The following is a 121,896-nucleotide window of genomic DNA, read 5'->3' on the forward strand; positions in this document are numbered from 1 at the left end:
ATTTTAATAACTTGTTGGGGCATATAATTTTATTCATGTCTGTTTCTCCTTACGCCTGATACAAATTTTCATCTGACATAAGCTTTTACCCACATGTTTACGCTTATTTCGTGCAACTGTCTGTTTGTTTGTGTGTCGTTAACACACAAACCATTAAAGTTTTGTTCAACAACAATAATAAACTGCTATCTATTTAGCATAAAGTGTCATTCCAGTGTCCTAATGATGTTTGATATTGAAAGCATGTGTTTGTTTTTATAATTTTTCAGAGAGAACAACTAAGACGAGAACTGGCGCCAAGTCTTCTGACTATAGAGCAGTAGCACCTAAAATGTTCGAACAAAAAGAAAACCCAAACTGTCCGATAAAAATGTTAAAATTGTACATCAGCAAAAGACCAGCAGATCTTCAAAATGACCCATCATCCAAGTTTTATTTAAGACCTTTGGACAAACCTAAGGAAGATGTATGGTATTCACATCAATGTATTGGGAAGAACAAATTGGGGACTATGATGAAAACTATGGCCGAGGCCGCACAGTTATATGGCCGTAAAGTCAATCATTCAACCCGTAAAACTTTTGCAACCAGTTTGTTACATTCAGAGCGCCCACCTACTGAAGTTGCCCAGCTAGGCGGATGGAAAGGAATCTCGACACTCACACACTATAATTTTCCGTCTATGAAACAACAAGACCAGGCATCAAATATCATATCAAATGTTGTCATTCCTCCATGTTCCAGCAATCAGAATGAAACGGCACCTGAGAATTCAGATAAGGATACCAGTGACTGTCCTGAATATGATATTCACATTGTTTCCTCTCAAGAAAAAACTCTTGATATTCATTATGACAAGGAAAATGATTCAGAGCTATCTATGTTTGAAAAACCATCTCAGGCTTCTAGCATTGTTAACAATAGTAAAAGTAACATGATTGCCAATAGAAAAGACTGCAGTAATCCATTCAGTATTCTAACTGGCGCTGTTATTAATGGTGGAGTCATAAATCTAAACATATTTTCTGGGAAGAGGAAACGGGATGACTTTTCCAGCTCTCAAGAGTCTTAATAATTATCAGACAAGTTCCTAATTCAATCTGTATTTGTTGTCCTTGTTGAAAAAATTTGTTATCAGTAAATAATTAAGAAAAAATACAATTCCATTTTTATTGCCTCAGAACTGGTTAATAAAAGTATTATTAACCAGTTAGTATAATTATAAGCTTAACTGTCCTATCATTATAATAGGTGTCAATACATTATTTTACCCAAAATAGTCACCCCGGTCCATTATGACTTTTACCCGGTCCATTATGACTCATATCCGGTCCATTATTGATTTGTTGCCAGTCCTTTATGAGCACGTGCAATAATGTTGAAAAACCAAAAAAAAAATGGCTGACATCAGTGTCCGCTTCGATTTCAATTTTATGTTTTGAAAAGATCTGTGCAACTTTTCTGTGGAATTACCTACAAGTCCAGGACTGCGTAACTTCTTTTAGCAACATTTTGCGTGCTATATTTACAACCGGAACTCTATAGACGCAGACGACAGTACAGTATGGCAGGCCTTGTTCCTGCAAAAATATCGGACAGATACGCCAAGAATGGCGAAGACATGCTTGATGTTTTGTCTCATGACATAATGAGGTACGAAATGCTTGCAGAGAAGGAGACGTTCGACGCTCTTACCTCCGTCCTGCAAGGGGAACAATCCCATGACAATGTCGAGCTACATGAAATCGAAGTAAACCGCTTGAACAATGACAACAACAACAATGACGAAGGTGATCCGACGGAAACACACGAGCAGCGTGACACAGGAAGCAGTAGATTTAGATCAGTTTCCAATGAGGACACAGACGAATTTCTCAGGAAAAATGTAAATAAAAACACGGACTACAAAACAAGATCAGATGTTAAAACTTTCTACACCTGGGCACAGCAAGTAGGAGAGTTTAGAGAGCTGCAGATGATTCCGTTTAAGGAACTAGATGCTATTTTAGCCCGGTTTTACTTAGGTTAGTTTAAAAGTTTTTTACTTCAACTTAAAGACTCCTAAAAATATGTTACTATGGTAATGATTTTTGATAAAATAGATTTGTACATGCTTTAGCCAGCTTCGTGACGGCTTACGGATAGGAACATGTATACTGAATTTTTTAGTCTGTCCAATATCATTCAGGACATCTTGTTTATATTTTGTAATATCAGTCTGTCCGTCCTATACTAACTTTTGAATTTCAGCTGAAGTTACGCTTGTATGTAGGCTGAATCCTTGCAAACAGCTAGTCAGATCTTCATTGAATTTTGTACACTCATTCAAAATAAGAAAATTAAAATGAAAATTCAATACAAGTTAACAATTTCATAGCACAATTTACCTTGTGAGACATCTGTGTTTTCTTGTTGATATCAATTGATTTTTGTATGATACATGTATATTTTTTGTATTTCATGTAAATTTTGTACATACAGAGTGAGGATACAGGCTGAATGGGGTTAATGTTCACTTTTTTTATGTTTCTATTTAAAGGTGTAAGGAACAAAGAGGGACAGGAGTATGAACCAGACACGCTTACAGGATTCCAGAATAGTATTGAGAGACACATGAAAAACAATAAAGTTGTAGTGGATTTGAAAAGAAATGACGATTTCAGCCATTCAAGAAAGGTGCTCGAGGCCAAAAGAAAGCAATTGAAACAAGAGGGAAAAGGGAATAAAAGAAATAGAGCTGAACCTATAGACACACAGGAAATCCAAAATCTTTATGACAAACAGCTGCTTGGTTCAGGTATCATTAATTTATTTTTACAAATGTACATTTTTGTACATCACAATAGATACTGAATATTGGATTTCAATATTTAAAAAAACATGGTGCTATATCAATTTTGATGAAAGTTTTGGGATATAACAGATTTAGTGTCATACAGGAGACATTGTACTGCATTTGTACAAATAGCATGAATATAGTTTTTGATTTTCCTACAAACATGACAAATGAATGTCAAGATAAATTAGGTTAAAAAATTAAATGGAATGAAGCTAATTAAAAAAATTGTTTTGTTTTTATATCCTGTCACACAAAGTGGCAAGGTATAATGTGATTTCATTTGAGTGTCCGTCTGTCCATCCGTCTGTCCCCCGACGGTTTCCTGATGATAACTTGAGAACAGATTGACCGATTCCAATGAAACTTTGTACTGTTGTTAAGCATGATTAAAAAAACAGGCTAAGCTAAGTTTGATTTTCAGAAAAATCTGTTTACTGGTTTCGGAGTAAGACCATTTAATCTCTGGATAGTGCCCTATTTTTAAATTTATCATTGTTTATTTTCAGCTAATCCCACGTCACTACTAAACACAGTCTGGCTCAACAATGGTGTTTTCTTCGGATTCAGAGGTCGTCAGGAGCATGCATCCCTCCTTCTTGGAGACCTTACTATGAAGCAAGACTCCAATGGGAAAGAATATGTGGAATTTAATGGTTAGTTCATAGCACATGTTGTGCACATATGGTACACAAAATTTTCATTTACATTGCAGTTTATCAGAGGTAATTTTAATAACTTGTTGGGGCATATAATTTTATTCATGTCTGTTTCTCCTTACGCCTGATACAAATTTTCATCTGACATAAGCTTTTACCCACATGTTTACGCTTATTTCGTGCAACTGTCTGTTTGTTTGTGTGTCGTTAACACACAAACCATTAAAGTTTTGTTCAACAACAATAATAAACTGCTATCTATTTAGCATAAAGTGTCATTCCAGTGTCCTAATGATGTTTGATATTGAAAGCATGTGTTTGTTTTTATAATTTTTCAGAGAGAACAACTAAGACGAGAACTGGCGCCAAGTCTTCTGACTATAGAACAGTAGCACCTAAAATGTTCGAACAAAAAGAAAACCCAAACTGTCCGATAAAAATGTTAAAATTGTACATCAGCAAAAGACCAGCAGATCTTCAAAATGACCCATCATCCAAGTTTTATTTAAGACCTTTGGACAAACCTAAGGAAGATGTATGGTATTCACATCAATGTATTGGGAAGAACAAATTGGGGACTATGATGAAAACTATGGCCGAGGCCGCACAGTTATATGGCCGTAAAGTCAATCATTCAACCCGTAAAACTTTTGCAACCAGTTTGTTACATTCAGAGCGCCCACCTACTGAAGTTGCCCAGCTAGGCGGATGGAAAGGAATCTCGACACTCACACACTATAATTTTCCGTCTATGAAACAACAAGACCAGGCATCAAATATCATATCAAATGTTGTCATTCCTCCATGTTCCAGCAATCAGAATGAAACGGCACCTGAGAATTCAGATAAGGATACCAGTGACTGTCCTGAATATGATATTCACATTGTTTCCTCTCAAGAAAAAACTCTTGATATTCATTATGACAAGGAAAATGATTCAGAGCTATCTATGTTTGAAAAACCATCTCAGGCTTCTAGCATTGTTAACAATAGTAAAAGTAACATGATTGCCAATAGAAAAGACTGCAGTAATCCATTCAGTATTCTAACTGGCGCTGTTATTAATGGTGGAGTCATAAATCTAAACATATTTTCTGGGAAGAGGAAACGGGATGACTTTTCCAGCTCTCAAGAGTCTTAATAATTATCAGACAAGTTCCTAATTCAATCTGTATTTGTTGTCCTTGTTGAAAAATTTTGTTATCAGTAAATAATTAAGAAAAAATACAATTCCATTTTTATTGCCTCAGAACTGGTTAATAAAAGTATTAAGAAATGGGTAATTTAATAATGGACTGGTTATATATCCTCGGTCCGTAATAACGGCCCGCGGATTACTGTAATGGCCCTCGGCGTTGCCTCGGGCCATTACAGCAATCCTTGGGCCGTTATTACAGACCTTGGATATATAACCAGTCCATTATAAAATTACCCATTTATTAATACTATATTAAGAAATGGGTAATTTAATAATGGACTGGTTATATATCCTCGGTCCGTAATAACGGCCCGCGGATTACTGTAATGGCCCTCGGCGTTGCCTCGGGCCATTACAGCAATCCTTGGGCCGTTATTACAGACCTTGAATATATAACCAGTCCATTATAAAATTACCCATTTATTAATACTATAGTAATGAAAATATTGTCTCACTTCCTCCCTGAGAGGAAAAACTATGCTGTCATTTCTAATATAAATAATATGTATAAATGATTGAATGGATATCAAAATGTCACAGACAAAAATGAATGAATTGAATATTATTTTTTTTTAGAATAATCCAAATATTATACCGATTTCAATCTGACCGTGCAACATGTTTTAAAAAATCAAATTCATAACATTTTAAAACTTAAAACAATGCCGATCTTCCCTCTTTTGGTCATTTTACCAAACACAACAAAAAACATTAAATAGAAAATCGTTAGCAATAAGTAAGTGAATTAAATATGAGTTGATATATAAGTACTTGACAAGTCGAGGTGAATGTCAAAACATTGTTTACTGGACATGTGACTCCAAGTCATCCGGGATTTTCAGATGAAAATAGTATAATGCCCTCAATAGCATTTCATGATTGACACACACTGGGAACACCCAAATCCAAACATTGTCTCCGGGTGCGGAATTTTATCGTTACATTAAAGACCTGTTGGTGACCTTCTGCTGTTGTTTTTTCTATGGTCGGGTTGTTGTCTCTTTTATACATTCCCCATTTCTTTTCTCAATTTTATCTAATCAGTCAATAAGGAATAATAAGTACACGAGGAACTATGAATCGTTTTATGTCTGTGACAAAAATGGAGCAGAGGTAGTTTTAGACTTAAAAGGAGGAAACACATTAAACTGCACTTAAAACATTGAAAAAGTACTTTCTGATTTCGTCTTGCGAAAACTCACCATAGTATTGGCCAACAATTTGGGTGTATAATATCACGTTATCTTGAAATAATATTATAATTAAGACAAAACGATAATTGTAAAATGTTTCCTCTTTTTAAGAGCATCCTTGAAAAACTTGCACTGTATTATTACAGTTATCTTGTTGTTAAATACAAAAATAGCAGAAATGGTTTCGTTTCAACAAGTACCTCTATAAAATTGAAATATCAGTTTGTGCAATGTCTAAATTACAAACAATTTTTATTATTTATTTTATTTTCTTATTTATAATTTTATCATGGAATAACCGTTTCACAAATGATATCGGTTATGTTCCGTATGTTCTAATTATAATACCATTCATTTTACAAATGTGTCCTACCGAATTTGTAATAACATACGCAACATGACGGGTGCCACATGTGGAGCAGGATCTGCTTACTCTTCCGGAGCGCCTGAGATCACCCCGATTTTATTGGGGTTCGTGTTGCTTAGTTCTTAGTTTTCTATGTTTTCTCTTCTGAACTATTATTTGTCTGTTTGTCTTTTGATTATTTTGTCAGCCATGGCGTTGTCAGAGTATTTTTTTAATTTATGAGTTTGACTGTCCCTCTGGTATCTTTCGTCCCTCTTTTAATGAATTGTAATTAGCAAACAGAAAAACGTTCCCTTCTAAAGGGAAGCATCTTTGTTTAATTGGAGAATAAAGAACAAGGTGATATCCATCTATAACCAACAATCAGTATATGCACAGCAAAAAAAAAACAAACAAAAAGCAAAGAAACGGGGCTTTATTTTGGTAGTTTAGGAGACAACAAAAATATATTTCGAATAATACAAAAATGTATGAATAAATCTTAAACGCAGGGCATACAACAACTGTTTCCCGGATACCTGATTTATATGTCTAAAACTACAGGTTACAGTACCGTCTGATGTGTATATAACGATTTATAAACCGCACCCAAAGAAATGTTTGAAAATTTAAAAACGTGACATAGAAAGTAATTTTGGGGCCATGCATAGCTGAGTTCCGTCTTATCAAAGTTTAAGAACATAAACTTGCCTAAATTTAATTGAATGATGTGACATACATGAAATAAGTTATCTCAAGTATACAAAAAATCAACGTTGGATATATAAAAAATCATACAACTGAAGCAAGGGAACATAATTTATACTAGTAGGCTCCACACATTAATACACACACTACAACACAAAAACACACAAAAAGCATAGGAATAGCTCTTTTATTACTGTTGTTTGTATTTTGATTATGAACGTATGTGTTAATTATCCATCTGGTATCTAAAGCATGTCTCTGAAACATATATACTTAGAACAATCACAATATATAAAAAAATAAATTGCAAAGCACTTGAATGATAAACAACAAAAAATATTATCTGGAATGAGCATTTTGGAATGTACTGGCTGCTCTAACTAATATTGGTGCCAGAGGAAATCAAAATCAAGAATTGAAAGAAAACAGACAAGAGGGCAAAAGACAAAAAACGACTAGAGGACGAACAACAGTTCACTAAAAGAACACGGATACACACTGACACTTGGATGGTGTGAATTTCCAAAAAATAAAACCGTGTAAAGTGTAAGGGTTGATTGTTTAACGACCAGTGCAAAAAGTGTAAGGGTGTATGTTATATGGTGCAATGGTAGACGGTGTATCGTGATATGGTGTATGATGGGCGACATTATAAGCAACACGACAGGTGCCGCATGTGGAGCAGGATCTGCTTACCCTTCCGGAGCACCTGAGATCACCCCTAGTTTTTGGTGGGGTTCGTGTTGTTTATTCTTTAGTTTTCTATGTTGTGTCATGTGTTCTATTGTTTTTCTGTTTGTCTATTTCATTTTTAGCCATGGCGTTGTCAGTTTGTTTTAGATTTACGAGTTTGACTCTCCCTTTGGTATCTTTCGTCCCTCTTTATATAACTATTCAAAATATTGATAAAAAGAACTGATTTTTTATTTTATACATTAGTTAACTATTTTGTGATCAAATTTGTTTTTTAAAATGAATAAGTAATTTTGAAGTCGTACGCTTTCTTTGAAATTTAATTGCATTATGGTGTAATGTTTTAGGTGTATGGTACAAAGGTGTAAAGTGTATGGTGAAATGGAACAGGGTGTATGGTGTAATGGCGTATGGTTGAAGGTGTTAAAGGTGTATGGTGTTAATTGGAAGTTTACACCATCCAAGGACTGTAAGTAAGCAAACCGGAGGCATACTACAGATAATGGAGATCCTTCATGTACAAATGTAACACGAAAATAACACGTTGAGCAATAAACCTTATAAATAAGGTTAATGACACGTAACGCTTGCCATAAACACATGTACAGCTAACAATCATCCTACTTCACTAATGATCTAAACTGTTATTGGACTTTATATGTTTAAAAGACTGCCGGTTCAACACATAAATGTCATCTCTGATCTGGTGAATTGTGGAATGTTTCGGAATGATTTTGGTCTTTAGGTCGAAAGTCATGCAAACAATAAACATAATTAACACACCATAAGCATGCCTAAACGTTCAGCTTGTCGTTTAAATTGAAGTTGGAAGTCACATTGTTTTAAAAAGCAAAAAAAAAAAGGTAAGAAGACAATTCTTTATTTTCAGGTTTGGTCAGCGAGCTGAAACTAATGTTGACAAGTTCATTCCATTATGACATCACAACTACTAGCTATTTACTATCCATTCTGTTATTCTCAATTTAAAGCTTTCCTTTTGTTTATAACTCGAAGCAGGCCTATAATTTCTTTAAGGTAGCACAGTGACCTGTTACTGTTCACGGTATTGTACTATGACTAGTTGTCTAATTGCCAATCATATGCAACTATTATTTCATCTATCTAGTTTAAGGTACTTGTGAAAAGAATAAATCACAACACAACACTGCTATACAGAGCAGTTGAAAAATTTAATGAAATACAGAATAACTCGGGCTCAGACAGCAAACCTCGTAGTGGTAAAAATGCTGATACCTACTTATATCATATACTAATGGTTAGCAACTCAATATTTCTGAAATCCAATGGATTTCACCGAAAAGATACCGAGGGCCGTTTGTATGGTTTTACATTAGTCATTTTGGGCCCCTTTATAACTTGCTGTTCGGAGTGAGCCACGGCTCTGTATTGAAGACCGTACTTTAGCCTATACTGTTTTACCTTTATAAATTATGATTTGGATAGAGAGTTATCTCATTGGCACTCATGCCACATCATCTTACATCTATTGACCAATTACTCTAAGTAAGTTTAACAACTTCTATAGAAGCAAACATACAACTATGCTAATTTTTTTATGAATGGAGAGCAATTTTATTATATTCCTGGCAGACGACAATGTTTACCTTGATGACAAATCATTATGTTAAAATATATAGTTTTTGTTTATTCAAATACATGTATAACATGTATTAAAATTACTGGTCTAAACGCAACACTTCATGCTCTAGTTAGTTACTGAACCAGGAAAACGATCAGATTTAACAGACAATCAAATCAGATATATATTATCTTGATGTTCAACCTTGTATGTAAATTATAGTGCGGTGACAGAAGTGTAAAAAGTCGTCTAGATCGCGAGTTTAATCTCCCCAAATAACACACGGCTACAAATAGACCTACCTTAAAGACAGATATGTCTTCTTTAGTTTTTGCCCTGTCGTCAGAATTTTGTACGGTCACATTTTTCTAAAAAGTCGTTTTAATGACTAGTTGTATATTATAGAGTTTCAACCCCCCTTTTTCAAAATGAAAAATTTTGTATTTTTGCTTACATTTTATTGCAATAGTTTTTCCTGAAGCTATTTTTATATGTCAATATATTCTATTCAGTATTTTATTTTCTTCTAATCTGTAAAATTTGCGAAGTTTGGACTGTTTGAAATTGAGGTTATTTTAATTGCAAATTCAGACACAAACTTTAGTTTCATCTTCATATTAGTAATATAAATTATCCCATAATATCTTTAGCATATAGTATTTCATAAAACTAATAAGTGATAAAAATTTCGATACCAACATATGAAAGAAACCTTAGGAAATCAATGTAAAAAGAATGGAATAAAAAACTTAAATTTCAACACGGAACTTAATCACTTTCCTTCCGTCACATTTTGTGTATTGGTCTATAATTTGCTCTCAACTGATATATGAAATTACTACCTTTTCCGCTATTATATACACATATTTTCAATTAAAGGTCACAGGTATTTGCCACATACTTATTTGTATATGTTTATATTCTATGTTTTTTTATGTTATAAATATACTTATTGTAAAATCAAAATAATTGACGGATAGTTTCAGTAAATATTCCGTGATATGTCAAGTCCGTTGCAACTTGCTCCAATAAGTCCAAAGAAAAGACAAAAGTCGTTTAATTTTATACAGTGCTTTATGCCAAAAACAAAACTCGGCTGAAATTTTGAGTCAATTTACCAGTATAGGAAAGTAGATTTTTGTATCTGCATTGAATAAAAGATTGGATGAGGTGAACATCAAGATGTTTAATGCGATAGCTGTTAATTTGCAGAAGTTCATGCAGGCAGTTTATCATCTTTCATGCTACAAAAGTTACACAAGTAAACATATTTGTTCCCCTTTTAGAGCGAGAAGTCTTCTAATTTGATATTTAATGACGACATACAATTATCGGACTGTTGTCCCTCAGTTTCGGGTATTTGTACACGTTCTAGAATGCAGTCGTTCAACTGGAGCGCTTGTATACTTTGTTGCAACAAGACATTTAAGAAAAATCAAACACTGCTCAAGTACACTGTTTCCCCAGCATCTTTGCAGAAAAGCATATGGATGTCATCACACCTTCCTTAACCCCCTTTTTGATCTCTGTTATATCTTGGATGAATTGATATGGATGGTTAAAACTAGTATTTTTTTAGGAACAAATGTCTTCGTACTTCCTTCAATACCTTGTCCGTATTTGTGAAGAAAAACTCAAAATAACGTGTTTGCTTTGAGCATAACCTTTCATATGCAGACCTGTGGCCATGAGTGAAAAGTGTAGAAGTATTAAAACATGTCTTGTGACGGTTGATGAAAACGGTTGACGTGGTATAAAGCTTGTTGCACTGGTTCACACGGTCCCAGTCCCCAGGTTACGGAGTGCTAGCGCGCCCTTAAAAAGGTTAACACCCCCACACACACACATTCTGTGTGTGTCTGTTTCTAGTCACGAGACGGTAATACAGTGTTTGTCGTTTGTTTCTATATACTATATTTGTTTGTTTTTTATTTATATTGTACATCAATCAGGCCATTAGATTTTTCGTTTGTGTTACATTATTTATTTTGGGAATTGAAGACTATGCCGTATGAATTTTACTCATTGTTGAAGCCCGTAAGGACCTTTAATTGTTAATTTATGTCTCAATTAGAGAGTTGTCTCATTTGCAATCATATCACATCCTCTTTTTATATATGGAATACTTTTGAAGTTTGGGGTATGTTGCAATGGAAAAAAGGGGGGATATAGTTACAACACCTATAATGTAATAGATATTAACCAGAGTTAAATACACAACATCAGATAATACTATGGAAGCAGTAATAATTGTGAGAGAAAAAACCAAAAGCAACGAGTAGTTGATAAAAAACCTGAAGTATGCGCAAATTCAATTTGAGGTCATATTTGACTGTAGTGTTTTATTGCTTTGGTTTGATACCTCACCCAATAGTATAGTTTAAAAAATAATTTTAAACTATTGTCCTAAATGACACTTGATTTTTACCGGAAATAGATTTTTTTCATAAGGTTAAGGTGCTCTAAACATTTTATAGGTTGAAAACTTGATTTTTGAAGTTTTGTTTATAAAACGTCGTTTTAGGATTTGTTTTGATAACAAAAATCTCAATGATTAAGGTTTATGTATAATAACAAACATTACTAAAGCCAAAACAGTATCATTTGTATTTAGGTAGAGTTTAGAAATAGAAAAAAATATCAAAATTGAAACCCTTCCAAATTTTCACAGATTTTTACATATGACCTTTGACCTCAATTTTCAAAAAATGTGACCATACCAAGTACTGACGACAGGCATAATGTTATAGCACAAGGTTTCCTCTTTCCAATGATATATTAGATAGGTGTGTGTTCGGTGGGGAGATTAATTTTTTTAAAATCGGCCTTCAGTCACCGCACTATTAATCAATATTCAGTAATTTGAATATATTATACAATGTTAAAATATTCTGAAGTGCATATTTGACCGAGCTCTTGTGAATTAGTTCTTTTTTATGCATCCGAATAAGAATAAAAGTTCTGCTGTTTTGACAATTTTATTCTTTAAAACAATAAAATTGACATAGCGTTTTGCAAATAGGTTCCTATACATGAAGATTTACCTGGTAGGTATAATGTTAGAACTATTATTATGTATATCTCTGAGTCTGCGCTAACTATAGATATATATCGAGAATTTTATCATGCTTTTTTTTACAAAGCGAAAGAAGCACGTCATATTAGAATAACTTTTATACCATCATTAATAATACGAAACGAACGTAACCCATATCATGCACACAACCAAATCTAGAATAAATGTGTTAGTTAATATCCGGGGTGCAAAAACCCTGCGACTGAATCAATATCTATTCTCAAAAATGACATTTCAAATTTCCTAACAATTTTGTGCAAAGAATACGATTATTATCTTTTTTTTTTACATCTGCTTTTGTGTATAAAGTATAACGGTTTATAATTTCAAATTCGAAAGGACCCGACTTAAACATTTAACTAATTAGTCTTTAATTATCAAGTATAATAAAATTAATCTTGGAATAGAATTGTTTTCAAAATATCTAATTATAATTATCTTTTCTTGTATGCTTTTATTTGCAGATAAATTAATTATCTTTATAAAACAATGCAGAATCAATGTTTTCAATTTTTTCATTATTACTATTTAGTGAATTATATACAGGGAAAACGGTACTATAACATTTCCCAGCATTAGGTTGGCATTTCGTGTACCCAAGGCAGGTGAAGGAAGTCAAATTAGGAGCGCTGTGATTGGATGTAAGGGTACAATATATTTTTTTTATTTATCTATGAATAACTGCAGTGTGTATATTTGCAATACAAATTTTGAAACCTGTTGAAATATTTTCTAGAGAATTATTCCAAAAATACTTCCAAAATTTAACAGATTTGGTGCAAAATGACGGTGGGCATGGATAACATAAACAAGCTCCGTTGGAAGTTAGTCATGCTACTATTTGGCTTTAATTTTTAAAACAGAATAATAAAGTACTAGCATCACATATAACTGTTTTATCTAGGTTTTTATCATAAAAAGTGGTAAATTTAGAAAATGATAATATTGTCGCCTATGGCAGAATAAATAGTACCGTTTCCCTTTATTGTTGCAAATAAACAACCGAGTAAAGTTTAGTGAAATTTCATCAAACAGTATCCACAATTTCTGTATCTTCACGGATTAATATTAGTCGCAAATCCAGCAGGAAAACCATAACCGGAATATTTATTACGTCCAAATACAATAAGTCCAAATGGTATATCATTGTGTTGCTTAATTTCGTGAAGACCGACAGTTTGTTCAACAGTGATGACAGAGTACATTGTAGATCTAAGTGTGATATTTGATATCGTTTCATATTTCACAATATCTTTGTCATCTAAACGTAATCCCGCTCTAGCGTCCGATTGAACTATCACTGTAACGTAAAAGTGTTGAGGTGGAAGGCTATTTATGAAGTCGTTTACAACTGGATATTTGTAACTGCTTTTGAACTGTTGAATACTTGGAAGTGTGACCATGAATGCATCGTAACGAGTAGATGCACCATTGCAGTACAGCTGAACTTGGACTGGAGCAGATGATTGCAAAGTATACATGTCATAATTTTCAAATTCCTGGAATCTTCCACGGTGGATGTCGAAATCTTGGATTAAACTATTGTTGTAAATACGTACTCGGGAATGTTTTGGTGCAAATATTCTAAAGTTGCACTGTGAATCATACAACTTAGGAACGATAAAATCCCGTCCTAATTGTTCATTTGGTAAGATCATCTCCTCCATGTGATTTCCAAAACCGTTTCGTAGGTAACTAGTACGGACACCGGATATTACGGCAACTGGACTTGAAGCAGCTACCAATGTTCCACTAAAATCATAATGAGTCGACAAATAGAATGTGTCAAATTGAGTCAAATGTATATTTAGCGTATCGTTATTTCTATACTGTATGTTGTTATATGTTACACTTCCACCAGCAATCCGAAAGTTAATGGTTACGTTTGTAGATTTTTCAATTCCAATAATTCCAAAATTACTGTTTGAATATGGTATACTACCTTTCCATGGTGTGAATGAAGAAACTATGTATTTGTTTCCTAACGATTTGGAAGGCAGAGCAAGAAATCCATCAACCTCGTTGCCAACAAACGTTAGGCCATAAACAGACACCGGAATATCACATTTTACATGGATAGCTTTTTTCTGCATACCAATTCGATTCATAAACACAGTAGGGCTAATGTCGTATGAGTTAGTGCTCACGTTTGATATTGCGAATGACGTATTAATGCTTAAATAAGGTATGGAAATTTGACAAGTTCCGTCAGTTTTTGACACTATGTACAAATATAGTTTTCCGTTCTGGCTGGTACTTGTTAAAAATCCTAGGTAAAATTCCTTCCCTTCTGTGTCTGAAAAAAGTAAAAGACCAATATTGAAAGTCGAAAAAACACAATAACACTATGATTGAATTCAAACAATTAAGGATGACTGATCACTCGATTTTAGAAATTTTGATACAAATACTTAAACTTTCATTAAGCTACAATATAGACCTCAGTACATATTAGTCAGGTTATAATGTTAAATTAAAATTTTAACGAAGCAATGAAAAGGGAACACATTGTAATGAAATTAAACAAAAATCTTAAAAACAGTTCAAACTGTTAACATAAATATTGTATTCCAACTTTAAATCATACTAACTCAAATAGTCAATATAAATAATTGTAAAAAAGATGTTCTGAAAATGCAATATCCGTTAAATAATGTGACTTATAAAAGTACTACAACACTTTGTTTTAGAAAAGAAATATGACCTGATACTTGTAATAGGAAGCCGCATTTCAGACTAAGACACATTTGCTTTATTCAAGTAAGAATAATTCAAATTGATTCCCCACTTCAAGATAAACTAAAAACAGAAAAGTCCATATAATCTAACCAAAACATGAACAACTTCTTTTAACTTCAGTATGGTCAGGAGAATATAATTTGTTTATTATACATGAGGTGATACGAATCCATTAGCTAATGAAAATTGCATGTTCATATTGGACAAGTTTTTTTTCCATTTACTAATCATTCATATTTAAAAAAAAAATACAACTTTAGAATAACAGACGAAAACAATAAGATGGCTCATAACATATCGCATTTTGAGATAACTAACTATGCATATTAAAGTTTCGAATCATTCACTCTTGTTAAAAATATAAGACAATGAAAAAAAATCTTGAACAAATGTTAAATATTTCGGATATAACTAATATCCTTCATCAGTAAGATGTCAAAGTTAAACTAAAATAATAATCACGACCATTATACAAATTATCATGAATCAAAATGCTGGTAAATGTGTTCAATATTGGTGCTTAGATCAACTTTTACGTACCCATGTGCTCTCAACTGTCGACTTAAGGTGTGATATAGCTTGTAAATAAATCATACGTTTGTTGAATGGTCAACATAATGATTAGCCGTAAAATGTAAAATTTGTTTTCCATTTTGAAACACACTTTACATAAAAGTCGAGTCTTCTTCCTCTCGATTAAAAAAAAGACTATTCAGGGTTACAAAAACACAAAAAACAAATGATGAGGTATTTTTTTCAAAAGTACAAATATCAGCGTGATACATTATGACTTATATGTAGGCAAATATAGCTCAAGATGCGAACTATAACAAGCGCAAGACAAATATTATCATAACATAAAAGAATCGGACTTGATGAAATATAAACGGTTCAATTGTCCAAATTTAAGGTAATAATTGCGTAACACAACATCATCACATCATTCAACATATTTCATAACTAGAAAAAATATATATGTAACACTCAGAAACGTGTCCTTCCACCCAAACGTGTCCGATTCTCCCAAACATGTCTAGTTGAAAACAGCACCAAAGCGTGTCATTTGTTTAAACGCCCAAACGTGTCCATTTCCCAACTAACCCCAAACGTGTCCATATCAAGCTTTATTTGGTTAAAGCTATTTCATAAACGTATACTAATTTTACCATTTCATTAAAAATATAAATAAGGCACGTTAGTACTTTTTCAAACCGGCAGAATTAAACTAGGTTAAAGTGGGGTGTCGTTTCGGCTATATCGTATGTAAATTGTAAGCAAACTTGTTTAGTTAAACTGTACAGTTTAAGGGTCAAAGTGTCCATTTCTCTGCGCATTAAAACTTTAATGTTCTCCCTAATTATGCCTGAAATACTGGCAACTGGACAATTCGCAAATCAACAGTCTAAAGTTAATTTATTCAGTAGAACTGAAAAAAACATTAAAACTTGTATGTTTTTTTCTAAATATGCATAAAATACTTGCAACTGGACAATACGCAACCAACAGTCTAAAGTTTATCTTAACCATAGAACATTAAAAAACGAAAAATAAAAACAGGTAGCCTATGTTCTCTCTAAATAGAACTGCAAAAACATTAAAACTTGCATGTTCTTTCTAAATATGCATGAAACACTTGCAACTGGACAATACGCGATCATCAGTTTAAAGTTAATTTGTACAGTATAACAGTTACTGTAAAAACATTAAAACTTGCAAAACTAGAGTTCGCTCTAAATATACATAAAGTACTTGTGTCTGGACAATACGTAATCAACAGTCTAAAGTATATTTATACACTACAAAAAAAATTGCAATTAAAACCGGCGTTGATCACACAATAATAATATTCATAAAAAAAGAATCTATAAAACCTATGCATGAAATATGTGGCACTGGACGTTATGTCTCTTTATCGTGTTTCTTTTAGTGATGCTGGAAAACTAAAATTTATTAAAAAAAACGGATAACCAGTTTATGATTTGATGAGAATTTGAAATACACACAAACTTGACAAAAGTGAGAAAAAAATGCTGTTAAAAGCCCGCCATGCAATATGCGGATAAATATAAAAGTTTATTAACAATAACAGATTAATTTTGCAATTATGATAATCATTAAAACCCTACATTAAACTAACTAAATCAGATAAATGACAACTTCAGCACCTGTGTCTTCCATCATAGAACTGCCGTAAACGTTATCAGTAATTTTATTTAGGAGATACATGTATTAGCGCTACAAGACGTGTGACGTTTTGGCGTTAAATATTGGACACGTTTTGAAGAATAACAATTATCGGACACGTTTGGGGGTTATGAAATCGGACACGTTTGTGGAATATTGTACATTTCGGACACGTTTAGGGAGAAAAGACACGTTTGGGGGAATCGGACACGTTTGGGGGGAAGGACACGTTTGGGAGTGTTACATATATGCCAGAGAGACGCTCAAATATTCACAGATGTATTTTCGGAACAGAATTACGACGAATAACTTCAGTTAGCAAATGATGGTTTAAAACAGAAACATGGTGAGTTTAAATCCGAGATTTCAAGAACTAAAGCTACATACCTTATGATATAGACTAGCAAACGTAAGTGAAATAAACCCTTCTAAAGAGGTTAGACAGAATAACTCTGAATATATCTTCAATCTGACAATACAAACCAGAGTTTTGATAATATAACATTTTGTTCACTGGAATCCAATGTCACGCATCACAACGACCTAACGTAAATTATGTTTCAAATAGGAACCAGTTATTACCAGCTCCTAACTGATGCTGTAGTTTATTTATTTATCTCCAGGTAACCCATTTTGATTGATATATTAATATTGTTTAACGTCATGTAAACACTAGTATCCATTTAGTGGTGGACATGTTTTCTCAATTTTAAAGAGTCAAACGCGATGTGCATAATTACCAAACTTTTGAGAGAAACATTACAAAAAGGTGTCAATAAAAAAAAACGTTTTCCGAGTGTAAGACAAGGTTGTCAGGTAATAGAATACAGCCACATAATCAAAGCTCTGTTTCTCTCTATGTTCAATTCTGCATTTTCAAGCTTAAGTGGCTGCTTTGTCTTAAGTTAGAAAAAAACTGCAGTCATTTCTTGTCAAAAATATCCTTAAGTTAGGTTGTGCTGAAAATATTAAGTAACTTTTAATTTCATATTCGAGCACACTGGTTCTCGGAAGTTTTGTAGTACGAAAACACGCCCTTCTGAGAGAGAGAGAGAGAGAGAGAGAGACGCAATTTTCCATTATTGTTCCTTTGGTATCTTTTGCCTCATAATTTTACAGAACTGAGAGATTTATTCCAACGTCTGCTATTTTTGAGAAATTTCCAGATTTTTTTTTTTATTTTTATTTTATAACAAGCACTAGCCCGGTAAAACTAATTGAAACATTAACTTTTGGATCCTCGTGTTTCATGAAGCAAGTTCAACATTCATCGGAAAGTATTAAAAAGCTGATTCTTAAAACGAAAACGCTTCGAATTCTTTATCCAGTACTAGGATTTTCATGATTGACAATTATATGGGAATACCAAGCTTATTAGATAATTATCTTTTTTTGAGACATGTAGTGGTGCCGAATGGGATGTCAGTAAACATATCAGCTGCACAGCCTATAAAAAAATATGATTCCATTGAAACGAAAAATATCAAGGACCTTAGCATTGTTCAACGAAATGACATCATTAACCTAGCCAGGTTAGTTGTGGCGATTCTGTTATTCAATGTCCATGAAAGATAAAGATAGCAGAGGGACAGTCAAACTCATGGATCGAGAAAAAAACAAGAAAAAAAGACATACAGACAAATAATAGAACACAAGACACACCATAGAAAACTAAAGACTTAGCAACACGAACCTATAACTTAGGGTGATCCATGCAACTGTGTCATCATTTAAGTTGCAAAGCATAAATCGTAATAAAAAACATTCTTTGTACAATGTTAAAGCACATATTGTAAGTATAAGTGAGATTGAACATTGAATGCTGTACTTTCTTGTACATTAAAGTACAGCATTTTTAGAAATTATTTCTGTACATTCTTGATTAAAACCACCAAAGGATGTAAAGCCAGATATTTGGAGTTCCTAGGATTGACTCATTAACTCAGAATGAATTCTTATCAATTTGAACTTTACTTGTGTTCATTCATTTCACTTGCGTATTTGTAATAAACTTAAACCATAAAACTTATACTGTCGCAAATAAAATTTCGAATGGAAATGGGGAATGTGTCAAAGAGACAACTACCCGACCATACAAAAGACAACAACAGAAAGTCATCAACAGGTCTTTAATGCAGCAAGAATATACCGCACCCGGAGGCGTCTTAACCAAAGATGAAGAACTGGATCTTCCATCACTGTATTGGATACCTAAACTACATAAGTGTCCTTACAAACAACGGTATATTGCTGGGTCTTCCAAGTGCTCCACGAAACCCCTTTCTAAATTATTAACATCCATTTTATCAGCAATCAAAGACGGGCTTCAAAGTTATTGTGAAACTGCCTATTCTAGAGGTGGCGTGAATCAGATGTGGATACTTAAAAATTCCAAAGATCTTTTAGAGTACATACAATCTAACTCTCTTTCATCTTGTAACAGTATTAAAACATTTGACTTTTCTACTCTTTACACAAGTATTCCACATTCCAAACTAAAAGACAAATTAAAAGAGTTGGTATTACTTTGCTTCATAAAAACGAATGGTCAACGTAGATACAAGTATCTTGTCATAGGGAGGGATAAATCATACTTTGTAAAGAACCATTCTGATTCAAACAAAAAATTCTCTGAAACCGATATTATCAAGATGCTTGATTTCTTGATTGACAACCTATTTGTTACTTTCGGAGGACGTGTTTTTCAACAGACTGTCGGCATCCCAATGGGAACAAACTGCCCCTCTACTTGCTGACTTGTTTCTTTATTATTATGAGGCTGACTTCATGCAGGAACTTCTTAGGAAGAAAGATAAGAAGTTAGCAATATCCTTTAACTCTACTTTCCGCTATATAGATGACGTTCTTTCACTAAACAATTCAAAATTTGGTGACTATGTGGATCGCATCTATCCCATCGAATTGGAGATAAAGGATACTACAGATACAGTTAAGTCGGCTTCATATCTTGACTGACATCTAGAAATTGACAATGAAGGCGGGTTGAAGACAAAACTTTACGACAAAAGAGATGATTTCAGCTTTCCAATTGTGAACTTTCCATTTCTAAGTAGCAACATTCCAGCAGCACCTGCATACGGGGTATATATCTCCCAATTGATACGATATTCCCGTGCTTGCATTTCCTATCATGATTTTCTTGATAGAGGGTTACTGCTCACAAGGAAGCTATTAAACCAAGAGTTCCAAATGGTGAAGTTGAAATCATCCCTTCGTAAATTTTACGGACGCCATCACGAGTTGGTTGACCGTTATGGAATAACCGTTTCACAAATGATATTGGATATGTTCCTTACGTCGTAACTACAATCCCCTTCCCTTTCATGAATTTGACCTACCGAATTAGACTATTTACCGGATTTGTAATCACATAAGCAACACGACGGGTGCCGCATGTGGAGCAGGATCTGCTTACCCTTCCGGAGCACCTGAGATCACCCCTAGTTTTTGGTGGGTTTCGTGTTGTTTATTCTTTAGTTTTCTATGTTGTGTCATGTGTACTATTGTTTTTCTGTTTGACTTTTTCATTTTTAGCCATGGCGTTGTCAGTTTGTTTTAGATTTACGAGTTTGACTGTCCCTTTGGTGTCTTTCGTCCCTTTTTTACAGATGGCCCCGAAACAAATATATTTACTAGTTCAGTGATAATGAACGTCATACTAAAATAAATACTTTGTTTCAAAAGTTTGATAACCAGAGAGGATATTTGCGGTGAAAACAAAAGCTTATCTAACAAGAATGTGTTTCATAGTCAGAGGCGGATTTTGGAGGAAAAAATCTTGATTAAATAGGAAATCAAAAACAAGATTGACCAAACAATTTAACCTTAAGCTCGACACCCAACTTGCATCATCATTTTCTATCTTCATTGGAGCGTAAAATTGGGGGTCTTAACTCTTATTCAGCATTACAATTCAAAATATCATCTATGGAACATGTGTACCAAGTTTAAAGTTGATTGAACTTCAAGTTCATCACGAACGTTCTTGGCAAAAAGCTTTAAATTGAAGCGGGACAGACGGTCGGAAGAACAACCGCACTGACGGACGTACGCGCAGAACGAAAAACATGATGCTCCTAGGTGTGGAAGAATAACTTATACTTGTCTGCAATCAGGTCATATCAATAGTATACCTGTTTGTATCCTCTTGTTACACAATTCACCTTCGTATTCGAACTTACAATGGCAGGTAAACCAATCATCTGTTTTGTTGCATGTTCCTCCATTCATACAAGGGTGGTTGTCTTTACACAAGTCTAAATCTATAATAATATGAATTGCATCTTAAAGTAATAAATGGAGGAAAAATTAGTTTTACAACTCATTGAAATATTTAAAGAAGCAGATGTGGTATGATTGCCAATGAGACATTTAACCACAAATGAACAAAACGACACAGACATTAACAACTATTGGTCACTGGACGGCCTTCAAAAATGAGCACAGCCCATACCACATAGTCAGCTATAAAAGGGACCGATAAGAAAATGTAAAACAATTCAAACGAGAAAATTAACGGCTTTATTTATTTAAAAAAAAATGAACGAAAAACAAATATGTCACCTGTAGTTGTTAATGTCTGTGTCATTTTGGTCTTTTGTGGATATTTGTCTAATTGACAATCATACCACATCTTCGTTTTTATATGTAAAAAATAAACAATCTACAACCACTGAATTTAAAGGCTCCTGACTTGGGACAGACACATACATAAATAATGTGGCGGGGTTAAACATGTTAGCGTGGTCCCAACCGTACCCCTAAACTCGGACAGTGGTATAACAGTACAACATAAGAACGAAATATAAAAATCAGTTGAAAAAGGCTTAACTCATCAGATGGACAAAAATACAAGTGGACGTGGCAAGGCACTTATACATATTGGAATTGACTGGAATTGTCACATTTGTGCTTGACTTTTGTAAGATTTCTTCACACTTATGTGAAGGCTACGCTATCGGTGTAATACGTTCATACAAACAATTTAAAACTGACACCGTAAAAAATTTACCATGAACACTTTTTTAGCTTTGAATTAGTAATTGAAATACATACTTATTTTTAGGCTAATACCATAGATAAATAACAGCAATATCTCGATCTTTTTTTCTATAAAGAATTTCCCCCCTTGGTAATATTACATATGTGCCACGCGGGGGACATTGGAACTCATATCTTTTATTTGAGCTTCACTACTGTGTATTTTCTCGCAGACACACGCTTCTAACTTACCACATTTTAGACTTGTATCTCTGGTGAGTTTGTTTATAACAAAGTTTGTACTAATGCAAGAATTTAGTAACGGTTTGAAGAAATTTGCAGAAACGAAATCCCTTACTTAAGGTTTTACCAGTCATATTTGAACATAGGTTTCGTTCATCGAATTTTTTAGAAACGTCGCAACAGACATTGGCATAGCGGACTACTTTGTATATATTATTGGCAGACAATGCAGAGGAGGTATTGCCGTCGCTAACGTAAAGTGTTATTTTTCGCGACGTCAAACTGTGGCATATCGAGAATAGATGTATTTTCGACTGATTTTTGTCATTCAGACTGATTTAACAAGTAAACGGGTTCATTGACCCAAGTTTAAAAAAAACGACATTGGGCTTGATTGTGTAAGAAGATTATTTATTTTAATTTTTATGAACATATCAAAAACTCAGCTGCATTTTCGACCCAATTTATCTCTTAAAATACCAAAACAAATATTTAGATAAGACATTTGAATTGACTATGTGAAAAACAGCTTGTTTGCAAACTTTCGTAAAATATTCACCGTGGAATCAAAACGGTACCTTATGCCTTAAACACAGTAAAAGAGGGGCGAAAGATACCAGAGGGACAATCAAACCTAAAGATCAAAAATAAACTGACAACGCCATGGCTAATAATGAAAAAGACAAACAGACAAATAATAGTACTCATGACACAACATAGAAAACTTAATACTTAACAACACGAAACCCAACAATAAATTGGGGGTGATTTCTGGTGCTCCGGAAGGGTAAGCAGATCTTGCTCCACATGTCTCACTCGTCGTGTTGCTCATGATATTATAAACCCGGAAAATAGTATAATTCGGTAGGTCACATTCATGGAAAGGTAAGGGAATTGTAGTTTCGACGTAAGGAATATATCCGATATCATCATTAAAACGGTTATGCCATAACGGTCAACCAACTCGTGATGGCGTCCGTAAAGTTTACGAAGGGATGATTTCAACTTCACCATTTTGGAACTCTTGGTTTTATAAATTCCTTGTGCGCAGCAACCTTCTCTCAAGGAAATACAAGCACGGGAATATCGTATCAATTGCAAGGTATATACTCCGTTTGCAGGCGCTGCTGGAATTTTGCTACTTAGAAATGGAAAGTTCACAATTGACACAGATTACAAAAATATTATATCTCCTTTTGTTTTTATTTTTAACGCAATTGGAGCAAAATGTTGATGATGAATCCAAATCAATTTCAAGGGCTGCACTTGTGGTAACCTTATAGGAAATAAAATCTTAAGTGTAAGATTATATGTCATAAACACTGCAGCGATAATAACATGAATAATGCGGTGTTTCCCCCTGTAAGTTGTGTTTTTACTAATGGTTTTACTACTTCCTTATTGTGATCACAGCTAAGAAATACAAATTTCTTAATAATCCGAAAGGGATTCCTTTAGGCCCTCACGTGCACAGAAATAGATATACTTATCTTACCTCCTATACATTTTCGGGGAATATGATTGGTTAAAAGCGTCCGCATGAAGACCTCGTTTATTCCATTTAAGGTTAGTAGAAAGGCGGGTCTTATTTCGATACAGTAGTAAGTTGAGTTACGACTGGCACTATTTGATTATTTAAATGTATTAAAAAAGCTGTTCAATATTGTTATATATGGTTGTTGATATTGAATTGTTATTGTTGACATTAGTTTTTTTTTGTGCAGACCATATGGAATTTACCGTATTAGGTCACTAACACACCATGTAACTAACTCTGGTGCATTAACTTTTTTTTCATAATCGTTGAAAATATCATGTACATAACTCGTAAGTGTTGTTTTGAGACATGATAGCTCGTTTGATAACATGTATACGACCTCCCCGTCATTATTTTTGGATGAGGTCAATTGAATGAGCAGACAATAAATCACGTTAAGTAATACAATTAAATAAATGTTGAATATCAATTTTCTTATCAAAATCAATAAAACTAGTTTTTCAATGTCGCAACTTATTTCTCAACATACGATTAAACACGTGTCAATTGACAGTAAAATAGTGATATATTACTAAAACTAAGGTATGTCAAATAATTACTGACAATCGAATTCTGACCAATTTTTTTTTAAGGCGTCTCATTTTTATTTTTAATGTAATTAAAACGAAATGTTGAAGATGTTGAAGGGCTTCTCTAGTTTTAACCGTAATAAGAAAATAAGATACTTAGTGGAAGAATGTATGTCGGTGTTTTCCCCATATGACTTTTTTCCTTCGAATTAAATCTTTAAATTATTCAATCAATCGAAAATAAAACAATTAGTAAAACTAACGAACACAATTTATCTCACAAGGGGTAGCTCTGTCCATGGTCCTAACATTCTCAAAAATAGTCAGATGTACATCTCTAGTGCATTTACATTTTTTTTATTCTTGAAAAGCGTCATGCATATAACTCGTATGTGTTGTTTGAGACGACGTGTTTGTTTAATAGCCTGTATTTGACTTCTATGTTATTGATTCAGAAAGTGGTAAATTGATATATCAGACAATGAATTACGCCAAGAACTACAGTTGTATATTATATTTCTTTAAAAAAAAACAATGAAAATAAATTTACGTCGTCGCCACTTAATCTTGACATAAGGCTAAACACGTGTCAATCGGCCGTCAAAATAGCCCACTTGATATCTTACTGAAACTAATTAAGGTATGTCAAACAATTACTGACAATAGAATTTTGACCAATTTTTTAAGAAGAAGTAAAATACAGGCAGTAGTAGATTACTCATGTTCAAGTACCATATGTTGATGAAGTAGAAACATAATGATGAACCACACAATTTGTAGGGATCGCATGATCTTTATAAGAAGCAAGACCGGGTACGTCGGCATGATGAGTGCCTCCTGCTATGCTTGTATTAATAGATGTTAGAATCGGGGATAGGAAAACATCTGTAAAACTAAAGACTTAAGGACTATTGTAGTATCTAAGATCTAAGACTGGTAAAATGCAATGTCAAATACAGCTATAAATCAATATGTGCAATAGTACAAAGATAGCAGAGCATACAACGTGATGCAGGGTTTCCACTGGCGGTTAAAATTCGTCATTTGCGAAAGATTTTGGAAAAAGAAATATATAACGATAATAAAATAGAGAAAGAAAATGGGGAATGTATCAAAGCGACAACAACCCGACCATCGATGCAGACAACAGCCGAAGGCCACCAATGAGTTTTCAATGTAGCGAGAATTCCCGCACCCGTAGGTGTCCTTCAGCTGGCCCCTAAAAATATGTATACTAGTACAGTGATAATGGACGTCATACTAAACTCCGAATTATAGTCAAGAAACTAAAATTAAAAATCATACAAGACTACCAAAGCCAGAGGCTCCTGACTTGGGACAGGCGCAAAATTGCGGCGGGGTTAAACATGTTTATGAGATCTCAACCCTCCCCCTATACCTCTAGATGTATTTTTATCCACCTTGTTTATTTACTCTTTTTCGGGTTTTATGGACTATACCTGATCAAATAATACTCGGAATTCACCTTGAACTTGTTTGGATTTTGACAGAAAATCAATGATCAGTGGATTGCATTTTATAGCTATCGACAACAAAGGACTAATTAATAAAGGTGTTGATTGTATTGTTTGACAAAATGATATGGTCAGTCGATGTCACATAAAGGATTTATCAAGCACTTTCCGACGCACGTGTTGGAAGCAAACTTTTGACATCTTCTCTCCTTCTTTTAGTTTTAATAATAGTCCATACAAGAAAACTGTTGTTATGACGAAAAATGTTCAAAAGCAATAAAAATATCCGAATTAAAACTGTATCCTTTGACTTTGATATAGATAATTGATTTGAGAAAAGTACTTTAGAGTCGTTAGACTGACACGACGTATTTCAGGCATAGTTTTACGTGTCACCTTTTCATTTACGATGGTCTATAAAAGAAAACTGTCTTTATGAAGACATCTGTGCAAAAAGTTTGGAACAACCCCTCGAATAAGAGTAACCCTTCAATGTAATGACTACACCTTAAATGAGGGATCAATTTCAAGAGATAAAAGCTTTTGTTTTGTTGTAAAAAACACTTCTCAGTACAAAATGGCACATATTTTTCTTTTGAAGAAACTTTTCCAAGAACTGTACATCGTTCTGAAATTATATGGTCAAAAAATGTCTAAGAATTTTGTTATATTCCTGGACTTATATCTTCTTTAGCATTAAAAGTAAGTTGTCCAATCTTTTAGAAAAGTTGTTTAAAATATAATGAATTTCCTCCCTTTTATGTTAAAAACAATTCTTCTTTTTAAAAGTAAAAGTTCAGTGTTTATTTATTACAATGTAAACTCTAAGAAAAATTTGCGGGAAAAATCATAGACATCAATGGGGCAAACTCATCTTATCTAGTGGGAGGGGGATAAAAAAAACTTATATTAAAAATATATTTATGTTACTTGGCGAAACCTTTTTTTATCCTTGTTCAATCTCCTTCATGTCGATCAGATCTGAGGATCCAAGTTATTTTTCGAATTTTCACAAAAATCCAAGCACTAACAGCAAAAAGGTACTAAGTTAAGTTGGTATTTGCTGTATGTATAGCAGATCAATTTTGAGTTAATGCGGAAAAAACTTATTTTGTTTTTTTTAGAATGGAAAGTTGTCAAACAACCACTATGCAGGCCAATTTAAATAATTGCAATTAAGCTGGTAGTTTTATTATATGCAAAAAGTTCACAGTGTTATATCTTTCCTCAGAATGTTGTCTGGTTCTTATTCTCTTAGATTAAATAATTATTCAAATCTCCTTATCATGCTAGCCTACAAATACCTGATTTTTCAATACAATCTGTAATGTTCTCCTCAGACCTTCGTCTTTCTAACTTTTCTAACCTATCGACACAATTTCTCAGTTCTTCTATAGTTTGATTAAGGTGACTTATTTCCATGTTAGTATAATGTAATGCTTGTTAATGTTCGTAGGTGTTTATATGTAACTCGTTGATTTCGCATGAAAATTGCCGCCTTTTGATTGTAAGTTCATTTGTCAGATACTGATATTCACTTTTAATGAATTCAATTTCATTCTCGTTTTTGGAAACCCTTTTCAGTAGCTCATGCATGTCGTCTTTCAAACCATTAATGTCCGACTGTATGCAAATGACTCCCGTCTCCTTTTTGGTCGTCTCTATAGAACTTTGTATACTAGAACCAAACACATAACCGTTGCAGATACATAACAGAAAAAATAAAATCACTACTTCTATAAATTCCATTTAAAAAAATGTCTGTTTGTAAAGAAATATTCTAAATTTCATATACACATAGCAAATTAAATTGGCTGTGTCAAAATGGAGCGTAGATAGTTTTATTACCTAAAAGGAGGAAAAGTATTATATTGCACTTAAGCTTTGAAAAAGTACCTTCTGGTTTCGTCTTGTAAAAACACACGATAAGATTGGCCAACACTTTGGGTTTAGAATAGCACGTCCTGTTATTATCAGATTATTATTAAGTCGAACAGACAAGTCGACAACTGTAAGATGTTTCCTCTCTTAAAAGCGTCCTTGAAAAGTTTGCACTAAGAACACTTAAAAGTATAATGAATCAAATGAAAAACCAAGAAACTGATGTTCCTGGTTTGAACACGTTTTGAATAATAATTCTAAATGCACGTTGTGCAATAATGTATATCATGACTTTTAAACCGGAACCGTGAAATGTGTATACAACGATATGTAGATTGCATCCCAATTAATACGTGAACATTGAAAAAGTTGACATAGAAAGTGATGGAGGCCTACCATAGAGGTGTGCGTCTCATTATAATTTCAGCGCACAAACTGGCCTCAAATTGAGAAAATGATGTTGCACACAGAAGAGAAGTTATCACAAGAATAAAAAAAAATCAACGTTAAAAAAATGAGAAGGGTGTAAAACAAAAACAAGTCTTGGCCTAGTAACATCAATAGACAAATACCCGTTAATGTAATAGAAAAACAAAGAATATCCATCAAAAACACAAAAGAAATACACACACACACCAAAAATAAAACACACAAAAAATAAATAAACAGCGCTTGTAATGATTTTTTTTGTATTATGATAATGGTTTTGTTTATATAGATTAGACCGTTGGTTTTCCCGTTTGAATGGGTTTAGACTAGTAATTTTGGGGCCAGTTATAGCTTGTTGTTCGGTGTGAGCCAAGGCTCCGTGTTGAAGGCCGTACTTTAACCTATAATGGTTTACTTTTTAAATTGTTATTTGGATGGAGAGTTGTCTCATTGGCACTCACACCACATCTTCCTATATCTATTAGTTTTCTCCTAGTTAACATTACATCCATATTGTTAAAGTTTTTAAAACATTAATTAGATTCATCCTGGATTTTTTCCAAACTTGGACAGAAGCTTCTTAAATACGTACTCGGGAATGTTTTGGTGCAAATATTCTAAAGTTGCACTGTGAATCAGACAACTTAGGTACGACAAAATCACGTCCTAATTGTTCATTTGGTAAGATCATTTCCTCCATGTGATTTCCCCACCCGTTTCGTAGGTAGCTAGTACGGACACCAGACATAACGGCAACCGGACTTGATGCAGTAATCAAAGTCCCACTCAAATCACAATGACTCGAAAAATAGAAGGTGTCAAATTGAGTTAAATGTATACTAAGCGTATCGTTATTTCCATATTGTATTTTGTTTCATGGTTCACTTCCACCAGCAATCCGAAAGTAAATGGTTACGTTTGTAGACTTATCAATTCCAATAACTCCCATATTACTGTTTGAAGCTGGTTTGTGCCTTGTAAATGGTGTAAATGATGAAATTATATATTTGTTTCCTAACAATTTGGAAGGAAGAGCAAGAAATCCAACCATTTTTTTTGGCAGTAAATGTTAGACCATAAATAGACACGGGAATATTACATCTTACATGAATAGCTTTTCTCTGTATACCAAGTTGATTCATAAACGCAGTTGGACTAATTTTATATGAGTTTATGCTCGTTTTGGATATTGCGAATGACGTATTAATGCTTAAATATGGGATCAACATTTGACAAGTTCCGTCAGTTTTTGACACTATGTACAAATGTAGTTTTCCTGACTTACTATTACTTGTTAAAAATCCTAGGTAAAATTCGTTCCCTGTTGTATCTGATAAAAAATCAAAAGATTATATAAGTTTGAAGTTAAATAAACCTTAACAAAGAAAGACAGTAACCTTCAAGACAAATAAAAAACAGCTGCATAAGTAAAAAGTAAATCACACAAATACTGAACTCAGAGGAAAATCAATACGGAAAGTCAATAATCACATGGCAAAATCAAATAACAAAACGCATCGAAAACGAATGGACAAGAACTGTCATATTCCTGACTTGGTACAGGCATTTTCAAATGTAGAAAATGGTGGATTAAACCTGGTTCTATAGCGCTAACCCTCTCTCTTTAATAACAGGCTCATCAAATTCCGTTATATTAATACCGCGGACAGGATCGTGCTGTGTATTTTTAAATTGAACTTAAATTTCAAATGCATTGCATAAATTGAAATGGTACTTATGGAATAAATATATACAACAGGGAAAGAGAAATATACCACTGGAACAGTCGAACTCATATATTGAAAATAAACTGACAACGCCATGGCTAAAAAAAAAGACAAACAGACAAATAATAGTACACAAAACCAACACAGAAAACTAAAGACTAAGCAACACAAACCCCACAAAAACTGGGGGCGATTTCAGGTCCTCTGGAAGGAAATTATTAAAAGTATAGGCAAGTGTTCACTTCCTTATCATCGGTGGTGACATCATCAAATACTATTTATAACAAAACAAAGTTATTATCAAGATTTTCAAGATTCAAGATTTGATGTAAAGCAAGGTTCAAACACATATGACTTGAGGTAAATACACAATAATAAACATGATTTATTATACAATGTTAACATTTAAAAACATCTTTTTTTTTAATACAATTCAATATACGTATATAAATATAAGTTATTCAAAAGAGAGGCGAAAGATACCAGAGGGATAGTCAAACTCATAGATCAAAAATAAACTAACAACGTCATGGCCAAAAAATAGAAAGACAAACAGGCAAATATTAATACACAAGACACAACATAAAAAACTAAAGACTAAGAAACACGAACCCCACCAAAAACGGGGGTTATATCAGGTGCTCGTCTCCTACATTATCTTCACATATGTGAATTGGTGTGGATTGAATCAGTCAACCAAATGGTTTACCCTTGTTTCTCTTTCAAATTTGACAGACCTCTCTTAACTGTATACCACATCTAATTTATGCATAACCTATCTCTAGCTAAGGGGTTATATTGGAGGTCACATGAATGCGAATCAATGACATCTAATTATCCACTTATTGAACAAAACAATACTATGTTGTCAGTGCTAAAGAGGGGGATTAATTCGAGAAAAAAAATGCGTGGTTAGAGATTACAATGTAAAAAGATATTAGAAAAAAGGTAAAAACAAAACTCCGAAATGTCTCCGAGGAAACTACTAAACGCATAGACACTTAACAAATGTCAAAACAAATACAATGATGGCGTTACTAACTGGTAATTTAATGTATTGATCACATCTTAGTAATTTGTGCAAAATTACAACTTGTCAAGAAAATGTGATTGACAATGATTTATTCAGAATGTAAATTTGTGGACGGTCGCTTAATCTTAAATTGCTAGGCTGTTAAGCATTCCGCTTGTCAACTGTGTCAATTTTAACGCACACGAAATTAAAACTGTACAGTTTTTCGATACCTATATCTTGGCATTGTACAAAACACAAACACTTATGTATAACCATTGAACCATGAAAATGAGTTCTAGGTCAGATGACACCTGACAGTTGGACATTTTCATTTTACAGTCCTTCCATACACCAAATATACTAGACATATTGCTTATAATATTTGAGATATGGACTTGACCACCAAAACTTAACCAAAACCTTTTAACAAGTTAGCTAACGCCGCCGCTGCCGCCCTCACCGCCGTCTGATCACTATCCCTATGTCAAGCTTTCGGCGACAAAAGTCGCAGGCTCGACAAAAACTGTACTGCGTCTGTGTGTTTTTATCTTTGCAATGCTGTTTCGCTCGCATTCCAACTAATAAATCATAATAAACTGACAACACCATAGCTTAATATGAAATAGACAAAATGACAAACAACTGTACACAAAACACAACAAAGAAAACCCCTCAAGACTGAGAAACCCGAACAACACATGGAGGTGATCACAGGTGTCCCGAGAGGCAACATCAAGTTGGTAAATTCCATCTATTATTGTTTAGGTATTATCTATATCAGTGTATATAAATGAATGTACGTGTGCAAGTATACATCATTTAAATTATTTATTCTAGGTAGCTATAGACGGACACCAGACTGATATTGGAAATCGGAATATTAAAAATGTTATAATTTGTTCAATATTTTATAAATACAAAATATTCAATTGGAGTTACCCAACGGTATCTTGTTCCAAATATGAATTATATACAATACGGTTTGCAAAACAAATATAACTCTCTGGTACAATATATTTTGTGATGAAATAGTAAACAGAAATACGTAAACATTCCTTGTCTTCACTACTAGTATATAAAAGAAGATGTGGTTTAATTGCTATTAAGACAACTCTTCACAAGGGACCAACTGACATAGACATCAACAGCTATAGGTCACCGTACGGTAATGCTATAATATAAACTTTATTGTGATAAAGTCCCTTAATTTATAATGAATGATAACGTCAATACACTTCGAAAGCAGATATACTATCAAATGTCAACGCAATAAAACAAGCAGTGCAAGAACATTCTAGTAGGAAACATGTACATGTATGTATCTGGTGTGAACAAATACAATAAAGTAATATATATCAAAAAAGGAATAAGCAATGATAAATGCACGGGTTTCTCTGAATTCAGTGTCTCGCCTACTTTATGAAGCTAATAAATGTTGTAGTAACTTTACTGACAGAAAAACTAAGTCCATTTATAAGTACAATACGGATAAACAGGATGTTTTTTTTTTAATTTCTATCTGGATACTATCTTATGATCATAAACAAGTTTAGGTCCAATTTTAGAAAAAAAACCCAGGATAGTTTAAGAAATTAATCAAAATGTCACAACCACAGAGTGAATGTAATGCTAACTAACAGAAAAACTATGTCCATTTATAAGTAAAATACGGATAAACAGGATTATGTTTTACACAATATATCTGGATGTATCTTATGATCATAAACAAGATTTTGTCCAAGATTGGTATATATATAAATCAAGGATAGTTTAAGAAAGTTATTATTTTCAAAAACATTAAATAAGGAGTGAATATTTGTGGACGACGCCGACAACGGAATGAAGGATCGCTATGTTTCGCATTTTTCGACAAAATTCGAAGGCTTGACAAAAAGGGAGGAATTATATAAAACACAGCAAAATGTGGGCTATAAAAGTTTCAGAAATCAAACGTACACAGATAATGTACTTACCAGTAACACTAATAGGCTTTGATTTCTTGTCAACTTCTATATCTTGATCGGAATCGCTTATGACTTTATCTTCAGACTGATTCCCTTGACTGAGTTGTCCATTCAGTTCCTGTACGGCTATATTCCTAATAAGGTCAATAGTTGAGTTTTGTTTCAGTGTTTCCTTAACAATGTTCTGTATTTCTTTTCTAAACGTCACGTGGGTCATAACAACATTCACAAGTTCCTCATTTAATTCCAGTTTCGTTATGTTTCTGATAATGTCAGTTGTAGAATCTTTTGTCAAAGATTCATCGATCATTTTTCCCATTAACGTTTTAATAAAGCTTTTTATCCTCACATTCATTGAAGAAGTATCCAACATGGCAACCAGTGGTGCTCCCCCGTCACTTATTAGTGGTATAGATAAAGGGTTTCCTGGTTTACTATCAACCGTCTCCATTTGAACTGCATCTCCTTCTACTTTCTCGTGAAAAAGCGAGAGGAATAGTAAAACAAAAAAGATATTCATTTTCAAACGAAACCAGTACTCTGGCTGAGTGATGTGAGGTTCTGTTAAAGATAAATTTAAACTCACTTTGTCTGGATGTTTATAACTTGCAAACGTTGGAACATTCTCAAAATTTTATTTACATAGCATACGTAAACCCAAGAAGTTATTATGATAATAATAACTTATAATTAGGTTAGTTGATTACTGGTTATTGTAGGGAAAACAGAATATTTAACTGATAATTGTAAGTACTATTTGATGATGATTCTTACACAAAGCAGATGTTTGTTTATCAAGTTAACAACTTTCAGTCTTAAGAAATCATCTAGTAATTATAAACATTAGACATTATGGCATAAGATGTGATTATGTCGTTTTGTACAGCAACTTAAGATGCATATAACCTTGAGACAGTCACACAACAGACTAATTTCCTTACCAATCTTTAAATGCATTAAATGAAAATAAGTTAATTATGCAATTTGTTTGGGGTTTATTTTTGTTGCTGTTGATAATATCAGTTCTGCATTATAATTTTGCCAAAAACTTTTGTTTTAAAAAATTCTTTCTAAAATAAAAATAAAAAATACCCCAACATTTATATCGTATATATATATACACGAGTCTAAATTGAAAACTACATTCAAACCTATGATTGCGTTGGATAAAAACCGCAATTTTTATACGTGTGCATGTAAAACAAATTTCGTTGTAGAAGGGTCTAAACACAGCACAAACAACATTTTCCAAAAGACCAATAAAGTGAAAAAGTGTATTTAAACAAAACGCATTTGACTAACAGGTCGAACAACTGATGTTCTTTTACCCTGCTGACTGCCATTGGCGATTGCCAAATAAAATTGATCACAAGATGTAACGAAATGGATCTTAATATAAATTTAATACTTAACAGAAAAAAATTAATAACTTGTGGCCACGATGTTATGCCACAAACATACGGTGTCAATATTTTTTTAGTACACCAGATCCGGATTTCGACAATACATGTCTCCTCAGTGATGTTAGGGATCGAAACAATATTTGGAATATATCTAAGTGTACACAATATGTTTATATTCGAAAAAAAATATACATATGACAAAGTAATCATAATGCTGGGAGTTTTGATCGATAGCTTATTTGTTAATTTAGAGCTAATAATATTGCGAGACAGTCAATATGCCTTTTTGTACGGATTTTTTTTTCTTGTATCCATTTTTAATATTCAACATTCGATTTCAACATTCAACATTCTATTTCAATATTCAACTTTCAACATTCAAATTTGTTTATTTTTTTGTTTATTTTTTTTCCTGTATCCATTTTCAACTTCGAACATTTATTTTCAACATTCAACATTCGTTTTCAATATTCATTATTCGTTTTTAAATGTTTAACATCCAATATTCGTTTCCAACATTCGATTTTCAACTTTCAACATTCGTTTTCAACATTCAACATTCGTTTGTAATATTTAATATTCGTTTTCCACATTCAACATTCGTTTTCAACATTCGATTTTCAACTTTCAACATTCGATTTTCAACTTTCAACATTCGATTTTTATCTTTCAACATTCGTTTTCAACATTCAACATTCGTTTTCAACATTCGATTTTTAACTTTCAACATTCGTTTTCAATATTCAATATTCGTGTTCAACATTCAACATTCGTTTTCAACATTCGATTTTCAATTTTCAACATTCAACTTTCGTTTTCAACATTCAACATTCAATTTTCAACTTTCAATTTTCAACTTTCAATTTTCAACTTTCAACATTCGATTTCCATCTTTCAAGATTGGTTTTCAAAATATTGAAATCGAATGTTGAATGTTGAAAATAGATACAAGAAAGAAAGAAAACTGGAATGTTAAATGTTGAATATCGAAATCGAATGTTGAATGTTGAAATTGAATGTTAAGTGTTGAAAATTGATACTTAAAAAATAAATAAAAAAACATTTGATTGTTGAATGTTGAATATTGAACCAACTTGACATCCGTTTTTTTTTACTTTTTAAGAACAATAATCTAGTTTTAGATAAATTTCTTTCTTTCTCAATTATTTCGAGTTGGAGCATCATTGACAGGAAAGATTTTAAAAATGCGCATCAAGTACATTGTACTATACCGTAATTGGTACGGTTAATGTATGTTCACTCATTCAATATTGGTACCGTTAATGTTGGTTCACTCATTCAATATTGGTACTGTTAATGTTGGTTCACTCATTTAATATTGGTACCGTTAATGTTATTTCAATCATTTAATATTGGAACCGTTAATGTTATTTCAATCATTTAATATTGGTACCGTTAATGTTATTTCAATCATTTAATATTGGTACGATTAATGTTGGTTCACTCATTCAATATTGGTACCGTTAATGTTATTTCAATCATTTAATATTGGTACGGTTAATGTTGGTTCACTCATTTGATATTAGTACCGTTAATGTTATTTCAATCATTTAATATTGGTACCGTTAATGTTACTTCAATCATTTAATATTGGTACGGTTAATGTTATTTCAATCATTTAATATTTATACCCTTACTGTTATTTCAATCATTTAATATTTATACCGTTACTGTTATTTCAATCATTTAATATTGGTACCGTTAATGTTATTTCAATCATTTAATATTTATACCGTTACTGATATTTCAATCATTTAATATTGGTACCGTTAATGTTATTTCAATCATTTAATATTGATACCGTTAATGTTATTTTAATCATTTAATATTGGTACCATTAATGTTATTTCAATCATTTAATATTGGTACTTTTAATGTTATTTCAATCATTTAATATTGGTACCGTTACTGTTGGTTCACTCATTTAATATTGGTACCGTTACTGTTGGTTCACTCATTTATATGATACCGTTAATGTTGGTTAACTCATTTATATGACACCGTTAATGTTGGTTAACTCATTTATATGACACCGTTAATGTTGGTTCACTCATGTATATGAAACCTTAGTGTTAGTTCACTCATTTATATGATTCATTAATTCAATATTGGTACCGTTATAGATGGTTAAATTATTCAATATATGAAACGGGAATTAAAGTTTACTAATTAAATAGTGAAACCTTTGATGCTAGTTCACTGATTCAATATTGATACCGTTAATAGTATTTCTCTCATTTAATAACGGACCGTTATAGTCGATTCAATAATTCAATATTGGGACCATGAATGTGAGTTTACTCATTCAATATTGATACCGTAAATGTTTGTTCACTCCTTCATACAATTAATGTTGGTTCACTCATTCATACAATTAATGTCGGTTCACTCATTCATACAAGTAATGTTGGTTCACTCATTCATACAGTTAATGTCGGTTCACTCATTCATACAGTTAATGTTGGTTCACTCATTTATACAGTAAATGATGGTTCACTCGTTCATACAAGTAATGTTGGTTCACTCATTCATACAGTTAATGTTGGTTCACCCATACATACAGTTAATGTTGGTTCACTAATTCATACAATTAATGTCGGTTCACTCGTTCATACAGTTAATGTTGGTTCACTCGTTCATACAGTTAATGTTGGTTCACTCATTCATAAAGTTAATGTTGGTTCACTCATTCATACAGTTAATGTTGGTTCACTAATTCATACAATTAATGTCGGTTCACTCGTTCATACAGTTAATGTTGGTTCACTCGTTCATACAGTTAATGTTGGTTCACTAATTCAGTATTGGTACCGTTAATGTTGGTTCATATATTCAATATTGGTACCGTGTATGCTAGGTCACGCATTCAATACTGATATAATCGTGAATGTTAGTTAACTCATTCAATATCAATATATTAAGTAATCTCACTATGATATAATAATAACCTTCTTATTAAAAAAAAAACAACTTGGTACTGTGAAATTTACTAGGATACAGAAACTTGAAATGTACAATAAAAGATATGATCATACTACCTACTCTCCTCTTACATAATAAAACGATAAATTCTTCTTGTGCCAGTCAAACACAAACTTCATTATTCTGGTGCGATTTGTCACAAATTAACTGGTGTCTGACTCAGATACAATTTTTATGGGGCGTTAGCCAGAAAATGTATTAAGTGGCTTACTTAGATAATATTTATCTATAAATGGTTTCACTTAACTCTCTAAATTTTTTTTTCTGATTATGTTTCTTTGTTTGTCTTGAAATAATTATTAAAATTATATGAACTGATAGTAATGCAACTTTATCCTGTTTATAAAGAATATCCTCGATCAATCAAAAACTAAATACTTAACATTTATAATTGTTTATAAATTGAAAGTCACTCGACCATGACGTATAGGGCAGGGCCTAAAAATAGAGGTCAAATTGGTATCAACTGATAAAAATACAACTTAATAGAAAATATATACCATTCAGTTCCTGTACGGCTATATTTCTAATGAGGTCAATAGTTGGGTTTGTTTCAGTGTTTCCTTTACAATGTTCTGTTTTTCTTGTCTAAACGTCACGTGGGTCATAACAATATTCACAAGTTCCTCATTTTATTCCAGTTTCGTTATGTTCCTGATAATGTCAGATGTAGAATCTTTTGTCAAAGATTCATCGACCATTTTCCCCATTTACGTTTTAATAAAGCTTTTTATCCTCACATTCATTGATGAAGTATCTAACATTGCTACCAGGGGTGCTCCCCCGTTAATTATTAGTGGTATGGATAAAGGGTCTCCTGGTTTACTACCAACTGTCTCTATTTGAGCTGCATCTCCTTCTACTTTCTCATGAAAAAGCGAGAGGAATAGTAAAACAAAAAAGATATTCATTTTCAAACGAAACCAGTACTCTGGCTTATTGATGTTAGGTTTTGTTAAAGATGAATTTAAACTCACTTTGTCTGGATGTTTATAACTTGCAAACGTTGGAACATTCTCAAAATTTTATTTACATAACAAACGTAAACCCAAGAAGTTAGTATGATAATAATAACTTATGATTAGGTTAGTTAATTACTGGTTATTGTAGGGAAAACAGAATATTTAACTGGTAATTGTAAGTACTATTTGATGATAATTGTTATACAAAGCAGATGTTTGTTTATCAGGTTAACAACTTTCAGTCTTTAGAAATGATATGGTAATCATGACACTAGACAATATAGCATAAGACGTAATTATGTCGTTTTGTACAGCAATTGTAGATGCATATAACCTTGAGACACAATAGACTAATTTCCTTACCAATCTGTAAATGCATTAAATGAAAATAAGTTAATTATGCAATTTGTTTGTGGTTTATTTTTGTTGCTATTGATAATATCAGTTCTGCATTATAAATTTGCAAAAAAAAATTGTTTTAAAAAATTCTTTCTAAAATAAAAAAAAATACCCCAACATTTATATAGTATATATATTTACACACACGAGTCTAAATTGAAAACTACGTTCAAACCTATGATTGCGTTGGATAAAAACCGCAATTTTTATACATGTGCATGTAAAACAAATTTCGTTGTAGAAGGGTCTAAACACCGCACAAACAATATTTTCTAGAGACCAATAAAGTGAAAAAGTATATCTAAACAAAACGCATTTGACTAACAGGTCGAACAACTGATGTTCTTTAACCCTGCTGACTGCTATTGGCGATTGCCAAAAAAAAATTGATCACAAGATGTAACGAAATGGATCTTAATATAAATTTAATACTAAACAGAAAAAAAAATAATAACTTGTGGCCACGATGTTATGCCACAAACATACGGTGTTAATATTTTTAGTACACCAGATCTGGATTTCGACAATAAATATCTCTTCAGTGATGTTAGGGATCGAAGCGGTATTTGGAATATATCCAAGTGTACAAATTGTGTTTATATTCCAAAAAAATATACATATGACAAAGTAATCATAATGCTGGGAGTTTTGATCGATATCTTATTTGTTTAGAGCCAAAAATATTGCGAGACAGTCAGTATGCCTTTTTTTGACGGAATGATGTCAAGTTGGTTCAATATTCAACATTCAAATTTTTTAAATTAAAAAAAAAAAATTCTTGTATCCATTTTCAACATTGAAAATTCGATTTCAACATTCAACATTCTATTTCAATATTCAACATTCAACATTCAAATTTGTTTATTTATTTATCATTTTTTTTTTTTTTTCTTGTCTCCATTTTTAACATTCAACATTGATTTCAATATTCAACATTCAACATTTATTTATTTTTTTTATTTTTTGTTTCTTGTATTCATTTTCAACATTAAACATTCGGTTTCAAAATTCAACATTCGATTTCAATATTCAAAATTCAACATTCAAATTTGTTTATTTTATTTGTTTATTTTTTTTCTTGTATCCAATTTCAACTTCGAACATTTTTTTTCAACATTCAACATTCGTTTTCAATATTCAATATTCGTTTTTAAAAGAGGGACCAAAGATACCAAAGGGACAGTTAAACTCGTAAATCTAAAACAAACTGACAACGCCAATGCTAAAAATGAAAAAGACAAACAGAAAAACAATATTAAACATGACACAACATAGAAAACTAAAGAATAAACAACACGAACCCCACCAAAAACTAGGGGTGATCTCAGGTGCCCCGGAAAGTTAGCACATCCTGCTCCACATGCGGCACCCGTCGTGTTGCTTATGTGATTACAAATCCGGTAAAAAGTCTAATTCGGTAGGTCAAATTCATGAAAGGGAAGGGAATTGTAGTTACGACGTAAGGAACATATCCGATATCATTTGTGAAACGGTTATTCCATAACGGTCAACCAACTCGTGATGGCTTCCGTAAAATTTACGAAGGATTGATTTCAACTTCACCATTTGGAACTCTTGTTTTATTAGCTTCCTTGTGAGCAGTAACCCTCTATCAAGAAAATCATGATAGGAAATGCAAGCACGGGAATATCGTATCAATTGGGAGATATATACCCCGTATGCAGGTGCTGCTGGTATGTTGCTACTTAAAAATGGAAAGTTCACAATTGGAAAGCATTCGTTTTCAACATTCGATTTTCAACTTTCAACATTCGTTTTCAACATTCAACATTCGTTTTCAACATTCGATTTTCAACTTTCAACATTCGGTTTTTATCTTTCAACATTCGTTTTCAACATTCAACATTTGTTTTCAACATTCAACATTCGTTTTCAACATTCAACATTCAACATTCGTTTTCAACATTCAGCATTCGTTTTCAACATTCAACATTCGTTTACAACATTCAACATTCGTTTTCAACATTCTATTTTCAACTTTCCATATTCGTTTTCAATATTCAATATTCGTGTTCAACATTCAACATTCGTTTTTAACATTCGATTTTCAACTTTCAACATTCGTTTTTAACATTCAACATTCGTTTTCAACATTCAACATGCGTTTTCAACATTAAATTTTCAACTTTCAACATTCGATTTCCACCTTTGTAACATTGGTTTTCAAAATATTGAAATCGAATGTTGAATATGTTGAATGTTGAAAATGGATACAAGAGAGAAAAAAAACTGGAATGTTGAATATCGAAATCGAATGTTGAATATCGAAATCGAATGTTGAATGTTGAAATTGAATGTTAAATGTTGAAAATTGATAGTTGAAAAAAAAAAAAAACACTTTTGCATGTTGAATGTTGAATAATGAACCAACTTGATCTCCGTTTTTTTTTTTACTTTTTAAGAACAATAATCTAGTTTTAGATAAATTTCTTTCTTAATTTATTATTTTGAGTTGGAGCATCATTGAAAGAAAATGCGCATCCAGTACATTGTACTATACCATAATTGGTACGGTTAATGTTGGTTCACTCATTTAATATTGATACCGTAAGTGTAAATTCACTCATCCAATAGTGACCGTAAATGATATATATATATATATATATAAGTACGTCTGAGTCAGTGACAACCCTACAACAGATGTATCAATCGGATCGCCATCAATGATGGTGATACATGGCTGTGTACATAATGTACATATACGACCCAGGTGGTCGTGTGGTCTAGCGGGACGGCTGCAGTGCAGGCGATTTGGTGTCACGATATCACAGTAGCATGGGTTCGAATCCCGACGAGGGAAGAACCATCTAACATTGTTGGGTTGATGTTTAGACGAGTTATATATATATATATACAGCATGAGTTCGAATCCCGGCGAGGGAAGAACCAAAAATTTGCGAAAGCAAATTTACAGATCTAACATTGTTGGGTTGATGTTTAGACGAGTTATATATATGTTCTTCCCTCGCCGGTATTCGAACCCATGCTACTGTGATATCGTGACACCAAATCGCCTGCACTGCAGCCGTCCCGCTAGACCACACGACCACCTGGGCTCTCAAAAAAAGAGCTTTCGGTGGCCATATGTTACCTTTCCACGTCAGTTTTAATCTAGCGGCGTGCTACAGTACATGATATACAAGGCATGAAGATGTTATTGTTACAGATCAGCTAAATTATATATATATAAATTGCCTAACAATGTAATTTTAACACACTATTTAGTATGTAAATATAAGAATGTTTAAAATATTTACAAAATGATGAAAATAAACGCAATATTTCGCTAGACCAACTAGCTTTATCAAGCGTGCATCTATCCAGGTGAAATCGGATGAAGATGATAAGAAACTTTTGCAGCTCAATGTATATGTTGAACTTAGCTGCCTTAAAATAATAAAATTTTGCAGCTCAATGTCTATGATGATTTTGGATTGAGCTGCCTTAAAAATTAAAAAAAATTGCAGCTCCATGTATATGTTGCTCTTGGATTTAGCTGCCTTAAAAATACATAATTGGAAGTTGAAATTAGCAACGTCCATTGGCCGATAGTACGGGATAAAAAGGACGATGCTTTGTTTTTAAATTATTCTTTATCTTTCCTGTATCTTTTCTCGTCTTTTTCGTTAAGACCATCAGGTTCTAAAGTGCGGAGTTGGTGGATCCAAAAGTTTTCTCTTCTCCTTCTCGCCGTGGTGTCCCACTCGGTGTTGACTTCTATAATTTGGAAAGTGAAATTTTCAAAATGATGTTTCGTTGAACGAAGATGTCTTGTGAGAGGACATTTTTTGATGGTTTTGCACGATGAACGATGGTTATTAAGCCGAATATTAAATTTGTCCATTGTTTCTCCCACATACTGAATGCCACAAGTGTCACATGTTAATATATAAATTGAGTTCTCCGTTTTACAGTTGGAATTTGAGTAGATGGTATAATTTTGTTTAGTAACGGAGCTGATGAAAGAACTGCTTGTATTGGCAGCCATACAACACAAACAATTCCTTCGACCACATTGTTTTTAGCAACCGGGCGGTGGAGTAGGCTGCTTTGCTAGTACAGAAGTCACTAATTTGTCACGGATGTTTTTAGGTCTTCTGAAGGCCATGACTGGTGGTGATGAAAATACTTTTTTTAGATTTAAATCAGTTTCTATAATTTTCCAATGCTTCTGAACAATGGATGACACATTTTTAAAATCAGGATGGTAAGTGAGTACAAGGGGTGTTCTGTTAGCTGCTTTATTCTTATCTTTGTACTCAAGAAGTTCTTGGCGACTAGTTTTGTTTGCTCTTTCGAAAGCGCTTTCAATGATGTTGTTATTGTATCCTCGAACAACTAGATGTTTACGAAGTTGTCCAAGTCTAGCATCTTTCGTATTTTCATTAGAGCATATTCTCTTGATTCGTAATGCCTGGCTGAATGGGATACCACGGGAGCAGTGTTTAGGATGGCAACTTTTTGGAGAAAGGAATTGATGTTTGTCCGTTTGTTTGGTATGAAGGTCCGTTATGATGGTTCCGTTCTTGATGTAACTCGTAGTATCGAGGAAGTTAATTTTCTCCATAGAGGATTCATATGTAAATTTTATTGAATGGTGGAAAGAGTTACAGTGTTCTAGAAATTCATTAAGATGTTCTTGTGAATCTGTCCATTTGAAATCAATATCGTCAATTAATCGGAACCATGATAAGGGCTGATATGGAGCACTAGCCAAGAGGCGTATTTCAAGTTGGCCCATAAATATGTTGGCATATGACGGGGCCATTTTTGTGCCCATACTATTACCGTCTATCTGGTGTTTTTCATTGAAAGAGAAGTTGTTATTCTCCAGTACTAGTTTGAGAAGTGTAACCAGGCACTCGGTAGGAGGATTTTTTTCACTACGAGTGTTCCATGCCTCTTCACACGCTGCTATTCCTTCGTCTTGTGGAATGTTGGTATATAAAGAAGACACGTCCATGGATGCAAGTATAGTATTGCTTGGTAAAGGATTGAGGCTTTCCATTTTTTTAGATAATCAGTTGTGTCTTGAATGAATGATGGTAGTTCTTTCACATGAGGTCTTAGATGATGGTCTACAAATTCTGATATCTTTTCAGTTGGATGACTATTCGCTGATACAATTGGTCGACCTGTATTGCCCGTTATGTATTTTAGGCAACATATAGAATCGTCCGGCCTTTGCTTCGTTTTCAAGAGGTCGGAGATTATCAAAGGTGTTATTGTCTATATGCTTGTTGTCGAACATCTCTTGTAGGATGGTGTTGATCCTTCGAATAGTATTAAGCGTTGGATCTGTGGTTAATTGTTTATAAAAATTAGAGTTTGAAAGTTGGCGATTCCCCTCTGCTATATAATCTGTTTTATTCATGACAACCACAGCACCCCCTTTGTCGGCAGGTTGTATTACAATATCCTCTTGATCTTTTAATGCTTTCAAAGCTATACTTTCTGACTTGGATAAATTATAATTTCTTGTATTTGTTATATTATATATATAAGTACGTCTGAGTCAGTGACAACCCTACAACAGATGTATCCATCGGATTGCCATCAATGATGGTGATACATGGCTATGCACATAATGTATATACAACTCGTCTAAACAGCAATTGTTGGGTTGATGTTTAGACGAGTTGTATATATATATATATATATACAACTCGTCTAAACATCAACCCAACAATGTTAGATCTGTAAATTTGCTTTCGCAAATTTTTGGTTCTTCCCTCGCCGGGATTCGAACCCATGCTACTGTGATATCGTGACACCAAATCGCCTGCACTGCAGCCGTCCCGCTAGACCACACGACCACCTGGGCTCTCAAAAAAAGAGCTTTCGGTGACCATATGTTACCTTTCCACGTCAGTTTTAATCTAGCGGCGTACTACAGTACATGATATATAAGGCATGAAGATGTTCTTGTTACAGATCAGCTAAATTATCTATAGTAAAGGATCCTACAAATTAATGTAAGATACAGTCACAGAAAATAATTATATTCATAAGTACGTCTGAGTCAGTGACAACCCTACAACAGATGTATCCATCGGATCGCCATCAATGATGGTGATACATGGCTGTGTACATAATGTATATACAACTCGTCTAAACATCAACCCAACAATGTTAGATCTGTAAATTTGCTTTCGCAAATTTTTGGTTCTTCCCTCGCCGGGATTCGAACCCATGCTACTGTGATATCGTGACACCAAATCGCCTGCACTGCAGCCGTCCCGCTAGACCACACGACCACCTGGGCTCTCAAAAAAAGAGCTTTCGGTGACCATATGTTACCTTTCCACGTCAGTTTTAATCTAGCGGCGTACTACAGTACATGATATATAAGGCATGAAGATGTTATTGTTACAGATCAGCTAAATTATCTATAGTAAAGGATCCTACAAATTAATGTAAGATACAGTCACAGAAAATAATTATATTCATAAGTACGTCTGAGTCAGTGACAACCCTACAACAGATGTATCCATCGGATCGCCATCAATGATGGTGATACATGGCTGTGTACATAATGTATATACAACTCGTCTAAACATCAACCCAACAATGTTAGATCTGTAAATTTGCTTTCGCAAATTTTTGGTTCTTCCCTCGCCGGGATTCGAACCCATGCTACTGTGATATCGTGACACCAAATCGCCTGCACTGCAGCCGTCCCGCTAGACCACACGACCACCTGGGCTCTCAAAAAAAGAGCTTTCGGTGACCATATGTTACCTTTCCACGTCAGTTTTAATCTAGCGGCGTACTACAGTACATGATATATAAGGCATGAAGATGTTATTGTTACAGATCAGCTAAATTATCTATAGTAAAGGATCCTACAAATTAATGTAAGATACAGTCACAGAAAATAATTATATTCATAAGTACGTCTGAGTCAGTGACAACCCTACAACAGATGTATCCATCGGATCGCCATCAATGATGGTGATACATGGCTGTGTACATAATGTATATACAACTCGTCTAAACATCAACCCAACAATGTTAGATCTGTAAATTATATATAGTTCAATCATTCAATATTGATACCGATTATATTGGTTCTATTATTCAATATTGATACCGTTAATGTTATTTCAATCATTTGATATTGGTACCGTTCATGTTATTTCAATCATTTAATATTGGTACCGTTAATGGTATTCCAATCATTTAATATTTATACCGTTACTGTTATTTCGATCATTTAATATTGGTACCGTTAATGTTATTTCAACCATTTAATATTGATACCGTTAATGCTATTTCAATCATTTAATATTGGTACCGTTCATGTTATTTCAATCGTTTAATATTGGTACCGTTCATGTTATTTCAATCGTTTAATATTAGTACCGTTCATGTTATTTCAATCGTTTAATATTGGTACCGTTCATGTTATTTCAATCGTTTAATATTGGTACCGTGTATACTAGTTCACTCATTCAATATTGGTACCGTGTATACTAGTTCACTCATTCAATATTGGTACCGTGTATACTAGTTCACTCATTCAATATTGGTACCGTGAATGCTAGTTCACTCATTCAATATTGGTACCGTGAATGCTAGTTCACTCATTCAATATTGCTACTGTGAATGCTAGTTCACTCATTCAATATTGCTACTGTGAATGCTAGTTCACTCATTTAATATTGCTGCTGTGAATGCTAGTTCACTCATTCAATATTGCTACCGTGAATGCTAGTTCACTCATTCAATATTGGTACCGTGTATACTAGTTCACTCATTCAATATTGGTACCGTGTATACTAGTTCACTCATTCAATATTGGTACCGTGTATACTAGTTCACTCATTCAATATTGGTACCGTGTATACTAGTTCACTCATTCAATATTGCTACCGTGTATACTAGTTCACTCATTCAATATTGCTACTGTGAATGCGAGTTCACTCATTCAATATTGCTACTGTGAATACTAGTTCACTCATTCAATATTGCTACCGTGAATGCTAGTTCACTCATTCAATATTGGTACCGTGAATGCTAGTTCACTTATTCAATATTGGTACCATGTATACTAGTTCACTCATTCAATATTGGTACCGTGTATACTAGGTTACGCATTCAATATTGAAATCGTGAAAGTTAGTTTACTCATTCAATATTAATATTAAGTAATCTCACTATGATATAATAATAACATTCTTATTTTAAAAAAAAACCAACTTGGTACTGTCAAATTTACTAGTATACAGAAACTTGAAATGTACAATAAAAGATATGTTCATACTACCTACTCTCCTCTTACATAATGAAACGACAAATTCTTCTTGTGCCAGTCAAACACAAACTTCATTATTCTGATACGATTTGTCTCGAATTCACTGGTGTCTGACTCAGATACAATTTTTTTGGGGCGTTAGTCAGAAAATGTATTAAGTGGCTTACTTAGATAATATTTATCTATAAATGGTTTCACTTAACCTTCCAATTTTTTTTTTCTGATTATGTTTTTTTTTGTTTGTCTTGAAATAATTATTAAAATTATATGAACTGATAGTAATGCAACTTTATCATGTTTATAACGAATATCCTTGATCAATCAAAGGTTAAATACTTAACATTTATAATTGTTTATAAATTGAAAATCACTCGATTATGACCTAGAGGGCAGGCCCTAAAAATAGTGGTCAAATTAGTATCAACTGATAAAAATACAACTTTAATAATAGAAAATATATACGATATATTACAAGTCTTTTTCTATTGTACAGACTGGAACTGACAACTTAACGATTATCTACACCTAGTTTAAAACGACTCTGGAAATCAATATCTTTGCTCCCCTTCCAAGATAGTTGGGACACAAGTTGCGAGCTTTCGCCTTTCAAATTAGAATTATTGCATAGGTAAAAATGTACCCAAGTACTAAGTGCACACGCTGAAATGTTTACTTTTCTTCTAATCATTGATATTATGTTGATAGTCCTAAATATAAACCTTAACTACAACTATCACACACACTTAATTAATAACATGATCCAAGAAAATGAGGTCAAGGTTATATAAACTAAACAAGGAATATATGTAAACCTTACAATCATTAAATACACTAAATATAGTTGACCTTTTGCTTAGTTTTTAAGAAACTGACTTAACCGAGAAAACTAAACATTGAACAATGAATCCTGAAAAAAGGTCAAGGTCAGTTGAACCATGCCAGGCAGACATTTACAGCTTACAATTATTCAATACAACAAATATAGTTGACCTGTTGCTTAAAGATTGAGAAAAACATACCAAAACGCAAAAACTGAGCAATCAACCTTGAAAAGGAGGTCAAGGTTGAATAAAAACCTGTGAGATTGACATGTACATCATAAAATATCTCCATACACCAAATATAGTTGACCTATTGCATATACTATAAGTAAACCAAACCAAAACACAAAAACTTAACTATAACCACTGAACCTTGAAAATGAGGTTAAAGTCAGATGACACCTGCCTGTTGGCTAGTCCACCTAAGGCCTTCCATACACCAAATATACTAGACCTATAGCTTAAAGAATCTGAGATATGGACTTGACCACCAAAACTTAACCTTATTCACTGATCCATGAGAGGAGATTGGGGTCAAGTGAAAACTGTCTGATTGGCATTAGGACTTTGAAAGGTATGCACATACTTCACATAGCTGTCCTATTACTCATAATTAAATAACTATTAATTAATAGAGAAATTAACATACAAAAATTCTTAATTTTTTTGCAATTAGTCACTGAACCATAAAAATGAGGTCATGGACATTGGACATGTGACTGACGGTAACTTCGTAACATGAAGCATTCATAAACAAAGTATGAAGCATTTTGGTCTCCCACTTTCTAAAATATAAAGCTTTTAACAAGTTATTTAACGCTGCCAGATCATTATCCTTATGTCAAGCTTTCTAGGACAAAAGTTGTGGGCTCTACAAATACCAATGTATGTACATATAATAGGACACTATGCTACACTAGCACTTTGTATTTGTGTGTTGTTATCCTTGAAATCAGGAATGGAAACCCTAATGTTTATATGACCACATTTTTATGGTGAACCAAATCAACCAAAATCTTTTACCCTGATACGGGTTAGATGACAAAATGAGGAATAAACTGACCAAAAATCCTCATGAGAAGGGCATCGAAGTAATCAATCTCATTTAAAAAAGAATCACACTTCCATGAAAAATTGGTAGAGTAAATCTTGAACTATCAAATGAGATAGAAAATGTCGTTGGTAGAGCAAAAGAGGGCTGACAAGAGTGATGATTATATTCATCAACACTTTGGTAGGACTACATCAAAACAGCAAGGCCACAATAAAACTGAGAATTCATTTCATATATTTGTTTAATGTTCACATTGTATAACATATAAGCACTATTGGAAATTATATCAACCAATATACGCACTATTTGAAATTATATAAACAAATATGAGCACTATGGAAATTAAATGAATATCTAAGCACTATGGATTATGACAGTATAAGAAATGTTTGTTTATAATACACACATCAATGTATCTCTCAATTTATGTGACCTTTTAAGTGTAGTTTATAAGCACAAACTAACTTCTAATCAAACTAATTGAATTCATCATTCCGGTAAATGATTGCCATTATGCCAAATATATCATAAAATACAGATGAATACAAAATCAACAAATTAATGAGATATGTTTGTTTTTACCTGAGTGAAAGGCAGGAAACCAGGACTGCCATTGGAGCAGAGAATATATTCAGTATTCCAACATTTTTCCATGTAAGTTTGATTCTTTAAAGATTTTTTTCACAAACAGGTAAAATATAACTAACAGATGTCAATATTCTACATTCACAGTCATACAATTTACATATCAAACTGATGAGGTGATTTTACTACATGAAGTTGAAACTAGTTAACACAAAATAGCTTAATTCTTCTAATTTACATCAACAAACTGATGATATAGTACTTCATACAGAAGAAAGCAGTCAACATGAAATGGTTAATTCTTTTCATGGGTCATTTTACATAAAAAAAAACTGTGAAATGATATATGAACATACAGTTGTAACTAGTTAATACATAATAGTTCTTTTAGTGTAGAACACAGCTGTCAACATGAAATGGTTTATTCTTCTCATGGGTCATATTACATAAAAAATTTGAAATGATATTACTACATACAGTACAACCTATTTCAAATGAATACCATGACTGAATTAATTCTTCTCATGCCCCATTTGGTCACTATAATTCTCATTTACATTGGGTCGAACTCAAGTTTCTCACATTCTTTCTAACTTTTCTTACACCAAACATCACTAATATCAAATAACTCATTTCATTATAGAGAAAATTAGTAATTATACACTTCTAATCTTTACAAATGTCACTGACTGTACTAAAACTACAATTCATCTTCCTTAAACTTAAGATAGACCATTTCTATCTATGACATAGTTAGTTCAGGATACCCTGGTTTGATTCTGCATCAGTATTAGGGATTCTTTCTTTCCATTGTTCCATACAGATCTGAAATAAAAAATTAAAAAATCCAAAAGTCATATTCAAAAGTTATGCTGTGAATTAATTATTTAATTCCTAAGGTTTTAACTCCGTCAAGCAAAGTTGACTTTAGATGAATTTGGCTATCAATTATAGGCATTTTTGTCATATAGCTCTTCAAGGGTTTCTGTTCTTATACATCTTCAGATTTCAAATGTTTGGCTTTGAGAGTTCCTGATGAAGGTCAATCCAGAAAAGCGCTTCCGATGAATGAAATTATTTAACGATTTGTTGGATATCAATTTTCGTGCCTTTTTGGGTAGAGGTCAACAACAAATTTAAACTTCACGTTTTTCAATAGGTTGTTTAATTAACCCTTTCCTCCATTGACTTTTTTTTTTTGCATACTTGATTCGCATAGGAATTTTTGGATAAAATGCTGAACATATGCTTTAAAGTATTAAGGCATTGCGAAAAACAACTATTTTATCAAATAAATGTAAGTCAGATATTCCTATGATATTCCTTTTCATATTGGATACAAATTTTATTAAGTCAACTGCAGACACTTTTCAGTCAAAGTGTTTCAACTGAGGTACTACACAGGCGTCAAAAGGCGTCATTATGGAGTAAGGGGGGTGGCTTCAAAAGGTGTCATTATGGAGGAAATTTAATAACAATCAGCTTCATTTTTGCAGCAGTTGTTTTTGGTTGAGGAAGCAGAAGTGCCCCTCATAAAAATGAAGGGATAGTCTAATCAATTCATGTGTCAAAATCTTAAATGCATAGATGAAGGACAGTGTTTTCATTACAGATTTTAACCTTCAAGAGAAATTTAAGGTTTTCAAAACCCCAAAAAGCACTCATCTTGTTATAAATTTTTTCCTCTTTTTTAATATAAAAGAAATTTGATTGATTGTAAGTCCAACCATCTATGTTACTGTAAACCTTCTAATTTTCACAGTTGAAAAATAAAAGTATTGATTTATTATCTTTTAATAAACTCCGCTTTCAGCATTATTGGCTTTTTTGTGGCATCAGGTTTTTTTTGAGGAAACTGAAGTGCTCAGGGAGAATGGCCTTCAGCAGGATAACTGACAATCTTAGTCAACTAGTATTGCAGTTGAATGCAAAGAATATGTGCCATTATGAAATCACAACCTAAATGTATTAAGCTGGTCCATTACAGGTCATATTACCCTTATATTAACCTCTTTTTAGACCCTCCCTAATGGGTAGATTGACTGCTTAATTGTTTGTGTTTAAGCCACTTTCAGTACTTTTGCCTACACCATGGTGGTAATTTTTTTATTGTTGGCAGAGATCAGAGTGCAATGAGAGAAACCACCAACTCAGCAAGAAAATGTTTCTATAGGACAATTATACTCACCTAATCATTCTCAATCTCTCTATAGACTCCTCAAATTCCTTAGACTTCTTAACTGCTACTCTTATAATCTGTAAGTCAGAAAGGGATGCAATATATAAGGTCATATCAACAAAATTAAAGAAGTGTAAAATAAAAATATATTGGGCATTTGTTAAGGTCATTTCCCAACTGTTTGCCATTTTAACAGTTATATAAGTTTAAACATAATCCATCATCATAATTTACAAGCATATCATCAAACAAAATACATAATTAAAATAGTATTCCGAAACAAACTGTATAGCTTATATAATCTGTTTCCTTAAATTTCAGATTTTGTATAGTTACTGTATTTTACCAACTTCTCTTCTCTATCTACTACTTAAATACCTATTCATTTATCAATTCATACACCAAAAATTGGATCAGTATCCGAAGAAAGGCTCTCAAAGGAGGAACAATGGAGAAGAATATTATTTTCAAAATTTACTTAAAGGGGTTATGATTTGGTATTTAGTAATTTTTCTTAGATTATATGTTTTTCTTATTTTAACTTGCAGCAGCTATATTGACATCATGAGAAGTAATTTGTATGTTTTTGTTTATCTTAATATATAATTATAAGTAAACATGACTTTTACAAACCTCATCTGGAATGTTTGCCAATTTAGCAGCATTGAAGCCATAACTTTTTGGACACGCCCCTTTTGTGAACTTGTACAGGAAAGTTATAGTCTCCTGTGTCGGATCCTTATCCTCATTTTCTACCATACAAGCCTAAATAAAGATAGAGATAAACTAAACTCAACTAAATTCTTGGTAAACATCAGTATAACAGATATTAAATCTTAAAATATAAATGTTAATGATTAAATCAAATAATATTGACTGCACAACGATTATAAGATTTCTGTGGGGTTTGTGTTGCACACTCAGTCTTTATTTTCCAATGTCGTGTTTTGTATACTGTTGCATTCTTTAGATTGCATTTCTTTTTTTCCCATGTGATTGTTGTTTTAGACTTGAGTTTAAATATCGGTTTTGCCTTTTTCTTTTATCTCTAGGTGTTTTCTAGAAATAAGCAAAACAGTATTGGAGCAGAAAAGCTTTATTTTTCTAAGGCTGGTGAGATGCATGCTGCGTTTCCTTGTAGTACTAGTGTTGCAGGGTTACTTTTTTGTTATCTCCCTTTGGTTTCTTTTACCCATTTCATAATTCCATGGATTATCAAGTTTCAACCATTTTTCAAAAAATCATATACATTTATGTCTCCATTTTGCCTTGGTCCAGTTTTCGTTTTTGAAAATGCCTGCACCAACCTGTCGAAAATATGCTATATGGCCCTCAACGCCATTCATAATCTGTCAAATAAACCTACCATATGACCAAGTCTGATATTAGGGTCATGTGAAAATTCCTCCACCAATGAATGATAGTGGGTAGAAAATAAGGTCCGACAAGCTATATTACTAGAAAGTTCTTGTACCACAGAGCAAGCAATGGCTGTTCCATCATACGTTGCTGTTCCTCTCCCTAAAATAAACACAAAAATAACTACAGAGAAAACTGTTCAAACCAAACCTCTTCAGGACTTTAATATTTGGTTTTGGTTTTATCAAGTTTATTATACAATTTGATAGGACAGTGCTTGTCAGGTTTTCAGATTATGCAGGATTCATTATTATTTGTTGGTTTTCCATTTTTCTGGAATTTAATGAGGACACAATTTAATATTCAAGCAATAACACATTTTCTATGTATAAAGAATTGTTTGCAAAATTCGACAAACCAAGTAATTAGATATCAACAAACATGTAAGCTTTCCTTCATCCATGAAATTTGGTAACCCACGAAAATAAATGAATCCACAATAACCGTTTATAATATTTCTGCACATTCAATGATTCAAAAGTTCTACGATTAAATTTAAGATTTCGGTTCATTAATTTTGATGATGATGATGATAGATGGCCGTTTAACATCCAGTATCAAATTAAATTTAAATTCAGGACAAGAAGATGTTGATGTGATATGAATATGAATCCATTTGTTTGTTCACAACTGACATGATGAGCCTGATTTTTAACATGCTACTACACTAAATAACAGTCTAGACACATTGCTGAGACTGAGAAGATTGGTCTCAGATGGTGTGAGCTGGATGTAGAAATAGCAATCACTTATTGTATTTAAAGTCTACAGTTTGATTTTAATTATTAAATATTCCCTTGGTTTTCAATGACAAATGTTTTATCATTTAAAGTAGTGTTCATGATCATGAGTACCATTTATTTAATATATTGTTGCATAGCAATATAATATTTCCCACACAAAGAAGCAAAAAGTTAGCGTGCAATAAATATAGATTATTACATGGCATTTTTCATATCATACCCTTTATCGGCCCTAGGTCATGATATCAGCCCAAGAGCCGTAGGCTCGAGGGATGATATCATGACCGAGGGCCGATAAAGGGTATGATATGAAAAATGACATGTAATTATCTTTTTATCATATACTTCAACAGAAGAAATACAGACAAACACCATTAAAATTTTGTTTTTCTTTGATAATTTATAATTAACCAAATACAAATTTCTGAACTTTAATTGTTGTTATTAAATGATATAACAAGCATCAGTGGCATAAATGTATGAAAACAATTACATGACTTGTATATATTAATGTTCTTAGTCGGAAAAATTAATTGTCACATTTCCCGTAATAGTTGCCCCTGCAAACATATGCATTGCTTTTCCTTTGTGATTTTCATGTACTATTTCTGGCATTTCATTTATTCCTGTAGTTGTTGTTGCTGAAACTGGTTTAGAATTAGATTCAAAATTTGAAATATCTTTCAATACAAAAGAAAGTTCGGCTTCTTGGGAAGCAGACAAAAGTTCTGCATCATCATCTGATGGTATATCATTGTTGTTATCATCCAAAGGCCTTGGGTTTTTTTCCGAAGTTATTTTCCCTGTACCAATTTTACTCAAAATATTAGACATTTCCTTCTGTTGTTCAATTGATGCTGAGCTATAGGAGTTTATGGATTGAACGTTTTTATGTCCACTCAACTGCATTATGCGTGTATCTGGTATGTCCTCATGTACCAAGGCAGTGATAGTAGTTTTTCTGACACTATGATTAGTTTTTCTACCCTGATTACCACCGTCTTCACACATTTTTTTAACAAAAGAACTTAGAGTGTTCTTTCCTAAAGCTTGTCTTGAAAACCAGACCCCGTCATCCTTAATTTGCCTGGAAAACCCCAAATAAAAGGGACAATCATCTGCAACCATATCTTCTGGTCTTCTTCTAAGAAACTGTTTATATGTCTGTATAGGACATCTAGGATTACCTGAAAGAAGATAAACCAGTTAAATATTGATTGTTTAAATGTCATTATTATACGCATGTTTACAATATAATATATATATACATGTACATGTAGCTACACTTGTAATATATGATATCTGGCTGTTATTTTGTGATGGCAATATCTTGATATCTTGTTTAATACATATTTACACTACATGTATACTATGTTTTGCGTTTTTTAATTTACTTTTTCTGTAATTCAATTAAAAAATGAAATAATTATTTTGAATCTTGTCCCCCCTATAAAACTTTTCCTGAAACATTACCTGTGTCAGCAAACATCTTGGCCTGAAAGGCACGGGTGTCCAAGTTAGCACCATTTCTTGTTTTGGTTATCCTCTCAGTATGTTCTAGATACTGCCCCCCGTCCGTAGTTGCCTTCATTTGGATGTCTCCCCATCTTAGAGTTGTGTGTTCTTCCCGGGAGCGTAAACCAAAATGTAGAGTGTTATTCATCCAAACAGTTCTGACTAGAGATTGAGGATTTCCTGCAAATAAATTTAAGGAATTTGTTTGAGTAAAAAATATTTGATTTAGACTTGTGTATACAATAAGGTTAAAATAATATACATTCTTATGACTGTACAAAATCAGGTGAAGATAATTCAAGATATTGTCAAATTATTTTTTTAATTACATCATACCAATGTGTTTATTTTGTAGAGAAAATTGTGACCTCACAAAGGGCCAAATAACAAGACAACGCTATTTAAAACACCAATAACAAAAAAATAATTATGCAAAGAATTGTTACCTGCACCAAGCAGCTCTTTTTCGTATAGTAAATTAACTTCCTCAGCTGTGAAGGGGTCTGCTTTCCTTTTTTTGGCTCCCATTCCCATGGATTTCAGCTGTTTCAGTTTGGCAGACATCACATCTCTAGAGTGATGAAATTCTTTGTCAACCATTATATTTATTGCACATTTCTCTGTTAGATATCTTGATATGCTGCTCTGCATTGATCTGACAGATTGAGGTTCGTAGTTAGACTCGTCGTCTTTTTTCACTGACATGAAGAAACGAGCCAAACATTTATCTAGTTCCGTAACAGGAATTTCTTCCGCTAACCTCATCACGTTATTGGATCTTAACCATCTGTTGAAAAGTCTCATGTCACTCGTAGTTTTTCTAACTGTATTATCGTTTTTCAACGATTGAACAAAAGCAGCAGTGTCAGTGTCGTCTGCCATGTTTACAAACAACTTTCCGGAAATACCCGAAGTTCCATGTGATAAACCCCACGGACAATAACGGAAAGGCATGCGATAACATTCCGGAAGCAGTTAATAAAGGTGCCTTTATCAGCCCGCTAAGGAAATCTGTAGGAATCTGGTTAATAAACCTTGTAATCCTTTCATAGTCTTTTAATATTTTTAAATGTTATTGAACTGTAAAATTTAAGTATTATTTCATACAAGTATATGATAAATTTCAATATTGCACTAGTGCAATGAATCCTCAAAATTCATGACGTCATCAACAACAAAATCTCAGTTTAAACTAATTTTTACTTTCAAATATTATATTGCTATACAATAAAAGGGTTATTGCATTAACATTGGGGAATATTGTCCTGAGTAGAATTTTATATTGCACGAGCTTGCGAGTGCAATATATAAATGTTCTATGATAACCCTATATTACTGTAGACTTTTTCGGTCATTACAATTGTTCTTCACAGCAAAGAACCAAAATTAAAAAGTTCATAGCTGTTGAAGGATTGCTGTCTTACCTAATTCATCCATTAATACTAATGAATGTTTGGTAGCATGCTGTAGAATGGCAGCTGTCTCACTCAACTCAACAAAGAAAGTACTTTCACCTGTAAAAAGAAGATTGTTTTAATATTGGTCAGAACCTCAGCAACCATCTTAGAGGGGGAGGGGTAGGAGGGGTCCAGATCCCTAAAATACCAGGCTTAAAAACACCAGATCTCAAAAATCCTGGCCTTAAAAAAACGAAATCCTGAGGTCATGAATTTGGAAAACAAGAGGCTCTCAAGAGCCTGAATCGCTCACCTTAATTCTTTTGGTTAAGGTGGTATGGGAGTCTAAAATAAAAATGATAGAATTTGTCCATACTTTGTCAAAATGTAGTATCTATTGATACATGTTCAAAAATATTATAAAAACTAGAGGCTCCAAAGAGCATGTGTCGCTCACCTTGGTCTATGTGAATATTAAACAAAGGACGCATTTGAATTCATGACAAAATTGTGTTTTGGTGATGGTGATGTGTTTGTATATCTTACTTTACTGAACATTATTGCTGCTTACAATCATTCTATCTATATTGCACTTGGCCTAAGAGCTTCAGTGGAAAATGTAAGTTAAAATTTACAAATTTTATGAAAATTGTTAAAAATTGACTATAAAGGGCAATAACTCCTTATGGGGTCAATTGACCATTTAGGTCATGTTGACTTATTTTTAGGTGTTACTTTGCTGTACATTGTTTCCCTTTACAGTTTATCTCTATCTATAATAATATTCAAGATAATAACAAAAAACGGCAAAATTTCCTTAAAATGACTAATTCAGGGGCAGCAACCTAACAGCAGTTTGTCCAATCCATCTGAAAATTTCATGGCAAATAGATCTTGACCTGATTAACAATTTTACTCCCTGTTAGATTTGCTCTAAATGCTTTGGTTTTTGAGTTATAAGCAAAAAACTGCATTTTACCCCCTATGTTCTATTTTAAGCCATGGCAGCCATCTTTGTTGGTTGGCCGGGTCACGCCACACAATTTTTAAACTAGATACCCCAATGATGATTGAGGCCAAGTTTGTTTAAATTTGGCCTGGTAGTTTCAGAGGAGAAGATTTTTGTAAAAGATTACCAAGATTTACGAAAAATGGTTAAAAATTGACTATAAAGGACAATGACTCCTAAAGTGGTCAACTGACATGACTGACCATTTTGGTTATGTTGACTTATTTGTAGATTTTACTTTGCTGAACATTATTGCTGTTTACAGTTTATCTCTATCTATAATAATATTCAAGATAATAACAAAAAACAGCAAAATTTCCCTAAAATTACCAATTCAGGGGCAGCAACCCAACAACAGGTTGTCCGATTCATTTGAAAATTTAAGGGCAGTTAGATCTTGACCTGATGAACATTTTTACCCCACGTCAGATTTGCTCTAAATGCTTTGGTTTTTGAGTTATAAGCCAAAAACTGCATTTTACCCCTATGTTCTATATTTAGCCATGGCGGCCATCTTGGTTGGTTGGCGGGGTCACCGGACACAATTTTTAAACTAGATACCCCAATGATGATTATGGCCAAGTTTGGATTAATTTGGCCCAGCAGTTTCAGAGGAGAAGATTTTTGTAAAAGTTAACGACGACGGACGACGCCGGACGCCAAGTGATGAGAAAAGCTCACTTGGCCCTTCGGGCCAGGTGAGCTAATGATAGGTCACCGTGCATTTTCTCAAGCTACAGGTTGTGATGGATTATACAGGAAAAAACACAATTTTGTGAATTGAAACTAAACAAAATGATAGAATTGTATAATAAGTTAGGAAAAGATAGCTTTCAGACAATGCTTTTAGAATATCAAAGAAAAGATAGGGTCACCGTATGTTTTTTCCGGCAAAAAGACAAAATAGGAAAATTTCATGAAGAGTCCTTCAGAAAATGCACTGTTTTAGAGTTACCTCCCCTTAATATGCTAATTTGAAAATATTAAAAAACAACCAAAAATAATCTACACTTGTAAAAATATTAATATTTCTAATTTATATTCTTGTAAATTGGTACTTTTAAATGAAAATTCACATTAAATATCTGCATTCCTGCATCAAATTTTGCTAACTTTATAGAAAATATGGACTATAGATTCTCTGTTTTTTACAATCCAAGATGGCGAAAGACACCCATACCACCTTAAATCTCTCATCAATGATTATTTTGACTTTTCAATTTATTTAAATGTTTTTTGGATCGTCCTTTTTTCTTCAAAAGCCAAAGAAAATAATCATTTTCTCCTATGTTCTATTTTAGCCATAGGAACTATGTTTCTTGACATACAAGGAAATAAAATATAAAATGTATACTAGATACTCTGAAACTCATTTAGCCTAAGTTTGGCTGAAATTGATACAGCAGTTTCAATGGAGAAGATTTTTTAAAGTAAGTCAACATGATTAAAAAATTGTGAAAAAAAGTCTTTAAAGGGCAATAACTCCTTAAGGGGTCAATTGACAATTTTGGTCAAATTGACTTATTTGTAGATCTTACTTTGCTTAACATTTTTGCTGTTTACAGTTTATTTCTATCTATAATTATATTCAAGATAATAAACAAAAACAGCAAAATTTCCTTAAAATTATCAATTCAGGGGCAGCAACCCAACAACAGGTTGTCTGATTCATCTGAAAATTTCAGGGCAGATAGATCTTGACCTGATAAACAATATTTCTCACGTCAGATTTGCTCTAAATGCTTTGGTTTTTGAGTTATAAGCCAAAAACTGCATTTGACCCCTATGTTCTATTTTTAGCAATGGCGACCATGTTTGTTGATAGATCAAAACTTTAGATACAATTTACTAACTAGATACCATAAGGAACATTCAGTTAAAGTTTGGAATTATTTTGCCCAGTAGCTTCAGAGGAGAAGATTTTTGTAAAAGATTACTAAGATTTACGAAAAATGGTTAAAAATCGACTATAAAGGGCAATAACTCCTAAAGGGGTCAACTGACCATTTCCGTCATGTTGACTTATTTGTAAATCTTACTTTGCTGAACATTATTCCTGTTTACAGTTTATCTCTATCTTTAATAATATTCAAGATAATAACGAAAAACAGCAAAATTTCGTTAAAATTACCAATTCAGGGGCAGCAACCCAACAATGGGTTGTCTGATTCATCTGAAAATTTCAAGGCAGATAGATCTTCACCTGATAAACTATATGTCTCACGTCAGATTTGCTCTAAATGCTTTGGTTTTTGAGTTATAAGCCAAAAACTGCATTTGACCCCTATGTTCTATTTTTAGCAATGGTGACCATGTTTGTTGATAGATCAAAACTTCGGATCCAATTTATAAATTAGATACCCTAAGGAACATTCAGTTAAAGTTTGAAAGTATTTGGCCAAGTAGTTTCAGAGGAGAAGATTCTTGAAATAGTTTACGACGACAGACGACGGACGACAGACGACAGACGACGGACGCCAAGTGATGGCATAAGCTCACTTGTCCCTTCGGGACAGGTGAGCTAAAAAGAATTCCTGGATTCTGAAAGTGTCAATCCTGAAATCTCGAGCCTTAAAACATCCAATCGGGGAGTCCCGATAAAGGTTCTATCCCCACTCATATAAATACATTCAAACAAATCCCATTATCTTATTTAAAGTTTTAACATTTAAAACTGAAAGTCTTTTATTATCAACTTGTAATTTTTTTTTTTTAAATGACTGATCCATTGACTGATTTCAAATCCCACTTTCAGCACTATCTCCTATTTTGTGTAAAAATTACATAAAAATTATATACATGTAGCTTGATAAGCATATGATGCAGTTATGAACCAACAGTAGGGTTCTCGCTAAGGCGAGTCCATGAAAACTGGACTCATCAAAATCTGTCATTTTCAAAACTGGTGAGTCCCAAATGCATCAAGATGGAAATATTTTGTATAAACTGAACTCAGTTAAACACAAATATAATCATTTTATAGCAAAAATTTAAAGTAATCTGAATTTAATGTCATTTCCTTGCTCTGTTAGACCATGGAGACTGAAATATTTCATTATATTGCAATGAAATATATTCTTCTTGCTGTTGGACTCACCATGGCCAAAATTGACGAGTCCCTGGACTCGCCTTTAAAAATCCTTAGCATGAACCCTGATTACTGTTACAGTCTACCTGCAATTGTTATAACCTATTGGTCATGAATACAAGTAAAATATAGCATTTAAGCTGTGCACGAAGTGTTGCAACAACGTTTCTATCTACAGAACTATAACCCTGTGATGTAAGAATTTGCTGAAGAATATTCTAAAGCACAACCAGATGCTCCGCAGGGCGCAGCTTTATACGACCGCAGAGGTTGAACCCTAAACGGTTGGGGCAAGTATGGACACAACATTCAAGCTGAATCCAGCTCTAAATTTGGATTGTGATTAAATAGTTGACACAGCATAGGTTTCTGACACAGAATTTTTTTGTTTTCTCTTAGGGCAATTAACTATGCTGTTGAATATTAATCCTCTCAAAAAAATGTTTGAAGAAATTTTCTTTTTATTTATGAAATTTCAAATGAAAAAAATTGAACCCAATTTTTTTTCTTCACATCCCCCTTTCCCTTATTCCAAAACTGATCTCAATTAAAATTTCTAATGGAGTTTGCAACAATAACTACTCATTTTTAAATACATCATAAAATATTAAGATGTAAAAAAACTGCTTGTTATCACTGAATGGTAAAGATTGTTTTAATCTATCAGTTGGTAGTAAAAAGTGATTATACATTGTATATTGTATATAACAAAGATTTAAGTTGATTCTGGACAAAGAAAGATAACTCCAATCAAAACATTTCTTGCTATTGCACAATATTGTGCAATTAGATATTTCTTGCTTACTATTCTGGACAAAGAAAGATAACTCTAATTAAAAAAAGATTTGCTATTTCACAATGTTTTGCAATTAGAAATTTCTTGATATTGCGCAATACTGTGCAATTGAAAAGACTTGCTATTGCACAATTGAAGATTTCTTGGTATTGCGCAATACTGTGCAATGGAAAATTTCTTGCTATTGCACAATACTTAATATAATAATTTTAGATCCTGGTTTAGACCAACTTGAAAACTGGGCCCATAATCAAAAATCTAAGTACATGTTTGGATTAAGCATATCAAAGAACCCCAAGAATTCAATTTTTGTTAAAATCAAACTAAGTTTAATTTTGGACCCTTTTGACCTTAATGTAGACCAATTTGAAAATGGGACCAAAAATTAAGAATCTACATATCTAAGAACCCAAATTATTCATTTTTTGATGAAATCAAACAAAGTTTAATTTTGGACCCTTTTGCCCCCTTGTTCATAGACTGTTAGGATCAAAACTCCCAACAATACCAACCTTCCTTATGTGGTCATAAACCTTGTGTTTAAATTTCATAGATTTCTATTTACTTATACTAAAGTTATGGTGCGAAAACCAATAAAAATGCTTATTTGGACCCCTTTTTGGCCCCTAATTCCTATACTGTTAGAATCAAAACTCCCAAAATCAATCCCAACCTTCCTTTTGTGGTCATAAACCTTGTGTCAAAATTTCATAGATTTCTATTTACTTTTACTAAAGTTACTGTGCGAAAAACAAGAAAACGCTTGTTTGGGCCCTTTTTGGCCCCTAATTCCTAAAATGTTGGGATCAAAACTCCCAAAAATCAATCCCAACCTTCCTTTTGTGGTCATAAACCTTGTGTCAAAATATCATAGATTTCTATTCACTTTTACTTAAGTTAGAGTGCGAAAACTAAAAGTATTCGGACGACGACGCAAACGTGATAGCGATATACGACGAAAAATTTGATTGTATAAAAAATTTAGCACTTAAATCAGTTCCAGCATTTGTTCTTCCCCATCAAAGCAAATTTAAAGCCTGCTAAATTAACCTACCTGCCATAATTCTATCACTAGCACCAAGTCTTGTGAACACCCTATCCACTGGTGTCATACGACATTTCTCTGCTGGTACATAGCAACCCTGAAATATATTGACCAAAGATTATCATAAAGAATTGAATGCCCAGTAGCCTTAAGCTTTTTTTCTCTTCAACTTGCCAAATAATTTCTTGAATCTGTTATTCAGGTTATTAACAAAATGTATAGATGTAAATATGCACTTAAGAGATGACTGTACTGTATTTGAAGCTTTGCAGACATCTATTGATAGTTTTACTGCGGCAAATTTAGTTTACTAAACAGGTATTTCTCTGCTGGTACATAGCAACCCAAAAATGTATGGACCAATGGTCATTATGCAGATTTAAAATTTAAAAGCATACTTATTTAAGATGACAATATTTTTCTTTCAACTTGCTAATTCTTGAATCTAACACTCATAAATTTTTAAAGATGTCCATTTTTTATGTCAATTTTTTTCTTCAAAACTATGGTGCAACATGAATTATTTTTACCATCAGCCATTCTTTACATTCATTTCTACTTCAACAAAGAAGAATTTTACCTTCATACTTCTTTACATTTTAAGCCAAAACAAGATTAAATTTTGAGAAGTATACAAAAATTTCCACTAGTCTCATGCAAGGCATTATAATTTGAATGAAGTGAAAAAGAGGCTTACCATTGTCTGATAAACCTTAGAGAGGCCAAGGTATGTCAGAATTAATACAATGAAGGGCTAGGGAATGAAAAAAAGATAACCAATTCGAACAGAACGTTGACTTTAACATTGCTTTTTTGTTTTCAAGGGGGGGGGGGTCTGAACACCCACAAAACACCCCCTGGCTATAGGTAAGATACTAACCAATGTCGAAAAAGAACTAAAAAAAAGCTATAGAATGAAATAAAGATTACCATTTGTGCTATGATAGTGATCAGTCCAACTTGTCTCATCAGTGTGGACTTTCCTCCCATATTTGGCCCTGTTACCAAGACAACCTTACTACTAGAATGATCTTCTGTATCTGTCTCCATATCATTTTCCTGAAAAAAATCACATACTGTAAAATCAGAAATTATTGCATGCATTTATTATTGGGATTTTGTCATTTTAAACTTAAATGCGATTTTAATTTTAACAATTTTGAAAAAAATCCTGTTTAGTTTATATAAAACATTTCAAAATGAGAGTTTAAATTATTGCGTTTACAAGTAAGTCGCATTTTTCGCAATAATAAAAACCTCGCATTAATTTATGAATTTACAGTAGTTTAAACTTTTGAAGTGTGTATGCGATGTCTAAAAAATTTAAGATTGCTTGTTGGTTTGATGACCAATGAATTTAAATTAAATGTAAGAAGGTATAGATGAATATTTACAAATTAGAGACTGATGCACAAACTATATAAAGAATATTATAGAGAGAAAAAAACATTAAAGAGTAATGAGGTGCTAAACTATAAAGACTAGAGAATAATGAACAAAAAGTATAAAGACTAGAGAATAATGGACAAAAAGTATAAAGAAAAGAGAATAATGGACAAAAAGTATAAAGACTAGAGAATAATGGACAAAAAAGTATAAAGAAAAGAGAATAATGGACAAAAAGTATAAAGACTAGAGAATAATGGACAAAAAGTATAACGACTAGAGAATAATGGACAAAAAGTATAAAGACTAGAGAATAATGGACAAAAAGTATAAAGAAAAGAGAATAATGGACAAAAAGTATAAAGACTAGAGAATAATGGACAAAAAGTATAAAGACTAGAGAATAATGGACAACCAGATGCTCCGCAGGGCGTAGCTTTATACGACCGCAGAGGTTGAACCCTGAACGGTTGGGGCAATATGGACACAACATTCAAGCTGGATTCCGCTCTAAATTTGGATTGTGATTAAATAGTTGACACAGTATAGGTTTCTGACACAGAATGAATGTATTCAAATGAACTTAAAATTTTTGTTTTCTCTTAGAGCAATTTAATATGCTGTTGAATATTAATCCTCTCAAAAAAATGTTTGAAGAAATTTTCTTTTTATTTATGAAATTTCAAATGAGAAAAATTGAACCCAATTTTTTAATCACATCCCCCTTTCCCTTATTCCAAAACTAATTTCAATTTAAATATTCTAATGGAGTTTGCAACAATTACTACTCATTTAAATACATCATAAAATATTAAGATGTAAAAAAACTGCTTGTTATCACTGAATGGTAAAGATTATTTAAATTTTTCAGTTGGTAGTAAAAAGTGAATATACATTATAACAAAGATTTAAGTTGATTCTGGACAAAGAAAGATAACTCCAATTAAAAAAATTCTTGCAGATATTTCTAACTTACTATACTGGACAAAGAAAGATAACTCTTAATTAAAAAAAAAAATGCAATTTCACAATATTGTGAAATTTGATATTTCTTGCCATTGCACAATACTGTGCAATTGAAAAGACTTGCTATTGCACAATACTTAATATAATAATTTTAGATCCTGATTTGGACCAACTTGAAAACTGGGCCCATAATCAAAAATCTAAGTACATGTTTAGATTCAGCATATCAAAGAGGCCCAAGAATTTAATTTTTGTTAAAATCAAACTTAGTTTAATTTTGGACCCTTTGCACTTTAATTTAGACCAATTTTAAAACTGGACCAAAAATTAAGAATCTACATACACAGTTAGATTTGGCATATCAAAGAACCCCAATTATTCAATTTTTGATGAAATCAAACAATGTTTAATTTTGGACCTCGATTTGGGCCAACTTGAAAACTGGGCCAATAATCAAAAATCTAAGTACATTTTTAGATTCAGCATATCAAAGAACCACAAGGTTTCAATTTTTGTTAAAATCAAACTAAGTTTAATTTTGGACCCTTTGGACCTTAATGTAGACCAATTTGAAAACGGGACCAAAAATTAAGAACCTACATACACAGTTAGATTCGGCATATTAAAGAACCCCAATTATTCAATTTTGATGAAATCAGGCAAAGTTTAATTTTGGACCCTTTGGGCCCCTTTTTCCTTAACTGTTGGGACCAAAACTCCCAAAATCAATACCAACCTTCCTTTTGTGGTCATAAACATTGTGTTTAAATTTCATTGATTTCTATTTACTTTAACTAAAGTTATTGTGCGAAAACCAAGAATAATGCTTATTTGGGCCCTTTTTTGGCCCCTAATTCCTAAACTGTTGAAACCAAAACTCCCAAAATCAATCCCAACCTTTCTTTTGTGGTCATAAACCTTGTGTCAAAATTTCATAGATTTCTATTAACTTAAACTAAAGTTAAAGTGCGAAAACCAAGAAAATGCTTATTTGGGCCCTTTTTGGCCCCTAATTCCTAAAATGTTAGGACCAAAACTCCCAAAATCAATACCAGCCTTCCTTTTATGGTCATAAACCTTGTGTTAAAATTTCATAGATTTCTATTCACTTTTACTAAAGTTAGAGTGCGAAAACTAAAAGTATTCGGACGACGACGACGATGACGACGACAACGTGATAGCAATATACGACGAAATTTTTTTCAAAATTTGCCGTCGTATATAAAGTATAAAGACTAGAGAATAATGGACAAAAAGTATAAAGACTAGAGAATAATGGACAAAAAGTATAAAGAAAAGAGAATAATGGACAAAAAGTATAAAGAAAAGAGAATAATGGACAAAAAGTATAAAGAAAAGAGAATAATGGACAAAAAGTATAAAGAAAAGAGAATAATGGACAAAAAGTATAAAGAAAAGAGAATAATGGACAAAAAGTATAAAGAAAAGAGAATAATGGACAAAAAGTATAAAGAATAGAGAAAATGGACAAAAAGTATAAAGAAAAGAGAATAATGGACAAAAAGTATAAAGAAAAGAGAATAATGGACAAAAAGTATAAAGAAAAGAGAATAATGGACAAAAAGTATAAAGAAAAGAGAAAATGGCAAAAACATAGAAAAGGGCAGATTAATCTATAACATTTCTATGTATTGATTTGAACACTGTTATTGCGTCTTAACATTTTTATATTGTGATTTGTACACTGTGTTATTTCGTCTTGTGGTCCTTTTTTTCATTCATTGCCTTGACTTTGCCAGTTTGTTTTTGACTTAGGTGTTTGTTTATCCCTTTGATATCTTTATTAATAATAAAAACAAAAGTTTGTATATTCCAAAAGATATCAGACTTATCTTTAATCATCTTATTCTATCAAAAAATAATTCACATTTCTTGTATACTAAAATCATTTCTACAATATTTGAACACTGGAAAGATTTTTATAGTCAAAGATATAAATAGATTTTCTTTACATTTGTAAACTTACATCAGCAATACCTATAACTGTATCATTAGGTATAAAATCCCCACCACCAAACGTTCTAACAACACAGGGATGTCTGGCTTCTCGGATTTCTATAAATGGCTATAAATAAGTTAAAAGAGAACTTTGTATTCTATTGCATTAAGCATTTACTAATGATAAATCAATCAATTATTTCTTGTAGTAAGTGTGTACTGGTATGCATTTATATAAGTTGGTATCAATTAGTGTCATAGCTGCCTTTCAGATGGATATTATAGGTCTGCTCAAAAGTACAAAAGATCTAATTATTCCTATCAAAATTATAATTATTCCATCCACACCAAGGGTCCGGAAACGGTCATATTTGCCAGTCATGTCCTCAACTGAAACTATAATGTCCTAAACTTTTAATTGGGATTTAGGTCAAATTTTATTTTTCAACCGTAATAATTTCCGTCATTTCGTTGAGATTGACTTTCAAAATCGCCATTTTGAACATATTTTTGTTTTGTTATCGACTTCCTGTAATTAAACTGCCACTTCAATAAAGTGTTATAATCCTGAGGGCTCTCCTAATAACTATATTAATGCCTCCGGGAGCTATTGGCTAATGATTGCTAATCTCTTTACCTGTGTTTTTAATTCACACCTGGCAATTAATCACAAGCTCCAAACTTATTATAAAGAAATAAAAATTCCATACCAACTGGCTTTATTATTTAATTACTCAACAGGTCAGACAATTATCAATTATGATTTAAAATTAAATTAAAACTTGGTTTAATTTACGTAGAAAAAAATGTTTGTTTTACTTCTAACACACGTGCTTTGTTTACTATGTAATACGCATGCTTGAAATTCTCTTCCACAGATTTAGACAATTGTAAATTTAAAATAATTTCATCCTAAATAAAGCAAGTGCAACTATTTTAATTAATATACTTACACTTTTAAAGGTAAAATATTAAAAAGCTGATGATTTCCTGTGATTTGGATAAACAAAACTAATCCCGGAAATGAGTCCGGAATTGTTTGTTTTAGTATTGTCGCTGTACATCCGGTTTGAATTTTGACTTCATAATCAAAGGAAACGTAAGCAATAACTGAGAATATTATCGTTTTGAGTCATTAAAATCATTTTATTTTAAACAGTTGCCTTCCCTTAATTGCTCTTAAACGATTTTTGAAAAATGGTAGGACAAATTATGAAGTAAATGCGATGCAACAGTGAAACAAGTTTGTTGATGCTACGAACATGACGATCGAGTATGAGCATACTCATAATGAGTCTCATGCAGTAAAGTGATTTTGACAATCATTTCTTGAAAAGGGACATCAACTTTTAAGTTGTATGAAAATGACCGAAATTAGGTGAAAAAATTTCCGGATCCTTGATCCACACTATTGCTCTATGTAAAATTTTGACTAATATGATGCCTTCCCATGTTAAAATGAGCATAAAGCATGGTATGAAAGAATTATTTCTTAACTGTCTTATTCCTAGTGACTAAAATTATTTGTAAACTCGGCTTATTTTGTTTTCAAAGAAAAGATTCAAGAATCCAGTTTAAAGGCAATGAAAGTATTGCACTGTACAAGTAGGTCAAGGATAAAAATAAAACATACTTCTTGATTTGTTTCTATGGTAACAACCTCTGGCCTACACATGATTCCATCCCCACATCTACTATACTGTGCCATGGCAACCAGAACATCTAATACTGCCACACATTGTACTGTTGTATCCCAGATTTTATACCTGAAAGAAAAAAATCATCAAAATTTACTTATGAAATATAACATTTAAATCTTCTGGCTATCTCTTTCTTCCTTACATTTCAGAAGTTAGAACAAAATTATATTGTTTCAGCATAACATTAGATTTTTGTACTATATTTCTTTATTATTCTACCTCCCATGTGACACATATCATTCATAAAACAAAATTTTATAAAAACAAGAAAACTCACATTTAGGAGATAACTGTATTGTATTTTAAGCTCCCACAGCATCAATTGGGGATTTGATGGTCGCAAATTAAGTTTACTGGCGACATGTTAGCCCAGACAGTAAACGGGTATTTGCGACCATCAAATCCCAAATTCATGCCGTCAGAGCTTAAAATACAATATTGTTATTTCCATTCTAATGAAACTGATAGAAAACAACGTTAAAACATGTATTTTAAACCTGGCATATGCCGTCTGAGCTTGTGGGTACGTCCCATAGCATCAATTGTCAATTGATGCCATGTAAGAAAGTAAAGTTATCCAATCAAAATGAACGTTACAAACGTTGTTGCATTAGAATAAGTATTTTAATGACATCATAGTCAACAGACAAGTTAAATTAATATTTTATTCAAAGTATCTTCCATTTTGACAGTGGTTCTTTAACCTGAAATAATTTACTTTTCACACATTGTGACTTGGATTGAGATTTGTCTCATTAGCCATCATACCACATCTTCTTATTTCTATTTCCTCTTTATGAATTTACCTTTAGAGTCGTTATTTTTTAATGACGTATCTTAAGCTAGAAACCTCACCTCTCATCAAAACTCTCAAAGATTCTTCTCATACAATCTCTCTGAGCTACATCCTTCCTGTCTTCTGCTTCTACCAGCTCGGCTAACATGTCCTGAATGTCTGACGTCCAGAATCTTTTCCAACCTTTTTTAGAGGACTTCAGGTCATATTCATCTGGCACTCGCTTCAGTGCAGTCTCGGGAATTTCCAATTGATATCTGTTCTTACCTGATCCCCAGAATACCATTTGCTGGAGAAAAAAAATAGTATGATACTATGGATTCATTATTATTTGTTGGATACCAATTTTGGTGGGTTTCCAGAATACAGTCACACCACAAATTCACATATTTAATGAATAACATATTAACAATTGGCTTTGTATACAGAGATTGGCAAAACCATGACCAGCAATAAACATGATAAAGGAAAATTGATACCCAGAACAATAAATGAATCCACAGTATTTAGTTTTCTTTATATTTTATTTAACCCTGTAGCCAGAAAATACAGATTTTGCTGTTTAGCAAATTTTGGGAAATCATTCTAAACTAATGAATATACTGCCCTCATTCCAAGCTCTTATTCCTTTCCCAACTTTGGCTTTATTTATTTATTCTTTTTGGTTATACACTATTAAACAATTTTTTTTATATTAAGGTTTGGATTTTCAATTATTTAGGCCTTGAACCTTGAACATCACCGAAAAGAAATTTGTCGTTAAAATGTGCATCTGGTGTTACTGTTAAGAAGGTATAACCCTACAGGGAGATAACTATGTAAAAATCTGCTGAACATTTTAATCATGTATCATTATTTAGCCTCCAAATGGTCAAATAGAGTTTTGTTGAAACTGATATATACATCATATCCATCAAAATTATTAAGATAAAGTGTGGTTCAAGTATTTTGAAATTTTAATATTTTTGTCAAAGAGTCAATGTTATTATTTTGTCAAAATTTAATAAAAATTGAACAAGCCAAATTGATTTCAGTCCAGGTGTTTGGTACCAACTTAATGTCATTGATTGCATTACGAAACAATTATCAAACAAGAATCATTTGATCTATATTTTTTCTTCTTTCATTGTCATTCTTTTTCTAAAGACAATCCTTTGACCCAATCCTCAGTAGCAGATTCAGAGCTTTTAATAAGGGGAGCCTGCTTCAGTCATGCTTCAGTGATTCCCTATATAGTCAACCAAATTTTTCCAACAAAAGGGGGGGGGGGTCCACAGGCCCCCACCCCTGGATCAACTTATTAACCTTACTGGAAAGTCTGATTGGATAACTTACCCTGCAACTAATTCTGTCTCTCTGTTCATCAAGGTATTTATCTAGTTTCCTCTCTGTCATTTTAATATCTAGCTTAGCTTTGTCATAATCAGGATCAACACCTACAGATGGAAATATTATATATGATTCATATCTTTTTCCAAGCTGAATAAATATCTTGTAATTTGTAGCACTTAATATAAAGAGAAGAAGACACTGAAAAAATAAAAATAAATAAACCCACTAAATTCTTTATGTGGTGTCTCACGTGCACTCAAGTCTAAAGTTCAGTGCTTGTCATTAGATTATGTCTGTTATTTGGTTATAAAAAAGTTTGTAATTTTTTCTCATTTAAATTCATTTACAGATTGAAAGACAACAGGCCCGTAGCCAGAAATTTTCAAGGGGGGGTTCGTTGGACTCACAAACTCGACTTTAACAGTCACAATTCGAACAGAACATTGACTTTAACAGTGCTTATTTGTTTTCAAGGAGGGGTTCGTCTGAACCCCCCCCCCTGGTTACGGGTATGGACAATGTGTCAATGGGACAGAGATACTGCACACACTTGCATATAATGTCATAACTAGAGAACAGAAAAAGTGTCACCACCAAAAATCTAGAGATTTAGTATTTATAAGTATGGTGTACACATTTATATTAATCACCTATATTTTAGGCAAACTGAGGTAAAATAAAAGAAACAATTTTTCTTTTTAGAAATTTTCCGATACATAACGAGACACAACTTAGAACGTGATAAGTCATGTAAGTGATGCCACCCAAATCAAGACTTGATTTCAGATTTGTGGTACATGTATTAGGCATAAGTTTAATAACATTTGGTGGATGCCAACTAAGGTTAAAGAACGTAAACTAATTTTGGGACAAACCTACAGACAGACCAGGATAAAGTGTTAGATTTAATTGTACTAACATCAAAACTAGAGGCTCCAAAGAGCCTGTGTCGCTCACCTTGGTCTATGTGAATATTAAACAAAGGACACAGATGGATTTATGACAAAATTGTGTTTTGGTGATGGGGATGTATTTGTAGATCTTATTTTACTGAACATACTTGCTGCTTACAATTATCTCTATCTATAATGAACTTGGCCCAATAAATTCAGTGGAAAATGTTAGTGAAAATTTACAAATTTTATCTAAATTGTTAAAAATTGACTATAAAGGGTAATAACTCCCTAGGGGGTCAATTGACCATTTTGGTCATGTTGTCTTATTTTTAGGTCTTACTTTGCTGAACATTATTGCTGTTTACAGTTTATCTCTATCTTTAGTAATATTCAAGATAATAACCAAAAACAGCAAAGTTTCCTTAAAATTACCAATTCAGGAGCAGTAACCTAACAACGGGTTGTCTGATTCATCTGAAAATTTCAGGGCAGATAGATTTTGACCTGATAAACAACTTTACACCATGTCATATTGGCTCTAAATGCTTTGGTTTTTGAGTTATAAGCCAAACTGCATTTTACACCTATGTTCTATTTTTAGCCATGGCAACCATCTTGGTTGGTATGCCCGGTCAACGGATACAAATTTTAAACTAAATACCCCAATCATGATTGTGGACAAGTTTGGTTTAATTTGTCCCAGTAGTTTCAGAGGAAAAGATTTTTCTAAGAGATTACTAAGATTTACGAAAAATTGTTAACAATTGACTATAAAGGGCAATAATTCCTTAGGGGGTCAATTGACAATTTTGGTAATGTTGACTTATTTGTAGATGTTTTTTTGCTGAACATTTTTGCTGTTTACAGTTCATTTCTATCTATAATAATATTCAAGATAATAACCAAAAACAGCAAAATTTCCTTAAAATTACCAATTCAGGGGCAGCAACCTAACAAAGGGTTGTCCGATTCATCTGAAAATTTCAGGGCAGATAGATCTTGACCTGATAAACACTTTAACCCAGTCAGATTTGCTCTAAATGCTTTGATTTTTGAGTTAAAAGCCCAAAACTGCATTTTACCCCTATGTTCTATTCTTAGCCGTGGCAGCCATCTTGGTTGGTATGCCGGGTCATCGAACACAATTTTTAAACTAGATACCCCAATGATGATTGTGGCTAAGTTTGATTAAATTTGGCCCAGTAGTTTCAGAGAAGAAGGTTATTTCAAAAGTTTATGGACGCCGGACGACGACAGACGCCAAGTGATGAGAAAAGCTCACTTGTCCTTTGGGCCAGGTGAGCTAAAAACACATTTATATCAAGAAGACAGCTACATTTGTAAACCATGATAATAGTGTTTACAATTACAAACCTTTATTAGGAACTATTACACCATCTTTCTTGGCTTTGTTATGATCAAAGGCATTCTAAAATTAAAGAAAAATTGTATTTACATTACATGCATTTGCAATTGTGAATTCTAAATTGACATGTAAATTTATAATATGTTTATTTCTAAATCATATGCATCTAGTTTGTCATAACTTATTTTAGTAAACTTTGTTAAAGAATTCAAGGGCTTCATAATTTCTGAAGAAAAGATCAAATAGGCCTGAGTAAGGAGATTTTATTTACAATCCAGGTCAAACCCTTTCTTTGTGTCATAAGTAAGGAGATTTTATTTACAATCCAGGTCAAACCCTTTCTTTGTGTCATAAGTAAGGAGATTTTATTTACAATCCAGGTCAAACCCTTTCTTTGTGTCATAAGTAAGGAGATTTTATTTACAATCCAGGTCAAACCCTTTCTTTGTGTCATAAGTAAGGAGATTTTATTTACAATCCAGGTCAAACCCTTTCTTTGTGTCATAAGTAAGGAGATTTTATTTACAATCCAGGTCAAACCCTTTCTTTGTGTCAAAATTAAAGAAATATTATAACTAAATTATTATCGAGGTTATTAACCTTTTCTAATGCCAAAACTCAATTTCTTTTTATTGGCTTGACCTAGTTAGTGATGGACTTCCCATAATTGAGGCGAGCATGAAACAACACCAAAGAGGCAGTCCTTATAGGATACACATTTGGTCATTCCTGATCATTTACTGTGTTGTTAGTTACATTTTGATTCTTGTCTATGCAAACTTTTCTTTTTCTTAGTTCTGCTTCAAAAGTATGATAAAATACAAACAAATGTGTTTTTTCTCATTTTTCTATAGATTAGACTGTTGGTTTTCCTGATTGGATGGTTTTACACTAGTCATTTTTTAAGACCCTTTAACGTGCTAGTGTGAAGGCAGTATTTTGATCTATACTGGCCTTTGTTAGTCTTGTATTATTTAAATTTCAGTTTCTTGTGTACAATTTTGAAATTAGTATGGCGTTCATTATCACTGAACTAGTATATATTTGTTTAGGGGCCAGCTGAAGGATGCCTCCGGGTGCGGGAATTTCTCGCTACATTGAAGACCTGTTGGTGATGTTCTGCTGTTGTCTGTTCTATGGTCGGGTTGTTGTTTCTTTGAAAATTTCCCCATTTACATTATCAATTTTATGGTTAACTTTTACAAATTGTGAGTTAGGTGGAGAGTTGTCTCATTTGCACTCATACCACTCTTTTTGTAATTACATAATTTGTTAGTACATACCTCAAAGAATACTATTTCCTCTTTTAAATCTGGGAAGACACCATTTTGACCTTGAACACTGACCAAAGTCAAAGTTTTCTGTAACAGCTTAGACCTAAAATGCATCATTACATATAATGTATCTTTGTGGATTCAATTATATTTGGTAATTTGTGATAAACATATATTACTGATTAAATATGTGTTGAGTTTTGTGATTGGATAACAGCACAGAGAGTATCTATTAATTTCCATTCTCTTTATTTGAGTGCCCCATTTTCTTTATAAATTAAATGCTCAATTTTCTTTGTATTTTTGAGTGCCCCTTTATTTTCTGTTTTTTTCTTTTTTCTTTAATTTTCTTTTTTCTATAATTTTCTTTATTCTATTTTCTACATACATTCCGTTGCAACTATAATGGAGGGCAAATTAAATTTGACATTGAAAAAGTTGTTTTCTAATCAAATATGATTTGTTTTATGAAAGGGAATATCTGCCATAATTAAACAATTCTTAATAATAATAAATAAAATAAATAATTATTTTATTATAGTGTCACATATGTAATTACCCGTTATAGATTAAGAAATTATATTATAAAAATTAAGAAATATATAATTATGGCGGATATTCCTTTCCATATTGTTTAAGCTTTTTATAATTCATCACTCCTAAGGATATCTTATCAGACATGCATGTACCCTATTCTAAATTTGTAAGCCAGATAAGTAAATCAACCAGTTTTGCCCTTCAGAATTGCAGCTTATTATCTGCGAGGGACTATCTCTTTAACACAAATTACATTACCATGACAATTAAACCATTCAGAAACTTTATAAATGTACTTACTTAAATGATTTGACTCTGTCTTTGAACTTTAATGCAATATTACACGATGTTTTAAAACCTTCCAATGTGGAAAGGAACTCTTCAATCTTTTTCTTGCTGAAACAGAAAAAAATCAAAAACTTTTAATTCAAGACTACACATGGCTTCATAAAAAAGTACCAGTTAGAATGGAGATAACTGTATAATTCTGTTTTAAGCTTGGTCTTCATTTAACTTGATTTTACTGTCATAAATATCAGTTAACCTAGCTTTGGGATCTAGGTAAACTAAATTTGCAATAGTAAAACATATGTTTTATAAAGACCAAGCTATCATCGTAATGGTATATTCAAAAACATTCGTTTCACCAGTGGTAAGTCCAGTACAAATCAGTCATTTTTTAAAGTCATAACGAGATTGAACATGACTGTAGATCAGTACCAAGAATGGTTTATCCTTTACTTAAATTAAATGATCTCCAGACAAAACTGTTAATGCTCATAATTCATTTTTTTCATTCTAATTTATCTCCTCATTTTGATCTCATTTAAGATTAATTTTAGGTACCTCATACATGTTTTGGTGACCTTCTGCTGTTGTCTGTTATATGGTTGAGTTTGTTGTCTCTTTGACATATTCCCCATTTCCATTCTCAATTTTATTCTTTTAGCAATCATGAACAATTTGAAACAAGAATGTGTCCCTACTATACAGATGCCCCACTCTTACTAATATTTTCTATGTTCATTGGACCCTGGAAATGAGGTCAAAACTCTAATTTGGCATTAAATTAGAAAGATCATATCATAGGTAATATGTGCATGATGTGTATTAAGTTGGAAGTTGATTAGACTTCAACTTTATCAAAAATTACTTTGACCAAAACTTTAACCTGGAGTGGGACATACGTAAGAACGAGTGCATTACTGAACGAGTGATGCACTGACGGAAAAACATATACTTATACATACCTGTATTTAGCTTCATCATAAAAGATAGCTCTACTATCAGGATGATTCTTTTTCTTAGATAAACCTAAACTGTGAATCCTGGAACAAAGAATAAACAATTAAAAAGATCCAAATTTCAACCTTTCCTGATCTTTTATATTCACACTATTTTGATACTTAGAGAAAGTCTAGAAAATAATTAGGTTTATAGTAACAGGTAGATTTGTAGGATATTGCTGACTATTACAATGATACTCCAAAAGTGTTCTCTCCACGGCCTTTTAACATCATGGAAATGTGATGCTATAATCTGATAATCTTAAATGTGATGCTATCGGAAGTGGTTTTTCGTACAGATTATGTTACAGATGTGATGCTATAATTTTTAGAAACAAGATGGTATTTCAATTTCCCCTGTTTGCTAAATGAAATATCTGGGGAGAACACTGCTCTAATGAAAATGCATTACAAAGTATAACATGCTTAATAAATCCTGATACATAATATCAGGAAGATCTGATTTACAGTTTTGAGTCATAATTCAGTGGTTGTCACTGTTGCTGTATAATTTGTGTATAGTATCTGTTTTGGACGAAAATCAGGTCATTAGTTTTCCCATTTGAATTAATTTACAAGTATCATTGTTGGGCCATTTATTATTATAAATTAATATTTGAAAAGGGTTTTGCGCATTCTTGACACCAATACAGTAAAATATAAGTTATTGGGTCTGTATTTTATTAATATGCACATGTTGTGTTAGGCACACACACATATCCACTCATAATCTGGACAAAAAATTGGTGGCAGAAAAGCCTACACACATCCTAATTCATCACCACTGCTAAGCTGCTTTACAAATATGAGGTCATTACTGGTCAAAGAAAAAATCTGTAATTTCATTCAACATTTGGCAACTAGCTATATAGTAAGTAGGTATACTTCCCATGCATGAAGACTAGAGAGACAACTTTCTTATTTAATACAAGGCCCTGGCGAGCCAGTAAACTATTTTAATGGGTCCATTACCTATTTAATATTCTTTCTAGATCAGGAATTTTCTTCATCATTTCTATAACTTCTGCTACAATATCTTGAGATTCCATTAAATCTTCCACGCCATTTAATCTGTCATTGATCGACTCTGGATTACACAAAGGAGCACACAGCCACTGCTTAAGTAATCTCCTACCTAAAAATAAATTAAATTGATTTCTCCCTGAAAATAAGCATAAAATAATTTCTCCCTAAAAATACATGTGAATTGGTTTCTCCTTAGAAATAAGCATAAAGTAATTTCCCCCTAAAAATACATGTATTAAAATTGATTCTTCCCTAGAAATACATGTAAATCTTCCACACCATTTAATCTGTCGTTGATCGACTCTGGATTACATGAAGGAGCACACAGCCACTGCTTAAGTAATCTTCTACCTAGAAATACAGGTTAATTGGTTCCTCCTTAGATATAGGTGTACAATAATTTCTCCAAAAAAATACATGTAAACTAATTTCTCTCTAGAAATAAATGTAAATTGATTCCTCCCTAGAAATACCTGTAAATAAAACTCTCCTTAGAAAAACATGTTAACACAGATAAATCAGCTTCATATTTAAACCTTTTTCTTGAAATGACCACTAATGGTAAGTTAATTAGTTTATGACAAACGCAATGATTTTAATTTTCCTATAGTCAACTTTCCATTTCTGTGTAGCAACATCCCAGCGACACCAGCATATTTAGTATATGTGTCTCAATTGATATGTTACTCTAGAGCTAGCGCAAAGTACGTTAATTTTGTTGCAAGAGGAGTACTGCTTTCTCAAAAGGTGCTAAGACAGGGCTATGAATCAATCAAATTAAGTTCTTCACTCAAAAAATTCATCCATCATGAGCTGATTGGCCATTATGACATAAGTGTGTCAGAAATCATAACTCATATTCTTCCTCAGTCATAACCTACCATCATTACCAAACAGAAAAAAGAAATAACACATCAGGTGCCATATACGGTGCAGGAAATGCCACCCTTCTGGAGCACCTGATTTCACTCCCGGCTTTCAGTGGAGTTCTTGTTGTTTCTTATTTATCATATGTAACTGTTGATGTAAATGTCTTTTGGTTTATGAGTCTTTGTTTACTCCTTGGTTTTGATTGTTATTGTCTTTCTCCCAAGAAACTACATTTAAATAAATTTTTCTCCAGAAACATGAGAAATATATGTAAAGCATATTGTCAGTAAAATTATAGAACCTCACAGTAAATTGATTTCTCCTTAGAAGTACAAATAAGTCAAATTTTCCTTAAAATTACATTTCCATTGTTTCTCCCTAGACATACATGAAAATTAATTTCTACCTAGATTAGTGTCTCCATAAAATTGGTGCAAGTTTAGTAACTACTGATAAACAGTTCTCTAACCAAGAAGGTATAGAACAGTTTATAGTTCATGGCATTTCCATCAAAAACTTTAGTTTTAGTGAACATCATTTGTGCATCTAGAAACATCGTCACTTCATTCCCATGTTGAAAAAATTTGATGTCAGAAAATCAAATTTGATCTTTAAAGGTTATTTTTTGTTGGGTATGATTTAGATGTGTTGTTGACTTTCATTTTCCTTCTGACCATGGTGTTGTCTACCTTTCTATTATATCCCCCTTTTTTTAATTGTTACAAAAACCAATTGATATTAATCAATAACCACAAGTTTTACCAAATGGTGTAGAACACTGATCAAGTCTTTGTAAGAGTGTGCCTTCCAGGGTTCCATTTGATGAGTTCTCCGTTACATCTAGATTGGCCAATGTTACACCATCTAAAACCTGAAAAAAAAATTACCTCAGAAGTTCATACCTGCCAACTTTTGAAAATGCCCATGGGGGTTTTAGCGCGCAATAACAATTTCAAAGGTTACAATTCTTTCAACGACTATTTTATGTGTGCTGTTTTGTAGTCTAGAAAAAGTGTCATATTTGTAAGATGAGCTTACATGCCTTTTTCTTAAGTTTATTTGCATGATTCTAGTTATCATATCAGCAGAAAATATGAACATGTAGCTGTAAGACCAGGAATTATTTTCATGTGTAAGGATACTAAATAGTTGTTGACTTTTCCAATTTAAAATTATACACAAAGAAGGACCTTTATCAGGTTGGGAACAACACCTAGGGATCTCCCCTCAATGTTAGGACATTAAAAACCATTTTTTAAGAATAAGTACAAATGAGCACACATTCATATTATTTGAAGAAACTTTTCCCAAAGAACGATACATCTTATGATCTTTCTGGTATTATATGGTCAACACATGTCCAAGAATTTTGATATGTTCTTGGCCTTATATCTTCTTTATTATTCAAAATAATAGGACTCTTCATTTAGAAAAGCTGTTCCAAATATAATGTCAGAATTTCCCATTTTAAAGTTAATAAATCTACATTTTTCTATTTTATTTTTTACAAGAGTGACCCCTTGACTAAGGGTAGTCCCTCAAATAAGGGATTCCTCATGTTGATGTGGGTGGGGTCCATGTGAAAAATAATGAATAGTACATTATACTTTAAATGATTGAATACATAAATAAAATTATGTTACAGCAAGTGTACATGTAATGTCAATAAATTAGTGAATAAACTACTATTTATTATATTCATGGTAGTACTGCATCATTGAAGTTTGTCAATCAGCCATGCTTTTATTCTTATTCTATGTAAGAACCTCCTTGCAGTTAAAAAATCATTTGCCATGTTTTTACAATTCTGAATACAACACAAGTTCAATATCTAGCATGTTAAAATAATCTTGAGAGAAAACGTTTTTGATTGGCTGATTAATTTGATCATGAGAAACATGCAATTTGATTGGCTGAACACGATTTTCCTCCATTGCACACAGTTCAAAATCGGGAACAACAATATTTTTCGTGTAGATTTTCACCAAATCGTGTTTTAGAGAGTTTTTCAGGAGCACGATCATGCAATCGTGACAAAGGGTCAAAATCGTGTAGTACACGCCTAAATCATGAAAGTTGGCAGGTATGGAAGTTAGTAATCAATTATCTAATCTAAGAAATCTTTGATCTTTGAATAGGATCTTTGAAAGATAAATAACAACAGAGAAATCTTCCCAATTAATGATAAATGTAAAATCCAGAAAAGCTCTGCAAATGCATACAATTCAATTCATATATTATTTCATTTTCTAGAACAAAACAAAAACTAAAGCTAAAATTATTATAGAATAACTAACCAGAGAATTCAAATAAAGGAAAAATATTCAATGAGTGACTGAACAGTACATTACTTTACAAATGTTCGTAGAGCATGAGTTAACTTACAGTGTTGTTCAGACACTCGTTGAATATTTTTCTCTTTTGAATTCTTTGATAAGTTATTCTTTTATTATCTTGGCAAATTGCTTTTTTTTTAAAACTCAGTGAAGGAAGAAACTTACCATGTGCTGTTTGCCAGTAAAAACAGTTAACCTGGCTTTGACCACATTATCATCAAGAGGGGTGTACTCTTCAAAATTCTTCATTGTCAACAAATCAGTATCAAGCAAACAAAACTGTAAATACCTAAAACAGAGTCAATAAGTTGGCTTTGAATGTGTCTCATCGGCTTTACTAGTGTACTTGGTTGAGTTTGATGTTGAAAGTCTTTGAGATCAAGTTTTTTTGCTGACTAAATGTTCTGTTCATAAGTTTCTGGGAAAAGCATAGAGATATTTTTTTTTATTGCATTGAACATATAGAAAAGTTCATAGCATTGGTAAACACTAACACTACAAACTGCTCAGAGTCTGAATTGACCAGTTTTTGTGCTCGACCAGTAAAATCGACTGGACTTAACTGTACTGACTAGGTCTCGACTTTACTTAATTAGTCTGAAATGGTCTTGACCAAGGCTCGACCTGTCTCGACCTGTCTTGACTAGTCTCGACTCAGTCTGAACCAGTCTCGACCTGTCTCGACTAGTCTTGACCTTCAAATTTAGTTTTGACTGGTATAAAGAAGCCCATCTAACTAAATTATATATTGATCTTACAAAATTCAAGCTTATTAGGTAGTTTGATTACTGGCTGTGAAATAAAAATATTTTTTTTTTACAATAGGTAAAAATAAAAATTATTATATAAATTCAGATAGACATCTTTAAATTTTCTAATAACTTTTTCAAATCAACTTGGATATTCATCAAACTATGCACTCATCCTGAGACTACTATAACACAGAGATTGGTCACTTCCTGTACTGACCAGTCAAATCGTGATTATTTTTGTGTCATCGATAACATCTGAGTCACGTGACATGATGGGTTCGAGAAGATGGAAAAATCCGCCATCTTTGACTGCTGAATAAAAATAATTATTTAGCGAATGTGTATGTTTAAAGAGGTTTATATTTCGGTAAGTGTGAATATAACATTGAGATAATCATTATTGTTTGCTTATAATCACTTTAAATAGAAAAAAATGCAGTTATATACTTGAATTTACTGACTAAATCGGAAGGTAATCTCCATTTTTTACCAGTGTGTGGGACTGGGTCAATGAGAAATTCGATCATCACTTATAGTTCAGATGAACAATCTGTTTCCTTGATATTTAAGTACAAGCCTTGGTTATAATCCTTTGTACTCGTGTAAAATTTGTAATTTTACGAAATACCGTTTTTTTGTGATCGTGACATTTCCGATTCATAATTAAGAATCTGTAATCTGTAATCTGTAATCTGTAATATATATTCTGCCAATGTAGGCACACCTCTTCCGAGTATTGGTTTTTCACATCATGAATAAAAATATCTTCCACCAATATCACTATACACTATTTACATTGTTCATCATATTCTTGACGATAAAATTGGACTTAATGTCAATATCATCAAATCATTAAATATTTTAAAATCTAAAAATATTTATCTAAAGATATCACTGTTTAAGAGTAGACAACCAATTGACACTTAGGATTCATAAAATGTTACTTTCTTTTCTTTTTCTTTATATCATCTAATTGCAACAGTCTATATCTTTCACAATGGAGATTGTAACATAATCGCCTACATTTTGGATCTATAATGTTCTGTATCACTTTAAAAACTTTTTCATTTCTTAACATTGTCATGTAATTAAAGGGATCTATGATCAGTTGTAAAATGTCAAAATGTTCACCTTTCATATTAAAAGCAGCTAGTTCTTCACTACAGGAATTAATTAAATCTTCCAAAATTGGTTTTCTGATATCTTCTAAACTTTTACACGTTAATAAGAAATGTGGTAAAGTTTCTTCTGTTTCATTACACAGTTTGCATATAGACAGTTCTGTATTACTTTTAAACTTGGCTCTAACTGTTTGCAGAATGTAACTCCCAGTAGCTATTTTCAATTTTGTAGGAATTCTAATAATTTCCCTTGAATTCATAGTATTTGTATTTGCAATAGGATGACATTGTCCTGGTTTATATATCAACGATAAGTATCTTAAACTGGTATAAAGTTTTGCTTGATTCAGTATCTTCTCAATCCAGAATTTTTGAACTTTGGAAGTTATTTCCCTTTTCCATTGGTATTTACTAATTGGATTAACTAAGTATTGTGCAGGATCATTAAGTTCATATTTCAAAAATATTTTCCTCAGTAAACTAAACCAGCTATTACTATTAATAGATTTAACATTTAATTGCCTTTCCGCTAGTTGCCATTCAATAGAATTTTTTCCTTGTCTAGTAATATTTCCATAAAAAGTTAAAATTTTTACATCTATTTGAGCTTCTACAGGTAACATCCCAGAAATCATATATATAGCAGGATCTGCTACTGTTTTTGGTAAAGATAACAATTGTTTCAAGAACTTCTTAAATTGGATATTTAAAGTTTCTAAACATCTTCCTCTAGGGATTACTATTTCCAATCCATAAAACATTATCGGTATAATATAAGTATTCATTATTGACATTGAAGTTTGTGGATCTAGTCCATTTTCGCCATAAAGTCCAACCCCCATTAAACTATATAGTGTCCTTCTTGCTTTCTTTAAATTCTCATCTATTGTTGCTTTACATGAATCATCGTCTGTACGACATATTCCTATATGTGTTGCTTTATTAGAAGTTGGAAGAACAGAATTGCCTAAATTCCAAAAATTTTCATTTACTTTCTCATGGTGACGTGATTTAGACTGTATAACACAACTTTTTGCTGGTTGTAGTAAGTATGCCTCACGTTTACTAAAATCAAAGGCCATATCAATTAAAATTTGCGTTTCATACGGACAGTTACTAAGAATGGCTAAATCATCTGCGCAAGTAGGAGCACAACAAGAAATAGATCCAATTTTGCCTCCATATCCTGAATCAGCTAAAATGTCTAAAAGTGTATTTATATAGATTTTGTACAAGTCTGCACTAAGAGTCCCTCCTTGTCTTACGCCTTGTTCTATTCTAAAAGTGTCCGATATTTGATTATTCCATTTAACACAAGAAACAGCATTTTTATATAGATTATCAATAATTAAAATTGATTGTTCCGGAATTTTCATTTGATATAATCTTCTGATAAGCCCAGCATGTTTAACAGCATCGAATGCAGATTTTGCATCAAGCATAGTTATTATTATTTGATCATTTAACTCGATACATTCCTTGTGATATTCTTCTATAATAAAAGAGCAGTTTAATGGTGCTGTTCTTTTAGTAAAGCCACGTTGTAATGGATTTTGATATTTTATAATGTCAGGATTAATTCTGATCTTTAAAACAGCCTCAATGAGTTTGGATAATGTTGGAGTAATTGTTATTCCACGATAATTTTTACTGTCTTTACAACTTCCTTTATTCTTAAAGAGCGGAATTACTATCCCTAATTTCTGTTCGTCTGGTATATAACAAAGTCTAAAAGTACTATCCAAGAGTTCTTTAAGGTGATAAATAAGAGATTGTCCTCCATATAATAAGTTTTCAGTTGAAACTCCAAATATATCTGGTGATTTATTTAAATTTAATAACTTCAAAGCTTCTACTATTTCATTTTCAGTAATACTTTGGTGCTGAAACATAGCTCTACAAATGTCAATTATATCACTATATTCTTGTTCGATCTTTTGTTGATATTTGTTATCAAAATGTTCATGAATAGAATTTTTTGTTAAATTTTCAAAATGATGTTTCCATCCACTTAAAATGTTGTTTTCTGTACTATACACTGTGTCTCCTACAGATAGTTCATCTATATGATTACTTAATCTTCCCCTCTGTTTTTTAATAAGTCTATAAAATGAATTTTTGTTTTTGATATTTGCTTCCATTATTTTTTCTCTTTCATCGATTCTATTCATCGCAACTGCCTTGCGACAGTGTTTACGTAAATTATAAGTTGTCTCTTTTTTCTGAATATAAAGTTCATTCCTTGGATCTTCCGACCGCCCATTAATCTTCCATTGATAAAAAGCCTTTTTTTTCATTGCAATTGCGCCAGAAATATCTTCATTCATTACTTTTAATTTTGGTTTTCTATATCTTTTTCGAGGAGTTGGACAACAACTTTTTGCTGAATTGAAGAGTAAACTGTTCATATTTTGAAAAGCAATATCCACTTCATATTTATTTTCTAAAGATGATGAAAAATTATCTAATCCATTTTCAACTAAAGTTTTATATGCGTCTTTATCTATTTTTTTCCATGGAGTTTTTCCAGAGGGTAGAATATTTGAATTTGAACATTTCAATTTTTCTTTAGCATTGATGATATATTTCAATTTTGCTTTAACAGGAAAATGATCAGACACGTTAGTAGCTACATTGTCCATTGTTTCCATACTGATCACATTCTCTTTAAAATCTTGTTTAAAAAGTAAAAAGTCAATAGTTGAAGTTCCTTTACCACTACAATTTACAAAAGTAATACCATTTTCTTCAGTATATAAACTATTTTCATTCAAAAAGTCTACTAAATATTTGTTTCTTCTCGTATCTATTTTACTTAAAATATTTTCGTTAAAATCGCCACCAATTATAATAGAGTGAGAGTCGCTATAACTTTGAACGATTTCATGTAGTTGGTCTATACAGTTATAAAATTCTAATGAGTCAGATGGTGTTCCTTTACATGGTAAATAAACAGATACTAGGAGTAGCTTTGAAGATCCTAAAAGTTCAACACAGCAAATTCTATCGTTTCCAATATCTAACGGATTAATAAAATTGTCAAGGTCTTTTCTCCATAAAATTCCTGTTCCCCCATAACCACGAGGTAAATTGGTTGGATTTATTGGATCTTTATCATCGACCGCTTTTCCAATTCCACAAATATTTTGATGAAGTTCATTAAGTAAATTCAGTTGAAAATTAAACAGCCAATGTTCTTGAATTAAAAATATATCTGTTGATTTAAAAAGTTCATCAAAAAACATACCGCATGTTTGTATATTTTTACAATTAAAAGTTAAAATATTAAGTTCTTTCTTTTTATCATCCTCTCTACTTTCATGATTTAATTGTTCCATTATGTCGGTTGGACACTGAGGCTTGTTTTCCATAAAAAATTATTTCCATGTAAAGTTTTGGCAATGTTATTACTTTGGAAATATAAATTTTGTCCCAAATAGTCCCTAGGTTGATTACTTTGTGAATCACAATTTGTCCTTACTTGGTTGTCTGACGCTAATACATCAATAAGATTCGAATGAGTAACAGTTTGAGTATTGTCCGGAGACGTATCTTGAAACCATTGATTTTCATAATCACATCTACTTTCTGAATCACTATGACTCTCATTTACAGTTCCATAATTATTTATATAATATGAGTTGTGATGATCATAATAATATGGATATTGATGATAATAATTTTGGTAATCCCAATTATGTTGAGAATATTGATTTTCTGAGTTATCTTTCACATTTTGTTGATAAACATGATTTTGTGTATCCTTTAATTTATCATTGCTTTCAGTAATATTGTCAGATAATTTATCCAATTCATTTTCAATCTTGTCCACAATAAATTTTGTGACTTTATTCCTTACTTGTACCAGTAAATCTTCACTATTATCCCTATGACTATTTAAATTTCCAGATTCTGATTTTTCATTACGCAGGGAAGAGTTATTTTGATTTTCTTCCAATATAATAATTTTCCTATTCATTGTTTTTATGGTTTGTTCTAACTCTAAATTTCGGGCTTCAATTTGGTGAAGATAATCAAGAAGCTTGGTTTTCTCTTTAAGTTTTTCATTCACTGACAACTCTTTTAATTTCAGACTTTCTTCTTTTTTCTTTAATTTTAGTTCTAATTGACGCAATTCTTTCTGTTTCAACACACTATTTTCATTATCCTTATCTTGATTTTCTTTAGATTTATCAGTAATGTTTTTGTCTACACAGACTAAAGTTGGACGAGGTGAATTAACCTTCTTTACTGAAGTTTCAATATTCAAATGCAAATTTTCAGAATTTTGACTATGTGTTGCTTCACATCCTAGACATATTTTATTTTCTTTTCCCATACATTTTATGTGATAAGATTGATCACAGAATTCACAAATTTGTTCATCAGTATTTAACAACTCTAAACATAAGGCACAAGACCTTGGAAATTCCTCCAATAAAAGAGATTGAGCAAAAGTTACTTTGGGTATTACTTGATCTTTATCTATATGTTTTACTGAAGTATCGGATTCTATTCCATTTCCTTCTAAAAAAGATTCTTCATTAATCATGTTGACCAAAGGTAAGTTGATACTATCACATACTTGAGTATGAGTGGGAGAATTCACAGATAATACTTGCTTATCATCTATGGAGTCTATATCACAAATTGAACATATATAATGGTTTGTATCAGAATTATTCTCTAAAATGTTAATCATTTCACTTTTTAGTTTTTCGCAATTATAGTGTATCCAATGTTCACCCCTATTACACCAGACACTTCTAGATAAGCAATTTCTAGTACATTTAGGGCATACTTTAGGGTCCTTAATGTCATTACTACCAGCGGCAGCATTTGTAACAGCTTTAGATTGACTAATCTTTGTATTATCCACTACAACTGACGGATTATGACCGTTATTAATTGATGATAATAAAAAATCACATTGCTCTTTAATTTTGGTGTTGAGATGTTTATAGTCTACATCATTACTCATATGCGATGCAATTTTAGAAAATTCATCTATGAATGACATAAATTGTTTCCCATTCACTTCAATACGACATGTTGTATTAAAAATGTTTACCCTATATAATTGCTTTGACGGATTACTAACGTCAGCAAATGAAATTGACCTCTCAGATAATTTCTTTGATAAATCGAACCTTTCATGTACTGTTAGTTTTAAACTTTGGTTTGAGCTAAAATACTGGTCGAAGCATGTATTGAATTGCAAAAATGCAGCCGATGAAAACTGTATGATTAAATTCCCCCTTTTCAAAGTTGCTTGAATATCAATGTCTCTATTTGCAGCTTCCTTAATTTTATTCAAAGTTCTTTTCTCATTTAATACATAATTCTTAGTAGTTTGAATACTCTTGCTGGGTGTATATATTTTAGTTGGAACTAATTCTCTACTTGACCTTCTCGACATTTTGAATTTACTGTTGGTTGTATCTACTCAAAAACAAGTGATTTGGAAAAAATGTTTAAATAAAACAATTGTCTTTCTTAAAACTGTTCACTATATATTAAAAGTGTTCTATGTTTAAAAGGTAAAAGGACTGTTAATTAAAAACTTCTTTAAAATTTCTTCATAAAACCAAGATGGCGACTATGAATCGGCTATTTCTTTGTCTCGTGTATCTCATTTTCTTTCGAGAAATGGCAGTAAATGTATTTTCACTTTGCTAAAACATCATTCAGGGTTCTCATTGGCAATACAGGAAATAAAAGTTCACATTAAAACACTATCAAGTCTGTAAAAATCTGTAAAATCTGTAAAACTGGCTCTCAATAAATTACACAACCACCACCTTCAACCACCACACTTCTCAAGATCACGTGACAAGTTCGAGTGACAAGGTAAATAAACAACATGAGGTCTGATAACGAATGAAAGGTTCATTTATATTGTTAGTTTAAGAAATTCAGACTTATATTTGGATCTGTTAATAAAATAAAAGCAGTCTTTTAAAAGCAGGGAGAGGGTTGGAATCCTGCTATAAACATGTTTAACCCAGCCACATTATTTAAAATGCTGAAATGGAGGGGTCACTATGAAAACTTTTAAAATATAGAAAAATAAAGGTTGGCAGGTAGAACTTACATAAATGAAGAGATTAATGAAAAATGAAGAGATGGATGCCCTATTTATAAAATTCCAATGTCCCCAGTCGGCTCCAGAAGCGATGAAGCAGCGCATCTATTTTGGGTAGGCAAATATCCACTTTTTGATATTGGAGAGCTCTGATGTCCTACGGCCCCAGCTTGTCTTGCAAAACAGCAGTCGGACGTCAGAGTAATCTCGAATGGAAATAATTATGTATGTGTCTGTCCTAGCTAAGTCAGGAGCCTGTAATTTAGTGGTTGTAGTTTGTTTATGTGTTACACATTTGTTTTTCGTTCATTTTTTTTTTTACATAAATAAGGTTGTTCGTTTTCTCGTTTTAATTGTTTTACATTGTCTTATCGGGGCCTTTTTTAGCTGAATACGAGGCTGGGATACGAGGTATGGGCTTTGCTCATTGTTGAAAGCCGTACTGTGACCTATAGTTGTTAATTTCTGTGTCATTTTGGTCTTTTGTGAACAGTTGTCTCATTGGCAATCATACCACATCTTCTTTTTAAATTATGAGATCTTATAATGATAAAGGTTCTATACATTTTCATTGATAATATATTCTTTATTGTAGGATTATCCCAGAAAGAAATCATGCATTGGATTTGGAAGAACGTTGAAGTCTACTGGACAAAGTGAAAAAAAATAATTATTATTTTAAAATTTCATTGTCATATTGTTATGCTTGTCTCAGTATATGGAGAAATAAATATTTATGAATTTTGATATACATGTTTATTTATATGTCGATGATTTCTACAACTGAATTGCAGAAATTTACATACATGCTTAGTCTGAATGACAGGTCAATTAAAAAACACACAAGTAACCACACATCTTGATATATTAAAGGGAAAGCGACTTTAAGCAATACATGTACTAATACTATTTAAAGAGGAGATGTTGGTATATTACAGTAGAGAAAAGGAATAGTCTACATTAACAAAGCAATTTACCAAAAAATCAGATATGACAGACATGAACCACACCCAACCACTGAAATACAGTATGCTGACTTGAGACATAGGTGAAACAACACAATCAGAACTAACTTTAAACATGTTGAAAAATGTTTCATTGCGGGATCATCAGACTGACTGTACATAAAATATTCATCATTGACAGATGAGTTGTGAATTGAATTTTAATTGACAGAAAGAGTGACATCATCATATACTATCATATTTTATAGTCTTGTTTAGATCTGACCCTGCTTCATCTTTATACATTCTGCAATGTTTTTGCTCACACATATAATTTGTATGATATTTTGATCATTTAGTCATGCAACCTGGAAGCTTTTTTCATATAGAACATCTTGTGTCATTAAACCTGGAACTGCACTATACATTAAATGGTATATAACTAGATTTGTTACACCAAGAAATACAATTCACCAAAAATACTTCTTCAGTTGAGGCGTGGTAATATTTGGAAATTGTCAACGAAAACAATGTGATATTACAAATTTAATTGAGTTTTAGAGACTTCATACAACCTCAATCACTAGGGTACAAAAAATTATAATGTACGTCATAAGATCTCATAAAGATTTTGTAAAAACGCAATAAACCCCATATTCGAGAAATATTTGCCACTGGTGCTCTCATGTAGCTTAGAAATTGAAATTTGACAATCCTTCACCATACTTTTCACTGATCAAATTGAAAACAGGATTTTCATTATTAATTCAAAAATGTTGTTTTTGTTTTTTGAAACAAAAATATACCATTTCATCTATTTATATAGTTCATTATGGTATTGGTTTTGGCCATTGTTCTAGGCAGTTCGATTTCGGAATTCCTGAAGTTTACTTCTGTGTTGTTTGGTCTCTGAGGAGAGACTTATTACTTACCTTTTATCTTGATTAGAATGTTTGTTCTTCTTAAATAGCCATGGAAACCAGAAACGGAAGAATAATATAAAAAAGAAGATGTGGTATAATTGTCAATGAGACAACTGTCACCACAAGAGACCAAAATGACACAGACATATACCACTATAGGTTACTGTACGGCCTTCAACATTAAGTATTGTCACACTCGGGCCACTGATATATAGCTTGTCGTTTCGATTGACAAGCAACTGCGGTTGCTGCTTCTTTTGTATTTTTTTGCAGTCTTTGCAGCAGAGACTTTATCCTTGTCAGATTCAATATCTGATGCAGTATAATCATTCCGTTAAAGATCAAGAATTGAGATCGATTCCAATCATCCCAAGATAAAAAAAATCATTGTGAATTTGAAAATAAAAATGACGACGATTTTGGGGGAACATTTATTCATAATTTTAATTTTTATGGCTTACTATGTGTAAACTGGCCACATACTGATTGATACTTCGACATGATCGAAGATTGAAACAACAGCAGGGTCCAGTTTAGCTTATGTGAAGTTCTAACTCTTTCCTGATCTATTACCCAAGTAAATTATTCATTTGACTTTTATAATGAAATTTTGTGTTTCTAATGTATTTGCCGCAAAATACATTGTTTGCAAAATCTTTATCTAAATTGATTGAATAAGGAATCTTTGATTTATCATTTATTACTGACTATGAAAGGCATCCTTATTAGCTGAATCTTTAATAGGAAGCAATGACTATATGTGATCAGAAATAAACCGCACCACCTAATTATCAAACTGAAAATAAAAAAAAAAGACATAAGAGAAAGGGGTTGAAACCGAAAAAAATATGGGTTCAAAAATAAAATTTACGTAGGATAATCTGAATGAGGTTCTTGGTGGGGTTTCTTTATTTACTATAATAAAATATTTGATTAGATTATTTCTGTGTAATTATTCTCTATTTAAATTGTAACACCGAGTTAGTTTCTAGTCTCTATTCTTTATTTGACGGTCCATTTTTCTCCATTCTCTACATGTTTTTTGAATATTGTAAAACCCCATTTATACCCTCCTGAATCCTACCTCCAGTGCAACGATGGTAATTGACAAGGTTTACTGCAATAAATATGTAACATGGGTACTCGTAGTGAGCTGTAAAAATACCTTGTACAAGTATACAAGTTTATTGCAATTAACGGAGCCTCGTGTATCTTGAGGGCACCCAGCTGTGAAACAAAATCACCTCCCATGCTATTGAGACTACCTGTCTTTACAGGTAAAATACTTGTTTATTAGATACAATTAACGGACCTGTAGCAAAACAATGTACCAAACTTTAAGATGGATAAGATTAATCACATTTGCATTTTCGCCGCATAATTAAAATTTATTAACGAACTATAAACTGATTAAAAATATCTAGATATGAATAGTTAAACGAAAATATTAATAATTTATTTTCTTTTTCCCTCTAATTCAATTTTTTTTATGATTTATTTTTAATTATATCCGATACTGAAATAGACAATTAGTAGTCTCGGTGATTAGGTGATGAAATTTGTCGTCTGCTACTGATAAATACGAAACTACGATTGAATACGAAACTACGTTATATTAACGTAGCTGAAAAGGTGGAGACTCACACTACACGATAAATCGGTAGTGACCAATCTCTGTGTTATAGTAGTCTCAGACTCATCTAAGATGTATATCAAGCTTACTGAATCCCATTTCATTTACTTTTTTGTTGTATAGCTATGAAATTTAAGAATTAAAGTCATCTCGGTAAAAAAAAGCTAGGATTTGCAATTTGGACAAAATAGAGATAGGCATCTTTAATTTTTTTAATAACTTTTTCAAAATCACTTGGATTTTCATTAAACTATGCAGCTATCTTAGATATATATCAAGCTTCCTGAATCCTATTTCATTTACTTTTTTGTTGTATTGCTGTAAAATTTAAGAATTAAAGTCATCTCGGTACAAAATGCTAGGATTTGCAATTCAGACAAAATAGAGATAGGCATCTTTAATTTTTTTAATTACTTTTTCAAATCAACTTGGATTTTCATCAAACTATGCAGCTATCTTAGATATATATCAAGCTTACTGAATACCATTTCATTTACCTTTTTGTTGTATTGCTGTAAAATTTAAGAATTAAAGTCATCTCGGTAAAAAAAAGCTAGGATTTGCAATTTAGACAAAATAGAGATAGGCATCTTTAATTTTTTTAATAACTTTTTCAAATCAACTTGGATTTTGATCAAATTAGGCAGCTATTTTAGATACATATCAAGCTTCTTGAATCTCCGGTTATTTAGATTAAAGTTGTATTGCTGTAAAATTTAAGAATCACTGATTCTAGGTAAAAAAGCTAGGATTTGCAGTTTTGACAAAATAGAGATAGTACACTTTAATTTTTTCATAACTTTTTGAAATCAACTTAGATTTTCATCAAACTCTATAACTATCTTTGCAATATTCTTGCTAAATATCTTACTTAACCATAAGTTGTTATTAAGTTTGGTGTATTTCTGTCAAATTTAAGAATTTAATTAATCTACATGTAGGTCAAAAAGCTTTGATATTAGAAATATATCTTTCTTTAAATAAAAATATTAAATTTTTGTTTTAACAAAAAAAAAGGTGTCTTTTTTAAGATTTCATATCTTTTTCAAATCAGCTTAAACAAAATAAACCCTTTTTTTTGTAGTAAAACAAAAAAATAATATCATGAACTTTCATAACAATCCTTGAAAACCTTTTAAAAAAAGAAATGTGTTCCAAAGTTACAGTAAAAATTTATTTTAATCAAATCTTAAAATATTTTTTTGTCAAATTTAATGACATGGCACTATACATGGTTTAATTACATCAGTACACCTGAGTTTTACAGGTAAAAAGAAAGCCCTACTTTTCTTAAACTCGTGTATTACTTATCAAGAGAATTAAAAAAGCCTTGTGATTTAGATTTAACAGGATGTTGCAACTTTGAATAAATGTTATTTAGAATTTAAAACTCTCTGGTAGATGTGATCTTTTCGATAAGTTTGCCCCTAGCAGAAGGTATTGCCTTATAAATCACCACAAATCAGAAGAACTATTTGAATAATTTCTTTAATTTTTCTTTGCTTGTTGATATATTTATAGGATATATATATCAAAAGGAATAAAACATTAAAAGAATTATATAACTAATTTATATATACTTTTTCCAAAATTATGAGGAAAGATATATATCTAATATTGTAGCTTTTTGACCTACATGTAGACTAATTAAATTCTTAAATTTGACAGAAATACACCAAACTAAATAACAACCTATGTTTCAGTAAGACTGATACATCACCAAGGTAGCTATACAGTTTGAATAAAATCCAAGTTGATTTGAAAAAGTTATTAACAAGTTTAAAGTGTACTATCTCTATTTTGTCAAAACTGAAAATCCCAGCTTTTTTTACCAAGATAAAATTAATTCTTATATTTGACAGCAATACACCAAACTAAATAACAACCTGGGATTCAGTAAGATTAATAAATCAACAAGGTAGCTATATAGTTTGAATAAATCCAAGTTGACTTGAAAAAAATATTAAAAAAATTAAAGTGTACTATATATCTTTATTTTGTTTGAACTGCAAATTCTAGCTTTCTTGACCTAGATTAATTAAATTCTTAAATTTGACAGCAATTCAACAAAAAACAAAATAACCTGGGATTCAGTAAGCTTGATATATATCTAAGAGAGCTGCCTAGTTTGATGAAAATCCAAGTTGATTTGAGTAAAATGTGTGCTTGATTTTACTGGTCGAGCACAAAAACTGGTCAATTCAGACTCTGAGAAGTTTGTAGTGATAAGTTAGTATCTGACAAATTCGAAAACAGCTCAAGTTACTCTCTAAAAAAATAATTTTTATAAGTTTTTTCTGAAACAAACGGGGGAAAATACCATGTAGAGTTGAGGTATACTTATTGTCTTAGTACAGAAATGTTGATAATTCTAAGCTTCGTGATTTAAAATTACCCATCAAACCACAACATACATACCATGTGACTGAACCAAGTGCTCTGACAGCTAGGTTATACTCATCTGCTGCAGTTAACCCTAAACTATCACCTACAAAACATTTATTAAAAATAGAAATCTTTCATTTTCAATTTATATACAACAATGCAAATTATTTTTTCGCAGATACTTTATTTTGCGTTTAATAATCACTTTCACAGTCAAATTTCGAAATTTTCTATTTTTTCAAGTATTTTAAATGAGGACTATTCCAGTAAAAATTATCCAGGGGGGGTGGAACGCCACTTATTTTTTGACCCCCCACCTATGGAATAGATTAAAAAAATACACCCCACCTAGAACATGTATTTTCTTCCAAGACCCCCTACCTAGAGAAAAAAAATAAAAGTTAGCTAGTTTTTTAAAGTATACAAAAATGTTGCATCCTATCAAATAAATGTAAAATTTGTTGGTTTATCCATTTCAGTGCAGAATATTGGAGACTTTTCATTTGAGATTGCATTAAAAGACATTTTGAAGCAACAGTACATGAATTATAGTTTAGTAGGACTAAAGAATTCCTGCACCCCTGTATTTCAAATGAACTATTCATGGAAAGTGATATATAAAAAATGGACCACTCCTGTCCAGAAGCATTTTTTTAAACTTTGTAATTTTTGTTTAAAATGGTTTTATTAAAATTTTCATATTTTTTTTTATAAAAATTCTCAGTCTGATGTTGCATTTCTCAAATTGGGGTTTGTCTGCTCTGCCAAGCAACATGGGTTTGGTCTATTGTTGGCGACTGCTAGTCTTTTTCCTGTGTAACAAGGCCATATATGAAATATTTTTGTCATTTAGAAAACCTTTTTGTAAAATACGAAGGTGATGAGCAAATGTATGCACCGAATCGGGGGAAAACTCCGACTTCCGAGAGATAACTCTTTCTGCTTCCGGCTTGTGGCGTTTGACAAGAACACAAACGGACGATCTTTTCAGGAGAATCTTCCTTCATAACAGGGGGAACAATATGTTTAACCTATCATTCAGAAACACCCCACCAACAGAAATGAATTTAAATCTGGAACACCACCCTCCAGAATACAATTATGTTAATAACCCCCCACCTATGGAAAAAAATATCGTCTGCGTTCCCCCTCTCCTAGGTAAATTTTACTGGAATAGCCCTGAAGATGTTAAAAGTTTTTTTTTTTTTTTAAATATTTGCTGGATGCATGAAAGCACAAGTCGAATGCATAATATCCTAGAATGAGGATGTAATAATATATTGTATCTTTAAATTACTGCAAATTATAAGTCAGATTATCAGGTTGTCTGTATATTGATATTGTAAAATATATGTCAGTTGCAACTCACAATACAAAGCTTTTTGTAATGTGAGCACATGAACATGTTCAAAAAGACTTCATATTATGACAAGTATCATTCTGATATTTTACAAATATGATAAGGAAAGCTGTGGTGTAGTGGTTAGTGCATCGGACTACTAACACAAAGGTTCCTGGTTCAATTCCCGTTTGGGATGAAAATTTCAGGAACTCAATTTTCGGCTCTCCCTTGACACCATTTGCGAGTATGGTCTTGAGGAAACGATGATAGTCCGTCGGAAGGGGACGATAAATGGCTGACCCGTGTTAAGAGAGAGCCATATCTCTTGCACGTTAAAGACACCCTTGTAGATTTCTAAAAAGAGTAGGCTAATGCCGCTACAAGGCAGCACTCGCACCCGCAAAGTGGAAAGGGATTAATATAAGTTGTAAAACTTGTTTCCCAATCCACTATAAACAAATATGTTTAAACTAAATATGATAAAAATCTGATCATCTTTTAATTGAACGGTGTTTGTGTATTTTGAATGAAAGAACCCAGTGTTTTTCCTAGTTTCATTAACAAACACAAAGATGACTAACATACTTATCTATTTCAGTTCATACTAATTTCGGTGATATGTCAAGGTTCAAGTCATTTAGACAGAAGCCTATTTGAAGTCATAAGGCCATTTTATGTCTTTCATAGAATATTTGAGCAGAGAGGGAACTCCTACACTTACCGACAATACGACTTCTTTTAACAGAAAGCTGATAAAATTGAAAATAGAAATGGGGAATATGTCGGCGACAAAAAACCTAAAAAGGAAGAGACATCAGCCACTAATGCATTCTTTCATTATAACCATGATAACTAATCCATTCAAATAGATACACATTTGTTTTCAAACTTACTGTCAGAAATCATTTTCTTTATTGTATCAGGCCACACTAATTCATCATCAGATCTAAAATAATCTTCCTCAGCTAAGCGTTTTAATGTCTTGCCACTCTCCCAGAATTCTGATCCAGGTGCCAAAAACTCTTTAGTGACAGATATGAGATTGTTGTTGATAAGTTGATTGGTTTTCTGTGAACTTTTCCCTCTTTCTAATAACACCTTTAGGAAATAATAATAAAACAATTTTTGCAAGTGCACATTTCTTGAAATAATTGACAGCAGAGGGTTTAAATTTCAAGAAGCTTTATCTCAAATTAACAAAAAATTATGTGTGGAGAATGCTGAAACAAACAGGAACTATGACAATGATCAAGAAAACTGACAATCCTTGTCGATTAAGATCGTAGTCAAAGGCACCAGTAACACAGCAATGTTCAAACTCACTTCAGTGTTGAAAGGCTAACGATATAAGTGAACCACTTAAACCATAAATAGCTCCTTGCTGATTTGGACCTTGATATGTCTTAGTATAAAGACTTATCTATTGTTGAAGACCAGTTGTTTCCTGCCCTCTAGATGACTTTATTTTCAGTGTTTAGTTGCTGCTGTCTCATTGACACCATAAAGCACACATTGTCAAACTGTGATTTTGTCATTTTAAACTAAAATGCGATTTTAATTATTGTGACATTGAGAAAAACCCTTTTTAATTCATGTAAAATTTTTCATAATGCGAGTTTAAATTATTGCAATTACAACCCTGTCACATTTTCCCAAAAAATAAAAACTTAGCAATAATTTACAGTATATATTATTGAACTAAAATTCTTATTTTTTTCTTACCTGAACAGGTGTGTAATGAGCAATCAATGTCCTAAGCCTTGAGGAATATCTGTCATCTGTAAACTGTCCTACCTGGAAAAAATGTTCAAATTCTTAGACATGTCAGATTTTACCATAATATCTGCTTGTTTTGGGCCCCTTTTTTGGCCCTTATTCCTTAAAGGTAGGAACTATCATCCCCAAATCCCAATCTTCCTTTTGTGGTTGTGAACCTTTTGATTAAATTTCATAGAGATTCATAAACTTACACTTAAGTGTCCAAAAACCCAATGTCTTCGGACCACAAAAATGAAGCAGACGACAACATGATAGCAATATACAACCCCAAACATTTTTGGCGGTCGAATAAAATTGGATTAGTAAATTGTAAATGAATTTGTTGTCTGACAATTTCTGTAAAAAGTGAAAAGTACAACTTAGTAAACTGCAAGACTCACCTTGGGAGAGGAATTTTCATGGAACTTTTGTGTTTGGACAACAATGCATGCGTGCTAAATGTTACAAGGGGAAGGAAATAAACTAGTGCGCATTCTAAAAACAGTTGTTGGCATGACACGGGTTATGTTCTTCTCATATATGTTATGATGGTATGATACTAAACCCCTAACGGGAAGGATTGTGCCTGATGTTCATATGATGAAATCATAATCTTTTAGTCAGTTTAATTGAAGTCTGGAGCTGGCATGTCAGTTAACTGCTAGTAGTCTGTTGTTATTTATGTATTATTGTCATTTTGTTTATTTTCTTTGGTTACATCTTCTGACATCAGACTCGGACTTCTCTTGAACTGAATTTTAATGTGCGTGTTGTTATGCGTTTACTTTTCTACATTGGTTAGAGGTATAGGGGGAGGGTTGAGATCTCACAAACATGTTTAACCCCACCGCATTTTTGCGCCTGTCCCAAGTCAGGAGCCTCTGGCCTTTGTTAGTCTTGTATTATTTTACAATTTGGAAATTAGTATGGCGTCCATTACCACTGAACTAGTATATATTTGTTTAGGGGCCAGCTGAAGGACGCCTCCGGGTGCGGGAATTTCTCGCTACATTGAAGACCTGTTGGTGACCTTCTGCTGTTGTTTTTTATTTGGTGGGGTTGTTGTCTCTTTGACACATTCCCCATTTCCATTCTCAATTTTATTGTTCATAGCTATAGATTACATGAATACTTGCATGAAATTTGCCTATAGAAGTGTCAACAAAACAGACACCATATGTACTGCAACCTTCAGAGGAATCTTCCTGTAATATAAATTATACATTGTTCAAACATCTTACACTAAGGTGAATATGTATTGATTATAACATACCCTTTTCCATATTGGCCCTTGTATCTTCCCAGAGACACCCATATTGGCGCGTTGCTTTACCCAAGTGCCAATATGGTTCAAGGGATGATACCAAAGCCAATATGGATAAGACAATTTTATTCTAATTATCACATATTTAAATTCTACGGAAAAGAGAAAAATAGTTTAGTTTAAACATATTTATTTATAGTGGATTGGGAAACTAGTTTTGCAACTTATATTAATCCCTTTCCACTTTGGGGGTGCGAGTGCTGCCTTGTAGCGGCATTAGCCTTCTCTTTTTCGAAATCTACAAGAGAAAAATAGTTCAATTATAACAATTTAATGAAACATAACAGGTAAAATCTTTAAAATTTTATCACAAAAGTGTTATCACTTCGATCGAACAAGCATTATTATATATGTTTTCTTTCCCATTTTAAGTAGTTTTACAATTTGTCATGTCAGGAATATTGTAAGCTTTGTATACATTATGATCTTTCTTTTTCATCTCATAAAAGGGAGGTTTATATTTTTTTGTAGTAAAACATTTCTCTTGCTTTTATTTTTCTTATTTTTTTTCTTCCAAACTATAAACCTTTTTTCGAGTAATCAGGGATCTGGATGTACTACAAAAATTAGGAGTCTGAATTTCTTTGTGAGTTATTTCCCTTTTCTTACCTTTTCAGCAATACCAAGTAAGAAGTTACTTTTAGCCTCTGTTGCATCACCATCCAGAAAACTAAATGTCTGTGTTCCTTTAGTTGTCACACGGCATACTTCACGTCTTACTACTTTGTCAAACTTTGTGGCCATTCTAGACACTGCAAGATAAATGTTAATTTTTACTGGTTTTTATAGTTTTGTGTTTTTTTTTTTTTTTATCAGAAAATGAATATTATTGACAATGCACTTAAGCTTGTTATATTCTTTATCCTCTTTCAAAAGAAATAACTGCCTATCATCCACTATATTATTTATCATCTCAACTCGATTGCTTTTCTCACTTTTGCTGTACTGGCTTAAGGGAGAAAATCAATCTCCTTGAGATGATCAACTATAATCTGTAAGTATCAAAATTTCAAAGCGCATACCCACCAACTGTCACTATTTTTGGGGGATTTTCCCCATGGAGGCTCCCAAATTGAAATTTTTAAAGAGCAATTATGTCCACAATTTTAACAAAACAATTAATTTTACAATGAATTTAGGCTTATAAAAGTATGAAGAAGCCATAAAACAACATTACACTGAATTAAAAGTCCTTCTTAAAGGTTTTTTAGGAGTATGGCAGCCATCTTGCACACAAAACCCACATTGACATTTTGAAAACTTGGCAGGTATAAAAGCGATTAAAATTAATATTCTTACTGGTTTTCAGTCTATCATTCATCATATCTGGTGTTTCTGTTTGTTCTATTCTGGCTACCTTGTATCCTTTCTGAAGTAAGGTAGAGGCATATCTAGTATAGGCTATTTCTGGAAAGCCTGAATGTGCTTGTTCCCCCTACAATAAAAGCAAAATATTGATAAATATTTCTATTCTGATCAAATGACGTCTGTATTTTCCAATAAAGTCAAAATATTGTTAAATATTTTTATTTCGATCAAATGACTTCTGTATTTTTCAGTATGATTTTTTCAGCAATTTATGACAGCATTTTAAGGTTTCTCTGTCAGAATATAATTTGTAATTTGTTGATTAGAATAATGAACTTCATACATTTTATGTAAATTTTACCACAAATAATGTTTTCAACATTTAAAGAACTGTCTTTTTAATAGCATTTTCATTTATAAAATGACTGCTTTACACAAAGTTTTCCTAAAAATAAACCTACTTTAATTTAACTGATGAATTTCAAATGTTCATATTATGTAAACTTAATAAGAAACAATAATGTGTCCATAGTACACAGATGCCCCACTCGCACCATCATTTTCTATGTTCAGTAGACCGTGAAATTGGGGTCAAAACTTTAATTTTGAATTAAAATTAGAAAGATCATATCATAGGAAACATGTGTACTAAGTTTCAAGTTGATTGGACTTCAACTTCTTTATAAACTACCTTGACCAAAAACTTTAACCTGAAGCGAAAGCATGCACGGCTCACAGACGGACGAACGGAGGCACAGACCAGAAAACATAATGCCCCTCTACTATCGTAGGTAGGGCATAAAAAATAACAGCCTAACAGGAATCATAAACTTTTTCAAATTTAATGTGAATTTCTATTATTAATATTGAAATGATGAAGAATAATGCATGTGAAGTTAATCCAAGTTTATAAACTAAAACATTTATTTTAATACCAATTTACCTTCATGTATATTATTCCAAGTTCATTAACGCCAACAACAGCATCCATGTGGAACAGTTCATAAAATTTACCCATCTATAATAAAAAAAGATTTTCAATAAATTTTCATTTTTTTGCCTTCTACATTTTGTACTTCATAAATATGAGACTGATTATGAATGAGTAGAGAGTGCGAAATTTAGCTACATCAGCAGTCTAATTCCTTTTTTTCTAAATTTTATTTCATTTCGTTTTCATTTTGAGACATGATATCATCCTCTGATTCCAATATTTCAAATGCTCTCTTTATTTATTCTTGTTGCAGTTAGTAATTTTGTTTAAAAAAATAAACATAGAGGGATTTATTTGTTGTTCTGATGGGGACTGTTAAGCAGTCTGGATTTTGCTTATTGTTGAAGGCCATTCAGTGAGTGACCTATAGTTGCTAAATTCTACGTTATTTGGTCACTAGTACATCCTTTTTTCTCATTGGCAATCAAATCTTCTCATTTTATATGGAACTGGCTATTGTGAAACATATTCACCTCATTGTAAAATGTTTAAACAGTATATGATTTATGTTTGTAGGAAGATTCTGCTGAAGGTTGCAGTACATATAATGTTTTGTTGTTGATACTTTACTTTTGATTTTTGTGTTTTAACGCCATTATTAAGCACTTGCTTGCACCTGGGAACATCCAAACTTTAAGATTTGATTTGATTTTTGTGTTTTAACACCACTATTAAGCACTTGCATTGCACCTGGGAACATCCAAACTTTAAGATTTGATTTGAATTTTGTGTTTTTGCGCCACTTTTAAGTTCTTGCATTGCACCTGGGAACATCCAAACTTTTAAGATTTGATTTGATTTTTGTGTTTTAACGCCAGTTTTAAGCTATTTCAAACAGCCAGCTTTGAATGGTGGAGAAAGGAAGTGCCCTGAGAAAACAACCACCAGAAAATCTGACAATCCTAATTAATTAACGTTGGAGTCTAGTGGACCTGTATTTGCTGGCTAGTGATTACAGTATACGTAGTAACTACTTAGACCACTTGGGCATTGAGGCCCCTCAAACTTTAAGATAAATTCCTTCCGAGTTTTTACCCACTTCTGAAGGCATACTTACTTTGAAAAAAAGAATGGTATCATAATATTTAGATTTCATGTCCCACCACTGTTTCATACCCTGTGAAAAGAAGAAAATAGTTGTAGGCTTTTATACTTTATACGGACAAGCAAATTGATGGCACTGCATTACAAATTTGGTGGTATGCGATTGTGGTTTTTATTGAACTTTTGTTTACCTGATTGACTAAATTCTGATTTTCCTAGAATTCAGAAAGAGATAAATCAGCTGTAATTTTTTACTTGTTAATTGAATGCCTATTTGATAAGTATGGTCATTAGGGACTTACCTGAAGAGTGAATGTAGGGTGAAAATAAGGGACAGAGATCCTCTTTGACAGATTTTTTAGCATGATAACAGTTTAATCAACAATGACTTGTGATCAATGCAATGAGAAGCTAGCTTCATGTTACATAATTGTGAATTGTCCTTTTTAAAGTTGTGGAGTCTTTTATAAATTCATCCTCCACATAATTTGCACCAAATTAAAATTGCATACTGTGGATTCAACTATTTTTTCAAATTATACAGTATAGAGTGGATGCAGAAATTTATAATTTTGCAGATATTTACTATCATGGTTTTGTAAAGACTTTAAAAATATGCACTTTGTTAAACATTTAAAAATCCATGGTTTACCTACATGTATGGCAACAAGATCAATTTTTTTTTTAATTTCATAGATAGTAGTTATTTCACAGTTAGTTTAAACATATGTTAAACATATTTACTTACAGTGAATTGGGAAACAAGTTTTGCAACTTATATTAATCCCTTTCTACTTTGCCGGTGCGAGTGCTGCCTTTTAGCAGCATTAGCCTACTCTTTTTAGAATTATACAAGGGTGTCTTAAACGTGCAAGAGATATGGCTCTCTCTTAACAAGGGTTGTTCATTTATCGTCCCCTTCTGACGGACTAGCATCGGTTCCAATTCCACAGTTGACCTGATAGCCTATGATACTGATGTATCAAATAAATGTAATGTTAGAATTTATCAATGAGAGCGATATAATATTTGATATAGTACTTACTGGTGTTTGTTGTTTCAGAAAACAATCTGGTATAGAAACTGTCCTTGGATCATACTCTGGGTCAGATTCTGGATGACCCTTAATGTCTCTGTAAAATAAGAGATTTTAGTTAGACAATGATGATCCAACAACCTAGATATAATTTAAAACGGATACCATTATTCAGTTGGTATTAAGGGTGTATTCTTCTGACATTTCAGTCTCGTCGGAATCTGGTTCTGGAATTATTTGGAAAACATGTGATACAAGTGGAAAATTTCAATGAATTTCAAAAATATTATAATCAAACATAACCAATCAGGGGCGTTACTTAAACAAGTTATTTTTTTTTATTACTTATTTAAGTAATTTTTGTTTTTAAAAATAATAAAATTACTTAATAGAGTTATTTCAATTTTCAATAGAAACATAGACTAAATGTAGTTTTCATGATTTTAAACAACATTTTATATCATAAAATTTAGAATTTATCAGATTTGAAAGGAGTATAGAGATAAAGGGTTTCTTTAAAAATAATGACAAAAATATTACTTGAATAAATTATTTTTGTCATTTTAAAAAAAAATACCAATTACACTAATCTGAGGCACATATGTAATTGATTTGGATTACAAATTATAAAAAACTTCAGGTCTTAATTAATTCAGAAGCATCTATCTATTTATATCAGTCTACTTTCAAGATTTTAGAGGAAAATGATAATTTAATAGTCCCAAGAGACCAATCGTTGACCCAGAAGCGTCGGTATGAAAGATAAGTGCGTCAGAAAATTAATTAGTGTTTCGGAAGAATTAGTTTTTATATATCAAGGGAAAAATAACCAGATGACTGTGAAAAATATCTAAAGCTAGTAAAATCTGTATTATTGGACACCTATAAAAATAATATTAAGAAAAATAACTTATTTAAGTTATATTTAAATTAGCCTCGTTTTCAACATTACTTGTATATATATAGGTAATTTTAATTGTTACTTGTTTAAGTAATGCCCCTGACTGATAACTCTGGGAAAAAAATGTGTATTTATAATGAATAGTTTTATATTATAACAGTTTTCAAATTATAAGACCAACCAAGTCAGTACTTTTAGACAAAATTTTGAGAAAATGGGTGAGGGATACACAAAATGATTTTACAAGAATTGTGTACATTCCATATCTTTCTTGTCGATTCATATTTCTTAGATATGTATTTTTGCAATCATTTATGACAAAAATGTTGAAATAATATGCATTTTGTTCTTAAAACTGAGAAAAATCACAAGTTGACAAAAAAACTTCCAACATATGATAAAACTTTCTTATATTAATACCTACCTATATTTTTTTTAAGTTAAATTTATTCAGATTGGTTCATTTCATCTTTATTGAAAGTATAAAAAAAGTTTAGATGTGGAACTGTGATTTTTTTCACAAAAATAGCCCAAAAATAAGTAAAAATTGATGAAAAATGCAAAAATCATCAAAATTGGGTATTTTCACAGAGTCATAACTATATAATGTTTTTTTCCCCAATTAATTTTTTAGTCATATAAACCCAAAAATCAGGGTAAGAAAAAAACTTTAAATTCAGAATTTTTTTTTGCTTCTTAGAGGTGTACATCCTTAAGTACAATAAAAGAAATTGAGTTGTTATACCTGTTTACATGTAGGATTTCTAATTTTCAGTAACAGAATTACAAGGGATTTGGAAGACATCTATATTTTAAGAAGGACAGTTGATTTCTATTTGTAAGACATGTATGAGTTGTAATAAGGGACTTTCCATTCCATTCAAATCAAGACTCAAGTCCTAATCATTAGCTCCTTTATTCAAAGCAAAAAATACTGTTCCAAACAAACATTTTAAAGAATACAACAGTAATTCTAATCCAACAACGTTTGTAACGTTCATTTTGATTGGATAACGTCACTTATTTACATGGCATCAATTGACAATTGATGCTATGGGACGTACGCGCATGCGTAGACGGCATATGACAGATTTTAAATGCATGTTTTAACGTTGTTTTCTGTCAGTTTCATTAGAAGGAGATAACAATATTGTATTTTAAGCTCCGACAGCATCAATTGGGGATTTGATGGTCGCAAATACCTGTTTACTGTCTCCGCTAACGCGTCGCCAGTTTACTTAATTTGCGACCATCAAATCCCCAATTGATGCCGTCGGAGCTTAAAATACAATACAGTTATCTCCTAATTCTACAGCTAAGGAAACAAAATAACTTGAAATCAATAACACACAGACAAATCTCGGCCCAAAACATCAATTCCTCGATTTTTTCCTGGTGTATGGTCAATGTTTATCTGATCTCATTGCTTATTTTGCCCAACAATCCAATATACTTCTAGATGCCTCTCTTGCCAAGTATTGGTTTATTAATTTCAATTATGTCAAAAGCTACTACTTAAAATTCCTAATAAAATTTTCTTCAAAGATTGTCTTATAATTTTCTAAGGAAGTGTTTGTCATTATGTTTTGAAAATATAGAAATAAATATTTTTAACTTACAAAATTTTGCCTGGTTGTAAGAAAGGTAATTTAACATGTGGAAAGTTGGCTTCTTGTTCAGATGATCCAGTAACACTTGGACCCTGAAACAGATAAATATGTATAATTCTGATTTATTTGGACACTGAACTATAAAAAAATATATTATTGTAAAAAATTGCATCCGGAAACTAACAAAAATAAATGTAGAATGTGCCACAGCCCACAGATGATGATGCCGCTTGCATATTCTGTAATGAAGGAACATAACTCAAAAAATGTAAAAGTGACACTAACCAAATTTGTACTTGTTTTGAGCTTTGTGGCAATAAGCATTGTGCCTACTTTTCATAACATTAAGTTGAGCCAAACTTAAGTTCAGAGAACAGACATGCAAAATTTTCCATTTGTAAAGGGGCCTAACTCTTGATCGGTAAAAGTGACACCAAAATTCAAACTTGATTTGTGTTTTCTGGTAATAACAACCATAAAACTTGTAGTGTTTTTGTCTCATTGGTTTTTGACGTAGTTTAGCCATACCCAGATATTATAGTCACTTTCAGTTAAACAAAACTGTGTGTTAATTTCTTAAAGCCATACTTGCTGAGTGTCACAAGATGTGAAGTATACTTATATTGAATTGATTCAGCCACACCCATTAAGTCAAGGAAGTAAAATAGCTTAAGATTCATTTAGTCATAATTACCGAATCACTAGCAGAAAACATTGACAGCCTCGACTTGGTTTTATCTCCCACACTTGGTGTAAATGAATTTTTGTTGGCAGATGGAGTTAAGCTTGAAGCACTATCACTGATCTTTTGTTTAGGTGGAGGACGTTTCCTTTTCCTGTCATCATTCTGAAACAAGATAACACTTAAAACATTCTATATGTACAATTCATTAAATCACAATTTGGGTTCCTGTCTCATTAAAAAATATACTCCATATCTTTTATTATTCATACTGAATAATGTGCTGATTAAAGCATTACTTAATACAACGAATCATCAAGGATTACCGTATAGCGGGGTTATTTTTCGCAGGTGTTAAATTTCACGATTTATCTTGAACATGTTGAATGAGGTTTACAGATATATTGGCAGTCATTATTTTGGCGGATTCAAAACCTTCATCAAAACCTTTGCATGTACACTTTTAAATTGGCCCAATTTATTTTAGCGATTTTTTTCTAACTGCTAAAATTTTTCACCCCACAAAAATAACCCGCTTAACGGTAATTTAACCCATACTTGACAAATTTGTTGCTGTATTCTTATTTAGCTGCTGATGGCTATGTTAAAGAGTAAAATCACAAAAATACTGAACTCAAAGGAGAATCCAATTGGAAGTCCATAATCACATGGCAAAATCAAATGACAAAACACATAAAAAAGAATGAACAAGAACTGTCATATTCCTGACTTGGTACAGGCATTTTCAAATGTAGAAAACGGTGGATTAAATCTGGTTTGAAAGCGCTAAACCTCTCACTTTGATGACAGTCTCATCAAATTTCGTTATATTTTCAATGATGCGTGAACTAAACAGACATAATAAATAAAATAGTTATTAAAGGCTTATATCATGCATTCAAAGTGTTATGCAAATAAACAGAAGCACATGTTTCTTGATGAAAAATGAGGTTGATATTTGTCATAAACAATTGCTGTTTAAATAGAAGAACATACCTTGATTGGAGATTCTATTTCCGATTCTTGGTCAATATCTGATACATCATTTTCATCAACACCACTGCTATCATCTTCCTCACCACTACTGTCTGAACCTGGTTTAAATTCATCCTCTGTAAAAAGTATTAAGCCATGAACCTGGTTTAAATTCATCCCCTGTAAAAAGTATTAAGCCATGAACCTGGTTTAAATTCATCCCCTGTAAAAAAAGTATAAAACCATGAACCTGGTTTAAATTCATCCCCTGTAAAAAGTATAAAACCATGAACCTGATTTAAATTCATCCCCTGTAAAAAGTATAAAGCCATGAACCTGGTTTAAATTCATCCCCTGTAAAAAGTATAAAGCCAAGAACCTGGTTTAAATTCATCCCCTGTAAAAAGTATAAAGTATAAAACCATGAACCTGGTTTAAATTCATCCCCTGCAAAAAGTATAAAAGCCATGAACCTGGTTTAAATTCATCCCCTGTAAAAAAAAAGTATAAAAGCATGAACCTGGTTTAAATTCATCCCCTGTAAAAAGTATAAAAGCCATGAACCTGGTTTAAATTCATCCCCTGTAAAAAGTATAAAGCCATGAACCTGGTTTAAATTCATCCCCTGTAAAAAGTATAAAAGCATGAACCTGATTTAAATTCATCACCTGTAAAATCCAAACATAAAACGTATTCATTAAAATTCACATATTCTTCACAAATATTTTATGAGATGAAGGTGGTCCCACTCCCATATTTTTTTATGGTAAAAATAATCTTGTATAGTTTTTTAGAATGGAATAGACTGTCAAATTTGATAAAACAAGTAAACTGCGAGCTACTGCTCACTGATGATACCCCCGCCGCAAGTGGATAATATTAATAGTGTGAAATAATGCAAGTGTTCGGTAAACAGGAAGTTGTCGAGTGATGAATCTTAAAACGCATCACATGATATAGCTGACTTATATAAATCCTGAAACAAAATTTCAGAAATCCTCGTATTGTAGTTCCTGAGAAAAATGTGACGAAATTTTCAACTTAGCTATCATGTGTAAAATCGTACAAGTGTTCAGTAAACAGGAAGTTGTCAAGTGATCAATCTGAAAACGCATCACAGGGTATAGCTGACTTAGATAAACCCTGAAACCAAATTTCAGAAATCGTTGTATTGTAGTTCCTGAGAAAAATGTGACGAAAATTTACAACTTGGCTATCATGTGTTAAATCATACAAGTGTTTGGTAAACAGGAAGTTTTCAAGTGATCAATCTGAAAACGCATCACACGGTATAGCTGACTTAGATAAACCCTAAAACCAAATTTCAGAAATCCTTGTATTGTAGTTCCTGAGAAAATGTGACGAAAATTTTCAACTTGGCTATCATGTGTAAAATCATACATGTTCGGTAAACAGGAAGTTGTCAAGTGATCGATCTGGAAACACATCACACGGTATAGCTGACTTCGATAAACCCTGAAACCAAATTTCAGAAATCCTTGTATTGTAGTTCCTGAGAAAAATGTGACGAAAGTTTCATGGGATGGACTGACTGACTGACTGACGGACTGACTGACGGACTGATGGACAGAGGTAAAACAGTATACCCCCCCTTTTTTAAAGCGGGGGTATAATTAGTTCAAATCATCAGAATGACTTTAAACTAAGTAAGAATTTCTAAATATAAATAGTAAACTAGCAATTTAATCAATTAACTATTGCTTAGTTGATCCATTATTCAAAACATCTGTAGTCATTCCTTTTAATTTATAGCAATCTAAATTTTCCTTTACTCTTTTTAGATATTAAAAGGAAATCAATTAAATACTTATTATTTATTCTTTATTTTGGACCAATCAAAACTTCACCAGTGTTCCAGATAGGTCGTTTTCAGAGGGCGCGGAGCCCGCCCTTTTCCGAGTGGCGCCCTGTGCCCTTTTTAGTTTCCACGGCGCCCTGCCTTTTTTGGTCATCTTTTTCTGTATTCTTTATTTTTGATACTATTTTTCACTGTTGCTTTATATCCTAAAATTGTGAATTTACTGAGCACAGCTGTTTTGTGCTGTATTGCCATCAAGCACAGCAGGGGTAGAAAGGTGAAACTGGTAAAATGAGGCAGACCATAGAAACGGTATGAAACAGGTCACTTTTCAAAACATACTGCATATAAAGTTCACCTGTGCCAAGCAATGATAAAAAAACTTGTGTGACAAGCTGCTTGACAAGTTTTTCAGCCTTAAAAGAAGAAAGATAGAGTTCTATATGGGCTAATGTTGTTGTTCTTGTATAACCTGTGATTAAATGAATAAACACAATGTTTGATTAACTTCTTTTATTTAAAGATGCCCTTTTCATATTATCATATCGCGCGTTAAATGCCCTTTTTCAGCCTTCCCTTTTGAAAACCTAGCTGGAACACTGTTCACAATTATTCATTTCAATCTCAAGCAATCCAAACTTAGCAATTATATATTCTTAATTTCAACCAATCCGAATTTGACAAGTATTCATTTAAAATCTCAACCAATCCAGGCATTCCTTTGAAGGACAGATAGTTATTTACATCCACATTTCACGCCCTTCTGGTTTTCAGTTGTCTCATTAAATATTTAACCACAATTTGATATCCATATTTTTTATACTACAACCATTTGACAATTGTTCATTCTTCTCAATTCTAATCGATGAAAATTCCTTCAATCACCTCTATTTTAATTTTACTTCACCCACCTGAATCTTCATCAGAACTATTTTTACTTTCTATTATTTTTCGTCTCTTAGGTTTTGGTTGTCTAGATGAGCGTCTTCCTTTACGTGGAGATTTCTTTGGGGTTTTCTTTGGTGTAGTCTGAAACCAGACGAAAGAATGAAGCAATATCTAAAAGTCAATCCTTTTATAGCCAGGGTATCCCCAGGTTATTACAGAACTTAGTGTTATGGAGGTGGGAGGTCAGAAAATAATTTATGAATGGTAATTATTTAGGGTTGTTCCAGAAAATACTATGTCCCACCCAGGGGCAGCACTTTTTTTTTAAATCCACCGCCACCAGATATTTAAAACAAATAAAACAACACTCCCTTTCCATTTTGGTTTTTCAAATACAACCTACCACAGAATATTAAAAAACAAAATGCCTTCCCTGGAGGGGACAGAGCATTTTCTGAAACAGCCTATAAGAAAGATACAAAAAATTCAGAATTTATTGCATGTACTTATTATTGTCAATTTTGTAGAAGACCCAGTAATTCCACAAAAAAATAATTTCTGACACACGACAATGAACCCATAATAATTACTTTAGACTGGTCTATATCTTTGTTTTCTTTACTGTTGTTAGATTCTCCTTCTTCCATTTCTGCATCAAATATGTCCGCTGAAGAAAAAAGTACCCTCTTTACAAAAGATATGAAAATATTGTTGTCCATAATTAGTTATATTACATATATATATTAAGTTATGTTTTAATTAATAAGTCAACATAATCATGATAATAATACACATCATCTCATCATCTGCATACTAAGAAAAAAAAAGATAAGAATGTGACTGAGAACATAAATGCCCCTGCTAAAGCTGTGCAACGCAAATTGGTTGGAGCCAGACAAAAACAAACAGTCAAGGGTAACACTAAATGACCCCCCTCAGCTTCAATGGGGGGGGGGGGTTAGAAAATCTGGTCACCTTTTTCATTTCAGAATCAAAATAACAAAAGGGCAGAAGTAGTTCATTTATAGTGGTCATTGGCCTCTCAACTCTGATGTAGATATAGTTAAACCCTGAAATGGATGGATTTTTTGCTAAAGGTTGGTCAGCCTCTTTTTATACTCCTGCTTCCTCCCCCAATAAAAACTGGCTGCAATGATATTGCCACGGTCGCTAGACAGGCTAAAGTGCTATCTAATATCAACAAACAACTAACATGTTTAACCCCGCCACATTATTTATGTTTGTGCCTGTCCCAAGTCAGGAGCCTGTAATTCAGTGGTTGTCGTTTGTTTATGTGTTACATACTGGTTTTTCCTTCATTTTTTTTCATAAATAAGGCTGTTAGTTTTCTCTTTTGAATTATTCTACATTGTCTTATTAGGGCCTTTTATAGTTGACTATATTGTATGGGCTTTGTTCACTGTTCAAGGCCCTACGGTGATCTATAGTTGTTAAAATGTCTGTGTCATTTTGGTCTTTTGTGGATAGTTGTCTCTGACATTGGCAATCATACCACATCTTCTTTTTTATTTAATACAAAAATTCAAGTGTTTAAAAATCTTTATGCAACTTACGATCAAAATCCATCTCCTCCTCCTCATCATCTGATGGCAAAAGATTGACAACAAGTTTAAGACGATCTTCCACGTTCATTTTCATTGCTTTGTCTGCATCTTCTCCAGCCTTTCTTACCAACATGTTCATTGAAAAGAAAGTTCCCCCTTTTTGACATTCCTTGTCATCTGAGCCAATGTATGGACGAACATTTCTTAAAAGACAAAGGGCAAAATGTATTAATTTTAAACTCTTTATATATATCAGACTGAAAATTTAATAAGGCAACAATTTATATCTGTGTTACATATTTGTTTTTTGTTCATTTTTTGTGCATTATTGAGGCCATTACTTTACATTTGTGATTTGAGGCCTCTTATAGTTGCTCATTGCTGAAGGCCATACAGAGACCTGTAACTGTGTCACTTTGTCTCTTGTGGAGATTTTTGTCTCATTGGCAATCATTGCACATCTTCTTTTTTATCTCTTAAATTGCCTGTAATCCTGGAAATGCCTTTTCATTTTGCTTGAACTTCTGTGATAAAGTCGTCAGTTGAAATAATTACCATCACTATAAAGCAAGCTCACTAACAACAGACCAATAAGACAGTATGATTAACAGAGTGTTACTGTGCATATTGCTGTGTGTTTGTTTGTTCTATATTGGCTAGAGGCATAGATAGGAAAAACCAACTTATGAGGGGTTGAGATCTCACAAAACACGTCAAATCCCACCACATTTTTTGTAAGAAGAATAGAATGGCATGGTTTTGTAATTCCTTTACTTTATACCTTCTATAACTACTAACTTTATACAGTATTCCTGTTTCACTTGATTCATTATGTCATAATAACTTACTTGACCTTTACCCATGACCTTGACACAGGGTCATCAAAGAACTGTACATGCACTTGAGCATTTTTTCCTCCTTTGACATGCGTGTTCTCCGTTGGATGGTTACATACCAGGCTTGGCCACCATGGATAGCCCTCAAGTTTAGACCAAAGCAAATCTCCTAACTCATATTCTTTAAGAAACAAAACATGCAAAATGAAACATTTAAATAAATTATCTTAAATAGGGGAGAACATGTACAAAATGTATATTTGAATAGACTGGATTTAAACTACATGTAGGGAAAATGGCAAAATGACAGATTCTAGGTAAATAGGCAATACACTATATATAGCATTATGTGTATCAACTATTGCACTTTACTTAAAACTTAATAGATCTTAAGTATAAATATTTTTTAGACAGAATTTTCTTATATTTTGCCAAAATGAAGATTTTACTATGCTTTTTTCAAAAATATAATAAAAAGTATGGGCAACCCTGCTATTTTTCAAGCTTTGAGTTGTTGAAAATTGCCAAAATTTGGTTACTTTGGTCTTGAAAAAACTCACTAGTGTGCTTAAAACCCAGATTTTGGCATATAACTTGACCAATATTGTACTGTGCTTGTACAATCCAAGATGGCAGTATACCATCAATCTTCCTTTAGTTACAGAACTTGCATTCTATTCTGTACAGTACCTATCTGAACACCAACAACAACAAAGGGACAGTTGATCGTTATGTTAAATATATAACAATAAAAATAGGTTCATTGAGGCCTAACAGAGTGGAATTCACCTGATCAGCAAAGCTTTTAATTATGAAGAACAAAAAATTGGATATTCAGTCAATTTAACAGTAAACTAGGTATGTGCATGTTTAATTCATTACATCAATTGGTGCATCCAGTGTTGCAGGTTACCATGTTTACTTCTATAAAAACTAGAAAATGCACATAAAGCATTGTTCTCGGGTAGAAGCTGAATTCGTACTCGGGGGTGTTGCATTGTGGCTGCATGATGCTGACAGAGTGGCTATGACGAGTTTTCCTATTGTTGACGAGGTAGTAAGTCGGAATTTCTGTGGCTATTTGGTGGTAAAGTATTTTCTGAAATAGTATCAAACAATTTGCTGTTCTTCTCTTTTCAAGAGTCGGCCAATTCAAAGATCGTATAATTGCGGTCATAGAGCCAGGTTGGTAGTTGTAGTTCTTGGTTACAAATCTTGCCGCCCTGTGTTGTACCATTTCTATCTGTTTGATATCCTTCTTTCAATGTGGGTCCCATACTGAGCTACTGTATTCCAGATGTGGTCTTACCATAGATGCCAACCCCATTCGACACAATCAGTAACAAACTATCAAATTTTCTGTATTTTTGAAAAGTTTTCAGTAATCATTCATAAACTTGCATTTACCAATAAAAATTACTGACGAGTGGTTGCAAAATGTTGTGCACTAAAATTTGCTGTTCAACATGTTGTTTGTAGTATGTATTCTATGGAACGCCATGACTGCCTTATGTTAATACTCAGCATTATACGCAGTGTTCACAGCATTATATGAAGTGATCACAGCATTATATGTAGTGCTCACAACATTATATGAAGTGATCACAGCATTATATGCAGTGCTCACAGCATTATATGCAGTGTTCACAACATTATATGAAGTGCTCACAACATTATATTAAGTGCTCACAACATTATATTAAGTGCTCACAACATTATATTAAGTGTTCACAACATTATACGTTTTTTGTTGTATGATGAGATTGATGTATGATGAGATTTATGAATGATGAGATCATTCGGTAAACTTCGTTTTTTAGCGGAAATTACCGAATCCATAATTGGTTAATTACGGTAAATTAATGCCCAGCAAACAAATTTAAACAGTTATTATTATATATGTGATCATTAAGGCAGTATACAATATTTAAAACGGATTGAAATAAGTAAATTAAGAAGTATGATCAATTTAACCCAAGTTTATTCCACACCAAGGCATTTTAAACTTATTTTGAGGATTAGTTTCACCATATTCGCAACTTAATATTCCATTCATTTATTGTTCAGATGTTCTCGACTCGTACATTTTCGTTTTGTCAAGGAGAAGTAGAGAAAGGGGGAAAGCTTCTTCATAAAATGCAAGTTTGCCTCTTCGGAAGTCAGTTAGTTCCCAACAATAGGTTGATAACTCTTGAGAAACCAGAAGCATTACATTGGCGTTTTCTAAAAAGCGGACCAGAACGGAAAAGTAATGATAAAAATCCGTGTTTTACAAAATTGAACGGCCATGATTTGGAATCCGTATACTTTTCGACTTTGACCGTAATAGCGTAGTTTTTATCGCAAAATCGGAAAAACTACGGAAAAATCGTAATGGTTGGCATCTATGTCTTACCAGAGCAATGTTTGCATGTTGTTTAATTTCTTGAGGGCATCTATATAAATTTCTTCTGACAAAATTCAGTTGTTGTGAAGCTTTGTTAACTTTTGAGGTTATGTGATGGTTCCAATTGAGCTTGCTGTCCAGCTCCACCCCTAGGTATGGGTTATGTTCTTTTCGTTCCATGCAGTTTTGTAGAATGTAAGAAGTATTGTCTTATAATTCTATTACGGATGTTATGTGTTGTCTGTAGAACGTAGCATTTCTTTGGATTAAATGACATTTTCCAATCAATAAACCACTTTTCTAATTCAGTTATGTCTTCCTGTAATATTTCTGTATCATTATTGTTTTTGATGTTTCTATATAATAAGCAATCATCTGCAAAGAGTCTTATGCTGGTACCAGTTGTTAAATTATCCCCAATGTCATTGATGTATAGCAGAAATAGAAGCGGACCTAAAACGGTGCCTTGTGGAACTCATCGTCGTACGGTTGCAGGTTGTGATTTACAGCCATCCAAGAGTACTGTCTGTTTTCTATTTAGAAGCCAGTTGTCTATCCAATTTACTGTGTACTTGTCAATACTTTTGTTCCTTAGTTTGGGTCAGAATGTCTTTGATATATTGGTCATGGTTGTTTTGAAGTTTCTCTTTTACTATTTTTCTATAAAATTTAAAATTTTTCCAGTGCAGGGGTTAAAAAATCCACTAGCCCGACGCCCGGGACTACATCATTTAGGGCTCGGGCAACCAAATTTGTAACATAATATGCCCGACGGACTAGTGACAAAAAATTCTTGGCGTTTCTAAAATAGAACGGAGAAACTCCCCTCGTCACTTTTCTATCTAAGCCAATCAGATTCCAATACGTCATCAGAATGTTAACTTATTTTGTGCAAGTTTTAAAATAGAACAAATAACTCTGAATGGATCCCGAACTTTCAATATCGATGTATTAGTACAGGCTTAATATGCAACCTGATTGCACCTCCTTCTGAATAATTTATTGTAATATAAATGTGAATCCTTTTTGACAGCAGAAACCTGACTTTTGTCAGATATTACTTTTCAAACATGTTATGGACGCCATTTTTTTATTGTTTAGATACTGTAAAGAAGCCTTCAGAACCATGATCTAATCATTAACAGTCTCGGAAAACTTAAATAAAGACAACTGTAGTATACCGCTGTTCAAAACTCATAAATCCATGGACAAAAAAAAAATCGGGGTAACAAACTAAAACCGAGGGAAACACATTAAATATAAGAGGAGAACAACTACATAACAATGAAATGTAACACACACAGAAACGGACTAATCATCAGACAAAATCCCACGAGAATAACAAATATAACATCAAAACCAAAAACATGAAATTGGGATAGACAAGTACCGTTTCACTTATTATCGCAATGTGAATTTACACAAAAAATTTAAAAGAGAAAACAAACGACGCAACGTTAAAATGTAACACACACTAAAACGAACAATAATATAACAATGGCCATCTTCCTGACTTGGTACAGGACATTCAGTCAGGGGTACTACTTGTACAAGTGTATTTTATTTACTTGAAGAAGTGAAAAAAAAATATACACATATAAGTAAATAAATAATGTTTGAATAATCTCCCCTTAATTTTCTGAAAAATTTACTTATACAAGTAAATTTTTCTTACAATCCCACAAAAATCCTCAAGTTTTCAGATGTAAAATCATGCCTTTAATGATTTTTCCCAGGTTTGCTCAATTTTTTTCATTAAAGTTCAATGTTTCATCTCATTAATTCATCAAAGAAACTGATTGAGCAAAGTTCTTGTATATTTGCGCAAGGCCTTCAAAAATTGCTCCTTTGGGGCTTGTAAATGAGCAGTGTTAAGAAGATAACAGACAAATGGGACTTTCATTGTCCATGAAATTACACTTGAATGGTTAGTTAAGACATCTGCAAATGGTACACAATTGAAAATTCTATTAGAGCAAAGAAATCTTCAGAATTCAAGAAAAGAAGAAAGGATGATTTTTTAACCTATACAAGTAAAAAAATTTGAATGTGGAAGGGACATAACTCAGCCAATAATTTTTTTTAATTATATAAGTAAATAAAATTCACTTGTTTAAGTATCCTACAAATTTACTTATATGTGTATATTTTTTTTTACTTCTTCAAGTAAATAAAATACACTTGTACAAGTAGTAACCCTGACTGACATTTTAAAGGGAAAAATGGTGGTTTGAACCTGGTTTAGAGGCATGCCAAGCCTTACACTTTAATGGCAATGTTAAATATAACATTGAATTGACAACATAATATAAAAGGACTACAATACAAATAAATAGGATATTATATTAGACAAAGAAACACATGATTAATAGATAACAAAAAGCATCAGGTTTAACTTGTTGCAATAAATCTTCATCAATCATGATAATCTTCATTGATATTCAAATGAATTTGATTTTTAAAGTCCCCAAGGATGACTGGGGTATAGAAATATGGTCACTTGGTCTTCTCCCGACCGGCAGTAAAACGCTTGCCGAAGTAGGGCGTCCGTTTGGCTGTGCGGGATGTATCAAGTTCGCAGTCACGTCCGGTCAGAAGGGGGGGCGTTAAATCCGATGTCTCGTGTTAGGAGAGTGCCACGCTCTTTGAACGTTAAGAACCCTTGTAACACTTCTTTGAGGAGTCCGTAGGTGACCTGTTGCAAGGCAAAATTTCTGTTCCTATCCAATATACCCTCATTTTCCAGTGGCAGTCCAAGTGTTCCCGACCATACTTCCAGATAGCCTCTATTGTAACAACCTACCTATTGTATTTATTATGAACTTGTTCTCGTCCTGAGTATGCATGAAATATTTGCCACTGGACGTTAAGCAACCAACAATCAATCAATCGATTTTTAAAGAAATATTTTTTTTTTACAAATACAATTTCAATTCAGTTAAAAGGTCGTGCTTAGGTTATATCTATTTAAGGTCACAATTAGCTTACCTGTAAAAAATGTAAATATGGACATTACTGTACTTCGTTTATAAAACAATTATAAAAGACAAAAGCTATTGATGGTGATATTTCTTCACATAAATATTACTATTATTTAGTGGTTATAATTTTATTAACTGATAACAATTATGAGCATTACATAATTAATCAGCTGATAATTCTTTTAAACACACGCGAAAATGTATCTCGTAAGAACCCTCCAGTACTTGAAGACTTGTTTCATGTCGGGATTAATTATTAAAGAATATTCAGTGAATATTCAATTATCAATTACTTATATATATATATATATATATATATACAACTCGTCTAAACATCAACCCAACAATGTTAGATCTGTAAATTTGCTTTCGCAAATTTTTGGTTCTTCCCTCGCCGGGATTCGAACCCATGCTACTGTGATATCGTGACACCAAATCGCCTGCACTGTAGCTAGACCACACGACCACCTGGGCTCTCAAAAAAAGAGCTTTGGGTGGCCATATGTTACCTTTCCACGTCAGTTTTAATCTAGATATATATAAATATATATATAAACGAGTCTAAATTGAAAACTACGTTCAAACCTATGACTGCGTTGGATAAAAACCGCAATTTTTATACGTGTGCATGTCAAACAAATTTCGTTGTAGAAGGGTCTAAAAACAGCACAAACAACATTTTCCAAAAGACCAAAAGAGTGAAAAAGTATATTTAAACAAAACACATTTGACTAACAGGTCGAACAACTGATGTTCTTTAACCCTGCTGACTGCCATTGGCGATTGCCAAATAAAATTGATCACAGGTTGTAACAAAATGGATCTTATTATAAATTTAATACGTCACAGAAAGAAAAAAAATTGTTAACTTGTGGACAGGATGTTGTGCCACAAACATTCGGTGTCAATATTTCTTTAGTACACCATATCCAGATTTCGACAATAAATGTCTCTTCAGTGATGTTAGGGATCGAAACGGTATTTGGAAGGCCATATAAAAAGCACCCTCATTTTTAGAGAAAGTACCCTCATTTTTAGATTAACTCTTGAATTTTAAGAGTCAATATATAGGATGAACGGATCATATCAACCGGAGGGAAAATATGATACATGCCCAAACAAAAAATATAAACGAGTCTAAATTGAAAACTACGTTCAAACCTATGACTGCGTTGGATAAAAACCGCAATTTTTATACGTGTGCATGTCAAACAAATTTCGTTGTAGAAGGGTCTAAAAACAGCATATATATATATATATAAGTAATTGATAATTGAATATTCACTGAATATTCTTTAATAATTAATCCCGACATGAAACAAGTCTTCAAGTACTGGAGGGTTCTTACGAGATACATTTTCGCGTGTGTTTAAAAGAATTATCAGCTGATTAATTATGTAATGCTCATAATTGTTATCAGTTAATAAAATTCTACATATATATATATATATATGCTAATGCTAGTAATTGGATAGTTTTGAGTATCCAATTTGCACAAATCTACTGTAAAATGGATAACAATTGTTAACTTTATATAATTCATTGTTTTAGCAGCAAACTCGTTCAAATGTGTGAAGCAAACTAGGGCTAGCGGGTCAGTTTTTCTGGGCTAGTAGTTCTTCCAACAGGGCTAGCATGGCTAGTAAAATCATGCTACCAATTAGCCGTGGGCTAGTGAGCTAATACAAAATTTCTTAACCCCTGCAGTGTTTCTTTTCGTTTGATCTTTTGGCTTTGTTGTACAATGTTGTAAAGTCTCTGTTTCTTTCTTATCATTTGTTTAGTTTCTGTTGTTATCCAGGGAAGATTCCATCTTGTGGTAGTATGCTTTGATGGTATGTTATTTTCAATTGATTCTGTAACTAGGTGTTTGAAGTTTGTCCATGATGTTTCTACACCTTCGTTATTGGTGTCTTCTTTGAACTTATCAAGTTTTGATCTTGGGTCTGATCTTATACCTTCCATGTTCCCCTTTTTATACATGTATATTTTCCTAGGTATTTTTTTGTGAATTTTTGCCTTTGTATTTAGAGTGATCTTAACAAGGTTATGGTCGCTTATTCCTGGTTCTACTTCTACTTTCTTTACAAGATTAGGGTTGTTGGTGAAACATAAATCTAGAATGTTGTTTTTTCTTGTTGGTTCTGATACAACCTGTTCAATATTGTGGTCATTTATGATATCTAGCATCTTTTGGTTGATGTTTGTGCCATACATGCCATACTGAGCTGCTGGTTTGATTGTTCCATTTTCCCAAGTTATGCTTGGCAGGTTGAAGTCGCCCATTAGTATAATGTTGTTGCTATTTGTATCAATCATACTCAGTGATCTATCAAGGTTTTCAAGGACTTATAGTGTGCTTTTTGGATTTCTGTAGAGTGATCCAATATAGAGGTTTTTATACTTCCTTCAATTTGTATTTTAGTACAAAAAATCTCGCATTCAGTTCTTAATTTGGTCTGTTCTGTACATATAAGAGTTGTTTTACTTGCTATTAACACTCCTCTATCTCCCTCTTTACGGTCTTTGATTATTTCGTAATGGTCGGTTGGTAAAATAGATGGATTTTGGAAGCTATATGGGATTATTTTATCCTTCTGTAAAAGGATTATCCCTCTATACACGAGGAACACGAAAGTCGGTATAGACGGGTTGTTATTTCCAACCTGGTTAAAGTTGAAGACTATTGGAGCTATATAAGATTAAAACAATTGACTATTATGTCAGATATGATATAAACTTATCTAAGCAAACAAAACTATACCTTTCGCTAGATCATCATTTGATTTTGATGATTTAGCAGCTTGTTTTGGTGTGGAGTTGGCATTGGCTTTGTCCTTCAAGTTAGGCGATCGCTTCGGTGACAATATTTCGCTGGTGTCGCTTACAGATCCACTACTCTTGTTGATACTTGGGCTTTTACTAAAATAGGAGAAAAGCGTATTTCCTTGCTTGGAAGGGGTTGGTTTTGGTCCCATGCCTTACGATTGTTTTGGCTAACTCCCGCGCTTTCGCACTTCCGGAGAAACTGGTTTCTAAAATAAATATGTCGATCCCGTGCGAGTTGTTTTTATTTTTTTTGATAAAAACAAAAAAGTTAAACGAAATCTTTGAATTAATGGATATGAAAAAAGAAATTATGCACCAAGGGGTAAAATTATCTAATTGGCTAAATAAACAACTGTTAAATAAGCTTTTAACTAAAGTAAATGAGTAATCTTTCGTCGATCGAGTTGCAGTTGTAAAAACAGTCATTGTGATAGTTCATAATAAAACAATTAGCCAGAGGTAATATTTGTTGATTGACTTTGTCCTTTGAAGTTGATTTTATTAGATTTTGTGTATTATCAGTGCTACATAATCTCTGAATTTTTCAGGGATTATGTAGAATCACTGGCCAGTTTAGGGATTATATATAATCACTAAAATTTTCATTAAAAAACGTCAGAGATTATACATAATAACTGAAATGAAGAAATATTTATATATATATAAGAAAAAAATGAATAAAGGTCTAATATAATTTATGCTATAAAATCATGGTAAACAGCAGCATTACACTGTATAAATATAAATTTTAAAATGTTGAGCACAACATATCAAAATGATAACCATATTTTTTTAAATGTTAAGCACAATGTATTAAAATGGTATGCTTCACATCTGTTTTTACCACAATATCCACATTTTAGAAAACATTTTTCCTTCATAAAATTATATTGAATCAGATTTTAACTTGAGACCTGTCTAACAGATCTCTAATTGCTAAGAGAAACAAAGTGCTCAGTAAAAACATCTGTAGGTACCCCCAAACTAGAGGCTCGCAAGAGCCTGTATCGCTCACCTGACTCAATTTGGGTTTTTGAATTCATATAAAAAATATAAAATTTGGCTACAAAGTAACAACACTTGGTCAGCACCAGATAAGAAACATTTATGCTATGTTTGGTTTCATTCCATTCAGTGGTTCTCTAAAAGAAGACATTTGTATGTATTTCCCTTAGGGTCCTATGTTAAACTAAGTCCACCGCTGGCGGCCATCTTGGATGATGGATCGGCTACAAAGTAACAACACTTGATCAGCACCTCATAAGGAACATTTATGCCATGTTTGGTTACATTCCATTCAGTGGTTCTCTAAAAG

The 121,896-nt window shown here is 32.4% G+C and overlaps 4 protein-coding genes and 1 long non-coding RNA gene across 5 annotated transcripts in view; 3 read left to right on the forward strand and 2 right to left on the reverse strand.

The window, feature by feature from the left end:
- The window catches only part of LOC134690785 (uncharacterized), a 3,449-nt gene extending 2,332 nt beyond the window's left edge, over window positions 1–1,117 (forward strand). Inside the window, exon 4 of the mRNA XM_063550832.1 lies at window positions 270–1,117. Within this exon, the coding sequence (XP_063406902.1) occupies window positions 270–1,072 (803 nt within the window). The 3' untranslated portion in view covers window positions 1,073–1,117. The remainder of the gene's footprint in view (window positions 1–269) is intronic.
- Window positions 1,118–1,259: 142 nt separating this feature from the next.
- On the forward strand, window positions 1,260–4,939 carry LOC134690786 (uncharacterized). Its single transcript, XM_063550833.1, has 4 exons — window positions 1,260–2,024; window positions 2,540–2,797; window positions 3,346–3,492; window positions 3,834–4,939. The coding sequence occupies exons 1-4, from the start codon at window positions 1,565–1,567 to the stop codon at window positions 4,634–4,636; spliced, it is 1,668 nt and encodes a 555-aa protein (XP_063406903.1). The 5' UTR covers window positions 1,260–1,564; the 3' UTR covers window positions 4,637–4,939.
- A 44,270-nt stretch (window positions 4,940–49,209) lies between these two features.
- On the reverse strand, window positions 49,210–120,771 carry LOC134690787 (DNA mismatch repair protein Msh6-like). The gene is made up of 35 exons (XM_063550834.1): window positions 120,517–120,771; window positions 112,398–112,566; window positions 111,559–111,752; window positions 110,575–110,651; window positions 110,008–110,125; window positions 107,299–107,414; window positions 106,315–106,467; window positions 105,630–105,712; window positions 103,119–103,206; window positions 102,087–102,146; window positions 100,979–101,053; window positions 100,027–100,162; window positions 99,337–99,479; window positions 98,540–98,608; window positions 97,368–97,439; window positions 96,539–96,743; window positions 94,337–94,406; window positions 80,626–80,749; window positions 78,887–78,995; window positions 77,201–77,363; window positions 76,193–76,270; window positions 75,243–75,338; window positions 74,415–74,508; window positions 73,140–73,194; window positions 70,873–70,973; window positions 69,597–69,826; window positions 68,675–68,807; window positions 67,070–67,168; window positions 63,661–63,789; window positions 62,740–62,827; window positions 56,820–56,909; window positions 53,085–53,239; window positions 52,352–52,483; window positions 51,728–51,795; window positions 49,210–50,364 (listed from the first exon to the last, which is right to left on the reverse strand). The coding sequence occupies exons 1-35, from the start codon at window positions 120,728–120,730 to the stop codon at window positions 50,298–50,300; spliced, it is 4,053 nt and encodes a 1,350-aa protein (XP_063406904.1). The 5' UTR covers window positions 120,731–120,771; the 3' UTR covers window positions 49,210–50,297.
- Window positions 54,392–56,454, reverse strand: LOC134689564 (uncharacterized protein KIAA1958-like). Its single transcript, XM_063549534.1, has 3 exons — window positions 55,842–56,454; window positions 55,354–55,575; window positions 54,392–55,067 (listed from the first exon to the last, which is right to left on the reverse strand). Exons 1-3 carry the CDS (start codon window positions 56,347–56,349, stop codon window positions 54,397–54,399), a joined length of 1,401 nt encoding a protein of 466 aa, XP_063405604.1. The 5' UTR covers window positions 56,350–56,454; the 3' UTR covers window positions 54,392–54,396.
- On the forward strand, window positions 81,399–89,165 carry LOC134690788 (uncharacterized). Its single transcript, XR_010102026.1, has 2 exons — window positions 81,399–81,579; window positions 89,014–89,165. It is a non-coding gene; the product is annotated as an uncharacterized LOC134690788 (long non-coding RNA).
- Window positions 120,772–121,896: the final 1,125 nt, after the last annotated feature.

The sequence above is a fragment of the Mytilus trossulus genome, chromosome 11 (genome assembly GCF_036588685.1).
Source record: "Mytilus trossulus isolate FHL-02 chromosome 11, PNRI_Mtr1.1.1.hap1, whole genome shotgun sequence".
Taxonomy (NCBI): domain Eukaryota; kingdom Metazoa; phylum Mollusca; class Bivalvia; order Mytilida; family Mytilidae; genus Mytilus; species Mytilus trossulus.

What these genes read in the sequence shown, in the direction of transcription:
- LOC134689564 (XM_063549534.1), bottom strand. Translation starts at nt 56,349, where the DNA reads ATGCCTTTCCGTTATTGTCCGTGGGGTTTATCACATGGAACTTCGGGT. An exon ending in AAAAGAGCTGCTTGGTGCAG is followed by an intron (nt 55,576 to 55,841) that starts GTAACAATTCTT and finishes ATTTATTTGCAG; the next exon opens with GAAATCCTCAATCTCTAGTC. An exon ending in CAAGATGTTTGCTGACACAG is followed by an intron (nt 55,068 to 55,353) that starts GTAATGTTTCAG and finishes ATCTTCTTTCAG; the next exon opens with GTAATCCTAGATGTCCTATA.
- LOC134690787 (XM_063550834.1), bottom strand. Translation starts at nt 120,730, where the DNA reads ATGGGACCAAAACCAACCCCTTCCAAGCAAGGAAATACGCTTTTCTCC. An exon ending in TAGTTCTGATGAAGATTCAG is followed by an intron (nt 107,415 to 110,007) that starts GTGGGTGAAGTA and finishes TACTTTTTACAG; the next exon opens with AGGATGAATTTAAACCAGGT. An exon ending in TGTTTTCTGCTAGTGATTCG is followed by an intron (nt 105,713 to 106,314) that starts GTAATTATGACT and finishes TATCTGTTTCAG; the next exon opens with GGTCCAAGTGTTACTGGATC.
- LOC134690786 (XM_063550833.1), top strand. Translation starts at nt 1,565, where the DNA reads ATGGCAGGCCTTGTTCCTGCAAAAATATCGGACAGATACGCCAAGAAT. An exon ending in CAAACAGCTGCTTGGTTCAG is followed by an intron (nt 2,798 to 3,345) that starts GTATCATTAATT and finishes GTTTATTTTCAG; the next exon opens with CTAATCCCACGTCACTACTA. An exon ending in AGAATATGTGGAATTTAATG is followed by an intron (nt 3,493 to 3,833) that starts GTTAGTTCATAG and finishes ATAATTTTTCAG; the next exon opens with AGAGAACAACTAAGACGAGA.